This window comes from Diadema setosum, chromosome 17 (genome assembly GCF_964275005.1).
Source record: "Diadema setosum chromosome 17, eeDiaSeto1, whole genome shotgun sequence".
Lineage (NCBI taxonomy): Eukaryota > Metazoa > Echinodermata > Echinoidea > Diadematoida > Diadematidae > Diadema > Diadema setosum.
The window spans coordinates 10,211,652-10,327,550 of record NC_092701.1 but is presented as its reverse complement, the minus strand read 5'-3'; the positions used below and the strand labels follow the sequence as shown (position 1 = coordinate 10,327,550).

At 38.4% G+C, this 115,899-nt stretch overlaps 2 protein-coding genes across 2 annotated transcripts; one reads left to right on the top strand and one right to left on the bottom strand.

Moving 5' to 3' along the window:
* The first annotated feature begins 1,501 nt into the window (after positions 1-1,501).
* On the top strand, positions 1,502-27,405 carry LOC140240743 (sodium- and chloride-dependent neutral and basic amino acid transporter B(0+)-like). The gene is made up of 12 exons (XM_072320509.1): positions 1,502-1,662; positions 5,164-5,295; positions 9,506-9,851; positions 14,598-14,730; positions 18,693-18,827; positions 19,698-19,801; positions 21,643-21,767; positions 22,667-22,779; positions 23,218-23,346; positions 24,916-25,131; positions 25,562-25,726; positions 26,489-27,405. Exons 1-12 carry the CDS (start codon positions 1,548-1,550, stop codon positions 26,696-26,698), a joined length of 1,923 nt encoding a protein of 640 aa, XP_072176610.1. The 5' UTR covers positions 1,502-1,547; the 3' UTR covers positions 26,699-27,405.
* A 20,559-nt stretch (positions 27,406-47,964) lies between these two features.
* Positions 47,965-85,559, bottom strand: LOC140240799 (long-chain fatty acid transport protein 4-like). Its single transcript, XM_072320575.1, has 12 exons — positions 85,283-85,559; positions 78,810-78,918; positions 72,139-72,418; positions 70,042-70,197; positions 65,765-65,834; positions 63,424-63,625; positions 60,903-61,052; positions 54,445-54,631; positions 52,465-52,602; positions 50,908-51,072; positions 50,006-50,152; positions 47,965-48,333 (listed from the first exon to the last, which is right to left on the bottom strand). Exons 1-12 carry the CDS (start codon positions 85,504-85,506, stop codon positions 48,176-48,178), a joined length of 1,986 nt encoding a protein of 661 aa, XP_072176676.1. The 5' UTR covers positions 85,507-85,559; the 3' UTR covers positions 47,965-48,175.
* Positions 85,560-115,899: the final 30,340 nt, after the last annotated feature.

Here is a 115,899-nt window from a genome sequence, read left to right as displayed (position 1 = left end):
CAAACTTAACAGATCGACCACTATCATGTTTTACATATTTGCAATATTCTATGTATGTCATGTATTTCATTTAATATTTTTATATTTGATGTAATTTTTCATAGAGAAACATGAAAATAAATTGAAATTGAAATTGAAATTGAAGTTTGTGCACAAAGTTGCATTGAACATGGACCTACTGTACAAGGACATTCATCGTATCGTTAATCAATTCATGCACCTGTATATCTCATAAGCGCCATGAAGATATTTTAACATGCCTCACTGCTTTGATCCCATGATCGTCACCGCCAGCAAGCCGGGAAAAGAACAAGACGGAGATTTGGGAAATCTAAAACTATATGCGCAGAAGGAAATAACTCACAAACATCAAATAAAATGAATGTGAAGCTGTGGTGTATGTTAGGAAATTATGCCTCAAACAATTTCGCTTGGGAAAGGCAGGCAGTTTTTAAAAGAAAGCGAACATTTTGGCAGCATGATTGTCATTTGTAATCTTAATTTCACTTTCCGCTGCTTATCCCAGACCAAAAAGGGAAGGTAATGGTAGAGCTAGAACAGGTATATCTTGCCATTAGAGAAGGTCTTATCCGTGTGCGAAAATGTGGGAATCAGCAATTCCCCATCTTTTGACACAAAATTTGTCAGGTTTTTGCTGCGCTCCTCATCATCTGTATTTATTCAAAGACATTTCCGTCTGAAATGAAGACTGAAATGAGGGAAACGATTCTTTTGTTAGTGACGATACATGAGTACACAATCGTTATTGTCCAGACACCTGAATGTACTCTTTAAAATGCACAGGTGGCGGTGGCGATGATAGGATCAACGGAAGACCTGCGTTCATAGTCCATGTGTAGTACGTTCATGTTTTGAAAAACGAGTCAAATGCATAGCCAACCGAGAAAAAAAAAGAGAAGTCATTTTCCGAAATGTGCACATAAATAATTCCGAACTGGCTTTCACTACATCATGATATTCCAATGTATGCACTCTCCATCCCTCTGTAACAACGTTCCCTCACCTGTCACATGTAATGTATAAACCACATCAATTCACACTAATTGCTTGAACACTTTTCACAATTTATCTTCTTCTTCTTCTGAAATTGCTGTGCATTAGGCCCCCTGTCATTTTCGTTTTCTGATGGGTGACATGAATATCCTCCAAGCTCTTCTTTTTTCACTTACAATGTCTGCATTTGCATTAGGATGTATCACACCACATTATACTGAGAGAAAAAAAAAGGAGGGAGGATCATATGCTGCATGTACATTCTCGTCATAATTTTGACAGTATGCTTGTAACCGATTAATGGATGATTTTAGTGCTAAGAAAAAGAATGTCCTTTCTTCCTTGTACAATGTACTGGATGACTTCTGTCTCGGGTTTTCAACTCTTGAATGCCTACATATGCCAGGAATTGCCAAATAACGACGCTGTGTTCGTATATTACCTTCATTCTTAAAAGTCTAAGTTGGTTAGTAATTTTCATTCCATTTTATCGTTTATCGTTATAGCGACGGGAGAATGACACGGAGGAAGTGATGGAGCGGCAGACGTGGAGAGGGCGCTTCGACTTTGCCGTTTCTTGCCTTGGATATGCCGTGGGACTATCAAACATTTGGAGGTTCCCATTCCTATGTTACAAGAACGGCGGAGGTATTGTACCTGGGAGGCATTATACATGGAGAAAGTACTACTGCCTTCTAACATAACTAAAGAGGTTGTATCTCATTGGGCTGCAGACTATCTAGTATTTGGTGACCTTGTATTGACTCGAGACTCCTCAACGTCTCCGCTTTGCACTTTTAACAGCAAAAATAAGTAAAGCACGATCTAGTGCAAACAAGTGTATTTGAAAAATCAGATATGTCATGTTAAAAGGTTAAGAACCAGCCTGCACAAATGTGCTCATCATGGAGAAATATGGAATTATAAAGGACTACAGATGTGCATGTGAATGATTTTACATTCTTTCCTAAATAAATAACCATCAATTCTTCTAAATAATTCTTTCTTAATAAATTACAGTATTTCCCTCAAATCTTGCGTTAAAATGCAACTTGTAATTTCATGAATTGATGCATTTTTCGTCTCCAAAATTCGTCTTGAGGCTAAACCGGAGTCGAGCAATACTATCTAGTATATTTGACATCCATCGTAATGCTTTAGAACGTGGGGATTAAGAAGATAGATAACACCTCCGTGGTTATTTGTGTGTTGTTTGAAAGTTTGCATAGTGATGTAAATGGGAATAGAGGTTTGCCTGAACACCATCTACATGTATAGTCCTTGATATACTCCACTGCCTCAACTGGCTTTTACTCTATTGGCTCGCTACTAATGGATAAGCTGTATACAACAGTTTTTTTTTTCTTTCTGTGTGTATGTGTGTGTGTGTGTGTGTGTGTGTGCTACATTTAGTCTTTGAGATAAAAGATATTTGGCGAAAGAAGGCCGAGAAAGAGCAGATAGGGAATTAAGCGACGTGGGGACTACAGTATAGGGAAGGTAAGTAGTGTCAGCCGAAGGGCAGCAGTTGGCTGCAAGTTCTATTCTCTCACAGCTCTTTCCCACAGGAGTCCTCGGATTCACTCCATTATTCTTTCTTTACCTGATTTTTCTTTATTTGCCCCCACCTTCTCTCCCTCACTCTCTCTCTCCCCCTCTTGCCTAGTTTCGTAATACATCGTTTGAAATTTAACTTTGTTTTCACTGCTCTTTCTCATCTTCAGGATTTTTCAACTTGCCCCCTTTTCCCTCCTTTCTTTCTGGTTTATCTTTTTTCCCTCCTACTGTTCTCTGAACTATGTCACTTGTATGTATACCTGATTTTTAGTCTTTCTCACAACTGTCCCTGTCTCCTATTGTCCCATTTCCATTATAGTGTAACCTCAACCTCAGCTAAAAACTGCCCTTTGTTTGTCCTTATTTGCCTCCCTTCAACACTACCTTTCGTGTATCATTATTTTTCTTCTTTCATTCTCCCTGTGTGGCTTCTTTCCTCTACTCTCCTCTTTTTAAGATCCTTTTTCTTTTATCGCTGAATAACACGCGGGCCTCTCTCCCTCAATAATATTTTATTATTCTTCAGCTTCATTGACAATAACAAGCACCCCGATTAAATTGCTACCTCATAACGGGCTATGAAAAAAAGTTACGATAGTGATGATACCATTCGTACTATTTGTGTTATACCTTGTCGTCACAATAGTCAGGAACACGATATGATTTATCTAGATTAGCCTTCCCAGTCCTCAAAAGAATTGACCTCAATATAACCCAAACTAAACACGATGCTAAAGGGGTTCAAGAGAAGGAGCTCCAAACGGCTGTATTTTTTTTTCAGTTTTCTATGGATGCACAGACAAAATTTCGCAGGGGCATTTTGTGCGTTGTTGATTGTAATTCAATGCCACCATATTTCTGAATATTCTGAAGATTCAGTTTAACAAAATGTCGGCTTTATTTTACTTTTTATTCTGTCAAATCAAATGGAATATCACCTAACAATAAAGCATAGCAACGGAAACAAAAGTGAGATGTGCAGAACTGTGAATGTGAGCCATATGTTATGAAAATATTTGCAACCGTAACCTCATTGAAAAGCCGATTTTATCGTCTGCCCAATCACTTCATATCAAATTAAAGGGAACGCAAACCCAAAAAGCAATGTGGATTGAGTGAAAGCAGAAACATTAGTAGAACATATTAGTGAAAGTTCGAGGAAATCAGGCAATCGATGCAAAAGTTATGAATTTTTAAAGTTTTGGTGTTGGAACAGCTGGATGAGGAGACTAATAGAGGTTACGACGTATGAGTGGACAACAATACAAAGGAAATATAAAGGAAATTCAACAAAAATTCACTTTTCTAGCATTATGTAAGAGCACTTGACTAACCACTTTCAGAAAGGAGGGGGGATAATAGTGTGTTATAGCTATCCTTAACATATGTTAGTATCAAGTTGATGGAATTTGTAATTTTCATGAAAATGAATTTTTAGTGGAATTTTCTTTTTCTGTATATCATTGTCCGCTCATATGTCATAGCCTCTAGTAGTCTCCTCGTCCAGCGGTTCCAATACGAAAACTTTAAAGATTCATAACCTTTGTATCGATTGTCCGATTTTCTTAGAACTTTCACTGACTGACTGATGTGTTCTACTATTGCTCCTTTCATTCAATCCACGTTGCTCTTTGGGTTTGCGTTCCCTTTAAAAGGATATGGGGTACTCTTCAAGCATTAATCTTTGTTCAGTAATGTGTCACATCAATGTTGAGACATTTAAAGTAGAGTAATTTTGATTTGCATCAGCCTTCGCGCAATTGTTTTATTCGCACATTACCGTGTCTGTACCAGTAGGACTATGTACCGCTCATCTATTCTCAAGGGGCAGCGAAAAGCAAGTTACATGTAAAAAAAAAAAAAAAAAAAAAAAAAAAGACTTCCTCAGATAGTGGCTAGTCATTATACAGTGGCACAGGAATCCATCGTCTGCATCTGTGGGGCAGCTTCAGTTTAACACATACTTTAAATGTTGTTTTTGAGTGCCGGCAGCGCAAATATGATCAAAGCAAAGAAAACTATCGTGACCCCATCTCTTGAACCGCCTTGACCAAAAGTAGCAAAATGCTCCTTTTCAATAATTAAAAAAAAAAAAATATCGGGGATCCAAAAGGAGGGCTCGAGTGAGGCTTCCACGACAGGAATCCACCTCCTGCTTTAAAGGATCCAAATCCATATCCATGATACACAATGATTTGAGGGATCATGACTTATATTTTTGTATAGGTTGTAAGCAGAGCAATCTTTAGCACTGCACGCCTATATCATGAATATGTCCAGAAAGTATTAAATACTCAGTTTCTTTGTCAAGCTCAATGCAAAGAGACAAGGTTCACTCCAATGTTTGATATGATTCATCCGCTCAAACGGGCGGCACCTTTTAAGACTCGAGTTTAACCTGTTTCGCTATTTCGACATTTAGGGAGTATAAGGGTTGACGTAATTTTTATAAATATACAAGTGTTATATCGATCGGCGACATTGGTGTCGTGGAATTAGAAATGTGAATAATGTCATCCCCTCACGATCCGTCCACTGTATCATTTTATCAAAGTATTATTTTTTTTTAATGTTAACTTTATTTCCACAAAGGAGCCTTCCTTATTCCCTACTGCACCCTTTTGATGTTCGCCTGCATGCCCCTCATCGTCCTGGAGTTTGCCCTCGGTCAGTACAGCAGCAGCAACATGGTGACTGTCTGGAGAGCTTTGCCCATCATGAGAGGTAAACCTGAAAACCACATCAATCACATCATTAATGGTATGGTGATTTTTCACAGCGTGTATAGTATGGCAACCGTACCGCAGCATGTACGGTAAGCTTTAAAAGAAAACTGTACTGACATTTTCTAATTGTCTGATAATTCTAATCTACATTTTTTGATGCCTACTACTGGAAAGAGAGGATTGTAAAACCCAGGATAAGCCTGTAATGATTTTTTTTTTAAAAAATGAAAACGAGCAAGCCATGGAACGATCCACACAATTTGGCCTACGTCACAGGTGCTCTTGGTGCACAACTCCGACATTAGCAAGACGAACTACATAATGCCAATTTACTGATGAAATCTCACACGAAGTACTGCAAAAGCTGTTATTTAGTATAATTGCAATATGGAGCTATAATAAACATGTTAAACAATATCTATTAATCTTTAAAAGCAATCTCTTTAACAGCTTTTCATTTAGATAAAACTTGTGGGGAAATTCCAGATATGCAAAATGAAATTGGCATCGTTATCCGAACGTGCTGCCCATAGAAGACTGTGTGTAAGTAACGTTACGCATTCTTCTTCTTGCTTATGAGGCAGCAACAGCTAAGTAATGTCCCTCAATTGTTGTAGCCAAGTTACAGTCTGTGGAGTAGGGTGTGTCAGGTCCATGTTGTCAGGAGGTCGGAGATCAGGGCACTCACTCAAGATGTGTTGAGCAGTCTGTTCTGGTGCACCACACTGGCAAGCTGCTGACGGGCGTAGCCCCCAACGATGCATGGCTGCATTGAAACGCCCAACTCCCGTTCGAATCCGATTTAGAGACACCCACTCACTCCTTGGGAGGTTTGCTCCTGGGGGGACAGATGTATTGGGCGTGACAACGAGTTGGGCAGGTCGTTGGGTGTCTTCCCAGCTTGTTCTCCATGTCTGACAGATGTTGAAGTCTGATCCTCTCAGCGTTGCTGCATGGCGGGAGAAAGGGCGGCGAGACTTCAGTCGCCGATGCCGCTGACCCAGAGTTACAGAGCCCTCAACTACGTCGTGGAGGAGGTCGTCCGGGTTGCTGGAGGCCTTGGTTACCAGCCTATGTGTGTGATGTTCTCGGCGCATGGGGGCAGGAGGGATGCCTGAGAGAACAGGTAGGAATTCTGTTGGTGTAGGCCGGAGACATCCTGTTATTAATCTCATGGTGTCATTCAGAACTGAGTCAAGTTTCTTGGTGTGAGAGCTCCTACACCACGCAGGGGAGGCGTATTCCGCGGCACTGTATACAAGTGCTAGCGCACTAGTGCGGAGAGTGGTTGCACTGGCACCCCATTTTGAGCCTGCAAGTCGGTGAAGGAGGTTGTTCCTTGAAGACACTTTTGCACTTATGGCCTTGAGTTGTTCCTTGTAGGTCAGCTGCCTATCCAACTTCACTCCAAGGTAGGTTGGTGTAGCATTGTATGGAAGAGGTGTTCCATCAAGAATGACACTGAGTTGCCGATTAGCCTCCTTGGTGTTCAGGTGGAAAGCTGTTACCGTTGTCTTGGACATGCTAATCTTGAGTCTCCAGATCCTGAAGTACTTCGCGATTTGCGACATATCTGCAGTGAGGGTATTCTCTACATTTTTTGACCAGGCTCTGTCAGAGTGAAGAAGGGCAAGGTCATCTGCATAGCCATACTGTCGTGAGGTTGTGAAGGGGATGTCACTGATGTATATGTTGAAGAGCAAGGGGGATAGTACAGAGCCTTGAGGAACTCCATTCCGCAGTTGGCGTGGTCTGCTGGACTGTCCATCACTAGTCTTCAGAACAAACCTCCTGTTGGCTAGAATGTTGCAGAGGAACCTCACCATGTGGCGATCAGGGATTGTCTTTAATAATTTCAGAGTCAGACCCTGGTGCCACACAGTTTCGTAGGCTGCAGTGAGGTCGACAAAGATGGCGCCAGCTTTGTGATTCTTCTCAAAGCTGTCTTCGATGTCATTGGTCAGCTTGACAATTTGGTGGACTGTACTCCGACCATGGCGGAAGCCCGCTTGTTCATCTGGTAATTGTGGGTCAACCACAGGTTCTATCCTCGCCAGAAGGAGACGTTCCAGAAGCTTGTAAGGAACACAGGGAAGGGAGATTGGTCTGTAGCTCTTGGGGTCATCAACTGGTTTGTTTGGTTTGGGGAGAGCAATTACAGTGGCTTTTCTCCATATCTTAGGGATGACTTGGTTGGTGAAACAGCAAGAATAGAAATCTGTTAACCATTTCTGACATTTGACCCCGCAGTGAATAAGGAATTCCGGTGGGATGTTACGCATTGATGATCATGATCGAGCGATGGTTCGCCAGTTCAAACTATCTAACGTAGATGAGGGCTGAGTGAATCTAAATCCAAATGTAGATAGGGTTTCTAGACTCTCTTCAACGGCACGCACGATTTACGCTTAGTAAGATGAAAACGGTACCCAGTACACATAGACTCTGAAATACTAGAACTAGGACCAGGACTACTGAGCAGTCAAGGAGTAGGTTCTACGTGGCAGTCCAAGTTTTGATGAGTAGGCCCTACACTCACTCACCGTCGACATTGCAGCTGTAGGCCCTATGTGCACAGCGCTAATAAGGCACAGCGTAACGTTACATACCCCTGGCCCTGCTGCCAGAACTTGAAGAAAGTCCAGACGAAAGTCCAGACTCCAGATCTACATCTGGACCCTTGTCCTGCGGGCACTGTTGTTCCTGTGCTGGATTTTTCAGGTAAGGTATCTGCTTTATGGATTTCCGATGTTTTGTAGTCGAGATAAATCTCATAGTGGTGTTATTTACACCAAGGACTAATGTTAGATCTAACAGTTTGTTTCAGTAGGCCTACATAGGACCCATATATCTCGGAAGAGTGGCCTGACCACGTAGATTCCAACACGTAACACAGTGTCGCCGCTTCGCAATCCCAGCGCTGGTGTAGGTATAGTGCTAGCGTACGTCCGTATCCATGTAGATATCTCAAAATTCACCTTGCCAAATGGCACCAAACTCACAGGAAATACTTTATGATTCATATCCAACAGCTCACGTTAATTGGAAACAAATCACATGTCGGGAAGCGTAAGTGTAGATGTCGACTTTCCTGTCGGCGTCGCTAAAAATAATCTGCTCTACGACTAACACGAGTGATTGCGGCCAGGCCCTACCTACCTGCTGCGCACGCACAGACTGAAGTTAGCCATTTAATATCATGAGACAAATCTTTCAAGTAATCTGGGGCAATAAATAAATTTACAAATTATTTGTGGTAAGTTGATTGAAAAATGTAGTTCCTATATCACACAAGTCGCAAAAATCATTACACTTTTGAGTTTAGTTCTCGCGTAAATTACCCGTTCGCACAGTACTAGTCGGCTAACTTCAGTTCTAGATTGTGCATCTTGCGTTCACCAAGATCTCTCGCGAAGAGTGAGTTTTTTTTTGAGTGACGACTTGAAAGTCGACGTCAATATTGATACTTCTCGAATACTGATTTCGTTCAAATATAAGAGAATACTTTGAAATATGCTATGAAGTATATCCTGTAATTTTGGTGCGATTTGGTTTAGTAAAATTTGAGATATCTACATGGATAGAACAGTACACAAGCGCCGCCTGCTAGCTAAATTAGGCCTAAGCGTCGTCTGCTACTCGATACGAATTAACGCACGCGTATGCCAGCTCTTGTAATCAGTAATAGTGAGAGTACCTGTGACATCATAACATCCGGGCTCGTCAGCTCATTAGCATAATTCTCACCTAAAAAGTTCCATTTTTAACATTAAATTACGGACTTAATCCTTATGAAATTTTGATTCTGTTTGCACCGCTGGGTCTTTTAGAATTAAAAGAACAACATATAAAAAAATAAAAAAACCGGTAAAATGCCCTTTTAAAACTCTTTAAAACCAGGACTGTAGCAATACATGTCATCGATAGAAACCTTTCTCTTGCCCTTTTAAAGGGTGTTGCAAAGGGTGAGCACAGAAAGGTACTCGAAGTCAGGAAAAAGAAATGAATGCCTGCCTAATCTATTGTACTTTGGCTTTCATAGTCTTTGTCACTCCTCAAAGTGGCAGTCGTCTACAGTGCTTTGAAGCAATGAAGAGGCAATTCAATCATAATTCCTTCTCCTTGCAATGGAATGCTGTGTATAAATCATGTCCCGTTCTCTCTGATAAGACAGAAATCACAATATCAAAATACAAACATACACACAGGTCTGTCCTACTGCCAGTTCTTGTCGTACTCGGTAACCCTCGGCTACTACAACATCATCATCGCTTATTCTATCTACTACTGTTTCGCCTCCTTCACGCGCAACCTGCCGTGGGTGGGATGTGACCACTCGTGGAATACACCGTACTGCAGCGAACATTTGGGGGCTTGTCTGGGAGATGGAGGCATCATTATTGCCAATGGCAGCTGCGCAAACCTGACGATGCTCACAGAAGATGAGCTCGGAGAATACAACGTTATTGTGCATAATGAGACCTTTGTGGATCTCGGCAACTATACAGACCCCCTAAAGATGAAGAGACGACTACCGAGTGAGGAGTACTGGACGTAAGTGTTAATAGTATTTCAGTATTAGAGTCTACTTCCGTTCACAAAGAATAAAGTATAGTTGGATATAATCACCATGCGATAATTATGTACAACAGACTCTGGCAACATTCTCTTCAAGCAAAAAGCTTCAAGAAAGCTTCAAGAGAAAGAGGGCCCTCCCCCCCCCTCCAAAAAAAAAAGAAGAAAAGATAGGGGTGGAAGCAGAAAAGGTAAGAAAACATTAAGAATTCATGGCCTTAGACATGGATACGGTGCTGCAAGGTTATTAGTGACCCGAAATTCTTACACAGAGGGGAAAAATGGAAAGACCACAAAGACACACCGGCAACAAAATGCCTTGCTGAAGTGTTGGAGTTGTAAACCCAGTACACGAATCATGCAACTTTAGAAAAGAAATCCGGTTTGCTTCGAGTACATCTTGTAAAACCAGAATCTAAGAATCCTTTGGTGATCTTAACCCTAACCAGGCCGGGCTTTTTTGGGTGTTCTGTGGCCGGGGAGGGGTTGATTCAAACCCCCCCCCCCCGAGATTTCGGCCGTCGCTCGCGCAATCACCATGAAAATTGGCACATACATTACCTGTCGCGTAATCTACCAAACTATAAAAAAAAATGGAAATTTTCATCATAATGATTAATTATGTTGATATAATTATGCGTACTACTTTTTGCTATAAATCAGAAATTAAAGCTCCTAGAATCCTAATTTTTGGTGATAACATTCTTTGTAGCATTCCTAACAATGTACATGAAAAAATATCTGGTATCAAAATCAATTTCTTATGTATTTTATTGTTTTATAAATTTCTTATGTATTTCTTTGTTTTTCGTCCTTTTGTTTTATCATTTTTTTCTCAAAATTTTTGACAGAACCTATTTCAAGCATAATTATGCTAAAATTAATTAGTTTCAGCCTCTGAAAGTGAAAATCATATCTTTATGAATAAGAAGAGAAAACTCCATTTGCATAGACTTTATACACAAAATCACGTTTTTAAGCCATTTTCGGTCTGACAGGCATGTATAAAAGGTCGCGCAGCGTCGTAACGGTATGCGCGATTTTCGCAAAAATGGTGTCAAAAGATGCGCAAGACTTGAAAGTAAAAAGTCAGCTAACGGCGCGGTCAAAAAAATTCACGCGGCGGAGTAGTCGCGAAAAATGTCAAGGGGGGTTGATTCAACCCCCTTGCCTTTTTAGGGTTAAATGAGACTTCCGGATGATTTTCAGACGTTTACATTTTAACAAATATCTGTTAGTTATACTGAGTAGGCCTACAAACTTTCAGAATCTATCTTGATCGGGATGAGGAATAAGAATGTTTTAGAAATTGATAAACAAATTGCAATGAACAAGGATGATGACTCTGGCCATGTTCAGACGTATTTCTAGTCGGAGTAAAAATTCATGGCTCGGCAATTAAAATTCAAATTAATGCATATCTTACCACGACCCTTGTGTCCACACGACGGGCGTGGGAAGAAACTCCGAACAATTTATGTGCGAGGGTCGGTGTAACTTCCGGAAGTGTTAGCGCTGCGCACGTCGACCATGCGATTGTTTTTTACCAGTGGCATTTGTCTTCTCCATTCTTGTTGATGGAAATTTTGGCATGAGCGGCAGCTTCTTCGTCGCGATCGATTAGGTTAGAATTGCACTACACGCGCACGTGTACTCGCAAAATGTCAACATTGCGATTTGACCCAGGAAGTTTTACCTAGGTCGTAAGGTATGTAAGTTCATAGATACTCCGAGGGCTTGTCCGCAAGGGCAATTTACTCCGACCGGCTAGTCGTGGTAGCGAGATACTCCTGAGAAAACTCAGGAGTATCTTGTTCGGAGGAAGAGGTCGTGGTAAGTTCCTCCGATCGGAGGAAGTTACCACGACCTTGTTCAGACGGGCACTACTCCGACCTATCCTCCGAAGTTACTCCGACCAAGCTTCCTCCGACCCTTCCTCCGAAGTTATTTCGACCAAAACTGCCTCCGTCTGAACACAGCTTATAGCAGCCTCACCAAAAGAATGCAAGGTCGGGGCTCGAGGAAGCATAGCAAAAGAAGAAGGCATGCATATATATTATGCAAAAGTGAACTTGTTAAAGGTATTAGCCCACATTTGTAAACCTGCAGCAATTGGTCTCATAGTTAGCATGGAGTTTGGGTATGATTGCAGTAACACCTGTGCAAAATTTCGTTCCAATTAGTCCATTACTTTCATAAAAATAAATGAAAATGCACCGTAATCCGTATGCATGCGTATAACGCTCGCTAGCTCCAGTCCACGTACGTGTTACATGTACAATGTACGTAGCTATAGCCCGTGCTCGTAATTCGATTTTGGGTCGGGTTGACCCGGTTTGAAAATAGACCTTATGCATTGACGTCATCACTCGCTTGACAACCTCTCGCGACGCCATCTTAGAGGGCAAGCGAAGTCCTTGACATCGCAGAGGAGTGCAGCTAGTTATGTGCTTTTCCTATGCGCGCTAGCGGCGATCGCCTCACTCGCCGCCAGTCCCCAGGCTAGTGGCAGGTTTTTTTTTACCATCAAACAAGTTTGACATGACATGACACATTATGCAGCAATATTTGGGTAATTTTCTCACATTGTGCAATCGAAATACTCACAGTAACTACAGAATTCCTAGGTTATATCGCAGAAATTTGTATCCATAGCGCAACACCGCCGTTCGCTGAATGTATGTCGCCATTTTGAATTTCATTAGCCAATCACATGCGAGGTACGTGTTTTAGTAAAACACACGTAGAAATCTACCTCGCATGTGATTGGCTAACGGATTCGTAGATTGATGAGCTGTTACGACCGCTGGTAGTTGCATCTTTTTTCATGAAAATTGTGCCAAAATGTTGGATATATCATTAACCTGGTGAGTGCACTGCATACATCAAATGTCGATTTTGCTATACAAGCTTGAATTTCCCGATCTAGGGCTGTAGATTACATGCAATAGAAAAGACAGTAAAAGAAACCCCGATGTTGTGTGTAAATGCCCATTGCCTCGCGTGTAAAAGCACGCTCCAGCAAAGCATCGCTTGCCCTCTGAGGGAGGGCGCCCTTCAGTTAGTAAGACCGTGTGACGTCATATGCATAAGGTCTATTGATTTTAAAACGATGATTTTCTCTCTTTTATCGAATGGTATAGACAAAGAACGACAGGTGAGGTATGTTACTGTTATAACTTGTACTTGAAGTCATATTGGACCTGTTTTATGCAGTTTTGATTTTCGTGGGTTTGCAAATGTGGGCTAGTACCTTTAAGCAAGCGATATTGTAATGGAATTACACTGCTACATTTCTGAAATATGTGAGGGTCCTATGTCATCAACACTGTTCAGTGTAATTCGTTTAAGAGATTTAGACCCCGTTTACAGTGCGAGGCTCGGCCCCGGATCGGCCGCGGCCGTGCCCAGCCCCGCTTCAGTGTAAACGCACAAAAGGCCAAATGCGAGGCCAAAATTGGCCTCGCATTTGGCCTCGCTCTGGAGGTGGTCTCGGCCGCGGCTGAGCCGCGGCCGAGCCGCGGCCGAGCGCGGCCTTTTCTTGGTGTAAACGCAAACTGGGCCAAATGCGCGGCCAATTGCGCGGCCAATTTTAGTCTGGCTTCCAAACCCTCTGCATGTATATTTTGCTATTCAGAATATTTACCCCCTCAACGTCGAAAACTAGTATAATGTAAGGTGGTTTTGTCCTGCAAAGGATTCTTTCCTTCGGCAAAGGCCTTTGCCCGAACGGCGAATTCGTCGCCACGGAATTCATTTGGCAAAGGGTCTGAATACCAGACAATACCAAATTGCATTTGTTTACAAGCAGAGCGCCACTACGACAAAATATTGAAAGGTTTGAATCAAAAGCGCGGCCGAGCCCGGCAGTGTAAACGGACAAAATTGCGGGGCCCGGCCTCGCAATTGAGGCTGGGCTCGGCCGCGGCTCGGCCCAGCCCCGCACTGTAAACGGGGTCTTAGACCCCGTTTACAGTGCGGGGCCGGGCTCAATTGCGCGGCCGAGCCTCGCAATTTTGTCCGTTTACACTGCTGGGCTCGGCCGCGCTTTTAATTCAAACCTTTCAATATTATGTCGTAGTGCATGGCGCTCTGCTTGTAAACAAACGCAATTTGGTATAGCCTGGTTTTCAGACCCTTTGCCAACTGGATTCCGTGGCGACGAAGTCGCCGTTCGGGCAAAGGCCTTTGCCGAAGGAAAAATCCTTTGCAGGACAAAACCACCTTAAACTATACTAGTTTCCCACGTTGAGGGGGTTAATATCGTGAATAGCGAAATAGTACGGGCAGAGGGTCTGGAAGCCAGACTTAAATTGGCCACGCATTTGGCCCAGTTTGCGTTTACACCAAGAAGAGGCCGGGCTCGGCCGCGGCTCGGCCGCGGCCGAGACCACCTCCAGAGCGAGGCCAAATGCGAGGCCAAATGCGAGGCCAATTTTGGCCTCGCGTTTGGCCTTTTGTGCGTTTCCACTGAAGCGGGGTTGGGCTCGGCCGCGGCCGAGCCGCGGCCGAGCCTCGCACTGTAAACGGGGTCTTAGAGTATTAGTTTCTCTGCTCAAGGACCACAATAAAGTCCACACATTATACATGGAGCTATTCATGTACTGCGTGATATCAAATTATCCCCCCAAAAAGTTAATCGTCTTTACTTTAAAGTATATAGACGTTGCTCATTATTTTACTTTTTCACTCATTCGCTTCCTTCCTATGCTTGTCTCATGCCAGGAACCAGTTTCTAAAGGAGTCTTCCAGCATATCTGAAGTTGGAGGTGTGGTCTGGCAGGTTACCCTTAGCAACCTCTTCGTGTGGGTTATCATGTTCGTCATCATCGCCAAGGGTATCAAGACTTCTGGCAAAGTGAGCTAATGCTAACATTGAAACATTCTCGCAAAAAAAAAAAAAAAAAAATGACACGCTGTCATTTCGAGAAGCATCTTATTTTCTACATGACTTTGGCTAAAATATCATCAGGCTCTTTATGTGACGGGGAAAAAAGTAATAATATGCGTCGCAGCTTCCTATCCTCTTTAGGTAGGACCATTAATGTTTTATTTTTTTTATGGCAGCAAACTTTATGAGATTTGTGTTGTGGATGTTATGTTAGATGTATAATAATCTTGGCAGGGTGTATGGTAGGAGGTTCTATAATCAATAAGTTGGCTATGATGACTGCGATCCATCTTTATGCGAGTATCCGACAAAACTGTACTGTATATGGGTGAAATTTTGTCTGATGTCTTCAGTAAAATGCACATCATTTTCAATTTTAGCAAACAAACACCCTGCAACCTTATAAAAGTAATAAATATGATGAAAGATTACAGAGATAAAAACTACAAAGAAAGCCAACGTAGATAAATAACTGGAGATGGATCCATATTAGTTAGAAATGAAGCAATTGAGAAAATTAGGAAGCTATTAAAAAAAAAGGAGGAATGACATAGGTGGATTAACAAAAATAATGGGAATAAATCGATGAATTGCTATTTTGAGGAAAATGATTCCTTTTGCATGTGCAGACAGATAACAGGAACAGGACGCATGCAGGGTGTCTATGTGTTTATAAATTCCTGTGTGTGTGCGTGTGTGTGTGTGTGTGTGTTAAGGGTGGGGGTCATGAGTTCGTTGGAAGTACTTGTGAATGTTGAGGTAGGGGAGGTGTACATGGCGTTCATACCTCCCATGCAGACCTGAGTGGATGTTGGGGAGATGGGATATAGAATTCTGGAAGTATCTTTGCTCTTACTTATTGACTATAAGTAGTAAATTTTATATAATTATCATAAATGCATCGCAGCTTTTGTGGTTTCCTTCCTCTTTAGATAGGTCCATTAATGGTTTGTTTTTTTTTTTTATACTGCAGACTTTATGAGACTTGTGTTGTAGATGTTATTGTTAGATGTTGTAGAATTATAAACGCTTCAGATATGAATTGAAATGTGAATGTTGAAGTTTTTAAAATTCACACACACACGCACACACTCATACATTCAATTCTTAGTAGAACAATTATTTTACATAGTGCGCCAAGATTTCGGAATTGAATAGGTCAAGCTCGGCTTCTGTGCAAAAAAAAAAGAAAAAGAAAGAAGAAAGAAAAAAGCTTGAAAAATAAGGTCAGCCTTGGTGACATAGTCACTATTTCCATTTCATTTTTTTTTTTCTAATTGTGAGCTTCGCATGTCTAAATCTAGCAGAAGAGTGGGTTTTAAGCATAAGAAACCCATTGGCCCGAATTCACGAAGGTGATACAATGGAAACCATGGTTTAAACCGTGAACAATTTGTATAGAGCTCCAAGTGTCGCACGGCCTTTTTCGTTACGACATCAGTCATTTCGTAACGAAATGACAACATTTCGTCGACGAAATAGTCATTTCTTTAACGAAATGACTGATTCGTCGACGAAATGACTGATTTCGTAACGAAATAGGCCATGCGACACTTGGCGCTCCATGTAAATTGTCCATAGTTTAAACAATGGTTTCAATTGTAACACCTTCATGAATTCGGGCCCGAATGTCTAGATAGTGAGCACTAACATTATAATACAATAATAATAGGTTATTATTTACCCAGGGTAGCCTCTTCAGTGTTACCACTGCTCTACCAGAGGGCCCTGCCATTATTATTAACCTAGCATTGCCAGGTACGCATTTATACACCTGGGTCGAGAGGGACATGGTGGGTAAAAGCATTTTGTCCAAGGACGTATAGCACTGGGCGGGATTCGAACTCGGGTCCTCCGATCGGGAGTCGAGAGTCTCATCCACTATGCCACATCGCCCCCACTAACATTCTGTCCCAACATTCTGTCCCAATAGACACTAAGCGATCACTTGACAGGACAAGCCAATCATGTGACATGAACATGAATCGTCATCCACTCCATAAAGTATGCCATGCCAGTCACTAGTTTCGACCAGGTCTGGACATTATACAGCGACAGTGTCGCGACAACGTCCAGAAAACAAAATTCTTCTAAAATTCCCATAAAATCGCCGGAAAGAGCGAGGGGTACAGACACTCACCGAAAACCTTACCAGTGTACAAAGTAGGTTTCCACGAAGGGTAATGTAATAGTACGCATGCAGGTTGAGGATATAAAATGAATGTTACCACAGCCGCGTTCTCATAGAAAGTTGCAAGTCTAGTGTCTGTAGTTACATTGTATACCTTAACTGGCTCGGGTAGAATCTGGCAAACTTTACCGTGACAACGTGCGACGATATGCTTGGACCGTTTAAACAGGTAGGGTGGGGGGGGGGGGGAAGTTACCCTGATGTTACCTGGACGTTGTCGCGGTAGCTCTTGTTAAAAGGCTCTGTTAAAAGGAGACTCCAGGGATAACAATGTGGATAACACCACTGCCTCTTTCTGTCAGGTGAGCGCATTTTTTAAGTATTTATTTTTTATGATTTCGATTTTCGATTTCGATTTATTTTTCATATTTCTCGATGAAAAAAATACATCAAATATAACAAAATAAAATGAAGTACATGATATCAAGCTGGAGACATACATAGAATATTGCAAATATATAAAACATATAGTGGTCGATCTATGAAGTTTGGAATTTGTGAATGAATGCTAAAGAAATATGAAGGAACCTACTTAAAAGGGAGCTTGTTGAGCGTAGGTCCCAGTTCAAATCGAGTTAAAGATTAAGATGGGGAGCACGGGTACAAAATGACCGAAACATAGAGAAAAAAAGTACAATTATACAGTTTTATAGCAAATTCTTCTCTAATGCAGATTTGGGGTCGGATAAGCCACATGCTGTAGGCGGATGAACCATTGTCGTTCTGGCAATAATAACAATATGACTCAATATATGATAACAATGATACGGTTAAAAAGTATTAGAAATTTATACATTGCGTGTATTAAGGAGGGAACACATGCACCTGCAAATCCCCCCCCCCCAAAAAAAAAAGAAAGACATTCAACAACCAGTTACAGTGCAGAGGGAATTGAAATACCAGCTGTTACCTCGCCCCAACTGTCTTAAAGAAGGAAGAATATGCATATGATACTCCTGTACAGCACAAAACAGATTTTAATGAGCTGAATTAGTGTAATTATTCAATAAATACTGTCTTAATTTGCATTTAAAGGATGATAGTGATAAACAACCTGTGAGTTCAGAGGGGAGATCGTTCCAGTATTTCGGTCCCGCATACATAATTGTTTTCATCGCGAAAATTGTTCGAGTACGTGGAAGGTGATAAGCGTCCCGTAGGCGGGTGGGATAATTGTGAACTGAGTAGTCTCTTTTGAACATGTGAAGAAAAATATCAGGAAGATCATTCGTGGAGTATTTATACATGAAAATACCTAGATTGTAATCAAACAAGTCAGTCAATTTAAAAATTTTATTCTTGTGAAAAAAAAAATCATTTGTATGAGATAGATATCCGGCGTTATTGATAATTCTGATGGCGCGTTTTTGGAGAAGGAAAAGCGAATCAAGCAAAAATCTGGACGAATTACCCCATGCAAGAATTCCATAGTTGAGGTAAGGGGAAATCATTGTTGAGTATATGTATGGGGAAAAATATTTCAGCTTATTTAAAATTCCTATGTTTCTGGACAAAATTTTACTTAAATATGAGGCTTGTGCAATCCACTTATCAGTGGCGGATCCAGAGGGGGCGCAACCGGCCCACGTCCCCTTTATTTTTCGTTAAAAGCAAAAGAAATAAAAAGAAAAAAAAATTAATGAAACCCGGAAGTGGCACCAGAAATATAGTACACATCCGCTATACAACTAGTTACTTTGTGACATGATGGATGTGATGGTCTGTATTCTTTTTACAGGTGGTGTATTTCACCGCTCTCTTTCCTTACGTGATGCTGACAGCGCTCCTCATTCGAGCTGTAACTCTGGATGGTTATTACGAAGGTATTATTTTCTACCTTAAGCCCAACTGGACAAAGATCGCATCCCCACTGGTAAGCACGGAGACGATAAGGAGCAAATGAAAGAGAAGATAAAAAGTATGCATGTTTATAGCACATGTTTATATAATCATGTATCTTTGAATACATGTACATAACAAAAATAGTGTAGCTGTAAGACATGGATCCATTGACTGCCTATCCGTGTGGCAGAACCAGTATGCCAAATGTAAAAAAAAAAAAAAAAAAAAAAAAAAATCGAGTGGTGGCATAAAACATGGGATTAAAATGAAATGAAACTGGTGAGACCTCATCTCTTGAACCAAATGGACCGTTTCTGTAATGTATATTAATGATTGATCCGAATTTCTTTTTCAGTATGTAACCTTACACAGAAACGACGCGTTACAAATCTGCTTTCCCCCGCCCCGTTAAGTTCCTTGAGCAGAAAAAAAAAGAACGTTATAGTTGATAGATAGGGGAAGTTTCCGGCAAGTTTTGTTGTAAGCTCTTCTAAGCAATGCTTGCATAGAATTTAAATGTATTTCATGGTCTATTTTACAAGAGTTTTAGCTGCAGGTAGAGATACACTGAGAGAATTCATGGCAATATCATTTAAAAACGAAACATTTCAGAGGAAGTATGTCTGATTCGACTCTACGTAATTTATAACCTATATGTTTTGTCCGTGGTACATTTCGAATACTGTTAGAATTTTCTCCAAAAATGTGTACTACATAACCGATTTTTTTTTTTGTTTTTGTTTTTGTTTGTCATTCGATGTTTTTGATTATCGGAAGAACAAGTGTGACCTCATCATGCGTTTCTCCCATATGATATTGCCTTGCCACAATTGTTTCATCATTTTCCATGCGATGAAAGAACATCATTTCATCTCACTCCTTCTCTTCCAACTTTCTATAGCCGTGGAAAGATGCTGCGCAACAGGTTTTCTTTTCGGCCGGGGCTGGCGGTGGTAGCTTACTCACTCTGAGTTCCTTCAGCAATTTCCACAATACTTTTATCAAGTTAGTACAAATACCGCTTTAAACAGTCCTTCAGTAATATGTGATCTAACCTGTAAGTTTCACGAACTGATTGAATACATTTTTGTATTTGTATTTTTTTTTCAACTTTGACAGTTTATGTTTAACTTCAACGCAACTTCCCTGTATATTCAATTCAATCCATGATTATCCCGCTAGGCAATCTTCTGAGTTTCATTTACCCCTTCTGAGAACATTATTGGCTCAGAATACATTTATATACACAGGCCCTAGATTCTGGAATTAAAATTCTCCTTCTTTGTATTCTTTTAAGCGGAAGTTAAAATCTCTGATTTTTCGTTTTTATTAACCAAGTCCCAACAACCACAGGGTTCATCATCCAACCGTCAATCAATTAATCTCTGAATTTATTATAATGAAATAGCCATCATAATCTCTGCACGGCTGTATGCAGCCACCAGCTGTTTGAAGCACCTCTTCAATTCCCTCTTCAATTCCCTCTTTCGTTTCCCTCTTTCGTTTCCTTGATCAGCGTGTAGGCATTCTCTTCCTTCCTTCCTTCCTTCCTTCCATTTTTCCATCTATTTTGTCGAGTCGTGTCATGTTGCTGTGTGTCTCGTATATTTTGTTCCGTCTTGTCTTAAATTATACTTGTGCTAAGCATATGCAAATAAGTATTTCATTAGATTTTTCTTGAGGGGTTCACAATCTACAAGCTTGCTTTTTAGTGGACCTCTCAGTTCTTTTTTTTTTTCAACTGAAACATAACCTTGTATTTTTTTGCGTATACATGCATATATATATATATATATATATATATATATGTAACTTTATTATTGTATCATTTGATATCATTTGCAAGATGTATGTATACGATTGTGATATGATTCCTAATTTGTACTGTGTTATGTTCTGTTGGAAAAGAGGAGAAGAATGAAATAAAACGAAATGAAATGAAATGAAATAACGTTTGAAGGAGTGCATACAAATTAACACTTGAATAGTGTTATCCCAAAACGAGCTAAATCTATTTTGGTAAGTTGAGTTTTTATAATCAAAGCTGCTAAAAACAAAGAATGATTTTGATAACAAAATACAGGACATTCTTTATCATAACTTCTAGAATATTCTTCGTTACTTTACAAGTGAGGTATTACTGGAAAGGTTTAATCTTACTCTGATGATGGACTTACTTAGAAATGTTTGAAATGGTGCTTAGACAATCTTGCAATAGAACTCTTCCTTTGAAGGAGTGCATGCAAATTCACATTATTTTTGTGCCCATGTATGTTTGGTGTGTGTCTGTGTGTTTGGACGCGCGCGCAATACACTGTCTATATGCATGATATTTCATGATTACACATGGTGTTTAAAAAAAGTTTTAACTCCTAACAAAATTTCACCTCGTGCGAAGTCATTTGAGCATGTTCTGTCATTTAAAGTACCTTTGTCCGAGTCATGAATGCAAATTGTATATTTGGATATAATTAGTAGATAAAATAGATAACGATATACGGTATGAAATTTAACTTGCCTGTATGAATGGGAAATACTATTGTTTCTCTTACGTATGGGAATGAACCAGTGGCTGTCATACATTGTAATGGTGTGTGTTTATGAGATACATTTGAAATAAATATGTATGGGTCAGCCAGGACTGCAAACCCAATATGCGTGAATTTTGTTTCGTTCTTTAAGAAATTTCACTTTTCGAAATGACACCTGTCGCACCTACTTTTACCTACATGTTCTGTCCTTCTTATATGTTTCTTTCTTTCGGTGTATCCTGTCCCACCTTCTTCCTTTTGTTCTTTAATCTCCTCAATTTCCAACCTTGTCTCTTCATCCATCCATCCTTCCAGCGATTCAATGCTTGTTGCAGTTGGCAACAGTCTCACCAGCTTCTACGGTGGCTTTGCAGTCTTTGCAATTCTCGGGTACATGTCCAAACAAAGTGGGACCCCAATCAAAGACGTCGTCAGAGGAGGTAGGGGTAGTTGAAGCGCGGATAGTGATGTAGGACTGGTAATGAACGGAAGACTGCTTCATGAAGTAAATAAGAATGTTCAGTTTCCCTCAAAATGATAACCTCCACTGATTCACTTCATCTGCACTTCAAGATTCTAGTTGTTGGAAACATGTTTGTGTGTCTTCGTTGCTGTTGTTTTATTTCAATTGTGTTTAATTTTCATCAAACGAGAGTTAATGCATAGTACAAAGTATACATTGTCAATTCGAATTGTTAAACAATTTGATGAAGTATATGCCACAAAGTGTAATACAAAATATATATGTAGGAACAGATGTATAACGAGAAAGAAAAAGTGTACAATATGCAATAGTAACAGAAAGATAAATATAGCGATGGAAAAGAGTGGACTATTGGAAAGCGCAGCTTGTACGACGTGGATCGTGAAAAAAAGAATATGTTTGCATATATATATATATATATATATATATATATATATATATAGATATATATATATATAACTCTGGATCCAGCTGTAGGGAGACAGCGTGTGTGAAGTGTGTACTAAATAATATCAGCAGTAAAGCTTGCATTTAGATAATATTGTTGAAATTTATAGGAGACGTACATTGTCCTTTTTAAGGTCGCATGTCTCCTCGAATATGGTGATTATGACCATTTGTCTCCCTAAAGCTGGATCCCTATATTTTTCCAAAATAATCTTTGTGTCGTTAGAGCATGTAACAATTATACATTTGTTGAAAAAGTCAGCATCGTATATCTGACTCTTTTCTTAAAGTGCTTTATCTGTACTTGTACTTGGTCACCTGGTTCTATTATAAATGCGCAGTGTGTGAAAGTTAGCAACTTCGTGTAATTTAATCATCCCTTATTTTCCTATATTTTGTGTGTATCAGGATTCGGGCTGGTGTTTGTGGTTTGCCCCGCTGCGCTGGCGGAGTTCCCCGGTGCTCCTGCCTGGTCGGCGCTTTTCTTCGTCATGCTGTTTCTTCTTGCTTTGGATAGTCAGGTACGTTAATTTTTAAAAATAATCAGGATAGACCATCCTACATAAATGATTAGGCCTATATCGTTTCAGTTTATTCACAAGTTACAATTGGATAAAGTAAGCCCTTTTCATTACTAATGACTCTTGCCTCTTTCCGGTAGTGAAATTTTTCCGCACTAAGACGTTTCTAAACTCCAGAAATAACAAAATTAATGTTATATCACAAGACGTGGAGTTTTAAATCCATTTGCAGAGACCGCTCTCAACCTTCTTTTCATAGAAAAAAACAATGAAATAAATAATTCAAAGCTGTGAATGACCGGTAATTCCTCATCGTACTCAAAAACCAATTAGAATAGTTGTTCTTAAGTAGCACAGGCTATGTCTCTTCTTTTCAGATTTGATAGACAAAAATAACAATTTCATTATTTGTTCTGCTTCGTTCGCCGTTTACTGCAGTTTGTCTGCCTGGAAGCCATGATCACAGTGTTTCTGGACCGCTTTCCCAAACTGCGAAAATGGCGCGTGGTTGTTGTAGCGGTTTCCTGTATCGTCTGCTTTCTGACCAGCTTCAGCTACATGACAAATGTGAGCAAGCATCACCTTCTATATTTGAATATGAGCAGCGTATTACAACAAACCTACTTGGCCCAGGTGCAATAGAGTCACGCCATCAAAGATATGCACATTAATCGCTTCAATTGGTAAAATAAATTCTGCCACTTCGGTATAGTCCCGAATACCAATGTTCACAACTTGCAGATGGAGTGCTGAATCAATGTCTGCTGAACCTTGAAGTCGCACCGGTAAAATACAAATTAATGAGGATTGGATGCACAAAATGAACAAATCGCTTTGAAATTGAAAGACTAAAGTTAAGTCGATATGTAAGAAGAAAACGAAGAAACGAAGAAACAAACAAAAAACAAAATAAAACATACGTGAAATAATGTGTTTACTATTACACAATGTACATGTATTTCAGTCACGATGATCTTATAACTGCATAGTGTACTACTTTTATGAGAGTACATGTAGGCCTACTAGGAAAGTAAATTTGAGAGACTATAATGTTTTACACATTGAGAGATGTATGATATACGATGATAATATGATATGTGGGGTTCGTTCTAAATTGAACTTAGTACTAATTTTCTCGACACCCTTCCATTTTCACTTTGATTCATGGTGAGTTTGGGCAATTTCGTCGTTTCTCCTGTCTGTAAAGACCTGTTTGGAAATGTACTACATGTATAAGCACGTGGTCAAGAATATTTGACGAATGAAATATTAAATTTTCTCTTATGGCCCCGCGACCCTCCTCCAAATAAGCTTTCGTTTAGCATGCTTTTAATGTCAACGAGGCTTTTGGCGCACACGTGCTAAATTCTACCCTAAAATCGGTTACCTCTAGATTTAGGGAAACCCACTTAAACACTATAGAGTGGAGAGGGACATTGTTGGCAATGTACCTTCTCTCCCATTGACAACAAAATCATGAAAGGGCTTCAACCTGGAGTTTTTCTTTGCAATTTGGCATCCAAGTAGACTACATGACATCTTTGTTTTCAAAGTGTTTCTGTATGTGCACTACTGTTTACAACGCGCCGAAGCAGTCACAAATGTCGAATTTTACATATAAATTATTGTATACCAATGATATTCAGTTGGTAGTAGTGCGGAATTGCAGGAAATCATAACGATACCAATAGCCTTGCATACTTTCTTTTTTTTTAATTCAGTATTATAATTTAATCATGGCATTGCATGGTGGGGTCACTGTGGCATAGTGGATAAGACTCTCGACTCCCTATCGGAGGACCCTAGTTCAATTCCAGCCAGTGCAGTGCTTACGTACTTGGACAAGATGTCTTTGCCAACAATTACTGTCCCTCTCGACCTAAATATTTAAGTGGGTATACCTGGCAACACCAGCGGTAATACTGATCACAGGGCCATCTGGTATAGAGAGTGGCAATACTGAAGAGGCTACCCTGGGTACGGAAGACCATAATAAATTCTTATTTTTTCTTACAATGTGCTTTGTCGTTTCGCATTATATTTTCTTGTACGGAATTACAATATATTGCATGGTCTTGTATTGTATGAGGTCGTTTTCTCATATACTTATTTTCACCATGCTACTATCGACCGAAGGCCGGACCCTACTGGGTAGCACTGATCGACAGCTACGCCTCGGGCTGGATTTCCATCATCAGTGGACTGGCTCTCCCGCTTTCCTTCGGCTGGGTCTACGGCATACGACGCCTCAAGAACGACATACGGGCCATGCTCGGCGGCAAGCTCGTGGATCATTGGTCCTTCATGTACTGGCAGCTCTCGTGGCTTTTCTTCACCCCTGCCATTCTACTGGTAAAGTCAAGCTACAAAAAAGAAATGCTGCCAGCTTTTGATAACACGGACGTTTTGCTCATGTGTTTGTTTTACGCAAATCCTTTCCAGAAGTTCATTGCGAGTTCGTTGTGACCTATCACGCCACTGGCGATACCGACCAAATATTGCGTTTGAAATATGAAATAAAACGGAATTGAAAAAAAAAATGTTCCTCATCTTGCTGATCTCTTGTTGAGCATTGATTATTTTGAAGATTTTCTCCTTCCTTTTCTTAATTCCTTAATACGTCAGTGTACACATCTTCAAATTCCTGGCTTTTCACATTAAAGACTTCAAAAGCAAAGATGATTGAGATCGGGGTAATGTAGTCACAGTCTCCCTACACAGTGTAATGAGAATTGTTGCTACAGCCAATCCCGCCCTGTTATTAATCCATGCGATAATACAGATCATCCTTGTTTACAACATCACCAACTGGTCGAAGCCGGAATACAACGGACCATTTCCTGCTTGGTGTCACGTGATTGGCTGGCTCTTCATTGTGGGAACAATGATCTTCATCCCAGGTGTTTGGATCTATGACTTAGTGCGGACACGGGGAACATTTCGGCAGGTGGGTATATTCATAAGCAATGTATCATGATAGAGACTGCTGAGACTAGCAAGAATAGAGAACTCAACTCCATAATGAAGTTATCCGTGATTATATTTACTGTAAGTTTCGTTAGATCGGATTGAGAATGAGAAAGTTAACTTAATTATGAATTTGCTCTGAGTGCATAGCGTTGTAAACACTGTCCAAATTCCCTAGCGCAGATTATGGTTAGATGTTTTCAGGAAACTATCGTACTCAAACCAGATAAGGATATGATGTCATTGCCTCACTATTGCCCCGATGGCTCAGACGGAAGCACAATTCATGTATCACACAAAAAAGTTCAACAATGGCTTGATATTCCCTCGTTGAAGTAGTCACTATAGCTTCATTAGTAAAGCTCTGGATTTTTTTTTTTAAATTATAAGTGAATTAAGATATTGATTCTTCTTTTATGACTCCATAACGAATTTGTAGAGATTTTCGCGCATACTTCTTGGAGAATTTAACGTGAATGGAAGAACAGAAAACATTGCGGTTTTTTATGTATCAAATTGGAATTAACTAGGCAAAATGAACCATGAGGTAATCTAACTCGACAAAATGAATCGGTAACAATAATGAAGTTTTTTTTTTTTCTTGTTGAAAGCCCGCCACTGCTCTTAGAATAACTGAAATGAAGAACGTGCCTTTAACCAGACCAATCGAGAACGATGTTTTCGCGATGTCAAAATTCAAAGTATGTCGAATGCAATCTGTATAATTTCTATCATGCGTCAGCGCCTCCGCGTCCTCACCCGACCGGTGGACGACTGGGGACCCTCTAACCTCGAGGACCGTATCGAAGCCTACTGGGTGCACGTTCAAAATGGAACCACTATGGGGGGCAGCTTTCATCCCGAAAAGGCCCCGCTACCGTATTCCAAGGACCCGCTAGGGACCGAGCTCCACCCGCTGAATGCGGCTGAACGTGTGAATGGTGAAAGTTAAGTTCAGGTGTGAAAAGTTTTGGAGTCTTTCAAGTGAAATACTCTTTCGAATGTGCCTACATCATTAGATTTGCCTTCGTGAAAAAGCACGACATATTTCTTTAAAGTTGCAAGTAAGTATTTGCAAGGTTTTTTTTTTCTTTCTTTTTTTAGCACATGTAGAAATTCCATAAAGCAACCATTCTGGATGTATAACCCTAAGTTTCTTTTCATTCCTGCTGCTGGGATGTGAATTGTAAGCTAAGAGAAGAGAAAAAAACCGACATCATAAAAAGTTTACAGGTCGGAAGTTTTTATTTCCTTTGATTGAAATAGCAGATGCCTTGTCGCAATTTGTGTATGAGAGGCTGTACAATTACCTTTATCATTATGTAGCTTTATTATGTACGTATTCACATTGATTCCAACATGTTGTCGGTACTACTAACATTTTCTACTTGCTCTTAAGTTCCTTCACATTACAACGTTTCCGTACAGAAATTCGAATTTCGAATTTATAATTTACTAATCCAAACTTCAAGCTACTTTAATATTGTTATCTACTACGACCTGTAGTTTCTTCAGTTTCTTTTGAGGGCCTAATGATATATCAGTTTAAATGAAAAAAGGAAGAGAAAAATTAAGATATGAATAGTGTATGTTTTTATGGACTTAAAAGGTTTTTTTTTTCGACGTTGGATGTACTGCGACCAAAATAGTGACTGTGTTCAAAACGAAAAAATGTGATTAGACGTTCTATTGACAAAGGATATTAAACGCTGTATCATGAAACTACAATTCTCAAGACCCACTGTTTTGGAATTTTAAAATGTCTCCGTGTGTGTGTTTGTGTGTGTGTGTGTGTGTGTGTCTAAGTGTGTGTACGTGAGTGCGTACAACGTTATTGGCATTGAGGAAATGAGCATTAACGTAAATAGTGGCCCAATGATGCTCTTGTCTGACCGTTTGCTTTCTCATTACAGAAAATTATATGTAACACTCTTTAATGTTTAAGACTACAACACATCAATACACGATAAAAATATGGTTATTAAAGTGAACACGTCACATACAATAGACAAAGTGATGTGGCTTGTGGTATCCCACATGTATACCATGAAAGGTGCACTATTAGGTGTGCGAATTCGTAGATATACGAGAAACAATGCAGAGCTGCCAATTTCTGTAGGCGTGGAGGGTATAATGTCGAAGGTAAAAAAAAAATCAATGGGAAGAACAACTTATACGACTAATAACAGAAAATAATATTGTGTTTCGTTGTTGTTGTTGTTGTTGTTATTGTTGTTGTTGTTGTTTTTGTTTTGTACGGATTTAAGCCTTCCGAAAAGAGGAAGCCAGGAATTAGAAAACTCGCAAAGAAAGACGCGACTTTTTTTTTATTTCTTGACAGCACGCCATTTTAGGTTTAGATCACACAAAATTTTCATACATAGAGCGCTATTTGTTTAACAGCTTTTGAAAACCTGACACTTCCTTAGGATATAGATTATTACAGAAATATAATTATTCGTAGAAGTATCCTAACTTTTCTGCAGTATCTTTCGTGTACAGTAGCATGGCGCCCGGCATTTCTCACGCAACTTTAGTATGGTAAGTCGGTATTCATTTCCGTTAAAAACATATAAAAATTACAATTTGAAACAGCTGGAATGCCCATATTTAGCGTTGCCACCATGGTACCACTGGTCTTCCACGGGGTTCAGTTACATAATAATCAAACAAGCATTTACAATTAGAAAAAAAAATAGAATGATGTAGAGATAAAATTGGAAAGAGAATGAAAAAAAAAAATACAGAGCTTAAGGTTACAACATATTACATACATGACATCACTTAAACATTACATGACAGAACAGAACAAAATAAACCCGGCTATCCTGTCACAACAAGCAATGCATTCATGAATTTGTACATATCCTAGGAGAAACATTGAAATTTAAGGCTGATCGAGCAGCCGGCGGTAGGTTATTATATATAAATGCCGCTCGATGTGTAAATGATCTTTTGAGAAATTCAGTATATGGTTTGGGTAAACTAAGTTTGTTTCCGAAACGCAAAGAATAAGGGTGAGAAAGATCATCTAAAGATACAGACAAGTATTCTGGGTCATACCATTGAGTGTTCTCAACATATCAGCAGGTGATTATAACCATGCATTGAGACCTGCGTTTTCTCCGGAGTTGCTAAACATAGACGCTACAATTGCTCCATTGTTGGTGATATAAAAACATTTTCCCCCTAAATTAACTCTTCTTTTGTGAATGAGGCTCTAAATTGTATTTTACTCTATTCGTATTGAAAGCTGATGTCATTCCCTGAAGTCTTTTCTTGGATCCACTCGTCTATCATTTCGCTCTGAGCCACAATCCTTCCAAGTTCCGACGTGACCTGTTGACAACATGGGCATTTGATAAAAGAAATCAAACGTATTATATGGGGGTGTTTCATCAATTTAGTCAGCGCTGACAATTTCAGTAAAATCCTTGGTTTTGATTGGCCGAGATGCTCTGTTCACTGACTGTTACCATGGATATTGCCTGAGACTGACAACTTGTCAGCGCAGACTAACTTGATGAAACACCCTCATGATGTCGGGCAACGTTCAGACTAGTTAGTATACTGCTAGCAAAATGGACTTACGATGTTTGTTTGTTTTTTTCCCCTAAATGCATGATCAGGAATTACCTATTGAACGCACTCCGTTTTAAATGGAAGTTATCATCTTCTATTGATGTACTCTTGGTTGATAATGCTTCGATATCTCTTTAGCATGTTTAAGGTATACCTGTATATGATAACTGTTTGTCTTTTTTCATGAAACAAAAAAGAAAAAGAAAGAAATTACAGAGGTCAGGTCCTAGCATTTCTTGTTGACAATTAACATTCAAAATGCCTTTTGATAAAAATCCACTATAATACATCTTTTTTTTTTGTATACTGATATCCAGACCTCCTTTATTAGAGAAAGAGAGAGAGAGAAAGAGAAAGGGGGAGGGGGTGCCGATTCTTGAATAAGATTTAGAAATGGCTGACGAAATATTATGTCAAAAAATAAATACTATGTATAATTTACACTGCTCTAAAATGTGGCTTGAAATAGCTACAATAATGACACTTGTCATGATTTAATATAAGCAATATGAGTTTACTTTGTATACATATGGGATTATCGTGCCATCTGTATGATGTTACATTACCACTCGTAACTACATCTAACCTTTGTACATGTAGGAAAGCTTTCCATAGAGCTTCGTCACGTATTCTCCCTTCTCTTGTTTGATAGCATCGTAGGTTTTCTTCATTCCCGAGAAGGAACTGTAATCGACAACGCTACGGAGTTCGTCGTCGGATAGGTCAACACCCAGGTGCTCCGCCACTTGGCGAACACTGTGTACTGGATTCTGTTGAAAATGAGTAAGAATGAGTAAAATATTCAATTTCCCCATCTTAGCCACTGGCCACACCTGTTAAGTGCCTGTCCCCTCAATCTTATGCCATTATGAGATTATCAAATTTGAAGTCCGAGAATATAATTGATATGATTAATACATATTCTGTGGAAGCAGGAGAAAACTCTTTTTTACGATGTTAACAACAACCACAATACCTTTTTCATGTCTTCGTAGAAGAGGAAAAGAACATTCCTCTCGTGGCGAATGTTCCAATACCCTTGTACGTGCGAGAACCAAGGACCGAAAGGTACCTCTGTGTGAAAATTCATAAAACGAAACATTCTCAAGTGGATATGAATACTTGAATATAAGAACGACCTAAGTCCATTAGAGAAAATTTAGGAAATATAGAAATGAATGAATAACTTCCTACTGCTTTTAGTGTTTTCAGTTACTGGGATGTTTTTCAAATTTGAAAATAAAACAGTCACTTGAATGATACTCTGCATTTGCATGACTTCGTAAATGGTTTCCAAAGGCGATAGCCAAATTTGGACTTGGGTCGTTCTTATGTGCAGGTATTCATATTCAAAATGCCAACATTTAATTTCTTTCACTGAGTAAAGTAGGTGAGTATTGGCCCATGGAGGTATCAGTCCGACGTGTTTTTGTTTCACTCAAAATTATGAATTGCCAAAAGGTTTTGGTGACTTTTCGTTGGCTACTCTGCAGCTTTCCCGTCATACTTATCAGTATATGGATTTTTTTTTTCAGGTTCTTACAAATAAATACAACACTCGAACAAAGTGCTAAAAGAAAATAAAGGATTTATTTTTCTTGAAGTATTGGGACTTATGTGAAATTATAATGCACATCAGCTTTCAATGCAATAGTGCTGAAAAATACATATTTCCGATCATAACAGCCAGAGATTTAAGTTTTATCAGCCATCCATGCGCTTATAATGTGAGCTTCACAATAATCTGTCTGTGATTATCGAAATGAATGTGTGGAACACATTTCTAATTTCTCACACTGCTGGTACAAGATTTACATCTATTATCTATTCAATGTCTCCGGAATACAACGAGGCAATGCTTATGCTTTAGCTATATACCGTCGTTGATGAATCCCTGCACATCCGCTTCCAAGGTGAAATTCCCGTAGAGCAAATTCCCAAAGAAATGGAAAAAAGATGCGGCCAAGTCTTTCGGATTGCGAGCTACATATATGACCTAGACATACAAAATATCAACATACGAAAATGAATATATGCGTTGCATACACAGATACTATGACAGCCACAATATGAGGTGTATTGTGTATAACCCCGGATTCGTATGAATAATTATCCTATTGATATGTGTATGTATTGTTTATGTTTGTATTTGCCAGACATGGTACATCTTTATGCATAATATCTACTAACTCATATAAGGTATAACAAGTTCTTGGAATCCGTGTTTATTGGATATTAAGAATAATATTGAACAGGACGATCCTCCTCATTGTGAGATAAAAGGCTGCCTAATGAGTAAAAAAAAAGCATATGTTTTTTGAAGAAAAAAAAAGATAAGTACACGATAACTACACGACTACACATGGTTTGAATAAAAAAAAAAATGTATTATGTATTGAGGACTGAAAATCACATACTTCAATTGCGACATCGGTGAGAGCTTACCTTATGAAAGTAAGATCAGGTGGCAGTATTGATAATCAATCATCACCGTTACTCATCAAATATCTGAAACTTGAATTGGAGAATATACCTTCCCAGTCTGGAGGAGATGAGGTGGCAATAAGTCAATCTTTAGATGGGTGGGAATGACCCGGGGCGAGGCAGCAATGGCGACTTTACCGAGATGCGGCGTCATGTCCCCTGGACTTATAATGTTCCTCTTTGCAAGAGAGATGAAAGCGCTGCTGCAGGTTTATCATCTCGACCCCGTAATGCTTCTATCCATGTTTTCGGGGATACCTCGTGCGTGGATGAGACTAACTATTTTAATCATCCAATGGCTGCCTGAAGTAAGAAGCAATGTTTCAATGCCATGAATGGTTTCTCTATGGTTTGTGTATGGTGACATTTACAGTTTTCATACATTCTTTCCTTCTCCACGAAATAAGCGTACGACTATATATATTTTCGAAACAAAAACTGAATCAAATATGTGGGTATACTAAACAGCATCTAAGAATAGCCTGTACTAGGCTTTCCTTTTTTTAAATTGATCACAATCAATAGAAAAACATTGTTTGACTATAACTTTATATTGTTTCTTCTATTACTTTTTGCAGGTTATTAATGATACAAAGTATCTCCCTCTATTCACTGGATTGAATTGTGCATCTGGAACATTTCTATTTTTTCTATATTTTTTCTTTTTCTAAATGGGAGTATAGGACCTCTTCCAAGTATGGCGAAAATTTTACTAAATTGTAACATAACAAAAGCTTAACCTAGTGAGAATTATACATACTCCCCAAATCTCATACTAACTCTCTAATATAGCCCTAAACTTTGTCTGCGGAAATGATTGTCACTCCAAGTCTGACTGCAAAGCGATTATAGAATATGATTTTTTCCTTCTTGTATTTATACCTATTCACGACTGTAAATTTCGGAAATCATGTTTGACACGCTTTACGCAAAAATTGCGTTACTTAATGAAGCCTAGTAGATCATTGGATGAAGCGATTTCTTCTCTGCATGCCAATAACTCAAAATTACATTAATATAATTTCATATGTCATATTTATGGTCATGCTATTATGAAAAGAAGGCCGACTGGCAATACGTAAGGAAAAAGGGGGAAAATAAATCAAAAGGAAACATGGAACAGCAAAATACAGCAGGTACATGTATCATTGAGTTTATGATTGTATATACAACGTATATATAATAATACATACGCATCATGGGTGCTCTTCGTTATTCCGAAGGTTCGTTATTCCGAAGGTTCGTTATTCTGAAGGTTCATTAATCTGAAAATGAAATAGGGTTCGCTATTCCGAATGCTCGTTTATTCGAAAATGAAATAGGGTGGGATATTCCGAAGGTTCGTTACCTCGAAAATGAAATAGAGTTCGTTATTCCGAAGGTGCGTTGATCCAAAATGAAATAGGGTCCGTAACGAACCTTCGGAATAACGAACCTTATTTCACTTTCGGATTAATGAACCTTCGGAATAACAAACCTTATAATTTTCGGATTAACGAACCTTCGGAAATATGAATCTTCGGAATAACGAACCTTCGGAATAACGAAGAGCACCCATGATGCGTATGTATTATTATATATACGTTGTACACTCTTAAAACATCCGAGTCAGAACCGACCCGGAACTGTTTGTTTGTGTGTGTGTGTGTGTGTGTGTGTGTGTATATATATATATATATATGTATAAAGATAAGAAGAGCTTGCTTCCAAAAGGTGCTAAATCCATCATTTTCCAGTGGATTTAGTGCCTTTTGGAAGCAAGCTCTCCATGGCCTGGCCAGTGTTACGGCAGGGCCCTCTAAAAGAGTAAGACATAACTAGGAGGCCACCCTGGGCAAAAGGAAATAAATAACTTTGTCGCTAATGCGATCGTTAAACTTGATTACTACCGCTTTGCAAAAAAAAAAAGAAAATAATAATAATTATTATTATTATTATTATCTCCCCAAATAAAGCAAATAATATTAGTGACCTGATTTAGGGAATGATGCAATCCATACGTCATCTGGCCGAACTTCAAACGTCTTCAGGGCATCAATGCTGGCATCCAGTAAAACGTTTGGGTAGGACACGTTCTGGTACCGATGGAATCCAAAGATATGAGGCCGCTCCTTGTCATCCGCAGTTGGTGAATACCTGGAAAACATTCTGCTGGCAGAGTTCAGGCTTTATCAGTATTGAAGTGCAGTTGAAATTATAGCAATTCAAACACAAAAAGGAGTTAAATTATGTGCAGAAAGTGATGGACGCACAACTACAAATCAAAATGCCATCAACGAAATCTTCGACCCACTGCTGCTCTCCTTGACACGAAAAGGTGGGAAAGTGGGATTGCGTGATTATAAGATGGCACTGTGTATCAAAAGGTTACGTTCATTTCTTCTTCTTCTGATTAAGTCTGCCTCCTTCAATAGACTGAAGATTCTTGCAGACTGGTGCTATTTACATTATAATACAATTTATTTACAGATATTTACAAGCACATAGACAATTTGACGAAAAAACTAGCCACTGTGATCAACCGTTAGACGGTTTCGAAATGATCCCACAGATGGCGCTGAAACAATTTCTGACGACAGGGAATTCCAGTTCCTTACAGTTCTTGGGAAGAACGAATGGCGATGCGATTCAGTTCTCGAATATGGTACCTGATAGGAGTGTGGTTGCGAGGCTCTCGTTAACTGAGTAGCCTGTTTGATAATATAGTCCTGTGCTGAAAGAGGAGTGAGATTATTGTGTATTTTGTACATCAAAATTAGCCTGTCATTTTCTCTGCGCTGTTCCAGAGTGATCCAATTAAGTTCTTGTAGCATTTTGGTGACACTCGAGGTGTTATGGTAGCGATTTAAAGTGAATCGCGCAGCTCTTCTCTGGACCATTTCCACTTGGTGGATTAGGTTCTTGGTAGATGGGTCCCAAACTGTGGAAGCATACTCAACAATTGGTCGAACCAACGTTTTGTAAGCTGTGGCTTTAACATCAGAAGATTTTATGCGAAGATTGCGTTGTAGAAATGCAAGCACGTTATTGGCTTTATTGACAGTATTGTTGATGTGTTGGGTCCACTTCAAATCAGAAGTGATGGTTACACCCAAGTACTTCACGGATTCAACAGATTCAAGAGGGGCGTTATTTAGATGATACACGTGTTGCACCCTACTTCTTTTCCTGGATATTGTCAAAACCTTACACTTATCTGTGTTCAAATCCATCATCCATTTTTTCGCCCAGTCACCAATTTTGTTTAGGTCCTCTTGAAGATTTTGCGTATGATGTTGATTGTCGATGGTCATGTAAGAAATTGCATCATCGGCAAAAAGGCGAACCTTTGACGCGAGACCATCAGGCAAGTCATTGATGTAAAGTAGAAAGAGGCAAGGCCCAAGAACCGACCCCTGAGGCACTCCAGATCCTACCGCTACTGAAGAAGATTTAATACCATCCAAAACGACCCTCTGACTTCTTCCATTGAGAAAACTTTGAATCCATTTCAGATTTTTCCCCCTGATACCGTAGTAGTCCAGTTTACGTAAAAGCCGCTCATGTCCAACCTTGTCAAAAGCTTTTGAAAAATCCATGACTATAACATCCGTTTGACGCCCTGCATCCAAGTTCCTATGTAAATCGCTTGTGAAACCAAGTAATTGTTGTTCACATGACATGTTCTTACGGAAGCCATATTGCAGGGGGAGAATGATGTTATTTTCGTAGCCGTGCTTCATAATTTTGCTGGCTAAAACGTGCTCCATTAGTTTACAGCAAATACATGTCAGCGAAATGGGGCGGTAGTTTACAGGAGTAGATCGATTACCTTTCTTGTAGACTGGTACAACATTTGCTTCACGCCAATCATTTGGTATTTCACTTAATTCATACGACAACCGGAATATATTGCAAAGAATTGGAGCCAGAATTTTTGCCAGCTGCTTCAAGACTCGTGGAGTTATACCATCCGGTCCAGGGGCCTTGCATGTCTTCAAACCACAAAGCAACTTCTCTACACCCTTTGATGTAAACAAAATATCCTCCATTTCTTCAAAGTCTGAGGTTTCCGGTAGTAAGTCATTCGGTATGGGAGTTTCCTTGGTGAAAACACTTTTGAACTGTTGATTCAATGCTTCAGCTTTTGCAACTGGATCAGTAATCGTAATACCATCACTTTTCAGTTCTCTTATTCCTGTATTATCAGTCCTGTTGTGTTTGATAAAGCCCCAAAATCTCTTCATACTCTCAAATTCTGTGGTATCTTCATCGATAGAAAAAAGAGATTCCACATAATTCCAATAAGCCCTCCTTAGCTCCTGTTGCAGTGATTTCTTAACTGCTTTCAACTCTTCCTCCAATTGAAAAGGGACTACCCCGTGGTTTCTCAATTTCATGTTCCGACATTTTTTGTTCAACCTATCTCTCCTTTTGATCAACCTTTTAATCTTGTTTGAAATCCAAGGTATGTCATTCTTTTTGGATGTCATCTTATGTGGAACAAACTCTGTCATTCCCTTCTCTATTCCATTCTTGAACATAACCCATGCCTCATTCACTGAGCAAAAGTCAAGCTTATCTTCAATTTCCTTGCCTACACCTTGCATGAAATCAGCAAATTTCTCCCAATCCGCTTTGCTGTAGATGTTGATTTTCCTTCTTACTAGCTTCTGGCGAGTTGGACAACCAGCAATCGTGAGAATTGGGCAATCATGATCTGAAATGCCTGGTACAACTGAGACATCAGTGACTAACGTTGGATTATTTACTAGGAATAGATCAAGGACGTTTTCTTTCCTGGTTGTTTCCGTAACTACCTGCGTTAACCCATGGTCATCAAGCATAGAACCAAAAGCATGATGAAGCGCTGGGTGATGACATGCTTTCACCTGTCTGGTTTCCCAATCCCATCCAGGTAGGTTAAAATCACCTCCTATGACTACCATATGATCGCGATTCAATTTACACAGGGATCGTTGAAGCTCTGCAAGACTCTCTTCGTCATTTTCATGAGGCCTGTAGTACGCAGCTATATGTAGAGTCTTAGAGTCTTATCACGTGCTCAAGACTTAAACGACTTTCTTGGACTTCAGTTACTATGTATCGATATAGTTTGGACTAAACAAGCATGTCCATAATGATATGCATAGTTTTGTCAGTCCACTGCAGAGACCTAGTGATCTCTTGACCGTACTGTGAAATGTCGGCACACCCGCGCAAGTATAGTACTGTTTATTCTTCACAAATCCCACACACATTATACTTTAATGCAGACGTTACGTAGATATCAGCAGAACAATAAGAAAAATGGTGTACTTCTTTCTTTTGTATTGTCTCAAGCTCCTGGTATATTTGTTTTCAAGATACAAATTTTAAGATAAGCCAGCTATTTTCGAATCGATATCGTTTATCATCAAAGTCATACTGTATGTCTTTATAGTTTTAATATTGGTTGATAAGGAGCCCTGTCTTGCCTGTGGAAGGGTGAATGTCAAAGGGACGAAAATTAGTGACACACTCACGCTTAAAGAGGTCTGAATTTCCCATTTGGCTATAGTATTTCCAATTCAGTCCCTGACTTTTTCCTTTGCTTTAACAGAAAGAAGTGTGTCATGTGTTTTGTAGATAGCCCGATGCGAATGGCCCTGCTGTGGCCGTGTCGCGTCCTGAAACAAACACACAACAAACAGAATAAAACATCTTCGCGTTCCGGTATTCTCCCGGGAGTGCAGGTGGTCCTTTTTGTAATCGAACACTGACACTGGGTAAAAATAACACGTTAAACTTATTCAAGCATTTTGTTTTTATTTCGTGTCCTTTTTGACCATCAGACAGACTATAGTGACTTTATAGATATACCAGTTTAAGTCAAGGCTGTTCCAGGCAATGCGAAAACCTGCCCAATGACTGTGACAAAGTGTACAGTGGCGCGAAAGAGCTCTCTCATTGGACAGTGCTTGCATTCAGCGCTTGAACTTGGCATGAAACCGTAGCAGCGTAATGACGTAATGCAAGCGCTGTCCAATGTGAGAGAGCTTACTCTTGAGATTGCACGGTTTCAAGCTGACCAGCGCTGACATCGATGTGTATTTTACTGGTTCCTGACCGGATTAAGCAACAAACAAAGATATTTACATAGATACAACGATTAAGAGATGGACTACCAAATAATGCATTTTCATTGAGACGCATGGTGAATTTGGTATTCTTGTGACGTCTTGAACGTGTACTACACGAATTACTTTTTTCATCATTTTCAAGCTCAAATTACGCTATGATATTTTTCATTTACAATAATTTGAGTAACATGTGACGATAGCTTACATATTTTCCTTGAATTTGATACCAAATTTGTGAATATAAAGTGTATTTTGGTTGCCGAAAGGCCAAGGACAAAATCCCCTTCCGCAGCTCATTACGTATGCAAGCCTCGAGCGGGCTTGCATACGAGTTGAATAAATACGAGCGAATTATCGGGTGCCGCGGTCTGACTGTTTGGTGATTTCAAATGCAAAATATTTAATGTGCCAGGATGTATGCAGGTGTTGTTTTTACATTATACTATATTTTCCTTTTCTTGTTCATACCAGGAACCAATTTTTGAAGCAGTCTTGAATTCCAGCATATCTGAAGTTGGGGGTGTGGTCTGGCAGGTTGCCCTTAGCAACCTCTTAGTGTGGGTTACCGTGTTTGTCATCATCGCCAAGGGTATAAAGACTTCTGGCAAAGTGAGCTAATGATGTAGGTTAACACATTCTCGTAATTGAACGACTTTTATTGAACTTTCACAAGCCCTCGTATTTGACTTCAAGCACTTTTAAAAGGATGAATCGAGCAGAGTGGAATTGCCTAATGCAACATGATATATATCTTTGTACGTTCTTCCTGATGGAGCGCGAAGAGCTTGAATACTTAATGTTTATGTTAATCGGTTTGCAGGAAGCAACTTGTGAGAGCAACATCTAATAGGCAAACATTAAAGAAACAACATGCTGCATTAGAATCCTTGTAAACCCGTGAATGAAAATGCAAACAAAGTGAAGAGTTAAAGCTTGTGGTTATTTTTCAGATTATCTGAATTTATCACCTTCATGGTAACTCTTAACACAGTGCCCTGACATCCTCGATATGCATCCTCCACCTCGCTTACACCAAAGCTCAGACAGTGACCCAAGCTTGTTGGAGACGCGGTAATGCGGGCCGAGCTGTCGCCCTGTTTGCGATATTCTCAGCTCAAGGGCTCGGCCCCGCAATTTTGACAGATCGTCGAAATAGGCGCTATTTTTTGTTCATGGAGACAGGCCAAAAATTGATCACAAGTGCATCAAGCATGCAATCAAGTAGACAAATACATGTTCTGTACTGTTCTGAAAATTCGAGCTCCTTTATTATATTGCAAATCAGTTGCAATGAAAACAACTCAGCGCAGTAATTCATTCATTTGATTCATCTGACTTGTGATACAGATATGCATTGAAATTTGTGTGCTTAAGTATTCAGTATATAAAGTGTAATAAAAAAAAATACATTAAATCTTTCCCAAAATCTTATGCAGTGCTTAAAGGGGACCTCCGGGTGATTTTCAGACTTTTACATTTGAACAACTATAAATCAGCTAAACTGAGTACAGACTTTCAGAAATTATAGTGATTGGGATGAGGAATGAGAATGTTTTCAAAATTTATGACAAAGTGCAATGAACAAGGATGATGACATGGCAGCCTCACCATAAGAATGCATGACTCGGGGCTCACGGAAGCAGAACAAAAGAAGAAGGCATGCATAGATTCTTCACAGGTGAACTTCTTGAGCAAGTGGTCTTGTAATAGAATTGCACTGCTACATTTCTGAAATATATGAGGCTCTGATGTCATCAACACTGTTCACTGTAATTTGTTTAAGATTTTCAATTTATTGGCTGCTCTGCTCAAGGACCACAACAAATTCCACGAATCTATACATGGAGTTGTTGATTTATGTACTACATGATGTGAAATTATGAAAATCGTCCGGAATGTCCCTTTAACGTCGCGACGGTGAGATTGATAAATTCAAGCTCGGCCTCTGTGCAAATGCCCATAATATGCCTCGTTCTGACTTCGAATGTCTTGTGAGTCTTGTCCAATCCGCTCTGTGTATTCACTCCACTACGGATGACTGGCAATAGGATGACTTTTAATGGTTTATGTTATTTGATTACAGATGGTATATTTCACGGCCCTCTTTCCTTACGTGATGCTGACCGCGCTCCTAATTCGAGCCGTAACTCTGGATGGGTATTACGATGGCATCATGTTCTATATACCTTAAGCCCAATTGGACAAAGATCGCAACCCCATTGGTATTTTTTTTTGATAATATTTATTCGAATTTCGTTCAATTATATAAGACAGATACAGAAGCGTTCACAGAAACAAAAACAAAACATTATACAAAGACAAACTGCACAAACATTGTACAAAATAACGTCAATCATACACTATATAAAGACAAATTGCAGTAACACCAACATTGTGCAAACTAGTGTCAAACTTACATTGTAACTCTTTTAACCAAGGAAACGAAATCCGCTTTTTGTTTTTTTAAACACATATTCTCGCAAAAAGCCGGCAGAACGGGAACGTAATAGATAATTTGCTATAAAAAAAGAAAAAAAAAGTGGCATATTACATTGCAACTCGAAAGGAAAAAAAAAAGAAAAAACGAGGCCATTTGCGAGGAAACACACACACACATGCACACACACCCACACAACGCCAACATGCACCCCCGCCTCCACCCACCCCATGCCTTCAGCCCTCAGGTTTCAGGTTTTATTCACACTTGAATAACTCTGCCGTGTAAATTGCCATCTTATTTCTCATACAATGAAATACATCCTCTAATCATAATGTGGAAATGATGTGGAAATAGCAGAAGCAATAGAGAGGGGAAAAACGACAACGATGTGACAGTAACTCGCAGATAAGGCAAAATCAAGAACCCTCCCCCCCCCCCCACACACACACACACATACACAAAAGACAAATATACACATTAAAGATTGGACGAATGAAAAAAAAAAAACATGCATGTGTACAGCGCAGATTTGTCTCATGAAGTTTTATTTGCTTGTTTATTTTCACGCACATTCTATTATGATAGATTACATTATTTTACATATGTTGATATCCTTGGCATCATAGATATGGGTTTTCAAATTAACCCATTTCTTCTCCAAGACAGATATGTATACTGTTATGGTTATGAATGTTTGAATGTAGGTGACTTGGCCATTCGTACTTTAGCGGGAAGCTGATTCCAAAGATTCGCATCATTAATTCGACATGTATTTTAGCATCTTCCGGAGCTGAATGTTATTGCCATTTACTTTCGAACGCAAAAGCAAACATCCGGCATTTATTTTATCATTGTACGGAGTTGAATATTTTTGTTATTCATTTCAGAACATCAAAGCAAACATTCGACATTTATTTTAGCATCTTCCGGAGCTAAATGTTATTGCAATTTACTTTCGAACGTAAAAGCAAACATCCAGCATTTTTTTTTTATCATCGTAAGGAGTTGAATATTATTGTTACTCATTTCCGAACGTCAAAGCAAACATCAAATATTAATTTTACCATTGAACGCAGCTGAATGTTACTGTTATTCATTTCGAAATTTAAAAGCAAACATCAGACAGTTATTTTAGCATCGTATGTTATTGCTATTTTCTTTCTAAAGTATAAAGAAACATCTGACATTTATTTAGCCATCCTACGGAGTTGAATATTATTGGTTTTCATTTCCGAATGTCAAAGCATATATTCGACATTCATTTCAGCGTCTTCCGGAGCCGAATGTTATCCTTATTCATTTCCGAACGCAAAATCAAAGATCTGACATTTTAATTTAGTTTTAGCACCATACGGAGCTGAGTCTTATCGTTATTCATTTCCAAAAGTATGAACAAACATCCGACATTTATTTTAGTATCATACCGAGTCGAATATTACCGTTATTCATTTCCAAAATTAAAAGCAAACATCTGACATTTATTTTAGCATCTTACGGAGCCGATTGTTACCGCAAACATCCGACTTTTTTTTTTGGGGGGGGGGGGGGGGGGGGGGGTGGCGTGATCGGTCCACCAAAATCTTTATTTCTGAAATTTTGATTTCAATTCCGATTTTCATTCAATTCATTCATATAAAAAAAAAACACGATTCAATTCCGATTGACAAGCATGCAAACAATCAGTAGGCACTATAACAGATTCACGTTGAACAGCCATAAACGTCGGATAAGTCGAAGAAAATTCGACGTACGCGTACCTCGAAATTCGCGTACGTCGAACCATTTTCTTCAGTCCCGACAAATTCGAGGTACTTAGTATCCGAAATTGACTGTAGTTCTTTTGGAGTCACCTCTGCCCATAGTTTTCACAAGAAACTTTCAAGGCCAAGTATTTGTATAATACCTTACAAGAACCGTTTATGGTATGTTTTCCTTTTATCATTGATTGGATACGTATACTCTTTGTACAGTGTTGTTAGTTTGTTTGTTTGTTTGTTTTTCGATTGATCTACGTTTTACAAGCTTTGCTTCCTACTAAATAAATATAGATCACTCTTTTCCAACGCTTTACATGTATTGTACTCTTGGTTTCTATTCCAGATAAGGTGTGTACTTGTTATAATTATCTCATGTTTTTTTCTTTTTATATGTCTTGATCTGTATATCGTATAAAGTCAAATTACTCAATATTAGACATAAACTGACAAATGCATACACTTGTACTTTGTATTACATGTATGTCAAGTATACGTAGGTGTTGTTGATGTGTTGCTGGAAATACAAAATGAGACCAGGGAGGTGGAAAGAGAATCTTTCCACCTCCCTGATACAATACCTCAGATCTGGTTTGAGGAGGGAGGAGATTCACAGTAATAAGAGAGACAATCACAGTGTATGTTCAAACAACCAGACACACACACACACACACACACACACACATAACACTCACGCACGTACAAACTCCAACCACGACACTTCTTACAGAAGTTTCTCGCTTAAAACTTGCTGATCTGTTTCACTCATTTAATCAATCCCTGCAAATATGAGTTATAAAATCATTTTTATATTCACAAAAGTATGAACGCAGTGTAATAACGTGATCATCCTCAGTATTGCATGGACATTATAGGAAATGTCTCTCAACAGAACGATGTGACACAAACAAAAAATGAAAATAATTTGTAAAACAGAGCAAACACACTTGTAACTATATATTGGCACAAAGGGTCAAGTTGATTGAAGTTGGGACCTAGATGTCACTAATAAAATCATATTTGTGCTGCTGCACATTAACTCTCAACATTGAATTCTTTGGAAAACTACAATGTATGACAAAAAAGAAAGAAAGATAAAACCCTGTATCACAATCAAAGAGATCTCAACTATCACAATCAAATATCTCAGCATAAACGTTCTTCTGAAAGATTAAATTGTACCACACATGCAAATCATTCGCACTAGATAGGCATGCATAAATAATTACATAGAAGAGATCTAACACTCCAATGTATCAAATGAGATAAGATGATTGTAAAACGTGTTCATATTCTGTATATAAAACCTCAAAACCTACCTTCATGCAAACTTTATGTCTAAAGCACACAGGAATTGTGTCTAGCAAGTGATAATTAATGAAAGTTTACCACTAAGACTATTACAGTGTAATAATTCACTAGTCACAAGATTATAGCAATGTGAATCAATTATTACTGCAATCTGATTTTAAAATGTTTACAGCATAAGTAAAACAGTTTTTAATCCATCTCACTAAAAGTCGTAAGTTATCAAAATGATAAAGAATACAGGTACTCTAGTCCTGTTTTCATGTAAAAAGTGTTATAACGAGCATGCTATTCAACATGTATTAATTTGGCATGCCTACACAAAGATCAACATTTCATTTCTAATCACTGCTTATATCTAGGTGGTATAAAAGTTGCATTCTTTCGAACTTGAATACCTGGATGAATGCAAAGTTGCACTTAATACACCGTGCATGCAATGAATTCAATATACAGTACAAGGTGACTAAGAATGGAATGTACAGACTGGTGAGTAAAGAGCAATTTATTGTCATGCGTTTTCTGTTCCTATAGCAATTGTATCACCCAGGGAGGTGTTAGAGGAGTGGAATCTCTTCGAAATTTTAAGAAAATTTATGCGTAGGTTCAATAGCATGACCATTGAATGCTTTAGATGGCTTGTATGTTTTTTCATGCTCCAATCCACTCTTCCATACAGTTTGGATATGGAGACTAACCTAGAGGTTCTTGATTATAACAATAAACTGTACAGGGTCTTTCAGAGAAATAGGGAACAAACCTGAATGGAACTTGGTGGCAATGTAATGCAGAACAAATCTTTCCCGTTTTTCTTCAAATCTTCTTGTTACTAATACCTCAGGACAGGCGGGGAAAACAAGACACTTTAAATGTCACAAAAAAAAATAACATTTAACCATCTTATGAACATTTGAGCATAATTCTGTTCACCAAGTTTGGCACCAAAATGTTGAATCTCTAGGATTAAGAAATTGGTTAGTGCATGTTTCTTCGTGTGTCGTGTGCGCACAAAATACTTGCTGCCGAAAATATTGATAGGGACAGCGAGCTACTGATCCCTAGGTTTGCTATTAGTGAGGATTGAAGCATAATTAAACATAAATGCTCTCTTTTGTCAAAGCAATATATATCAGAACCTGCAATAAAGCGTATCGTAACTTAAGCATGGGCACAAAGGAGAGATTCTTAATACTTCTCCTTCTCTAACACCTCCCTGACCATACTTCACGAAAAATGCTGCAGGAGGGTACATGTATAAAACATGTGAACATCCTGGAAGACAATTCACATGGGTTCTAGTGGGAGTTATTTGACTCCCAGATCAAGTTTAGCCTCACTCTCATTTGTAGGAGACTGGAGGACACCAACCATTTTGTTTGCTCTTGTATTACCCTTGTACTTGACTTGACGCTGACTAGTGAAACCTCTTTCTAATTGACAATTACCTTGTCATATCCCGTTTCTTACTAAAAATCAGGGTACAAATACAAGGACATTTTAAGAGTTCTGACCTAAAAATTCACCCCATTGTAAAATGGTTTGTACGGCTGACCTCAATATAACGAGATTCCACTGTACTTCCTTTCCTCTTCACAAGATTCAAATAGACTTGTGTCCATAGTTATAACACTTGTTGACTTCAGGCCAAAGCCTTTGAATCTAAAGGCTTAGGTCGTCATGTAGGAGTCACTGGTTATCTATAGTTATAGATATATAGTGCAAGATTCGAGGTGTTCACGAGGACAGCCCCTTTTGTTAAGGCTTCCATTGCACCTGCAGTATGTGTCGCAAGACAAGTGGTGACAGGCGCCATCATTTGAAACATGTCTTTTCATACAAAGAATCACAGTCATGCTATGCTACCAACTTTACAAGGTAAAAACAAAAATAACACTCATGTAAAATAGAGTAAACAAATACTGACAAACAAAATCTCCAACACTTAAAGTTATTATTTTTTTTTACAATGAACCAGAGTTGCTAAGTTACAGAAATCGCCATAATTCTTTTTTCTGCTACAGTTATACAAAGTACATCAAATTAATATTTAAAACACACACACACACATTCACCTTGTTTTGATGCTTAGAATATGTAGCTAATGAGAAATGTGATTTTTATTCCTACTAAACAAAGGAGCTCAAAGTAAGAATTTCAAAGGCACATCAGTCCAATCATGGTTAATTGCTGAAAGTGTTTCTTGCACACAAACACACGCACACATACACACACATTCACATGTATACAAAACTATATTTGGTGTTTCTACACGTTATATGCAATGTTGCACCATTTGTGCTTGAGGAATCTTCCCCGTTTTCACCCAAGTAGCAACAAGATGCAGTAATTACCTTTATAGTTTGCCTATGCTACACACAGTGGGTTCATAGGAACAATCAACGATTGAAAAGGTCTTGGACAGGAGCATTATTGTATAATTGATAAATCTCACCGACTTTGTCTTTGTTTTGTTTTGTTTTGTTTTATACTTTTAAGCTACTCTCTTTGTAAAGAATAAATTCAAATGTCTGTCTGTGTACATGTTCTCTTTTTTCTAAACAATCAAACTCCATCACCTTGCAATAAAGAGATTGTCCTGCGATTTTCTCAACTATGCGACCAGTAACAAAAACAAACAAACAAACAAATAGATACACAAACAAACAAAAGGAAATGAATGTGCAAGGGATGATCTATTGTAGACCACTTGGGATTGTCAACATGTACAGCTGAGATAGTGCATGCTTGTCGCACTGAATAACCTGGTATGGTATATCAAAGCAGATTTGATGCTCACGTGAACAGATTGTCCGGCGACGGATGGGAAGGGAACGATTGATAAGAATACAGCAACTAAGGCACATAATTAACAATCCTGAAATCAGGATCAACTCGTTAAGGGTTGTACGAGGATGATCAGATTGAAATGCAGCAAAATACATGTTTGCAAACAGTATGATCTTATGCATAATTATTTCAATATGGATCTGCGATGAAATCTTCAAAATGAAGAAATCTATGTTCCTGGCTCAACACAAAGTTTGGAGCATGAAGCCTGTCGTTACACACGTACTAGCCCATATCAACAGGGGCCGGGGGAAAGAGGGGGGATCATTAGCTCTTGACCCCTGCAGGCCCCCCTCCCTCACCCCCCCCCCAAAAAAAAAAACAAACAAACAAACAAACAAACAAACAAAACAACACAACACATTACCCAGCCACAGAACAAAACTGTAAAATATCTCAGGGAGAAGTACTGCAAGAATGATTTGAAGCTGTCGATATGGATATTGTGCTACTAGAGATAAAAATTTGTGCCATTTTTGCTGTAACCGACAAACTTTAACTTTGATGAACCCATATGGAACTTATGGCATCACTAAAATTAGTGAATTTTTTCTGCATGGATACGTAATAGGGTATTCAATCTGATTTTTCATTTACAAGAACAATTCTAAAAATCATCACATTTCACCAGCACATGTCCATCACATACTCTGACAGTTAAACAGATAGTCTATGTACTGTTGAAAAGTGGAAACTTTCAGTATTTCCATACTGCAAATTATTTCACATTTACAGTGTTTTGGCTGCAGGGATAGACAGCTTGCTTCTTGAAAGACAATAAGAAACAGAAAGGGTGTGTTCTGCATCGGTCATACAAGTCTTATTAAACTCACTTGTATGCAAACAAAATTATGAGAAGACTTGATAACAATTGTCATATCTGATTATCATCGTGTGCTCAGAAGAAAGACATAACGCATACAATTTAAGGAAGATGTGCCTAGAAGAAAAACACCAGCACATGTGAGGCCCATGGGCTCCATCAGCATTCCCATTGTTCTTAAGGAACACCTTCCTTGAATCGTTCTTTCGGTGCACACAACAATGTAGGATCACAAACGGGTGATCAATCAAAGCATAATAGGGATACTGGAACTTTAATACTGACAACTTCATCAATACACACGTGAAGGATGCCATAACAAATGTCATCACTTTCTGATTCCTAATTTTTTTTTCTTTTTTTTTTGGGTCAAAATAGGACTGCCCTGCAGAACTATCTGACTTTGACTTACAAAGCTTTCTATGATTCAAATACCAAATAAAATCATCTCTTCTTTTATCCCCAAATCTTCCCTGATAATCTGCATGCAGCTAACAAGCTCTCTCTCTCTATCCCTCATCCTCACAGCTGTAATTTCACGTATTGACCGATTCGGGTTCGTTGAGGGCAGCAGACATTTTATGGCACTGGGCGCAACCATGAGCTCAAATTGCGGTGTCTCAGCCGACCCCCCCTGCTCTCCCCCACCCCACGGGCAACATGTTTATCGCGCACTTGTAACAAAGGTTCGCGCACTAAGCAAGCATTCGCGCACTCAGTACGAGATGCCCATTGGCTAAAGCAACCATGCATCAGTTTTTCATTAAGCGCGCGTGAGAGGGGTGGGGAGTGGGAAGGGGGGGTCGGCTGAGACACCGCAGTAATGGCGCTGCCCATGCCAAAAATACACATAGCGCGTCACAGAATCGGTCAATAACATTCCCCGACGTCTCGTGATTGTCGACAGAATACACAATAAACATGGGAATCACAGTTTTTGCACTCATAAAAAAATAGAATATTTCAATAAAGATAACAAGGTAGAAACACAATTTCTCTCTTATTGCATATATCTCACTGAATTACCTACGGTCGCCAAATAGATTGAAATTACACAACAAAAAGGAGATGGGCAGACGATGAACGAGCATCATAACTTGATTTTGCCAGACTGAATGTCAGCGTACACAGCAGGAGTGATCTCTTCGTATTTCCCTGCCCGCACATTGAGATAGAAGAGCTTGTCTTTGACCTGGTGTACGTTGAAGCCCTCATTCCTGATCTGCACCTTTTTGATTTTGAAGGTTCCTGAAAGGCAAACAGAACACACAAAATTATGAGAATGATAAAAATACACAAGAGTGAACGAAACAAATTATAATCATAACTTTACTTGCACTAATACAAAAACTGGGAAGATTATATTTTTCTTCTCTCTTTCCCACATGTAAGTATTTGAAATGAGTTTACAGTTCCTACTCTCGCCATATTCTTCCAATATGAATGCTTTTCTAGTTAAAAGACTCTTAACTCCATCAGATGTGTGAAGATAAACAAACATGCCTGAGAAAAAAAGAGTCACCGATGATCCTGCACCAGCTCGTTTTGCTGCATTTTCTCTTGAAATGAATTATGACTAGTATGACACATCTACTACTAAATATCCTATAGCACTAATAATGAGACTGACCGTCTCTATACTGATATATAAGCTAATAATACATACCGTAATTATAACATCAGTCAAAATGATATACAATAAACATACAAAAATTTTTTTGTGAATGATTCGGTAACCAATTATCTGGTGATTTCAGAAATTTGTGGGAAATGAGTTAATGTTGACTCTTTGTGTGCCCAGGCACATACAATGTAGCTTTAACCCTAACTAGGCCGGGGGAGGGGGGCCTCCGAGGCCCCCCCTCGACGTTTCGCGATGTATCGCTAATGCGAAAAGCTATCATCGCGACGTTTCACGACTTTTTTCTTTCGAGTCTCACGCATCTTTTGACACCAAATTTGCGATGCCCGGGTGCCCAGTTCCGAAGTTGCGCATAAATATGTACACGTACGTGCATGTCAGACCAAAAATTGCTCAAAAACGTGAATTCTTGTACAATTTCAATGCAAACTGTGCTTACAGGTAAATTTCATAAAAGCATGATTATTTGGGGGTTTTATTGATTAAAATCAATTAATAACATATTTTCTTGTTCAGAACAATGTCACGCACAAGTTTCATCGAAAAAAAATGAAAAACATAAAGTCGAAAAAACAAAGAAATACATAAGAATTTCAAAAAACAATAAAATACTTAAGAATTTTTTTCTGATGGTACAAATTTTTTCTCTTATATTTTTGCAGGACACTAAAAAGAATATTTACACAAAAAATGTGCCCATTTTGAGCTTTATTTAGTGATTTATACCAAATTGTCTGATTTCATGCATCATTATGCATAAATAAGCATAATTGAGCATAAATGATTATTTTTTTTAAATTTAACTTTATGGTGACTTTAGATTACATCATAGGCAATGTGTGTGCCAATTTTCGTCGCGATTGCGCGGTCGACGTCCGAGATTTACCTAAATAGCCTGGCCTAGTTAGGGTTAATTTGTCAAGTTTTTTTTCACAAGCATTCAGTAATTCATACCAACTTGATCTTTGTGTAAAGTTAGCCAGCCCACTCGGGTGTAGCAATTTGCCTCAGTCCAACAGAAACACAATGGTGACTCAGTACAGATTAGGAAGAATACGTAATCTCTTTTATTAGGACCACTTTGCTTTACTTTGTTTTTGTATGTATTTCTGCCATTTCAAAACCAATTTTTATCACATTAATAAATTGTTAATTTTTCTAAGAATTGTACGCTCTCTAGTGTTTCGAAAAAAGTGGTTTCTAATTATCTCACAAAATTTCAAATCTCAATCACCATCTCAACCAAAGCTAAATCATCCGTCTGAGTTATTCCCATACCTGTTGTGTCCATCTTTGAAAGCATGCGCAGGAAAAGCGGCACGGAGTAGCTGGGAAGGTTGGCCTTCAGTTTGGGATAGAGGGACGAAACATTGAGTGAGTTGTTGGGGTCGACGATCGCCGCCATGCCTGCACGCCCTTCCGCCCCTGGAGAGAAAGAAGATACAATGACGGAATTAAGAATGAAAATGATACACTACTACTACTACTACTACTACTACTACTTTTGAATGATAACAATATTAAGGAGAATAACATCATTACAATAATAATGCCTCATACAGTATGATTTAAAATTCACACGAACATTCACTGATGTGTTCTACTTATATTGCTGCAATGACCCGAACAAAACATATACTGTGCCAGCTGAAATTTTCATGTACAGATATTTTCGCGAATTGCTACTTGGAGGACATTTTCGCGTGTTCTGAATTTTGCGGTTGCAAGGGTCTAACTGAACTTAGTTATATGTGCGTTGTTATTTTCGCCTGTTGTTTTTTTTTGCGGTTCAAAGGCAATTCGCAAAATTCGCGAAAATAAAACACTGCGAAAATTTCAGCTCATACAGTATATCTAGGTGAACTTGTTTTAAACACTCTATTGGTGTGCTCCATAATTTAATATCTCTGTGTGGGAGCAACCTCACTCTCCAGATTCTTAGGAACATTACCAATATGTTGAACTACAAAGTCAGAAATTTGAATTATACGGTACAGATACACTTTAAACTGCTAGCGAACAGGACTGCAAAACTGATGTATTCTACCAATACAGCTGCTTTCATACAATCCACATTCATATTTAGATGTTGATTTCCTTTATAAAAGCATTGTGTCGGTGTGCCACTCAAAAGCAGACTTGAAAATTTGTGAGGTCATTCAGCAGGGGGTTGTTCTTACCTGGTACTTCCACACCATAGACTACAGTATCGTGCAGTCCAATCAGATTACTGATGATCGCCTCAACCTCTGTGGTGGAGACGTTCTCTCCCTTCCAGCGGAAGGTGTCGCCAGATCGGTCCATGAAGTAGTAATAGCCACAGTCATCCATTACCAGTACATCCCCTGTAAACATAAAAAATAACAACAAAACATGCATGTGGGACTACGCTGTCAGGAACCATAATGTACAGAGTGGATAGTGTGCTCTGTATTCTAAGCTGGACATGTGTGCTACATACACTCCAACTATGTACACAGAAAAAACAAAAACAAAACAGAACATGACACAAAAAGATATATTTGTTTACAGAGCGATAGGATTCTAATTGTAGAGTAACAACATAAAAGGAGCATACATGTACACTGTGTGGTGCCAGGGTGGGGGGGGGGGGGGTGGGACGGATGGAAAAACTTTATAACAAGGAAACAATTTTGTAACAAGGAAAATAGAAGATGATAATCAAGTCATTTCTATCCATTCACCTTTGGATTTCCTGTAGTATCTGATATCAGTTGTTGGGCAAGCACTTAAGCTGTGTGATTAAGCACCTTTGTATAAAATAAACAGGTATCTCACAGAATAAACACTACCCTGTGTAAACACAGGGCACAAACCTTGACCTACTACAAACTAACATCTCTCTTGATCACAGGCAATTAAGAATTAGAGGGTCTAAAGTCAAGGAGTGTTACCTGGTAGTCGATGAGCATGGAGAACCACACACATTGTAACCACGCCAGTTCTGATAGTTTTATTTGCATAAGAACTAAATACCCAAGCAATGCCATGCTGTAGCTGCCTACTAATATCACAATTTGAGTACCATAGTACTAAGGATGATAAGTATGAAACCTACCATTCAACTCCTGCTAATTCTGACCACAGTTTTAACTTTAGACATTCTTTAAAGATTAACAGTAAACAATTGGCAAACAAGAATAGAAACAATTGTCTCAATTTGGCTGCAGAAAAGAGCTTGCCATCTTCACTTTGTAAGACACAGTACTAAAACCCTCTACATGCACTGTGCGTTCTGTTGCTACACATTGCGGGACAGTCCACAAAGATTTCTACTTTCCATGATTCATACAGCCTGAAAGAAGGAGGGGGGGGGGGGTTATATTTAATGATGCTCTCAGTAGCTTCCAGATAGATAAAATCTTTATCCCTGTCTTCCCGTTCGCTTGAATGTCATTCACAAAATTGTAACTTTTTTTTTATCATAGACCTTCCAGGGTAGTTACCATTTTTTATGGTTTGTCTTTTTTTAATGACAATATTTTGTCAACGAAATTTTTATTTTTTGCTCCATACAAATTGTGATTTGTCCATGGTTTAAACCATGGTTTCAATTGCACCACCTTCAAGAATTCGGACCAAAGAGCGATGCAGAGTCTCTCTAATTTTGTGCTTCCTTCGAAAGCTCTGTTAAGTTATTTTTTTAATTTCATGCTAATTTTCTTCAAAACCAAAGAAAAAGCCCCTTTCCACCTCAAAAAAGAGTGCAAACATACCAGAAAGGAAAGCCATGTCTCCTTTCTTCAGGACGTCATATACGACTTTCTTGCTGTTTGCCTGCTTGTCTGCATAACCATGGAAATCCCTCGCTGGGTCCCCTTTTCGAATCTTGCCAACGAGCTGACCAGGTTCACCTGAGAGGCAGCAAAAAAAATTGGAAATACTATACCAAATCTATTTGAATTGACGTCCACATGGAAAACAAGGCACTATATTTACTGCAGCAAATTCATTTCGACATGTTTGTTGGCAGCATCAAGGAAGAAGCAAAACATTACATGCATTGTATTAGTATGTGATAGATAAAAAGATATCACATCATGCGATGTCATTACGCTCCATGTTCCATTAACCCGTTGAGGACAGGCTGATTTTGCTACAACACGAATTTCCCACAGACACCTGTCGAGTATACATGGGACTCGTCTTCAACAGGTGAACAACAATGAAAGTAAAAAAACAGCCCTAACAAAACTGTTGTGAAACAATGATATCAAGTTACGGAGGCAGGGCTGCATAATGTTATTCAAACAGATGAAAAAATGCTTAGGAATACAAAGTTTTGCCTATCACACTGTCACTACAACGATGCCTATGGAACAAACTGTCATACTACATGTACTAAACTAGTTAGCAAACCATTTCCACACACAAACAAAGGGGAGGGGAAGGAAAGAACAAGTAGTCTAATAAATCAAGTCGCTCCAAAGTTCCATGCTTCCAAGCACTTAAAATGATCACTTTTACTTGCAAGTACTAATAGCTTTGAATACACAATATCAGACAAATGGAAAGCACAGATCACTACACAGCTGAGATTTTCAAACTGACATTGTGAAGCAATGCCTTTCAACTGCTGCTCCTTTTTGCTTCATATTACTTCCAACCATACCACTAGAATCATAAACCATTACCCATCAAACTTATATCTCAGAACAAACCTCACATCACAGCTTACAATCACAATCATGAAATTACAACTGCATCAAATCCTAACATCTTTGGTAGCACATAAACAAACAGTCCATATACACAATCCTCTTTGCAGTACCTTGCATAACATCAGCATATAATCATATGCCATCACAAGACAAAAATCATCATCGCATTTCATTTCATTCATCAATCATAGATTAAGTGGTTTAAAATATATATGTAGTTTAAAAATTCACTATTTAGCATTCATTGGTATCAAAGCTATATTGTCTCCTATGTAACTTTGTCACATCTTTGTAGCAAGCGGGAAACTTGTGTTTCTTCTAATGTGCTGTTCTTTCATTTGTGTCAAAAATATCTATTACGATGAATAGGCCTACTGCACAATATGAACAATTATCCCCCTAATAATGTAATAAAGCGTTTGCTTTAAAAATAAGATTGGTGTCACTTGTGGACATTTAAAAAGCAATAAAATGTGGGGGAAAAAATTATTAAAGTAGTTATCATTGGATTATTACAATCATTATCACTATCATCATCATCATTATTATCACTACCACCATCATTACAGGGGCCACGGAATGGGAAGGGGGGGGGGGGGGGGGCTGCAGCCCCCCACCCCCCCCCCCCCCCCCGAAAAATCTGAAAAATCTGAGGAAAATCACACTACTCGAATTTCTCACAAAAAGTGTGCTTCAGATTGCTCTTGGCTCCTGAAAAAAAAAGAAAGGGGAAAAATCAGAGGAAAATCACACTACTCGAATTTCTCACAAAAAAGTGTGCTTCACATCGCTTTATCTTGATTTTAAGAACACAGAAGCTCCGTTGAGTGGGGTTGACCTTGATGCCCCCCCCCAAACTGAAAAACGTTCCGGGGCCCCTGCATTATCCTTATCATTTGATATCATTATCATTACCATCATCATTATTATCATTTGATATCATAATCATTATCATCTTCATCGTCATCATTCTTGTTATTATCATTATTAGCATCACTGTTATCATCATCACCGTCATCACCAACATATTATTACCTGGCTGAGCTCTCCTACAGAGGCCATCAGGGCCCCGTACGATGTCGCCCGTCTGCGGATCCACCTTGATGAGGAACACCGGGTATGCCCAGGGGGCAATCATGGAGTTGAAGCCTACAGCACCGGGCTGGCCAGACATGTTGGCTATGTTGCCATTGCCTTCCGTCGCTCCGTAGAACTCCCCAATCTGGTGTGGAGGGTGACACAGTGAAGATCAAACTTGGCAAAATCTAATCTATAGCATTAGGCAATAAAATGTTGGATACAAGGCTCTCCTTGAAGATGAAAAGAAGGGTTTGTCGAAGTTGAGCGAGAACTGCAATGATGTATGAAAGTGTGGCACGGTGCTTGAGGGAGAGCTAAATGGCAATTTGAGACGAACAGAGAGAGCTATGGTGGGAGCAATGTGTGGTGTGGAACTAGTGGATTTAAAGAAGACTGGGAATATGATGGAGATGCATGGGATGAAGGAATCAGTGAATCACCTGGCATGGGGGAAAGGTGTGCCATGGGCATGTGTGAAGGAAGGATGAGAACAATGTCCCAAGGATAATGGTAGAGCTAAAAGTGAATGAGCCAAGAAATTGAAGGCGACCTAAAAAAAAAAAAAAAAAAAAATGTGGAAGAGACAGATGGAGGAAGAGCTCATAAGGGTTGGCTTAACCCGTTGAGGATGGACTGATTTTGCCACAACACGCATTTCCCATAGACAAGTGCCCAAGTTTACTTGGGACTCGTCCTCAACGGGTTAAGAGAGGATGCCCCAAATCAGGAGAGATGGTGAAAAGGCATGAGAGCTGTTGCTCTGACAGCTGTGAGGCAAATCCCGCCATCCCTCGTTATCGGGGACAGACCCAGATGAAAACAAGTACCATATGATGATGATGATGATGACATGTCACCTTCTTTCATGAATTTAAACTTCTCTCCATCACATCATTTTGATACCCTTATGAGGACATAAAAATATCTCAAATCATTTTTTTTTTCTAGTGTCTTCCCTGCCATAGTAAATCAGTAATAATTGATTCCAATACTCAAAAAGAATTAACAAATCTGACAAGCCCACAGCATTATTCTACGTACATTGTACACTTTGTACATAATTCATATTTCTATGTGTAAAATTATTTGTTCGTCAATTCTAATACGTTAATGGAAGCAAACTTGTGCAGTAATGCTTTATGCACCCTGGCTCATTGGTGTAAATTGTCATGTTTTGTAATCAGCATTCAGTTAATTCCGCGGTTAACCTCCAAGACTTTTTGCCTAACAATTACTCCCAGTAAACCAGCCCGACAGAAAAGCCATGGTGATGCAGTAGAGATAAGAAGATTAGGTAATGTCCACTGATTGGCAATAAGTTTCCATACATCTGTGCCAGTTGGCCAAAAGAGTACTCCAGTGGATGTGGTAATGGTAATAGTCAAACAAGGTATAGTAAGGGATATTTAATTTGAATTACACCGATTTATTCCAAACAGCCCACAAAGGGAACAATGAATACTCATATTTGTAAGCAAGAAACCGTAGGACCGATTCAAATCAAAATTTCAAATTCTAATTTTAACGAGATATGAAACTCGTCAGACTGACGAGTTAGGTGATACGCTTGGGGTTATCAGATGTCGGTCATCTGTGATCGCCAAAGAAAAGAATGTGATATAGGCACCTTGAAGTTATAATTGAGTTTGCATGCAAAACCGTTTCCCTAACCTCTCGGCCACGGGACATCCACGGAAATGGTAAGGCAAAAAAGAAATGTATAGATATTACAGGGAGAAAAGTCAATGCCCACTCAACCAACGTGGCCGCGTGAACATGTATTGCATTGCTAGACGGAAATGCGGCCTTGTAACTACTGATGTCGCTATGCCATTTCTGGCAACTTGGGAAAAATACGTGCCGTAAACATAAAACCTATAATCGGCTGGTTTTGATACCTTGCCTTTAATCACAATTTTCAGTGTGATGACGTCATCAAAGTACAAAACAATGATGTGGTCTTGAAAGACAATTGTTCAAAGTACAACACCTTCGTCGTCGTCATTACATATTATGATCAGTTTGACAAAGTCAGCCTGCAAAATTTTGCAGCAGTCGAAGCAATATGGTCTCCAACACAAAAAAGAGGGATATGGTGTGTGTGTGTGTCTGTGTGTGTGTGTATAGGTGCGTTTATATACGAATGTGATTTCTACATGGACGATATATGTAATACAAAATTGAAGAAAAAAAAAGTAAAATAGCTAAGTATTTTGTTTCGTGATCTTGTGGGGTTCGAACCCGCACGTGTGCAACCTCACGTCTCTGAGACGTCGCCTTTAACCACTCGGCCATACGTTTCGACGAGAAAAAAAAAGAGGAACGTAAACTTTTGTATGTGAAAGATGAATCAGGAATCGTTTTGTCCACATTCCATTCTCATTTTCAGTTTTAAACTGCAAAATTGTCAAACTAATAAGGAGATTTCAAAGAATAACATGCATGATTACTGCAGCTTATTGTCTCAGTTACCACACACTTAAGTTACAGAGGAAATGGAGCAAAATCATCTGAGATAAAGGTGCTTAAACGTTGTCAAGTTAATGCACATAAAAAAAAATCACCTCCCATAGAGATAACACGTAAACTTGTCTGATTTTGAGTCTTTACCTTTAATAACAATTTGAAGTATGATGGTAAGTCTTCTTGAACCAAGAGTGTGGAACGCAAGCTTCTACGTGAAAGATGAATCATGACGATCACCCGTGACCGACACATCTTCAAAGGGATCAGTTATTAGAAGTGGAAGCCCTCGTGCCAAGCATATTGTCTCAGCAATTCCAAAGCAATGATACCCTTACATTTATGCATACCATAATTTCCCTCTGAAATCAATGGTAGGTATATTCATGTACAATTGCTTGCCTTGTCCATAAACTTTGCTTTACAAACTTTCAGTGAAACGTGTCATAACATAATTCTGTAACTCCATTAGCAGGGATTGACTTCATAAAGAAAGATATATCAAATTGAACGCTTAGCGCGTATAACTAAGGGGGATTTTAGCCTGATGCTCTGTTCTTCACTGCTCAGATACCAACAACACTCATTACCTACGGCTACGTATAGAGAAACAGCCATGACGAAAATAAGTTATTCCTTTTCTTTGGCAGATAGACACACAACCCCTTTAAACCACACTATAATTGACATGGAGGGACATGAAAAAGTTCATTACTACTACTGAACAGTGATGCCTTCTACTCATGTGGCACAAGATACCTCTATAGCAACATAAAACCTGTCTACAACTCCGTTATTGCGTCAAACAATAACATCCTGGAATTTCAAAGAGATGAGCGAGACGCCATACACCTGGCCTAGAGTTAATTCATTCAGTTGCCATTCCTGCTCCAGTTGAGTTATGCAAATTATTTTCCGACCTGTCTTGTGACAATATAACAGGAACAAACGTAGAGAAAAGGAAAGGGAAAAGGAAAGGTGGCAAGCGGGGCACTGTACCAAGGGCAATTTAAACAATACGTATGATAAATGAAGCAAATCCAACCTAGAGCCTCCGACAAAAAAAAAAAGAGGAACTTGAGCGACTGTGTGTCGTGGGGTAGTATAATTGATAAGATAATACGATAAATGACATCGATCGGAATAAAGCTGAACTGCCAAAAGAAACACAAAGAAAGAGAGAGAAGAAAATGATAGCGTCCTGCGGGTCTCGAACATCTCGTCCTAAGGTAGTGCATAATGACCATGCAGCGCGCTAAGTGACTATAAAGCCACACGGCTGTACCGAAGATTGGATGTGAAATTTATCTTTAATCTTTATATATATATATATATATATATATATCTTAAATATTTATACCATATACAACATGAAAAAGTTCATTACTACTACTAAACAGTGATGCTTTCCATTCATGTGGCACAAGATACCTCTATAACAACATATAACCTGTCTACAACTTCGTTATTGGGTCAAACAATAACAACCTGGAATTTCAAAGAGATGAGCGAGACGCCATACACCTGGACTAGAGTTAATCAATTCAGCTCTCATTCCTGCAAGTTATTTAAACATACATGTTCCTACCTATCCTGTTACAGTATAACAATAACCAATGAAGAGAAAAGGAAAGAGCAAACGAAAGGTGGCAAGCGGGACACTGTAACAAGGGGCAATTTACAACATTAAGTGTGACAAAATTAATGAAGCAAACCCAATCTCCAAACTCCAATACAAAACAAGGGAAATAGAGCAGCCGTGTTCACGGGTTACGTACACTTGATAAAGTAATACGATAAATGACATCGGAGTAAAGCTCAACTGCCGAAAAAAAAAAGAGAAAAAAAAGAAAGAACGGATAAAAGTCCTGCGGGAGTCGAACCTCTCGCCTTCCGGTATGGCGTTATGAACAACCAGCGCGCTAACCGATTATGCCACATGGCTGTCCTGAAGATCGAGTGCGAAACTTAAATCTAAATACTATCGTGACAGTGTTGACTTGTGATGGCGCTATTCAACTTCCCACAAGTGGCAGCGTGGATTCGATCAATATACAGTTGCAAAGAAAAATTGGGAATCGTTCCGTACAGATTGCATTCTCATTTTCAGTTTTAAATTGCAAAATTGTCAACCTGATGAGGAGATTTGAAAACATGAAATGCATGATTACTAAAGCTTGTTGTCTCAGCTACAACATATTTATGTTTCAGTGGAAATGGAGTAAAATCAGATGAGGTAAAGGTGCTTAAACGTTGTCAAGTCAATGCATGGTTTGAAAAAAAATCACCTCCCATAGACATAACACGTAAACTTGTCTGATTTTGAGTCTTTACCTTTAATCACAATTTCTAGTATGATGACGTCATCATATTTCAAAACCATCACATGGCCTTGAAAGGCAAATGTTCAAAGTGCAACATATCTGAATTTGGGGTAATATTGAGCTTAAACAACAGAGATACGAGCAAATGAATGACAGAAACAGTACCTCAAAAAAATCAATTCCACTTTTTTGATTTAAAATGACGATATGATGACGTCATCGCGTATTCCTGGCAATACTGATACTTGGAATGTTACTTACAATTCATATACTTTTGTAATATGCAATAGAAATATAGGGTCAACGGACGATTTAAAGAGCTATGGCGAAATAAACAAAGACATGTTTTTTCACTATATTTGCAGAAAGACGCGCACGCGGAATTTCAACTTTGACGCCAGTGCATTCCTTTGTTATAGGTCGTAATCGATCGGAAATCAATGGATATTATTACTCAAAGTATCAGGAATCCAAATCAGTCAAAAAAATTGCATTTTCATGTTGCTTACGGGCTCTGCGCGCGAAATTGCGCGGACGGACGCGCACGCGAGAAAATGTTTGAAACGCTTAAAATTGTCTGAAACTTCGAGATTTCCCATTGGGAAGTCGTTTTGAGCCTTTTAAAATTTTGACGCGCGCTTACGCGCGCATAATGATGACCTGTGTAACTAGCGTTAAAAAGTAAGATAGAGCGTGACCTGAACTTCATGTCCACCGAAAATGATACAGAAATGACATCTAGTTATGAAGTTATGATCGATCATGTGACAAGGTCCGAAAATCACAAAATGGCGCCTAGATGACGTCATAGATATGTTACTGTCATGAAAACCTTATTGTGGCTAGATTTTGTCATGAGACATGTTGACTGAAAATGTCATGTTATTTCGTAATGTCATTCTTGAGATATTGACGACACAAAATTGTCCAGAAAGAAAGAAGAATAAAAAAAAATAAAGAGAGATTTTGACAATCACAATAGGTGATACGCTGATAGCGTATCACCTAAATATCAAATCTCCAAACTGATGGCGTTAAGTCCCCTATGAAAGACTATAAAGTAATGAGGATGAAGCTCCTTGCTTAGTGGCATATAACTGCTGTAGCCAGGGTAGCTGAACTTGTGATTGACAGTCCATAGCCTTATACGCCAAGCCACAACCACTCCTCCTATTAAAATTGCATGTTTTAAACCAATAACGATATTTGCTCCAGTACCTCAGCCAAAAGTGAAGTATAGATTATGGTTTTCTTAATCTGCATAATGGATTCTCATTGGTCATGTTTATCTTCTTAATAGCAGTGTCTTGTTTGCTAGCTGAAACAGTTATTAGTGACCTTTGCTCATCAAACACTGCATATGTCTTAAAAATCATTGCCAATGAAGAATGAGAATAACATGACTCCTCATGCAACATGTTCAGTGCATTCAAGTGGGACTGTTGAAAGAGTTTCCATGTCTATCTTGCTGGACATCCTGAAAAGGTTTGACACAGGAATCATCATCACAATAGCTCCGGGGAGTTTCTGCTCATCGTTATTCTAAAGAGTCCTGCTTGAATTTTAGAGCTAGGCATTTACCCCTCTTGATGGTATACAAGTGAGTAGCATCTCTTATAGCATCACCTTTGTGATGTTGAACCTGTTTTTGAAGTCATTCCAAAGCTGTGGCCGGAGTCCATTGCCCATGGCCAGTCTGACCGTGTGCTGGGTCTCCTCTGGACGGTGTGGCTGGGCATACAGGTATCTGCAGATTTCACCTATGTACTGGATCATCTTTAAGGGGAAAAACAAACAACAAAGTTGCCCTCATTTCAATTTAGCACAAAGACATGGCGAAATACTGTCCAAACTGAACTTCGTAGTACAAAAATCATTAAAAGCATTAATAACATTATGCCTTTCCTTCAATTAAGCTGTCATTCCATGTGTCCCTCTAATTTCTCACATCATTCATGTTCTTATATACTGTACATATATTGTACAAATAGTGTTGCCCTGCACATGAATACCCAGGGAATAATTTTCCAACTCATATTTGATTAGCAGGTTTTAGCTTATGAACATTTCATTTTTATTTCTATCCTGTACACTTCTATGGAAGAAAACTGCTACACAAAAATCGTTTGCATTGCAGTGGTGTAAAAATGCATAGCAAATTGCGATGCGATACCAGGAAAATTATTCCCCGGTACCATTACTATTAATCTCCATTCAGCTACCAAACTTTTGTCTGACTTTTACTTTATTAGTCTACACATCTTTGGACAGAAGCCTTCATCAATACAGAGAAGAAACTGAAGACAACAAAACGAAAGCTTCCCACGGCACAAACTGACCACAAACGCCACTTGATTGTTAAAATGAATACTGCCATCACTTTCAGTTTGCTAATGCTAGCTGGTATTCTACTTCCAGCTCTATCTCTCTCTCTCTGAAAATAACAAATGATATTTGAAAGCCCCTTTCTGAAAGGCAATTCACTTCGCTTACCACATCATCAAATAATCAATGTGATGTTAAAAAAAAACAAACAGCAAACTTAGATCCTGGACTTCAAAACAAAACTCCTGCGGTAGCATTCTTACAAGGAATTATGGTAGAAATGACAAGGAAGAATAGAGACATATTATAAACTGTATGCTTCCATAGTGCTTTTGCACAGTACATGAACCCGAGTACAAAGTACATTTTTAACCCATTGAAGACAGGCTGATTTTGCTACAACACGCATTTCCCATAGACACCTGCCCGAGTTTACTCGGGACTAGTCCTCAACGGGTTAATTACGAGAGCAATTTCACTGTTTTATTATGCCCTTCTCCTCATATTTTGTTGCTGTTGATCAGCCTTAACTACCGACCAGGGTTTGAACTCGATCTCTCTCTCCCTCTCTCTCTCTAAAAACAAACAAATAGATATCATAAATCCATTTCACCACATACAACTACTGACACTGGGTTATGTTTTTCTTGGGGGTTTGCATGGTGAAGTAAATGAGGGAGATTGTGCAGTGGTACCGCAAACCTTTTTCCCTCATTGATACTGTGCTTCCCTACTGGAATTAATGGTATGAAAAATAAACTCTAGCTGAGTTTTGGTGACCTTTGACCTCAGCCTTTGATCTAGCTCTGTTAGTCCTTTCATCTACAAGGTAACTATCACTTTTTGCTACCCTTCTTTCAAATGGTAACAATAAAAATATGCAGACATTTTTCTAGCTGAAGCAGCTACAGAAAAATGAACAAAATACAGTAGTAACCTTTGACCAATTACCACATATTTAGGCAAGCAACTATGAATCTATTTCTCCCCTTCCTGCCGAATCAAACGCACTCTGCGCTTCTAGACGAAGTTAACAACTGATTATTTTATTCCAAAATTGTCTTCCACAGTTCAGTGACCTTTGTCCTCGAAGAAGGTTGCCAGAAATCTAATCTGCTCACTTACACCTTAATACGAGATACGTAAACCAAGGCCAGGGCCCTGTTTTATGAAGAGTCATAATTGACTACATACTGTAGTTGATTCCTATTATACATCTATGGCAGCCTGTGTGGTAAGGGAATTTACAGTCGATTATATCTTTTGATAAAACGGGACCCAGGTATGAGAAAATCTACAAATGTTTTCGCTTTGTATATCGTGATAACGAGATCCAGGCAAATGGACAGATGAACAGTTGGACAGAACACCACAACTCATGAATCCTGCAACACTCATTTGGGTGGGAGCATGATGGACAGGTATGGTTCGAGTTGCCTTTAAAACCGTTTGCGTGCTTTGACTGCTGATTGCGCAGAAAACCCTGTAGCACTGAACACACTGTCCAAAGTCCCTGGCACAGAAAGGGTTAATACTGCCCTACTTTGGCAAAAGGAAGCAAGTGACATACCATCCGAATTTGAGTTATTGATGTTTTCATAATTCACATAATGAGCTCTTCTTCCAGGCCAAATTTCATGCAGAAACACTCATCCTACTAAGAGATATGTTAGATAAGACATCATGATAGTCCATTGACATCAGTGTAAATGACAGACACATTTTGCTCTTTTACGAGAAATGTCACTTTTGTCACTTGCTTCCTTTTGCCAAAGTAGGGCAGAATAGTGCAGTCAAAATGGGAGGGAGAGCTATCACTCACTGTCGCTCTGTACTTGATGCAATCGTGCCAAAAGTTGGAGGCAGAGAATTTCTTGCGCAGGGCCATGGTGGCGCCATTGATGATGATCTGGCCGGCACCTAGGCACCCCGCCGCCGAGTGGTAGAGGGGAAGCGCACAGTAGATCACCTCGTCACTACGAATGTCGAAGGACACAGCAATACTCTTGGCCATGAATAGCAACCTGTACAGCAGATATTGACATTCACGTAGGAAAATCCATAACAATAATATGTTCATGCAGCAGAGCATGTCAAAGGTCAAAGGTCACGAGCCAGTAAGATAAATTTGAGCATGGACAGCACTCTGTACAGCAGACATTGCCAAAATAAGTATGAATACCATGAACAATGAACTGCAGAGTATTAAAATGAAATGCCTTCCTATGGTCAAGGGACATTACAATAGCGTTTATAGCCATGAACAGCTATCTGTAAAGAAGACCTCATGAGTGCACAACAACCATGGCATTATCTGCAGTTTAGCTTGTCAGACTAAACTGCAGTAACACTAAATTTCAATGATCAAGGGATACTCTATTTATTGACGGCAAACTGCAATACCATGGAAGCATCACTGTACAAGCTGAACAGTCATAATATAAACTGCACACACACACACAACTTTTGCACCACATTGTGTCATTCAAGACTTTGGAAAAAAAAAGAACGAGGTGCAGTATGGAGTACCATAATTAAGAAAATGATGCAATATTTGCAGCATTGGTAAGGAGAGGGGGATTTTAATGAACTAACAGGGAAAAATATTGACTTTGCATATATTAAATTGTACTAATTAACTTCAACACCGCAAACTTTCCACTTTTACAGTATTCATTCAAAAGTTATAAATATTGAAAGTTTTGGTGCAGCTGGAAAAGAAAACTACTACACTTCATGACATAATCTACAACACTGTTGACAAGAATACGTATACAGAAAATATAAAAAGAATCCCACAAAATGTGATTTTACATGAGAAGTACACATTCCTTTGACTTGATTTCCTTAACATTGCTGCACATACATATATGTGATGTCACAAAGTACGTGTACTGTAGTCTTCTCATCCAGCAATGGCTGCCGCTGCACCAAAATGTTAAACATTCATAAGCTTTGAATGATTTGAGCAATTTTCTGCAAACTTGCTGTATTCCCCCAATTCACACATACACGTAAAACTGGTATTTGGGTTTCGTTTTCATTTATGATATACAGTATAAAGTTACTATTAGAGTATAGAGGAGTTTCTGAAATAACATGCAATATTCCCTTTACACAAACACACACACATAAACACAAATGCATATTTTAATATGCAAAGGTATTATGTGTGTCTGCATAATATACTTGTACACTACAGTATATAATATGTGCATATGTCTCTATACACAGCATATACTATTCATCGCACCTGGATGTTTCTGATATGCAATATAAATTATTAAAAACAAAACATGTAAGAATGCTAATTTTCATTATAAGCAGCTGCAATGGCTTAAGTCTATTCAATCAAACTGAGTCTTCCTTCACTTTTCATGGAAGAAAAAGAGGATTTTCAAATCATTAACATGGCTACAATTTGTATGAATGTCAAGGGATACTTGATGCTCTCATTTTTATTTCATACAAACAAGATCCTTTAAACATTACTATCTTTACAGCTGCTGCAAAGTTTTGAACTTTAACTCACATAATACATAAGAACAGCAAATAACAAACAAACAACAACCTAAGACGTGCAAAACATGGGTCTGCGAAGACTGCTATTGAATACAATTCATAATTGACTTGAAGCTCATAACTTCAAACTATCACAGATGAGAACGACCCCATCAGAAAACACCCAACTCTCCACGTCAGCTGAGTAAATCTAAAATACTGATTTGCAGGACCCGCAAGAACATTTGATCTGATGTGGCTTTTCATGAGTGTTGTGATGCAGGGAGATACCGGTAGACTCTCGCCCGATGCCTGCTCACTTACAGTTGTCGATTATTATGCTGGTACTGAGCCCCTCATCTGTATTTCTCATTTACTACTACATCAGTGTTTGCCAAGCTTTTCTAATAGTTATAACATGATGCAAATCTAAAACTGCATGCTGTACAACATCAATCTGAGGCTGAAAAAAAGATAAATAGATAACGAACTTGCTTTGCAGCATGATGGTCTTTGTTAAATAATACATACATGTACTTGCAGGCATTATGCCAAACTGAAGTGTCTCACTAAAATTACATGTAACTGCATGACTTTTAACCCTCAGTCACCATATGGTCATGTGTAAAGCACACATGTGAAAGATAATGATGCAAACAAACCTGGAGTGCGTGATGATAGCAGCCTTGGGTAGCCCAGTGGTTCCTGATGTGTAGATGTAGAAGATGGTGTCTATACATGGAACAAAGGGGGAAAGAGAAATCAAAACTGCATACAAAGAAAACACGCAATAAATGCCTACTTCTGTTAATATAGGGTGTATAATAAAAACAAACCTAATATAGGGCGTATAACAAAAACAAACCTTAACAACTTCCCTTCCCTAAAAATAGAAGTTTGAGGTGGGGATTTGAGGAGGGGAGACCACTTCAAATCTGACAAGTTTTCCAGGCATTATCCAGTGCTGTGGCTCTTGCATAGGCTACATGCAGGATACAGGCCTTGGGTGGAGTTGGGATTATTGTTTGATCATGGTTGATGATCCATCCTGCTGTAAGAGGAATCTCACCTCAAATTTGGGTTCAGGGTGAAGATGCAGCAATTCATGTAACTTTTGTTTCACTTGCAGCTACTGTAAGTGAAGAAGCCAAGTAGTCATGAGGAAGTCACAGTATTGATAGAATGCCTTTTTTTTTTCCCAAGTGTTCTGGATTCTATACTGCTTCCAGATCGGACTCTCTTTCCTTTCAGGATCCCTCTGGAAATCAGATGTACCATGTCTACCACTGCAGAATGGGGCTATTGATCCTTGTGTGGACAATTTGACTGTAAAGCTTGAGTTTCCACTGTAATGTTAATTTCACCATCTCTGTTAGTTCATCTTATGTGCTTTACCCCCCCCCCCCCCAAAAAAAAAAAAAAAAAAAAAAAAAATTAAAAGAATAAAAAGAATTACATGTTTATACAATGTACACTGTATAGTGACCCCCCACGACAAAAGGATCTGAATGCCACTGACGGCTGAGCCGAGAAAATCAAAGCTGAAGTCAGAGCATCAAAATTCCTCAAAATCATCAAATTTCTGTTTTGGCATAATTTTGTAGTATATTAAATGTCTCTTAACTACCGTATCATATGTTGAAATTTCGAAGTCAAATGATCTACAAAGGAAAGGCAAGAAATAAGCATTTTTCTGGGCCTTGATTTTCCGACTTTCAACGGACCAGAAACGTGTCCAAAGATTTGGATTTAGCACCGCAGATAGACTCCGCCCCGAGCATCAAGGGAGTGATCTTATTTATAGTCAGTGCATGGCATCCTGGTTTCTGATTGGTCATGTGTAGACCGCTGGTGCTAAGCTTGAATGAACATCATGGCGGTTGCTTTATAGAAGCATACTGTCTTACCTCCCCTTGATCACGATTGCGTCAAGGCTGGAGAATAAGGGAATAATGTCATGCCATTTTCAGAAAATCAACCTCCTGCGACTCTTGGATCCTTTTGTACAAACGGGTCATTACATGTATATTCACACCAAGGCATTTCTATATCAGCTGCATTTATGGATTTTCAGAAGATTAGTGTCAGGCAAATACAATGTTCTTTAATTAGGTGATCCGAGTATCCTCTCGGATCACCTTCTGTATCTGTACTGATTCTTTCTTCTTTGTTTCTTTATTTCTCCTCAAAAGTTGTGCAGAGGTTAGCTCAGAAAGTCCTCTGCCTATCAATTTTAAAATCATGCCATGTATGTATCATGTCACAAAGATGACAGATCTAATGTATCATAGTGATCAGTCGACCGTGACGTCACGATGACGTCATTATGTGAAAACACATTTTCATTCATATCTCATTAATGGAATGGAAATTTTCAATGAAATTTACGTCACATATATTTCAAGTCAAGCGCATTCTACTCAAATTATCAAAATTCATATTTATAATTAAAATGTGCGCGTACGCGCGCGTTGAAATATTTGTATGCTCCAATCGAGCTCAAAATCTTTTTGCACACGTTTCAGACCATTTGGAGCATTTTTTGTAAAATTGAAAAAATCAGACGGACGCGTACGCGCGCGCACATATACGCACGCACAGCTCATATGCAATAGAAATTTCCCGTTTTTTCACATTTATCAGATGCCTGAAATGTCAAGGAATATTTCTACCAAGTTTCAAGTCAATCCGACTCAATATGACGTCATACGGGCCCTTCAAAGTTGAAATTCCGCGCGCGCGTCAATGGCGATATACAGTGCAACTATGCCAAAAAACCGCCAATTTTAAATCCGATTTTACTCGTCAGGATGGACGGTGACCCCCCATTTTCTTTACATATTTTGAAAGCTGATGAGTTGTACATGTCATTTCATCGTGTGGCAATGCTGGCAAAATGATTAAAAGATATCAAATTTCTTAATAAAATAAAAAAAGTAAATTTTCAAAATGACGTCATCAAATTTCACGTTTATTCGGGCATATCTCACTAATCCTTTGTCAATTTTCACCCAGATTTCAGTATGTTGTAGCTTATTAAATGCTCTTTCATTAGTGTAATAACAGTATTTTGATTGGATGACGGCATCACCTCGTAAAAATGGATTGAAAGTAATCTTGTCAATATGGGAGTGCAGTTTTTCTGGAAATGAAAATTGACATGACTATCTTTATCGAGCACTAGCTCACTTATGCTTCGGTGAATTTCTCCCAGATTTTAATATGTTGTAGCTGAGACTTTGTGCTGTCGCAAGTGTGCCCTTCGTTTTTTCATACGATGTCTGCATCACGTCAAAAAACTTGGTTGAAATTAAAGCTTATCTTCGATGTATTGAAATATTTCTTTCTTTCTGCAACTTTATGTGCAATAACTCAAGAAAAACATACCCTATCACTGCCATATTTTGCACATGCTTAGTTCATGTCACGAACATTATTTCATAAAATAACAACTACTTGATCAGACGCCATCTTGGGTATGTAAATTAGGGTCAAAGGTCATAGATGTTTCATCCTGTATCTTGGTGAATACATGTCCTATCTTTCCCATATTTTGCACACGTGAAGACCATGTTACAGGGATCATTTCGTAAAATAACCACTTTTTGCTCAGATGCCATCTTGTCTGTGCAAAGTGGGGTCAAAGGTCATATGTACTTCTTTTGCTATCTTCGCTATGACGTGTTATCTCTATGGGAGGGAATTTTTTAGATGTGAAAATTGACATGACTCTCTTTATCGAGCACTATCTTACTTATGCTTCTGTGAATTTCTCTCAGATTTTAATATGTTGTAGCTGAGACTTTGTACTATCAGAACTCGAATCATTGATTTAAAAAAAATCGGATCACCTTAATTTGTCAGTGATGACAAATTACAATCTCTAGTTGATGACCAGATGGTGCCCGCTACACAGATAACTAGTCAATATAATTAAAACTTGAATCAGAATATCTCCATCTTCAGTCATTTATTATGTGTGATAAGAATTTGGTAGTATTCACATGTATTTAAATAAAACAATTGTCAATCATTTTCTAATCATTATCATTTTCTTTTACATACATTGTAATGTACTCATTTTTTCAGTGAGCCCAGGAAGTAACAACAAATGTTCGTCCTGACTAGCAAGCATCTGGCATTGTCAAGATACACACTAAATTTGTTCATAAAACATGCCAATATCAAATACAAAAATGTTTTGGTCTCTCAGGAAAATGAGACATCTGGGGAAATGGCATGTGACTGCAGCTCAGAGCCATAGTTCCCTTCTGTTTTTTTTTTTTTTTGTTGTTTTTTTTATCTCCTACATGTGTACTTCCAGGAAGGAAACCTGCTCTATATATTTTTAATGTGAATATAATGGCACTGCATTTCCTGCATGCAAGAATTGTATTCAGATGCTCTGCTAATCACTGTAAACTGCATGTATACAGCTACGAAAATCCTTCAATATGCAACTTCTAACAAAGATGCTACTGTACCTTCTACATAGACAAACCTAATTCAACCAAATTCAACATATTCTCACTTTTCTAGCCTTACAAAAGAACACTTGACTTGCCTCAAACTTACTCAAACTTTGACGGATGTGTTCTACTATTGCTGCATTCACTCAATCCACACACGTAATTTAAAGTGAACTTGTCCTTCAAATTTATCAAGCACACACAAACACGCAGAAATGCAAGAAAGGTACTGTCTTTCATTAAAATGTTATTAAGTGCAGACCAAACCACTGTGTGCACTACTAACTCAAGGAGTTTTACATGTATCTACTACTTGAAGAATGTGCTGTAACAAGAATATAGCAGAACGATAATCTCATTTTGCAATAGATTTGGACTGGTGATCTGCAAGTGTATATAATTACAAAATCTATGAGATTTCAGCAATTCCTTGATCCCCCTTTTTAGTGCCGCGAGTCCCTGGCTCTCACCTCTCAGATCCCGACCGGGAATGACCGGTGGCTGAAGTGAGGAGGTGTTGGCCACCTGAGAGTCAATGTCCGTCGAACTGAAGCCTGGATTCTGGGGCACAGGACCGGTGCTGTAGCACTCTTTGGTTTGCAGCGAGGGCAGAGCATCTCTGATGGCTACAACATAAAAAGTGATGCAGCCACAAGAAGGGTGAAAACATGTAGTTAGAATGGTTTGTCAGTTGTTCCAGAAGGATTTTGGAGTACAATTAATTCCACAAGGAAAAAAAGACCCAGACAAACATAAACTATTTTTTTTAAAAGACAGAGGAAATACATTACTTACGTTGTATTTCATCATTAAAAAAGGCCTATCTTACTATTGCACTCCCGTTTATCACACACAGTTATATCAAAATTTTTGTTTGAAAGAAGTAAAAGTTTAGGTCCCAAAATTATCATAGATGTCTTACATCTTATTATCATGTCTTTGTTTTTGAAAATAACATTTTCATAACCCGTTACGGACGAGTCCCGAGTATACTCGGGCACTGGGTGTCTAGGGGAAATGCGTGTTATAGCAACATCAGCCTGCCCTCAACAGGTTAAATTGATATTAATTGATGGAGTTCAATCAAAGTCTTCATACTCCTACAGGAATATTTTGATTACTGGTAAACAAAACACAATCTTTTTATAATAGTCATAATTCATGTACATGCCATATTCCACATATCTTAAAGGGATCATATAGTTCTGGTTGAGACCTAATTTCAGGTTTCTAACATTTTTTTGGTGAGATAATGAGAAACCTCTTATGAAATATGAAAGAGCATTAAATTCTATGAGGAATTCGACATTTATTTGATGAAAATTGGTTTTGAAATGGTTGAGATATCCAACAAAGAGCAATTCTAATAAAGTGTGGGACCCACACTTTATTACGCTCGCTTGTCACGTTAACTTTGTTTTTGGATGTTTCAGTCATTCCAAACCCGATTTTCATCAAATAAACTTTGAATTCCTCTTAAAATGGTATGCTCTGTACTTTATCATAAGTGTTTTCTTGGTACCGGTATCTCGCAAAAAGTTAAAAGCCCACTTCTCATCTCCACCAATACCGTACCAGCCCTTTAAATGGACACGATCTTACGTACTTTATAAAGCAAAAACCCACAGGAAGAAGAGACATACCATGTCAAATGTAGGCATACAGCAAAATAGCAAAATCAGAAGATTATCAGCAATTATGGAAGCAACAATAGATGCACACACACACAAAAAAAAAATCGAGAAGAATGCACTTGTCCTACCCAGTGTGCATGTACTTGTGGTGTGTACTCTACACTGTTTGTATATCAAAATTGCACATGAAAAGTATATTCACATCGTGGGGATCAAACTTTAAATACTTTGGCTCGTGAAACTGAGATACATGTAATGTACCATTGGATTATAAAATCAATGAACACTTCACGAAAAATTGACCTCAACCTTGCATTCTGAGTCTTTAAGATATTGAAGGTACAAAACATGTAGGCTTGCTCATATGAGAGAATGACTATAAAAAGAGTAGAAATATGTAGTGCCAGGGTCCTTTCACCTCTTGGTGTTTAGAAGGACTACACTTGAATTACAATGTACAGCTGAACTTTTGTAGCGTCTCCTAATGTGATGATGATTTGACACAAAGCAGCAATGAACAGTATTTGCAAAGAGCCATTCGAGGCCTTGCACAAATGTATTTTTTTTTTTTTGTAAAGATCTACATGACTCATTCAAGGATAAATCTCTTTGCTGCCAGACTTTTGCACCGACTTGAGATTATATCATCCAAAATCATCCATGACAAAACACCAACTGAGGCACTGTCAAACAAATATCAAAGAAAGTCCAAGGATAACTTCTTCTTTTCTAAGAATTAAAGGCAGTCCATTTCAAAAACAAAAGGGGGAAAACAGAAAATGAAAAATTCTCTGATGACACCAAACCATATTACTCTTTGACCATTTGCAAACCTTTGGTGTAGAGTCCCAATGGCACATTCAACCCGAGGTAATGAGAAAGTTAACAATTCCTCCACTGCTCCTTCACACCATACTCTCTCTGTAACCTCACCTTCTGCGAGTTCTGAGGCGTAAATCACGGCTTTGCAATTTGCCACGTTGATGCAGTGGGCGAGGCCGTCCTTCCGCAGGTTGTAGTTGATGAACGCCGAGATGACGCCGATCTTCGACAAGCCCAGCCACAGCCCGAAGAACTCAGGGCGATTGTCCATGATGAGGGCGACAGTGTCTCCCTTCTGGAAGCCCTTCTCAAAGAAGAGGTTGCCCACGGCATTGCTGTACTGTTCAGTTTGGAGGAAGGACCATCTTTGATCATCCAGCTGCAGTGCCACCTACATGTGATAAATGTAATGAAGTACGCAGTTAAATGTATGCATGATTTGCTCAAGAAAAAAAAATGTGGATGAAAAGTTTCTGGAGAGAAAGTTCGCACAAAAAAAAAAAAAAAAAATTACTGTTAAAAAAGGTAACAGTTGGCATCTCTGTATTACTCATACAGCTGTACTGTTGTGGTCTACTGTTCTGACTCAAAACTTTTCAAAACCTGGAATCCAGTGTACATGTATAATTCGTTATCTGTTGCTATGTCAGCCAAGCCTCAGACCAAACTACACTTTGTACGTCTATGGCTGGCTGTTTATGCCCATTTGCCTGACAACTAGCACCATTTGTTCTGTATAACAGGGGATTTTTTTTTTATTATTTAATATGGGCAGTGATGACATACATCAAACTTGAATTTGAGAGCACCTTCGTGAACAACCCTCCTGAAAATGTATGTGCTCCAATTTGTCAATCAGTGATAGCACATACAAACTCCTACTCACATTTTTATGAATTTCTTCAAGAAGAGATCACTGAAGAGGTTGCTCCAGAAATCTATTTTGAAAGAAGCTTGCTCAAGTCTTTAAAAAACACATGTACTTGATGACTAATCCATCCACACAGAACTTTAAGCAAACAATGTATGATCATGAAATGGAATAGACAGGAACTGAATATGAATAGACAAACTGAATAGTTTGGAACAAGAAAGGAAAGGAATAATCATGAATTTGACTTGTGATACAGTGTACAAAGTTAGAGGCCAAACAATCATGAGAGCAACTCTTGCTGGAATGGCAGGTGTCATGGCAATGACAAAAATCCTGCCTCCTGATTGGCTGTTGCTATGAGAAGTTGTTATTTTAGCAAAAGTTGTTATTCTAAACATCTTCTTTTTTCTCTTTCTTTTTTGAAATGGGGCCATACACTCCATGTACTATACATCACTCCATTGAATATCATACATTGTAGGCTGGAGAACTGAACTGCAGTTGTTTTTGTTGTTTTTTTACCAACAACTGCAATGTACAGTTTTCAAAACAATGCACATGATGGGTTGTTGTTGTTTTTTTCTAAGTGCTTCAGAAACAATGTATTGAGTGACATCACTGTGTCATACAAACATCCCTCACTATCTGAATCAATTCAAAACACAAGATTAAAATCCAGAAGAATTTCATATCAGCACAATTGAAGTTGCACTGGAATTTATAAACACTGTGTCCACAATGTTATCATAGTTGGCATTACAGCGAAGGAAGCACAGTTCATTTGTCATGATATGTATACATGATTCCAATCAAATACACGCAAGTGACAATATACTCCACAGCATTAGATTTTAATATGCTACTGATACATTATGTAAAAGTTACTGATCAATAGAAATCAAATGATCATGTGAAAGCAATACTGTTCTTTGATAGACATGGTGAGTCTTCATTAATTAGAAGTAGATACTTACAGACATATCAAGACAAACAGAGAACAAATTTCTACCAAAATTCAAACTGTGGAGTTTAGATTGATGAAAAGGTGACATGCACCTATCTCATCACCACTGCCATTCACTTACTCCATGTTGAACTTCTGGAAAAAAATGGAGATCTTGCAAAAGATGAGTTACTATTTAACCAATCCAGAGATGTCGGGAACTAGGGTTGGGTATTGGTATAACAGAGAGTAGATTGGTGGAGTTGTAAGAAGATATGCTTTCAAGTTTCCAACAAAGTGCTTTGAGTACACCTCATTAGTTTGCGTCTTGGCTCTTGGCTCAATTGTGGCACAATAATTTTGAGTTGAGTGGGCATTTAAATGACTATGAAATTTCATGAGAATGATTATTGGGCCAAAGGTACAGACAGTTGAATTGCATTAGTGAAGTTCCATCCTGATATTGCTAGAAAGTGAAAGGTAATAATATATCCCTTGCGGAAATGAGTTTTAAATAATCAAATGCCAGTGAGAAATCTCCTGTCTTTGGTGGTCATAGATGCTGTCATTTCTTTATGTTGTCTAAAAAAAAACATGTATGCTCTGAATGAGCACTTTACATGAGACATGCACAGTTCGTCGGTTGCCCTGCAGAAGGGCCTTAGCTTAGGTAAATGTTCCTGGCAGAAAGGTCTTAGCATAAAAGTGAGTGTAGCGTAGAAACTATCATAAGATTATTGATTCAAATTCTGAAGAACAGTGTACAACAATATTGACTAAATGGAGATAAATTTCTAGCCCAGAAGATTAAAAACTCCATTTTACAGGACATTCGAACATCAAAAATGTGATTATCTAAAAAAAAAAGTACTTTTTTGTGTGAATAACGCATTAGGCAAGGCCCTTCTCCAGGGCAATTGACGAGTTGTATGCCAGAATCATGCAAAAAAAAAGTTATAAAATTGAACAAATTGAATTTGAATTGAGGTATTGGATTCAAATGAATATGTCATGAGTGCACAAGATGAATGTTGCAGTGGACTTTGAGGTAGAGTGAAACTTGCTATGATGTAGTTAAAACTTTCACAGAATGTGGGAATGTTTCTTTTCGACAATATATGAAAATTGGAAACATGGGGATGCCTATGTTCCTGGTTGTTTGGAGGTGAGAGGATGCATTACCTAAGGGAAATGCACCCTCTCACCTATTGACTTCAAATTTGAAATGATTGGATATTTGCAAATGTGTACATGAGCATTGTAAATGCTGCCCAAAGGAAATGCATCCTTTCATCTATTGACTTGAAACTTGATATTATTGGAAACAGTAAAACTGCGATTATAGGCGGATGTGGACACATTGTTCTATAGGGTATTTTTTAAGAGTAACCAGATTCTGGTAAAGAATAATACAGCAACAGCACAGATTCCTTTTGTGGGAGCTGCCCAGATATATTCCTAAGTTCAAAGTGAAATTCTAATGTGGGGATGATTAGAACATAGTGTGGATGAGAGGGATGAGTTTGAAGGGACCTGAATATCCATTTAACATTTTTGAGCAGCAGAGAAGGCTCCCGCACAAAGAACTCATTAAAAAAAAATACCTTTTTCGTATTCATACCTATAATGTTTTTGATTCGAAATGGTGTATTCCTGGACATTTTAAAAAGTTTTTATTATGCCAATGTATAGCCAACAGGGTGGCAGGGAAGCAAAAAGCCAACAGTAGGGAGGCCAATGACTTATTGCTTGGATTCTTTTATAAAAACCAGACAAGTTTGGTATCACTGGATAGCTCCTGCCTAGAGAAAGACAATGGATCAGCTACATCGATAAAAAAACTTGGTAAAGTTACAGTCTTTTAACTTAAAAATTACATTTAAAAATTCTGCTGCAAAATCGGACTCTCTAGAACAATACTAGCATTAAAATGAATGATCAGAAAATGATCCCCATACTTCAAGCTTTCATGTGATACCACTTCCATATGGGTTTTTTAAGGTCCTTCATATCCCATTTCAAATTTGACAAAAACTAGAAAATTGTTCAATAGGACATTTTTGTGTACTGACAGATATGATTTCAAAATAACCAGATTTCACTGTCCTCCCTACCAACAAGCATCTATTTTGGGCCCCCTAATTAAGTATTTTAATTTCTAAATTGACATTTTTTTCTGTGAAGTTAAACTTATTTTTTTAACCTGAAGAATATTTGGAACTCCTATCATTTATGCCCTCTAAATAAGCTGGAGATAGTTTGAAGGTACCCAAAAATCCATTTAAAAGTACTATCTGCAGCAATGCTGAAGAAAATACACGTGTACGCAACTCTTTCCCAAGCCTGGCCCTAGCCTTCGCGAGGGAGGTAAACTCTGCAAGTGGTGCAGAGCGGCTACAGCTACGACGTAACACAAATTTTTACCTTGAATTTTATTGAAGGCCACACCTACATGTAGTCATTCTTGGCGATATGATATCATCTATAAACACTAAATGTAGCACGGTGTGGCAGGGTTAAGGGGGTCCCATGGGGCCCATGTAAAAACCCAAGTGGGATAGTTGCTTCTTGACGTTAATGAGTGTGGGGGCGTCAACAGCTGATTATGGAAGCTTAATTGTTCCACTCGTTTACTAGGCCTATTCTCTTTACCTTTGGCTATACAAGTTTTGTTTTTTTCCTGATGTCCAGGCGACTCCTTGCTTTGGCTAGTTTCATGGAATGGCCTCTTGTTCTATGATAACCACGACTCACGAGTGCGAGTGGCAAGTTCAAAATAGTTCTCAATCTCAGGTTTTGAATTGTCAATGACAATGTTTTTGAATATTCTGCCATGTTCTGCATGTTCGGTGTTCTGTATGATTGGAGTAGACTACATGTATGTCTTCATCTTCTCTCTCCTTTTTTGAAAAGTGTTCAGCCTTAGTCTTTCTTCGGCAGGCCTATAACTTTAGAGTGAAGTAGAAATACTATCTAGGCTATTTATAATAATGAACGTGTTGATTTGGCTTAAAATCGTGGTTTAGGCCTTGCTTGGATGGGCCGCCCTCATTCACCTCGCACACGTAACACTAACACACTATCGCTATACAATACAGTGTACGCAATGGGGACTTCAATCGGTACCCTTCAATCCACCTCTAATTGACTTTGCGTTAGCCATGCTTCACGAAGAATAGTTGATAATACAATACAGTTAGGTCTAGAACCACCGTGCAGCGGTACGCACGTTGAAAGATTTGAACACTAACTATAGGCAACACAGATGTTTATGTATGGGACAACAATCCAGTAGTAGAGTACGCGGCACAAATTGTAAATAAAAGGAATGCGTGCGCTCTCACTTTCAGTGAGTGGGGGCCTAAACCACGAAATCGCCGTTGATTTTGTACTGTATGTGCGACAGAGTGACATTACAAATAATAAAAAAAACTTCAGCTTACTTACAAACACACCAGATTACTTTCATTTCTCACTTCTCATGAACTTTGTATTTGATGGATGCTGTCGAATGCAACACATATGTACATGCGATGATTATCAACACCGTACCACAGAAGAGTTCTGTGATCAACATAAACACCCGATGCATCGATGGCGTGCAAGTCGTTCGTTTGCGTTATAAATCGCCAAAAAATCGCACAAAAGATAATGGTTTATACATAGGCAGTGGCTTACAAGTCGCTTATAAATCGCCATTGACGTCATCAAATCACACCAAATGCTTGAGAGAACTATCATTTGGGATATAACTCGCCAAAAAATCGCACACGGGATACTGGCTTATAAACAGACAGTGGCTTATACATCGCTTATAAATTGCCGATAACGTTATCAAATCAGGCCAAATCGCAAACAGTCATTTCCTTATGAAAGCATTTGCAGTGTTCTGATAGAGTTTTCGACGAATGGGGGCGCCTTCGGCGTTCCGGGAACTTTGGGTCAAGTCCTATGATGATTTTGCTACAGAAATAATCATCTTTCCCTTGGCATCAAATTGGCAACCCTGAATTCTATTGTGAATCCTGTATTAAAGAAACACTACATGAAACAAGTTGCATCCATCAATCCCCCCCCAAAAAAAAAAAAAAAAAAAAAAAAAAAATCAGGTAAAAATTAATTCCAATTTGGGACATAGACATACTTAAAAATGTAAAATTTTGAAGTGTTTTGCCAATATACTGATAAGTATTAAATTCAGAGATTTACAGCTCTAGGCTTAGGTAAATCTGCTACCAAAATTAGCAACTGGGTAACATTATTTCAGATGGGACCATAATAAAAGGCAGGTTTTAAATTTATCTCATAAAATAACAATTAGTGATAACTATATTTCTAGAAGTATACAAGACACCATCAAACTGGCCACAGAAATGTGGTTTCTGAGACTGTGAGTTAATAAGTTAAAGTCTGCTTGTTTTTGCAAGTTTTCCATTTATATACATAGCATCAACTGGTACACTTGTACATGTAAATGTGAAGTTTGAGGGTCATCATATCCCCTTTACAAATACCATGAAATTTTGCAGGGGTGAAGAATAATGTGCGCCAATTCATGTAAGAAACATTATGGTAACACACCTACTTGGTTGTTTGTTTGTTTTAACAAAAGAAAAAAAAAACTGGAAAAAAAACTAACCCAATGTCTCTACTCAAGAATACGCATACCCCCTTTTTTTTCAGAGAATAACAGTTTGGATTTGTGTGTGTGTGTGTGTGTGTGTGTGTGTGTGTCCAAATAAATTCACCAGAAATCCATGGTATTTACTCCTCCCCCATCATAAAGGAGTTTCTAGTTTTATAATTCTGAGGAAAGGTCTAAATTACCATAATATATCAGAAGGTGTCTAATTTTGAGAGTTGCAAAAGGGACAAACTTAAGAGAAATTCAACCTTAATACCATCTGTACAGTTTGCTAAAATCAAATTAAATCAAATCAACCTTTCCCCTATCCCTTCGAATACCTTATTTGGATGGCGCTTAACTGTCTCCCGGAAGATGTCATGAATAAGTTGGTTCTTCCTCAGCCTGCTGCCAATGTACAGCTTCAGAGCTATCAACACCTTCAACCCCCTGAAAAAGAAAAGAAAACGTAGAGCAAAGTTCACTCTTCAGATGCCATGGCAGCATTAACTCGTTGAGGACAGGCTGATTTTGCTACAACACGCATTTCCCATAGATGTCTGCTGCCCTAATATACTCATTACTAGTCTTCAATGGGTTAACGGGCAAAGTGATAAAGAATATCAACACTGTGTCCACTTCAGATGGGCCGCACAGAAAGTGAAATAAAAACTAATCTTTCAATTGCCGTGAAGTTCCTTCATTTACTGAGCCCCTTCATGTAGTGTTTCTTTTTTCAGTGGTTCAAATCATCCCTGCATCAATCTCCTCTAAACGTTACTCACAGGTACGTGTAAGAGTTTGAAATTTACAACTGTTTTTATAAGTGAGAAGCCTAGCTGGTAGGAGGTAACATTAACCCTATAAAGCCCAAAATCTGGTAGGGGGGCACATATCTGGTAGGGGGGCACATTGTGCCTTCCTACCAGATATGTGCCCCCCTACCAGATTTTTCATTTGCCACTCCTTCGTCCTTAATCGGATTTCAACCAAATTTGGTGACTTTTCCTAAAATCTTATTGCGAACTTTTTGATATATAATGTAGCTATATTTGATGTTGCTGGTTGCCATGGCAACGATAAACTGACAACCATGTCAGTCATATTTTGCATCTTTTTTCTGTTCCCATTTCATTTAAAGGACAAGTTCACCTTCATTAACATAAGGATTGAAAGAATGTAGCAATATTAGTAGAACACATCATTGAAAGTTTGAGGAAAATTGGATAATCCGTTCAAAAGTTATGAATTTTTGAAGTTTTTGTGCAGTCACCGCTGGATGAGAAGACTACTGCAGTGTATGATGTCACATGCGTACAACAATATAAGGAAAATATAAAGAGAATTTCACAAAATTTCATCTTTTGAAAAAAGTACACATTCCCTTGACTCGTTACTGACATATATGTTATGGGTAATATTATTCCCATTGCCTTTAGAAAGAGGCAAGTCAAGTGCTCTTTTATTATGCGAAAAAAGTGAAAATATGTTGAATTTTCTTTACATTTTCTTTATACTGTTGTACTCATATGACATCACGAGCCTCAGTAGTCTCCTCATCCAGCGGTTCCAACACAAAAATTTTAAAAATTCATAACTTTTGCATCGATTGTCCAATTTTCCTCAGACTTTCACTGATGTGTTCTACTAATATTGCTGCATTCTCTCAATCCTTATGTTTATGAAGGTGAACTTGTCCTTTAACACTGGCAACAGCATTACAGTGTATGAAATGGGTGTTTCTTGGCTGAAATTTGTTGAAGGAGCAAAATTTGAAGTAATTATGGTCCTGGAAAGTTTTTCTTATTATTTCCTTTGTTTTTATGTGACAAAGGCATAAAACAATAGATATAATAGAGATAATTGAAAACAATAATATTTTCTAAAGATTGCCCTTCTATTTTGAGTTATTTTGATTCCTTCACCCAAGTTATGCCTCTAATATCATTAGTTTATCATATTATCAATTTGCAATCTCAAAATTCCAGTATTATGCAAATATGAAATGTCATAACTATACATGTACTCGTCCCAAACATTTCATCTCAGGTATCATAATGTATCATTATGTTGATATGAATAGCACCCCATGTGGTGACCTTCAGAAATTTCAACCATAACAAATAATAAAATTCCACTTGCTTATCATTTGTGGCAAATATGAAAATGATTGGTCTGAAAGAAGACATAATATATGATGGGAATAAAGAAATTATACAGAAAAATCATGTTTTTAGCATATTTCCTATGTATTTCTTTATATTTTGGTAAATAGCGCCCTCCATGGGTGACCTTGTGAAAATTCAAATGTACTATCATGTAGAGTATGAGTTACTTTACCCATGTGCCAAATATGACGATGATACATCAAATAATAAAAAAGTTATACGGGGGGCACAGTACTGTGCCCCCCCCCCCCCCCCTTGGGCCTGCGAGGGGTCAAAATAGCTTGGGCTTAATAGGGTTAAAAGGAAGTCACCTTAGGATTTTAACATCAGCAGAATCATGGTCACATGACCAGAACTGCTTTTCCAAAGTCCTCAATGTAAAGTACCTCGAGCAGTTAACTTTCGAAACAGTCACCATCCTATTCAATCTACAGTTGTACCCTAAATCCTCTTTAACTGATTGGGGGGGGGGGGGCTGCTAAGGGGTTGCACCTCATTCCCCTCCTTTCCCCTCCTCCCAAAAAGGGAAAAAAGTTCTGCCAATAGAATCTCCTCCACGAGGGGGGTGAGGGAGCATCATCCCTTGACCCTAGCAAGAGCATTGCCCTCCCCCCCCCCCCCCAAAAAAAAAAAAGATTGGCAACATGAAAAAAGAAAAAAACAACAACAACACAAACACAAACATTAAAAAATAATTTTGCTCCTTGGTCCTTGACCAACATCTACATGCAATATAACTATCACTGCCATTGTGAAGTGATGAACTTGAGATGTTATTTTGATCCTACCTGAAATCCTTACACTCAATACAGGAAGTGAAGAGTAAGTTTCATATCTCCTGGCACAGAGGAGGAAATATTGAATTCTGAAGGTGTTCCGCTCATGACTATCTCTGCTGGGTTTGCCATATTTTTTCTTTATGAATTCACTAATCTTTTATGGGAGTGTAGTATTTGCAATTATTATGCTGTTATGTGTACTGATGCTGTACAATTTTAAAATAAATCTGGCAAAAAAGGGTGTAATCCCCTACAGTACTTACTAGAAATTCAACAGGCATTTCAAGGGTTAAACAAACACAAATGCCCACCAGAAGCAGACTAGATGGCTGAATGTATAATATTGGTCATATATGTTACAGAACGCTTGGTGTTTTTGTCTTGCAACATTCATCTTCAGCTACATCTCTGCTGTAGTGCATTATTCATGTTCATTTTTTTTAAACAGTAATTCACTAATTTTTTATTGGGAGTTTAATTTTTTCAATGATTAAATACATTGTACAACCCTGTACATGTACTGATGCTGTTCTGCAGTTTCCAAATAAATCTGGCAACAAAGAGTATGGTCCCACAGGAGCCTACATTACACCATATCAATTAGTACATCTTAAAAATTCAAAAAGCATTTCAAGGTTCAAGCATGTGTACACACCCACTAGAAGTTGACTAGATGGCTGATACTGTATATTATCAACATCCTTTTCCAGGACAGAGAGGCACTCACTAATACAAACTCACTTGTTGAAGGACCCTTTCTGAGACAGAATTGATCTTTCACACTGTAAAACATTTAAAAACACAGCTTGAATATTAAAGTTGGTGTTTTTAGATTTCAACATTTAGTTTCAGAGAAATGGGCACTTTCTCTGAACACAGGTACCGTAAATCTAGCATTTTTCTAATGAGAGAGGAATAGATCCACTGTACTACATGTTTGTAAACTAAAATTACTCCAGTATCATCCTGTTGAATAAGGACCAATTTTCCCATAACACACATTTCCCATTTAAAGCAAGCTACCCATATTTCGACCACAGTGCCGTCCAAAATTTGACCACTGGATACATGTAGCAACCCACGCTTTTGTACCTGGTTGACTTTTTGCACGGGAGGTCGAAACTTGGTATACAATTACCCCAGCCCAAGAATACTCAGGACTGGTCTTCAATGAGTTGATTACATTCTTGTCTCCAATTGTCAATATCATTACCCCGTTGAGGACAAGTCCCAAGTATACTCGTTCGGGCAAGCGTCTATGGGAAATGCGTGTTGTAGCACAATCAAACCATACTCAACGGGTCAAGCATACTAGTAGGGAATAATGTCATGGCAAGTAAACATTGGAAGTCTGTTACTGTTTAATCGTTATGGCTTTCACTGACAAGTACTCAGGGAGTAAACTACCCTGTGGATTCACACTATTCACAGATGACTCAACACAGAAAATCCCACACACATTTCATTAGTGACCTCATCACATCACATCACATCTGATACGGAAGTAGAGGACTGGTACGGTCCTGTCGTATTCCGGTCTCAACATAATAGAATTAACTTCAATTTCGTTACTTTATGTGCATTGAGGAGCAGAGGTTTTGAACTGCAATTCAAAAAACTAAATTACCACATACCAGTCCCGGTCATTGGGTGGCTGGGCCGGGTACACTAGTACACTGTGGTGGGAGGGATCCTTTCCACTTGGTTTTGTTTGTACCTGCACCCTTGCACTTCTCCAACTGGCAACGTACCATGCCAACTGGTGAAGTGTAACTGTCATGATATGACACTTTCATTGCGAAACCAGGTCTTTTCTATTGTGGTTATGATACACATTGTAATTGACTTAGAGCGACTGGTCAAGAAACTAGCGAGTAAAATCATTCATGAGTCGCATACATGATTGTCTCACATGTAGTCACAGCAGTTTGCTAACCAACGGAGTTTTCGTAGCAGTTTTTCGCTTGATATGACTTTCAGATTTCCATAGATTCCTGAGGATTTCACCCGACACTATTAAGGTAATACAACTGCAGTATGAATTCTTATGGAATGTTTTTATCGCACTGATAAGATGATAAATGTTCGCTGGTTATTGTATCATAGTTCGCACATTGACTTACAGAACGTAGTGCAGTCAGTAGTGCAGTGCGCGTAGAGTATACATGTTGTTCAGTGAGAAGATGTTTTGACGTGGAGGTGAACGTGAGAATTCAAGTGCTGCCGTTCTCAAATTGAAAACAAGTTTGATTTAGTGTGAAAGGTTATCTGGACGATGAAGGTTGTAGCACAATAATATGTATGATTTAATTGGAGGTACACTGTACATTGCTGTTTAACGTACATATAGGTCACCAAAATTAAGGCACTTTCTAGTAGGAACTACATTATTGTTAGCTCGACTCCATGGAAACGGTTCCGCGCACAATGCCGATATTTTAACCAACATTCCTGGTGAAGAGGCACACGCCTAGACTTAGAGTTAGGAGTTTTACAGTATTGTCACGACAGTGCTATTCGTATCATGTAGAGTATTTCATAATGACTTACACATGTTGAAGTATTGTTCAAAACTAATCAAAAGGAGAGTTGGTTATATTTGAACTGCTATTAATTCAGCTCATTGTTCGAGTTTATTTTCACTGTTTAATCTCAGCATCTCAGACAGAGTGTAAAAAGGCTTACAATGCTTGAAGCAAAACATCAAACTGGCATAATCTGTATTCTTTTTTACATGCATATGCCAAATGGAAAAATTTCATATTATTTTTCCTCAATTTCAAAGCATACCACGCATTTTGGTTTTACTCTTTTGTTGTAGTGACAACTTGATTAAATACACTGTAGGTCCTAATATAAATACATTATGGAAAACAACAGTATAAAAAATGAGAGAAGAAACTCATTTCTCGTCATTCATCTATTGAGATGAAGAAGTTGAGCATGTTTATTAGTGTAGCATAGTGTTTTTTCATAAATGCCTTTCTTGTCTGTTTCGTCTAGGCCTAGAGCTTGCTCTACAGGGTAACCGCCACTGTTGTTGAATTTGTCCGTTTGTATACCACAAGAGATTAAAGAAGGCAACAAAATCAAGTCATACCTGGTACGCCTGATCTATTCTCTTTATTGCAACAACGTGAGAGATGTGTACCATGAAAGTCTAACGTTATTGAGTCCACCACAGTAACGTTACAGCTTATGAATATTCACTTTCACTAGTTCTAGATAGCTCTAAATTACAGTCACAGCCAACACCCAAGTACGGACACTATCATTCCTAAAGGCTAAATAATAAATTTTAGAATAAATTATGCCTGGTGCCAGTGGTACGACTAACAGTTAGCAGTTAGACGGAAAACCTACCCATATACTGTACCTGCTTTCGTCATCAACGTTACGAAAATCCTCACTGAGCTTCAGAGTAGTTAAATATACTCTAACGTTAGAACTGCCAACCTAACGTTAGTACATTTGTACGTTCTGTCGTTAGGCCTATTCAACGTTAGGCCCTACGCCTATTTTGATTTAGGCCTATGTCAAGGGCGTAACCATCTGGACCATTGATCTCCATACTATACCTAACAAACTAGTATTAATATCTTAGACATAGGTGGTAAAAGACAGTATTCACATGGTGTCATGCATGGTCAAGATCGGTAGCACACCCACATTTACAATGTACTCTAGGTACCCTACTGCGAGTGCGACCTGCCTGCCTGTGGCTGTGCCCCGACGACCAGACGACCGACTTGTTGAACTACAAATACAATGTATCTCGACTCGAACACCCAACTCTGCAGAGATATTCCTGATCCAGATCACCTGGACCAGAATTCTTTCTTCATCTTTTCTAAATATCATACTCACTTCAGATCTCGTGGCAGGGTCACGATGACAACTCGAACAAATTTCCAGCCGCCCGTCACCAGATATACAGCGAACAGTCCCCCAGCGATAGCCCACCAGTTCAGGGCGGCGTAGGCGCGGAGGATCGCAGCCAGCCCTATGAACGAAGCGACTTTCAGCACCATCTTTGCGCTCGGCAAAAGCCCTATGATCGACCGTAAAACGCGTGCCGCTTTGAACAGCATCCGCCCCCTACACTGATTACTACTATCTAACAAAACTATTTTATCTCTACGCTCAAAACGAGCGCAATGCATAACAAAAGGATAAACCGTTCGTTACGTCGCACCAAACAAACGAGCAGTTTCCTTACGTTTAGCCGTTGTACACACAGTTGGTAGGTACACGTATGTATCCCCATGTATCGTAGGCCGAAAGTGACCTTCGTTCGCGTGTCACGTACACATACTACAGTACGTACACTCGTCGGAAGAAACGCCCGGGGTGGTATTCTGTAAGGATCCTAGGACAGCTCTCGCTCCTAAATACGCGATTGGTATTCTGTAACACCGCGCGTAGGAGGAGAAATAGGATAGTGACGTCAGCGATCCTTATTTCTCTCCCAGTTTAGGATAGGGGCGTAACTTGATATGTTAATTAGATATAATTAGATGTTAATGAGATCTTAAGATAAGTGGTATTCTGTAAGCACAAGTAGGATCAAGTTTAGGAGCAAAAATAAGGATAGCCTCTAGGCAAGCTTTCTCTGGCGTTTTATGCCGAGCTATTGCGAATATAGGCCATACTGACGACCTATCCTGTCTCTTATTTTGTATGTTCATGAACAAGAAAATAAATGCATGAATCGTATAACAGAGTTATCTCTTCCTCTCACACTGAGGATTTTAAAACTGCAGTCTATAATGTTCGAAACAATTGTATTCTTTATCTAGCTGGTATCTGTTTATTTGTTTGTTGTTCGCCATTTTCAATTCAATTCACACTTCATTTTATTCGGCACAAAATAAATCAAAAGTATATTATGTACACAATAACAACAAGAGCTATTATTATAATTATTAATATTGTAACAATGATAATCATTATCAATAATATCATTATTATTATCATTTTCATTATTGTTATTATCATTATTATTATTGTTATCATCATTGTTATCATTGTTATTATTATTGTTATTATTATTATTATTATTATTATTATTGTTATTATTATCATTATTATTATCATTATTATTATTGTTATCATTATTATTATGCTCAGCGTCGGCCCGAACGTCATGCGGACGCAGTGCAAGAAGCCTACCTTCGCCGCCCACATTACGTGACCGAAGTCGTTGCTATGAAGATCTAGTAACCAAAGAAAAAGAAACGTACGTAGTGCGCTTCTAGATCGCGTGTAGAATATGAAAAGTACTAGTAACGCAACGATCCACACGCACACATTATTGTTAAGACGTACGTATAGTGTGTGACACAACCCGGTGACCTAACAGTCCATGTGCATGGGTTAGCATTTTTTTTTTTCAAAATGTAGTGAACTTACGTGTTTATAGAAGGATATCATGGAGCTATAGTAGCTCCATGTTTATATCTTTTTTAATCTATCAGTAATCTCCTTTATCTATTCTGTTATCATTGCCCTGCATGTAAGTCTATATACTACCATAAAGATAGGGGAGAGCTAGCGGGGTGAATTAAGTGGGACAAAAAAACAACTGTGATTTGATGAATTTTCTCGAATAACTTTCTGATATTTAGAATGGGGCACACAACCATGTATCGGACCCAAAGACTTTTGATGCTAGCCACGTAACGGGTTGCTACGCTATATTCCTGTGTACTGGTGTCGTATTTGTGTTATCTTTGTTTGTTTTTTTCCTGGGAGAAATGGAACATTGGTTTGGTTTAAGTGGGACAAACAGTAACTATAAGCAATTATTACAAGCATCATACAATAATGTGAGCGCATGTGTGTGTGTGTGTGTGTGTGCATCTATTATTATTATTTTTTAATATCTATTTAAGAAAATCTTATTCAATTCAATTCAATTCAATTCATTTCAATTCAATTCAATTCAAATTTTATTTCATTTTCCGAAAGAAACATAAATATTTCACTTTCTTTGGTAACAGAGAATAAGGTTACATAATTTATAATCAAAACAAAGTAAAATTGAAAAAAAAAACCAAACATAATTGTGGAACCTTGGGGTAACAAATAATGTTGTAATGAAAATTGACTGAAATGATATAGACGATATAACATTACACAAAATATCGAAAAATGGAGGGACCCACTAAAAAGGCAATGCTTGTAGAATGTGGGCCCCTCAGGTACAGAATGTCAATAGAAAATAAAATGATGCAAAAAGGGAAAAAACAATTGGGAATAAAGTCAGATTAAAAAAAGGTCTGGAAGCCCAATAAGAAGACAGAGTAACAGACAGACACACATACACAGGCGAATGAACATTAAACGAGACTGAGACGACAAAACTTATGAAAGGGGACTTAAATACAAGACAGAACGAGACAAGATTGACATAATAGGAAGACAATACAACGGACAGAAAGGAAAAACAAATCCAGCGATCCTCGACAGAACTATATCGAAAAAATAATGGGATGCGTGGAAGGGATACAGAAATATGGAGAAATAGAGAGAAATAGATGCGGAGGTAAAGTAGAATTGAATCTACTCAGTAAGTGTCTCAGGACAACAAGGACGAGAAAATATGTGACAGTATATTATTGGTAATCAAAATTCTCCGAAAAGAAATTACTATAGTAAAATGAGCCAACAGACTGATTCACTTCTGTAGGAACATAACATTGCAATAAAAAAACTTTAATCTCCTTTTAAATGAAAATATAGAGGGTGAATTTTTTATGTCATTATTCAGAAAATTCTAATAAGTTGGGCCAGTATAAATAAGTGTGTTCTTAGCAAGAATCGTTCGTAAAAGAGGTAAGTGAAATTCATTGAAACGTCGAGTGGGATAGTCATGGAATGATTGATTTCTTTGAAACATAGAATCGAAAATGGAGGGGAGTAAGTTGTTGCTGTACGTATACATAAATTGCCCCAAATTGAATAAATACAAATCTTTAAGTTTTAGCAGCTTATTAGCGGCAAATAACATATTTGAGTGGGAGGGTATGAAAGGATAACTGATGACACGGAGAGCTTTCTTTTGTAGAAGGAACACTCTATCCAGTAGGTACTGGTGAGAGTTGCCCCAAACTAAAACACCATAATTAAGATATGGCAATATCAATGACGAATATAACATAAGTAATGATTTTTGTGGGATATGCAATTTCATTCTATTTGTAACACCTATATTACGTGAGATTATGCTGGATATACATGTATAATCAATATGCAACTTCCAGGAAAGTTTGTCGTCAACAATAATTCCAAGGAATTTAAAATGTGAAACTCGTTCTAAATGAAAATCATTCAAAACTATAGCTGTACTCAAAGTGTCAACAGTATTACTAAAAATCATATATTTCGTTTTTGGGGTATTCAATGATAATTTATTGGCTCTTACCCAATTATTCACTTTTTGTAATTCAGTATTGACTTTTTGAGCAAGAAAATTAACATCATTGTACATCGGATGCCTGACAAAAATCATTGATATAAACAATAAATAATAGTGGCCCTAATAAACTTCCTTGTGGAACGCCAAAATTCACTTCTCTTATTACTGAAAGATTGTCTTTAATTGTAACAAATTGTCTTCTATTTCCTAAATAACTCTTAAACCAATCTAAGGCCTTCCCACGTATTCCGTAATGTGATAACTTGTGGAGTAGAATATCATGATCAACTGTGTCGAAGGCCTTGGAGAAGTCCAAGAAAATAGTAATTAAATGAGAGTGATTATCAATTGCGTGAGCCACTTGATCAACAAAATATAAAAGAGCATGAGTTGTATTATGCTTCTCTCGAAAACCAAATTGAGAATTAGTCAAAATATTACGCAACTTCAAAAAATTAACAGTTCTCATATAAATGAGTTTCTCTAAAACTTTGTACAACGATGATAATAATAAAATTGGACAATAATTACTGACTTCAGATTTGTTACCCTTCTTAAATAATGGAATTACTTTGGCCAGTTTCATCTTATCAGGAAACACACCATTAGAAATTGATAAATTAAAAATATGAACAAGTGGATCAGCAACTGAAGATATAACACCCTTAAGAATACAATTATCTATATCATCATAACCAGAACTCCTCTTGTTCTTAAAGGAAGATACAATGTCCATAACCTCATGCCTATTAGTTGGAGTAAAATACACAGAATTGGGATTACACTGACCTAAATATTCAGTAAAATGATGCTCTGACACAGGGATATTTTGAGCGTAATTTTCACCTATCTTTGAAAAATAAGAATTGAAAACATTTGCAATGTGAACAGAGTCAATGATGACTTCATCATTCAACTTGATATTATCAACAGCTGAATGTTTGCAACTGATTGACAAATTGCCCTACCTCGACGTAAATAAGCACTGAATTGATCAGTGTTTTAGTAGTAGCCATGATAAAAATGAATCATGGGCGTACATACTCGAGCAGGATTCGCACCCACGACCTCCTGATCACCGGACAGGCGTCATCTCCACTAGACCACCGAGCTTTCGCCCGACAGCAAGTGTTGGTTCTAATCCTTATAGCATGCAGCGGGTACTGCTTTTGTTATTCAAATTTATGAAGTTCTTCCGTCGAGATGTTTTTCATTGCAACTGATTGACAAATTGCCCTACCTCGACGTAAATAAGCACTGAATTGATCAGTGTTTTAGTAGTAGCCATGATAAAAATGAATCATGGGCGTACATACTCGAGCAGGATTCGAACCCACGACCTCCTGATCACCGGACAGGCGTCATCTCCACTAGACCACCGAGCTTTCGCCCGACAGCAAGTGTTGGTTCTAATCCTTATAGCATGCAGCGGGTACTGCTTTTGTTATTCAAATTTATGAAGTTCTTCCGTCGAGATGTTTTTCATTGCAACTGATTGACAAATTGCCCTACCTCGACGTAAATAAGCACTGAATTGATCAGTGTTTTAGTAGTAGCCATGATAAAAATGAATCATGGGCGTACATACTCGAGCAGGATTCGAACCCACGATCTCCTGATCACCGGACAGGCGTCATCTCCACTAGACCACCGAGCTTTCGCCCGACAGCAAGTGTTGGTTCTAATCCTTATAGCATGCAGCGGGTACTGCTTTTGTTATTCAAATTTATGAAGTTCTTCCGTCGAGATGTTTTTCATTGCAACTGATTGACAAATTGCCCTACCTCGACGTAAATAAGCACTGAATTGATCAGTGTTTTAGTAGTAGCCATGATAAAAATGAATCATGGGCGTACATACTCGAGCAGGATTCGAACCCACGACCTCCTGATCACCGGACAGGCGTCATCTCCACTAGACCACCGAGCTTTCGCCCGACAGCAAGTGTTGGTTCTAATCCTTATAGCATGCAGCGGGTACTGCTTTTGTTATTCAAATTTATGAAGTTCTTCCGTCGAGGAGGTCGTGGGTTCGAATCCTACTCGAGTATGTACGCCCATGATTCATTTTTATCATGGCTACTACTAAAACACTGATCAATTCAGTGCTTATTTACGTCGAGGTAGGGCAATTTGTCAATCAGTTGCAATGAAAAACATCTCGACGGAAGAACTTCATAAATTTGAATAACAAAAGCAGTACCCGCTGCATGCTATAAGGATTAGAACCAACACTTGCTGTCGGGCGAAAGCTCGGTGGTCTAGTGGAGATGACGCCTGTCCGGTGATCAGGAGGTCGTGGGTTCGAATCCTGCTCGAGTATGTACGCCCATGATTCATTTTTATCATGGCTACTACTAAAACACTGATCAATTCAGTGCTTATTTACGTCGAGGTAGGGCAATTTGTCAATCAGTTGCAATGAAAAACATCTCGACGGAAGAACTTCATAAATTTGAATAACAAAAGCAGTACCCGCTGCATGCTATAAGGATTAGAACCAACACTTGCTGTCGGGCGAAAGCTCGGTGGTCTAGTGGAGATGACGCCTGTCCGGTGATCAGGAGGTCGTGGGTTCGAATCCTGCTCGAGTATGTACGCCCATGATTCATTTTTATCATGGCTACTACTAAAACACTGATCAATTCAGTGCTTATTTACGTCGAGGTAGGGCAATTTGTCAATCAGTTGCAATGAAAAACATCTCGACGGAAGAACTTCATAAATTTGAATAGCTGAATGTTTATTCGAAACATTCATAGCTTGCTTTAAAACATTCCAAGTGTTTTTCATATCAAACTTATATCTTTGCAATTGCTCAAAATAATAATATATCTTATAATAACTTTGAATTAAGGGCGAAGTTTGGCATGCAGTGATGATATCCCAGTTTACCCCAACATCCTCCAAAAGTTCAAAATTTGAGCTAATTTCTGCAAAAACTTTAAATGCAAATTAATGGAACTCGTAAGGTCTACATTTATTATGGTGGGCTAAGTGCGAGTGCAGGGAGGTGAGTCCCTGGTGCGTGCTAAAGCTTTGATAATTGAAATTGTATTCTTAACTGTAAAATTAGACTGACAATACATTTTAACTCCTTGCACAGTGAAGCGCGTGTTTGAGCAATGTAGATCTTGGGCGCGCATTGCGTAAAATTAGCCAGATGATTGGCTTATAGATACTGCGTCGGGCGTGTCCTGTCTTTCCTCATTAATATTCATTATTCATAAATGACTGTCCTAGGATAGGCTTAGGACAGGCTTACAGAATACCGATTTTGCCTGTCCTAAGGGTATCCTATTTTCTGTCCTACGCGCGCTCCTAGGATCGAAATAAGGATCGCGCTTACAGAATACCACCCCCGGGGTCTCTCCAGTGTGACCAGCGAAAAAAACATGGGACTGTGCTTGAAGCTGCCTAAAATTATGCTAAATTGCCATGAAATTATGTCACATCATGTCAGCCAATTGTGGTGCCTCATCAGCTGACAAGAAAAAACAAGACACACAAATAACTGGTCTTCACACTCGTTCTTTTTTGCTACGAATTTATGGCGCCCGCGATCAGCTGACAAAGAGAAGAACCAATTACATTTTGTATAATAAAAAGAAACTTTAATTAATGGTGCCCAATCGCATTTTAATATGGTTCCCAATCGCATTTTAATATGGTTCCCAATCGCATTGTGGTGCCCATACATTACCAACAAAATCACGTCTTCTTAACTTTTTATTGTCAATTTCATCCAAAATTCAGCTGACAAATTAACAACCCAACCAAAAAGATGTTCCACCCACCAGTACACATGCCTGGAGATTTCCTTTCTGAAGCAATTATGCTAGAATTATGCTATTTAACCCATCCACGTCTCATCCCACAAAAAACGTGGGAAGCATTATTTATGACCAAAAGAGGGCGTCCTCAGACCTCAGGCTTGGCCAGGAGCTGTAGAATAATTCTAGCCAATCACAGAGATCCTTACTGGGACTCAGAAAAATAATTTATGCAAAGAAACGTATTTTAGAATGTCTCTTATTGGCCAAAACACCTGCCAGGGGTTCGAGCCTGCTGAGAAACTAATCAATATTCATGTTTACAGCGCGCATGTATCTTTGTTGCCCCAGCAACTGCAGTGATTCCTTACGCGCGGTATCGGTGATATCGATCTCCTCATAGAGTGCTTGACGATATCTGATTACACGAGCTCTTGATCCTTGTGTGTACGGTGTGTACGTACGTACGTGTGTGTTGTGTTGAATTCGATTTATGTTAGTGAGTGTGGGTAACTTCTCTAGGTTTCCCGTCCATTTCTCTCTCTTTTCTCGCTTTTGCTTTCGTATCATTCTATATCTTTTATTCTCAGAGTACAATCGTACTTCTGAGAGTGTTTTGTTCATTTTTCTCAGTGACTATATCGTTTGCAACAATTTAGAGGTGAGTTTTTGTCCTAGTGTTTGTTGAGTTTTTGGATTGAACACGATGTAGCTTATCTACGTGTGTGAGAGAACATCGTAGTTTGTGTGGTACCCACTCGTTTGTTTCCGTGTAAGCATTTTTACCGTAAAGTGTCTTCATCGTTCGTCTTCCAAGCATCGTGTTTTCACCCTAGTTTTCCTCATCGTAGTTTTTTACCTCGATTTCTTTTGCGGTGCAAGATGTTCTGTGTATTTTTTTCTACGGTAAAATGCCATCGTTGATGATCTTCGTGTATTTATTACTAGTTTTTCACCTCCGTTTCATTTTTATGTCTAACGTAGCGTAGTTACAACTATGTTTAGAGCTAGTTAGCTAGGTCTGCGATGTCTGTATCGTTTGCTGATGTGTTTTGTGAGCTGAGAGTGACTATGATGGGAGTGATATTCACAGTTTTGCTGTGGTGGAGGTGATGGCAAGATGCAATTTATTTCGTGTAACCATGCATGACGTTGATGGCGAGTAAAACTACGACACGAGTAGCCTAGCCTAGGCCAATGACGAGAGCGACACTGAAGAAACGGGGCTGATGCTCGCTCGTGCACGGGAGTGGTCTAGTAGAGACCTGCATTATTTATAATTTTTTCCTTTTTCTTATTCACTCGGGTATCTAGTGCTACCAACCCAAAATTCGTGTCTCTGAAGAAACTCAACCAAAAGCTTGACAAGTTTGCATCAGGTCTATTCTGTAGTAAATATTAGAACTAGATTCTAGGCCTAAATGGCGATGCTAATTTAGTTTTCATTTAGACGAAATCCATTTTCTTTGCTCATTTTTCAACTGATAAATTATTTAGAACTGTACTAAAATTCTGATGTACTGCATTCACCATTGTAATAAAGAACCTGCTGATCAGGTGTTGTATTCTATCCTTTTCATTTCCTCCCTATCCTTTTGGTTTCCTTCCTGTCACGTACTTTCTTCATTGACCCTGGATGGAAAAAAAAAATCCCATCTTGCCATGTAAAGACAGAACACATACCATCATGAAAAATCATGACATTGAAATAATAATGAAAAATATATAAGTGACCAAAATACTTGTTTGTGAAAATAAATAACAAATGAAAGGTGATTTCTTATGGAGCAGTTCTTTCAAATGTCAAACAGCTTCGATAATGAAGCAAGTGAAATCTGAAAACTATCCTGGCAACAAGTTGATATTGACAGGGAATTCTAACAAAAACTGTCACACCATTTGATGTTTGAATTTGTCTTTTTTATTGGATGAGGTTATAAAACTATAAATGCCACCGATAAAATAACAATCCTCTCAATTTGAACAAGAGCAGTAGGGTGGTACACTGGTACGACTCCATAAACAACTGATTATATATGCATCGTATCCATGGGCAACTGCGGGATAACTGCAAGAAGGCGCAGGAAATTAGACTTGAGTCAAGAACGATTATTTATTATTATTTTTTTTATTCAAACTATTATGTTTTTTTTCTTGGACTGAAAAAACCCAAAATATTTCATATTACGTTTCTAAAATATATATGAATATCTGAAGTCTTTTTATCGTGATTTTATGAAGAATTAGAATTATTTTAAAAAATATAAATACTAAACGGGCTGAACAAGGAAGTCTAATTTCACCCCAAGAATTTGCAGCACACCGCATCTCGGGTGCATTCCTAGCGTTCTTGCCGCACTCTCACCTAGCTAGCTACCATGTGCAAGCCATGGCCAGTCACATGTTCACCGCGCACAGTACACACGTTGTAGCCAGTTTACCGATCTCATTCCTGATCTCGTGCGTGTAGAAAATTCTCCCAAAACTAAGCCAGACATGATTTTGGAACATACATTACAGTGTCAAGACCTTTTCAGTGGACTTTGAATTCGCTATTTGTCTGTTTTAGCTCTTGAATGTACGACTTCGAACGTCCGATTTGTTTTTCACCACACCACGTGGAGCTAGCTGCGTGTTTTTTCAGCCCATGCTTCTCCACACACGTACACGTCACACACACAAGCCATCGCGATCGAAGTTTGAGCGATAGCGATAACATGTGCGGAGCAGACATGCGGATTTCAGCACAGGGTAAATGAGTAGTTGAACGTATCACGATTGTAAAACAAATCTTTTTCTATGTCTCTGCAAATTTGAATTAGGTTATCTCAGCATAGATAGATTATGATACATTACAAAATAGATTAGCCATAGCAAGAACTTGCTTACAAGAGCGTTATTAGATAACGTTGCAAAATAAAAACCCCGTCATTGAATGGAATGTTCCAGAGCTATCTCGGGGGGGCTCGAGGACACTATGGACACGTCTATTCGCAAGTGGGTAAGATGTGATTACAGATGGCTTGAAATGAAGAGGATTTATGAATGAAATACACAGAAACAATTTTTTTTTCATAATTCCTGCACAGTTTATTATTTCTTTTCATAAAATTCACATAAACTAGTGCTGCATTGAGTCAAGTAAGTGCATATTAGCACGAGTGTACACGCATCATCCCTCCTGCCTAGTGGGAATGACACAGGCAGTTTTTCAATGACGTATGAATGCCCTTCGCGTGTAGATCGCGCCGTAGGGAAGATCGCGCCCAAGTTCATGGCCAACTTACTAGGCAGGCACTATTTTACAGATTACACAGAGGCCCGTACGTGGATCAGTGTTGCCAGATGGTGATTTCGGTAACCAAAAAGGGTAAAATTTGGTGATTTCTGAAGTTGTTTGGTGACAAATTTTTAGCCTGGTAACCAAATCAAAATTTGGTGATTTTTGGTAATTTTTTGGTGATTTTTTAGACCAATGGAAAATAATCACACCAAAGAAAACGAAAATGCATTTTGCCCAAAGTTTTCCCCTTATTTCCCGTAGAAACAGAACATGTGCCCCTTTTTTATCACTCAGCACCACTGACCACACACAGATATTCATCCATGCACATCGTGCACATTTTGCATTTAGTGTTTGACTACGGCGCGCGCGCCGTAAATTGCACCGAGACTAGCGCAGAGCTGTGTAGAGCAGAGTGTTTGATGAAGGTTTATTGACATCATTTTGTCTTTTAAATTGAAGCCTGACCCAGCGTTTCTGAATTTGGTGATTTTTTATGGCTTTTGGTGATTTTTCACATGCCTTTTGGTGATTTTGCTTTGTTGGGATCTGGCAACGCTGACGTGGATGGGTTAAAAAACAGCCAAATTATGCTTGTAGGCCTATACTGCTTGCGAAACCTCTTAATTCTTATGCCAGAAAGTGGTAATGCCTGGTATCAATATGCCAAGTCTGGCAACAGAGGGTCTCTCCGTGAACGAGGGCATGTTTCATGATCGATATACTAGGTGTTACAGAAAACATTTCCCACTTTTGATCCTTGTAGTTCAAAAACTATACTATCAGATAACAACATTGATATGAGCAATAGCTGAATAGTGTATGCAATTTTGTTGGAGGCAATTTTACAATGACAACATAATTCAGTTATTATAGAATTAGGCCTAAACATTAATTTTTCAGTTAGGTTTCTGATTTTGCTCTATTTTCAACCTTCTGTACAAAACTTTAACGTTGCACAAAAGTCAATTAGTGTGTATATGGGAGTGTGTAGTTGACACCCAGACAATGGTCCTGAACAATTAATGGCCAGGACTGGAATGTGCCATTATATTTATCCATGAGCTAAAGTCCACTGTCACAGCTAGTCTTTCATTCTGAAATGTGGTGTATGCAAGCACATGGAAACATGCGCTTACTTTTTTTCATGTGCATGCATTTCACCCTTTGCCATGAATTCAGACTAGCAGTGCCCACTAGGGCAATCCATCATGAATAATTAATAAAGCATCCCGATATGCCTTGGTGCAGAGCTCTGAACAGGTGGTATCCAGGTCCATTGTTCAGGGTCATTGTCAGTATACACTCATATACACATCATCAGGCCTATAGTTCCTGTGTAAAGTTCAGGTTTTGTACAGAGGGTTAAAATTTGACCAAAATCTGGAACCAACTTTGAAATTAATCATGGATTTCATGAAATATATATATAGCTTTTCATATTCAAATCACCTCCAACTAAATTGTAGAACACCTACACTAGAACAGCTGTTACTCATATCAATTACAGATTTATCTGATATATAGTTTTCGAACTATTAAGCATCAAAAGTGGCAAATGTTTTTTGTAACACCTAGTAGGTACAGAACCGCGTACTGTATTTTGTCAGATAATTTTTTCTGCCTGATTGGCTGAGAGCAAATTTGTCAGAATAAAATATCCCTTCGAATGAAAATTACCCTAATGCCCCCAGCTCTCCAAAATGTTATGAAAGACTTTTCGCTCATTAAACACACTTATGAGAGACTTCATGAAATGGATTTCATTTCTCTCTGAAAGTCTCTCATGTACATGTGAGCCACTTTGGCCATAAATACCAAGGACCCCTGTTTCATCTCATTGTGTATCATAATTACCATTATAAATATTACAGGTTTAGTTATATACTATACTATTCTGGGACCTATAGTTTACATTTCTGGTGTCACCAAAGAGCAATTAATGATTAATGATGACGAATTAAACAACATACCAGCTTACATTTAAATCAGATTCCAAAAATTTCGTATAAGATAAACAAACGGCTGATGTTTTTGACGATCGGGACAAATTCAATTGGTCTGGATTTTCCTAAACTACCAGTAGATATTGTATACAGAATGAATTCTTTATTTTTGTCAAGACAGTGTCCGTGCACAGTTATAAATCACTCAAGAATGTCCCGTTTGCACTCTTGTAAACTTGTGAACCCTTTCATTGTAGTTTCACACAAGAATTTTCCTCCAGATGTACATTCCTCCTTCATGTCTCACCTTCTCAAACTATCTCTACGTAAATGCATAGACGTTTGAAGGGGCTTATCAGCATGACTCTGTAAAAGAACCAATCTATTTTTTTTTTTACCTTAACTGTTAGAACACCTCGTTCGTATGCTATTATTGGAGTAATTATATTTCTGTTATTACCATATAAGCGCCTTGTCTTCTTTTATAATCATTATTTCATATTACGCATACGAATTTACCTCACCAACGTTAAGTGTATTAGGAGGATTCCATTTACTTTTGTAGACATAAATTTAGCGAGACTATATGATGTAACATTTGTTCTATTGTATAACGTAAAAATGTATCAGTATCATTATTGTTATTATCAACCCACATGCACTGCACACCCCTACACATGCACACACTCACATTTACATTCACGCACAGACATTGCAACGTACTACACAAAAATACATGGACCCAGAACAACCATTCTCAACTTTCCACTCAAATAATCCTCATAATGACTCATAACAACGATCATCCTGACCAGGGTATCATAAGTAATCACAGTAAATACTACACTATTTCGGATTTCAATAATATGTTCAAATCTTCACTTGATTCCATTGCAAGTCATGTTAATAATTCCCGTAGTAATTCCACAAATAGGAATGATGACACTAATTATAACCCCATTAAAGATTTTAGCTTATTCCTATGGAATGCTAGAAGCTTAAACAAAATTTTTGATTCATTTGAACTACTTCTTCTTTCTTTACAAAATTTTCCCTTTTCCGCAATCGGTATATCTGAAACTTGGCTATAACAATAGGGCACACGTCTCCAAATTTGTTTAGCCTTGATAGATATAAAATATTTCGCTCTGATCGTAAGAGAGGTAGAGGGGGAGGGGTAGCCCTATATATATATATAACGAATTGCGAGTAAAAATAAGAACTGATATTGATATTGAAGGTTGTGAAAGCCTGTTTGTGGAAATCATTAATGATAAAATGAAAAATAAGATAATTGGTGTTATATACAGACCACCAAATCATAAAACCGAAACGTTTTTAGACAATTTTGATGTATACCTCAACACGATTACACAAGAAAATAAGGAAATTTATATTATGGGCGACTATAATATTGACATGACGAAAATAGATACTTTAGCGGTAAAATTGAAAACTATTCTTTTTTCATATGCTTTCCATTCCCATATTGATAACCCAACAAGAATATCCCAAACATCTAAAACCTTGTTGGATAATATTTTTTCTAATAACTTTTCTGTAGATAAATTCATTAATGGTATTTTATATTATGATATATCTGATCATTTACCGATATTCATTATTCTTCGTTATTCTGAAAACGTCAAAAGTATTTCAAAACCCAGGCCAATAATGTACAGAAAAGAATCAGACGAGAATATTGAATTATTTAATCTTGACTTAGTGAAGGAAGAATGGCAAGAAGTGTATCTTCAAAATAACGCCGATAAAGCTTATGATATTTTCCTAGATAAACTTTTATATTATTATCGAAAAAACATTCCTTTAGTTAAGAAAAAAGCACATAGAAAGAATAAACATCCCTGGATTACAAAGGGAATCATCAATTCCATAAAAACCCGTAATAAATTGTATAAATTGGCGATTACTACCCACAATACAAAACATTTTACAGATTACAAAAAGTATAGAAATATACTCAGTAATTTGATTCGTATTTCTCGTGAAATGCATTATTCCGATAAGTTTGATAATCAAAAGGATAACGTAAATGGCTTATGGGAAACTGAAATAACAGGTAAAAATAATAAGGAAACATCGTCCGTTTTTTATAATGACAACAAAGAACTCACAAACCCTGATGAAATATCTGATGCTTTTAACTCATACTTCGTAAATATTGGCCCCCAATTAGCTTCAAAAATAAAAAACAAACATGTTCATTCAAACTTTACTGAATTTCTCCCACCAAACTGCGACAAATCCCTTTTCCTTACCCCAACAGATGAGGAAGAAATACTGGAGATTGTTAACAAATTAAAGCCAAGTAGATCTAGTGGCCACGATGAAATAAGTGTTTATATACTGAAGAAAATCATCAAACAAATAACCACACCTTTATCTTACATTTTCAATCTTTCACTGTCTTCTGGAATATGCCCAAACTCATTAAAAATTGCGAAAGTACTTCCAATTTTCAAAAGAAAAGACGACCCTTCTCTTTTAACAAATTATAGACCAATATCGTTATTACCTAGTATTTCTAAAATTCTGGAAAAAATTATTCATAAACGCCTGTACATTTTTCTTCATGTAAATGACCTACTTATACCTAATCAGTTTGGATTTAGAAAGGGCCATTCCACCGATTTAGCTATAATTCAATTGTTAGATAAGATTACTGAATCTTTTGCAAATAAAAAACATTTTATAGGAATTTTCATGGATTTATCAAAGGCTTTTGATACCATCGATCATGATATATTAATTTACAAATTAAAAAGATATGGTATTCGTGGTTTAGCACTTTCTTGGATTATTGATTATTTATCCAACAGAAAGCAATATGTACTATTTAAGTCATCTAAATCTCCGAATTCCAATATTGTATGTGGTGTTCCCCAGGGATCAATTCTCGGCCCCCTACTGTTCCTTGTATATATCAATGATATTATAAATACATCAAAAACTCTTAAATTTATACTTTTTGCGGATGATACTAATATTTTTTACTCCCATGAGAACCTCGAAACACTGTTTGATACTCTGAACACGGAAATAGACAAAGTCTCCCAATGGTTTATATGTAATAAATTATCCCTTAATGTCTCTAAAACAAATTTTATACGTTTCAAACCTACTGCTTCACAGAACATTAACAGCAGTTATAATATTAATATTGATGGATTATCCTTAACTGAAGTAAGATCTACTAAATTTTTAGGAATCACAATTGACTCGAGTTTAACTTGGAACGATCACATTCATAATATCCACACGTCTGTCTCGAGAACTGTAGGAATTTTATATCGACTGAAAAACTTCATTTCTCAAAATTCCCTGACTATTCTATACAATGCATTGATCTTTCCACATATTACATACTGCAATATCGTTTGGGGAAACTGTGGCTCAACTAAAATTAATCCAATTTTTACCCTCCAAAAACGTGCTGTACGTTTGATTACCAATTCCCGTTATTTATCCCCATCCAATCCCCTATTTCGTCAACTAAAAACATTGAAAATTGAGGATCTTCACACCTTTCAAACTGCTGTTTTTATGTATAAATATACATTTAATTGTCTTCCAAAAATTTTTGATGGCTTCTTCACTCCAAATTCCACCGTTCATTCATATCCAACACGTCAGTCGTCCGATTACCATCTCGAAAACCCCAGAATCATTTTAGCTCAAAAATCATTAAAACATAATGGACCAGATATTTGGAATTCTTTACCCCCTCATTTAAAACAATGTACGTCGTTGAACATTTTCAAACGAGAACTAAAAAACACCCTCATAATCCAGTATACTTCTGACACATAAATATTCATACCACCTGGTCAACAAACACCCTAAACAATGAGTTCACGGCCATAACTGAAGTAACATTCACCTCATCACACTGATACACAAAATAACACTCAACGTGCAAACCAAGATTCATCCCAACACAATGCACACCGCACTGCACCGCACGTCCTTCGCACAATTACTTCCCACTCAGTGAGTGGCAAGATTTTTTTTTTGTGTATCTCTTTATTGTGCCCTTTGCATAATTACCCCCCACTCAGTGAGTAGCAAGATTTTCTTTATGTATCTCTTTACCTGGGGCCATCTTCCTCGTCAAGCTTAGCTTATGATGATGGTCCCCTGCATTTCATTTTTACCATTTCCTATTGCTTCCTTTCATATATGATAGGCCCTATTCGTTCTTGAAAAAAAAAAAGAAAATGTATGTAAGATCCAAACGTTACGAATATTAGCTGTGTAAATGACCATATAAGTATTTTGTTGACTTCTGATTTGTATTGATTTTGAAATGCAGAAATAAAAACTGAACTGAACTGAACAATAAAAATAACGATAATGATAATAATGATAATAATAATAATAATGATAATAATAATAATAATGATAATAATAATAATAATAATGATAAAAGGCATTCCCGCACTTCTATCAGGTTTCATTGGCTGATAAGAAAAAAAAAAAAAAAAAAAAAAAAACCTCTGGCACAACTTCAACAAGCAAAACAAAAAAAGCTCAACCACATTTTTGTTTCTGGTGACTGTCACGTCCGGACCCCAAGTGGTTAAGTTTAGACCCCATATACATTCCGGTTGCGCCGGCGTGGACACTGATTCCACGAGCCCAGTAAATCACAAAATTAGATGCTCTGCTGTATTTTTTAATTTTAGTTGATTCCGTCGATTTTGATAGGATGGATAGGCCTACACGAATGCCGTTCCGCACTGAGATAGTAACCCCCTCCCCCCCCCCCCCCCCCCACACACACACACCTCAGGTGGTCATCGGTACCGCATGCTCACTCCCGAGAGTTTCGGAAAACTGAGGGATGTTATTTTGGAGCTCAGTTCGGGGATAAGATCCCGAAAACTATATAGTTGAAATATTCTTGTATTTTCCCAAGGTATATCTTTTTAGATAGGGTTTTTGTTTTCAAATTTAACACTCCTGAAATAGGGTCCCAAATAAGATTAGTTTCAACCCCCCCCCCCCCCTTCCCTTCAGAAAAATCGCGGGTGAATCGCCTTTTACACTGGAAAAAAATAAACAAAACAAAACAAAACAAATACAAATACAAAAGCAACGGACTGGACAAACCCAAATTGGTACCATTTGAACTTTCTTAAACCGGCGCAAAAATCGAAAATGCCCAGTCCGATCAAAATTAAATATACCGCTATAATGATCAGTGATGAAAAGGATGAAATCACTGTTTCATCCTCTGCAGACCAGGTAAATGATGAGACAAACAGCAAACATTGCTATACTGGCTATACCTATCAACTATCATTCATTGTCTTGGTGAATCGCCAGAGATAGGCCAGATAAAGTGGGCCCCGTTAACAGTTTAGAATGTTATGTGCTCGATTGTCGCCAATCACTGCAGGACCAACCTGAACACCGCCGTAGATGGCGTCTACTCAAATGCACCTAGATGTCTTCGCCGAGAACATCATTGCATACAGTAAAGTTAGTACTAGTGGAGGTGAGCGCGCTGGTGGCTCGATCGCATCGTTGTTGTCATGGAAACTCGCGCGCGGAACGCTGACTGACCATCATGTATTATCAAGGAGGTTCAAAAGAATGGAGTACGTCACAACTGTCGTATTTCACTTGAAGTCACGTTCGATGCCGCCACTCGAAAGTATAGAAGCATGTGGCAAACTGGATAGGAAAACAATATTGACTCATGTCTCATTGCATAATCATCAGCAACTTTCCAAGGAAGATATGTCTTTGAGATGATATACGAGGTTACAAAAACATTTTCCACTTTTGATCCTTAATAGTTCAAAAGCTGTATATCAGATAACACTGACATTGATATAAGCAATGGTTGAATAGTGTACAAGTATTGTTGAGGTAATTTGAAAATGAAAGCATAAATCAGTTTCATTAAATTAAAGATATTTTATTTCTAAGTCAAGTTTCAGATTTTGCTCTATTTTCAACCCTCTGTACAAAATTTTCGCTTTACACAGTGGTCAATTGGTGTGTATGGGAGTGACTATCATGTCATATTCATGAGAAATTCCACTATCACAGCTAGTCCTTTATTCATCCTGTTAATGTAGTGTATGCAAGCACATGAAAACATCTGATTTCTTTTTTCATGGATGTGCATGCATTTTACCCTTTACCATGAATTCAGACTAGCAGTGCCCAGAGCAATCCATCATGAATTATCAATAAAGCATTCATGTGCCTTAAAGCAAGAGACCAGAAGCCTAGTCGGCAGAGCTCTGAAAAGGTGGTATTCTTGATATTCATGTCTATTGTTCAGGGTCATTGTAAGCACACATTCACTTACAAATACACACCATTGATTCCTCTGTAAAGTTCAATTTTGTACAGAGGGTTAGAATTTGACCAAAATCTGGAACTTACCTTTAAAATTAATCATGGATTTTATGAAACTGATTCATGCTCTCATATATGAAATCACCTCCAACTAAATTGCACACTATTCAGCTATTACTCATATCAATGCCAGTGTTTTCTGATGTTAGCCTATATAGTTTTTGAACATTTGAGGATCAAAAATTGGACATATTTTTCTGCAACACCATAGTATAATGGTAAAGACACGAGAATGCGCGAATAGAAATTGCCCAAAAAATGATGTAATGAAAATGAAAATTACTCGACTGGCCATGCCCGGACACTAATCTGATATATCTATTGATAAAAAATTATACTTGGAGATTATTCCATATCAGTTTTATTTGTCGGAATTAAGTAGAAAAGTGATAAAACCGGCTTTCCAGGAGGGTACAGTTTTAAACACTTTCACATGACACAGCTCTGATTTACACTTTTGCACATATTTCTGGAAGGGATTGACCTTCGTTTAATGTGCTTTAACATAAAGCAGGGAGGTGTTACAGAGATGGAGTGGCAACTCTTCGTAATTCATGCAAACACATGTTTGGGTATGGACAAGGCGTTACAATTGGATGTCTGCATTCCACTACGCTTTGAAGTCATGCTCGCACCGCTCTAGTTGCAAGATGAAGTTCGGAGACGAAGAACGCATTTCACCTTTCGTTGAATAAGCTTTATTTCACCGCAAAATTTTAAATGAAATACTCGAATTGATTTAGAATAGTTTAGGAAAGAATTCAGTATTATAAACATGTATTTCTAGTTTCTTCGTAATTCGCAAATCGAAATGAAATGAAAGTTAGGCCCTCTTAAAAACCTAATAGTTTTCTATAATGCGCACATTTAAGCATGTTAATATTCTATCTTTTAATAAGGGATATTTTGATCTTTCAAATAAAGTACTCCGCTAAAGCGTGTTCCAGCGTGTTTTTAAACTATTTGCTGTTAAAATTGTGAGTTTTACACTGCATTTTGATTCGCTGCTCCAATTCAAGGTACACAAATTCATTGTTGCCATCACATTGAAAGAGAGAGCGAATTGCAGTAGGAGCAAATATTTCTAGATGTGAGAGCGCTAGTCCCGATTATTGATGCTGTCTTTTGTCAAAGCACATGGTTAACACCTATAGTTGAACGCATAACTTCTCGGCGGTGCCGCGCATGACTTCAAAGGAGAGCAGTAGTTGTCTCTCCTTCTCTAGCACCTCCCTGCATAAAGTGAGATTTCGTTCCATCTAGTAGATAAACAAGTAAAATATAGCCAACATTAAGTTAACGTTCAAAATGATCTTCAGATTGCTCAGCAAGACGGCGTCATCAAAACCCGTCATCAACGGTACAGATGCACCTGCGGAATTCTTTTGTACATCAATAGAAAAGTGACAATTTTTTGAATAATTACAGCCAGTTGGAACCCCATCCTTGGTATTATGATTAACCCTGCACAGTGTTAGACCATGTGTGTTAATTTATGGGAATTCCTCAAATTCGACAGGCTGCATGCGGCATTCACAGCAGATTCAATAGTGGAAAGAAGAGTGTGTTGGATGTATGTCAAATAAAGAAGTTATCGCCAGCAATATATACCAGCAAAAGAGAAAATCTATAAAATATGTGTGTATGTATGTGTGTGTGTGTGTGTGTTGGGGGGGGGGATACTTTCGGTAAAATATTTGGAAATTTGTAGTATAGAAAAGTGTGAAGTCTGTGGAGGGAAACCAAGCTGAGAAAGAATGTGGATGGGGGAGTTTCGAGGGAGCTTTTGATTTCTTATGATTGCAATTCATATATGAGATAAATCATATATATATATATATATATATATATATATATATATATATATGTCACCGACGGGACACAATAGGCGTCCACTCGGTATTTAAGTAAATACAAAAGAAATATATTAAAGTGGGAGAGCAAATTTCTAAATCCGTTGTTCAAATAAGAAGACTGGGGGAGAAAGAACGACGCATTATTAGCAATTCTTTTAAATTGAATATCAAATTTATCATTATTTTTTTTAAAGATATTCTGAATAACAATTACAAAATAATATATTTTGCAATACAAGAATACAAAGAATGAAATTAGAATTTAAACTTAAAACAACGCAACACTGTGTTCAAGGTAGAGAGCTAAACCATCTCCATCGCGATCCAGACGTTAAAACAGGAGACAGACAACAAAGTCCTTTTGACAAACTCCGTGATGGCGAGAGTATGCCTCAGCCACCGATATTAACTGGTGTTAAATGTGGTTTATATCACAATGGAAGAAGTCGTTTGTTGTTTGAGGCATTGTTCATAAAAAGCCACCGTTCATCCAATGCCACGTAGGTCCCTATAGACGTATTTTGACAAGCTTTCTGATGCTTTAAATCATGAGCAAAAGTGCAGGAGATTGACATTTTATAGGGACCTACTTAGTATCAGTGCATCCAGAAATTTAATTTTCTTCTCTCGATCTTCGGATACCCTAAAGTATGGCATCAGTTTATCAACATACCAACGTATAGTATTTCGCCCCACCCCAAATCACCGATCGACCACGCAATGATACTAGCCTATGTACTGTTCTCTAGAGAACATTCTGCTATGGAGAGAAGTGAAGACAAAATTTGTTATAGGTGACCCTTTTACGTATAGACTTGATTTTCGCTATTTTACAGAATCACTTTGCGTATAAATATTGGTTATCAATGCCATAATAAATCATTTCAAATCGCAAAATTTAGTTTGATTTACGGATTTAAGCTTTAGAAGATTAAGTCTCCTATGCTTTAAAATGACGTACGCTGTACATGTATAATGTATCTTCGGAAATCCGAACGTAGTTCCTCAAGAAAGGAAGGTTCGATTTTGCGGAGACAAGACTGCGGAGATGGGAAATAGGAAAAGGTGAAGTGAATCTTATACAGGTATATGATAAATCATAATACCTAAAATTGGCCGCGCATTTGGCCCAGTTTGCGTTTACACTGAGAAAAGGCCGGGCTCGGCCGAGCCGCGGCCGAGACCACCTCCAGAGCGAGGCCAAATGGGAGGCCAATTTTGGCCTCGCATTTGGCCTTTTGCGCGTTTACACTGAAATGAAGGTGGGCTCGGCCGCGGCCGAGCCTCGCACTGTAAACGGGGTCTCGGTGTAAACGCAAACTGGGCCAAATGCGCGGCCAATTTTAGTCTGGCTTCCAAACCCTCTGCCTGTACTATTTCGCTGTTCAGGATATTAACCCCCTCAATGTCGAACACTAGTATAGTTTAAGGTGGTTTTGTCCTGCAAAGGATTCTTCCTTCGGCAAAGGCCTAAATTTGCCCGAACGGCGACTTCGTCGCCACGGAATCCATTTGGCAAAGGGTCTGAAAACCAGACAATACCAAATTACGTTTGTTTACAAGCAGAGCGCCACTACGACAAAATATTGAAAGGTTTGAATCAAAAGCGCAGCCGAGCCTAGCCTTTAAACAAGGCGACTCGCTCTGCGTGCCCCCGTATAGCGCGTTTACCCCACAAACCTGTTGGCCGGCGAGTGGGCTCGCTCCACTCGCCGGCCAACAGGTTTGTGGGGTAAACGCGCTATACGGGGGCACGCAGAGCGAGTCGCCTTGTTTAAAGGCTAAGCCGAGTACAGCAGTGTAAACGGACAAAATTGCGGGGCCCGGCCTCGCAATTGAGGCTGGGCTCGGCCGCGGCTCGGCCCAGCCCCGCACTGTAAACGGGGTCCAAATAACAAAGGAAAACAAAGTGATCGTATCTTGCAAAAAGCTAAAAGCCAAATCCTCAGCTACAACAATACTGTACCATCCCTTTAATACGGGCTAAAGAAATACAGTGTCCTTAAAGAAGGAGGTCGAATGAATTACATTTGTATTGATATTATGACTGTTGTATACGTCACGTGACATTTTCTCTACCCCCTCCCTTGCCGAAATTCTGTAATTAATTCAAACATCACTTTAAAAAAGACAATAATTGCTCTCCTGAGTACAAGTTGTAATGCTAACAGAACCAAAAAAAAAAAAAAAAAAAGAATGTTGAATGAAAGGAGAAAGGAATTCAACATTTGTTTGATGAAAATTGGTTATGAAATGGCTGAGATACCCAAAGCAGAGCAATTCTAATAAGTATTGTTCTGCTTTGGGTATCTCAGCCATTTCATAACCAATTTTCATGAAACAAAAATGTTGAGTTCCTCTTGGAATTACACGCCCTTTCATATTTCATAAGAGGTTTCTCATTATCTCCCCCAAAAATGTTAAAAACGTGAAGTTAGGTCTCAACCAAAACTATACGAGAACTTTAAACCCAAACGACATGTTGGCTGGAATCTTTACTCACAATGCTTATGTGTAGTATGATAATATACATGTATGTTGAGAAGGTGCAATTGATTATGTAAGCGATGTCAATATATAGTCTGGTATGTAAATTCCAAGAGTGTTGCACTATTGCAAATGGCGTGGAAATGTACAGTTGCAAACCTTGGCTTTCAGCTTCCCCTTCAAGCATTTCCGACATTAGTAAATCTCATGCTTCTTTGCGCTAGGACTTAATGTCTGATTATACTCTAATATTATTTATAGAATCTCTCTATTTTTCTAAAATTATATATATTTCGTACGCTTTTATTCTTTGTTAAAAATGAATAAGTACATTAAATGAAATAATGTTGACGTGCCCCAATCAATTATTTTTCCATCGTATATTACCGGACCGACTTTGTAGGCCCCATGCGTGTACAGCGACAGGGGCTGTGTATAATTAGTCCACGTGTAGGTCCCACCTTGCTTTTATGAGCAAAAATCCCAGAAATGTGCCGTTTTACAGGCTAAGAGAAAAATAATATTATGTCTGTTCCGTGCAATCAAGGTTGTATAAACTATGACTGACATAATGTGCACGCGCGCGCGCACGCACACACACACACACACACATACACATACATTATAGACACAGAGGCCCGAATTCACGAACCATGGTTTAAACTATGGACAAAAACCATGGAGCGCCAAGTGTCGCATGGAATATTTCGTTGCGAAATTAGTTATTTCGTTGACAAAGTGACCGTTTCGTTAACGAAATTATCATTTTGTGGACGAAATGTTCATTTAGTTACAAAATGTTGTCATTTCGTTACAAAATAATCATTTTATCGATGAAATAACAATATTCGTAACGAAATATTCCATGCGACACTTGGCACTCCATGGTTTTTGTCCATGTTAAAACATGGGTTTTGTACCACCTTCGTGAATTCGGGCCAGAGAGTTTGACTGGAAAATGGGCTTAGCGCCTGTTTCAAGCGTTTTAAAGTAACTCCAGTGCTCATTGGATAGAACAACCTTTTCGATGATACACAACTTGTATATCATATAACTAGAATAATTTAAATATTCTTGAAGTTATGATTAAAAAATCCCACATTTTCTTATAATTTTCTCTTTTTTGTAGCAGCTCTAGTCGCAAATATCTCGCCAAAAGGGAGGTAACTCGTTTTGTGATGAAACTTTACATATAATAATATTATATCCTTTTACAGCAATAAGGTGATGGGGTATAGAGAGAAAAAAAAAGTCTTGTACATCACAGGCCTTCTCTCTCCATACGCCATCACAAGATTAACTTTCCATTTCGTTTTAAACTCTTTCCATCACACGTCTCAATTTTTATGCACGTTTTAATGACCCAAGATCACAGAAAATAATATGCCATTTTAGTCTTCAATAGGTATACATCCCCTATAAAAACAAACAAACAAACAAACAAACAAACAAACCAAGGGGGTTGTTTGATAATACAGGGGAATCCCGTTATAACGAGATCGGATACAACGAGAATCCGGATGGATATATAACGAGAAAAATCACCCGGAACCGACGATCTCGTTATAACGGGATTCCCCTGTACAGTTTATCTGCATGCCTATACAGGGGTGGATCCAGGAATTCCGTAAAGAGGGGACGCCTTTACACAATAAGGGGGCGCACGCCCCCCTCCCATTTTTTTTTCTTTTTTTCTTTCTTTTGCAATTTAACACCCCACCCCTCCCCCCCCCCCCCCCAAAAAAAAAAAAGGGGGGGGGGGGGGGGGCGTCTGGTGCACCCTCGCCTGGATTCGCCCATGCCTGGATATTATTGTACATGCCCTATCGACTGACTTAAAGAGTAAAACATAGTAATTATGAACCTTTTCTATTATACCCTTTGTGTGCGGCACGTTTTATTTCCTGTCCATAACTTATATGCATGTGTAAAAATTTGTGCACCATAACGTTTGACTCATTGGAACAGAAAGGGATAGTTGCTATACAGGTTATTTCTGTTTATGTGAGTCAGTGTCTGATTCTTTTGGAGTCTATCATCTTGCCTTGTACATGTACCACAAACTTTCACTTCTTCGCGAATGCGCTTTCTTTGCTTTACCCACGTCTGCGGCCATTCCCTTTCGATGACTAGACACAATGTAGGCCTAACAATTACCTGAAATGAAGCAATATGTGAATGTTTGAACAATTGCATAATATGTTTCCTGTTCACATCCTTCCATGTGTTGAAATGAAGTGAATTCTTCGGGTTTCTCAATACATGTACATGTACAAAATGGTGTACTGTACCCCGTACCATGCATTAAAGCAGGGCTGCCAACTCTCACTCATTGAGAGTGAGACTCACTCATTTTGGTCCTTTCTCACTCTAAAACTTTATTTCATTTGCATGCATTTCTATTGATCTCACTCATTTTGACTCCTAAATTATAGCATTGGCCTATGGGAGTCTCACTCTCAACTGGTTTCAAATGTTGGCAGCCCTGATTTAACCCTAAAGGGGCCAGGCTTTTTTGGCTATGCTCAGGCCGGGGGGGGGGGGGGGGGATGGATTCCGCCCCCCCCCCCCCCCCGAGATCTCGGCCATCGGTGGCGCGATCGCGATGAAATTTTGCATGCGTGAAACCTGCGTCATAATCTACAAGATTGTGTCATAAGATTTTTTGAAACAATCAATTTCTAATTTAAATTAATTAATTATGCAAATTAAGCTCAAGATCATATTTTAGCCTAATTAAAAGCATTGAGAGTCTAATTTTTGGTCTGTAAATCTGTTGCAGCATATTCAACGATTGTACATCACAAAAACTTCCAAAATTCATTTCAATTCTTATGTATTTTATTGTTTTCAGAATTTCTTATGTATTTCATTGTTTTTCAACTTTTGTTTTTTCTTTGTTTTTTCATTGGAAATTGTCACTGACCACTTTTCTACCATAATTAGCACAAAACTAATCAATGAAAGTGATCAATTGTAAAAATAATCAGGTTTTTATGACTTTCACGACAGAGCACTGTTTTCCATAGGAAATGTACACAAAATCACAGTGCCCGTTTTGGGGCGACATTCCGTTACAAAAATGGGCGTGGCTTTGCAAAAGTACGCGCGGACGTCGCAAATTTGGTCTCAAAAGTTGCGCGAGACTTGAACAAACAAAGTCAAGAAGCCTCGCGACGAGGCCTTCTCGCGTAACAGAATTGTAGCGCGAAACGTCGAGGGGGGGGGGGGGCGGATTCCGCCCCCCCCCCCCCCCCCGGCCCTTTTAGGGTTAAGTTTAGGGTGTGACAAAGAGCCACAGCAGCCTGTTTAAGAAATACGTAATGTAGCTCCTACTTTGTTAGAGTGCATGGTTGATGAGGGTGAATCCTTCAGCAAAATACAGTACACTGCAGGTGGAGGCTGAACATGCCTGATACCCTGATACATGTACATGTACATGTAGATTTGAGTGATTACATTGTTAATGGAGTAGATTCAGAAAACGGGTGAAATTTTTGAGAGGTGAAACTGGTGTCTTTCTTTTAGGACTTCTGAGCAAAGTTAGAGCTGAAAACCCTTCTTGCATATTTCAGGGCAGAAGTGAGACAGATTGGTCTGCTTAATGAAACACAATGAATCCTTAATTTGATTATTTCATACAGGGCCTACAAGGGACCTACATGTACACCTTGATTTTGTTTTTTTTTTTTTTTTTTTGGGGGGGGGGGAACTCATGCATCTATTGGGAATTGTTCACAAATACATACTGTACAGGATTTGATCATTGTTTACTACATGTACCTGGGCCCCGTTTCATAAAGCTGTTTGTAGAGTTACAAACGACTTACAAGCGACTGGTGATCAGTTCTGAAGTGCTATACTTATCAGAATTTCAATAATTCAGCACAAGAACTGATCACTAGTCGCTCGTAAGTCGTTCGTAACTTTACAAACAGCTTTATGAAAGTAGGGACAAGAAATAAAAACATTAAAAAAAGATTGAGGAATTTTAGGCTTGTTTATCTGAAACTGAATTACAGTATTGCGTACATGTATAGAATAATACACACCTGTCTTTTTTTTTTCTTTTTGATTGGATAAGTCATTTACAAATTGTACATTGTACCAATGTGAGAAGGATTACTATGAATGGAGTCAATGCTGATCCATGCGGAAAAGAATGAACTCAACTCAGCGTTAATTTTGTTTAGAGAAATTCTATTGAAACTTGGAATTGTAAGTGAAACGAAATTTCACAAAAACTAGTTTCATAAGTCATGTCTCCCTGAAAAAAAAAAAGTAACACAGTACACCCTTGTACATATCAATCATTATCACATAAAGTTAGCATCTAAGACTACAAATAAATCTTCAATAATTTTTTTATTTGTATGTGAAATATAAATGGAAATACTGCATCCGTTTCTTGAAACTGTGGAGTTAGATGTTTGCAGTAGGGACTTTCCAAGGGAAGGTGACTGTACAATATATTAGCTGTATTAAAGTTACACCCATCACTGCAATACAATTGTACAGTGTACATTGTACATACTTCATTTCTGACATCAATTCAATTCAATCAATTCAAATTTTATTTCCAATATCATATAGATTCTTTAAAATATGATAATCATAATAAAAAACACGTAATACATGTATAAAACACATATACAATGTACACGTATATGAACAAACATTTGCAAGTGAAAAAGTTTGCGAGTCTGCTTGTGTCACAGTATTAAACCAATCAGAGACCTTTTTGCTGCTGTTTTCTAAGATATATGAAGTATTCATGCCTAATGAGAACATGATGCAGAGTTTTGTCAAAAGGACCAAAAACAAACTGTACTTCTCAATCAAGGAATGAAACTCAGGTGAACAAAAAGGAATTGCGATGGTCCAATTTGTTGAATCTCATGGAAATACACAGACAACATTAACTCCTTGCTTCCAATGTTTAGTGCATATAAAGTTCCTCATAGGATACAGTACTTTGCATATATCTGTTGGCAGTAAATACTATTTTACTAATTTGACATAAAATTTTTGTTAGTCATTCAAAAACTTTTGAAAAAAACTAAGTACAGTGGTGTGAGTGCACTCCAGTTATAATGAACATGGTTATAACGAAGTAAAATATCAGACCGCAACAATATCCGCTCTATGGTTTTTCATTATTTATACGGTATGTACGGTTATAACAAAATTTTGATATAACGAAAGACAAGGCACGTGCCAAATTGTGTCTCGCCCATTCGCGTAGAAGAAATTAATGTTAATCTAATTCCCGGAAATTCATTGACCCGCCTATGACCTTTGACCTGGTGGTGACCTTCAACTCCCCAAGGGACATTTACCATGATCCAAGTTTGGTCCCAAATGGACAAAGGGATAAAAAGTTAAGAGCCATAATCGAAATGTGCGGTAAAAACTTAACATTGGGCCCTAACAGTTTGTTGACCCCTGTCTGTGACCTTTGAACTTGTGGTGACCTTCAACTCCCCAAGGGACATCTACCATCCAAGTTTGGTCACAAACAGACATATGGATCAAAAGTTATGACCCATAATAGAAATGCTCTAAAAGTTCATTGACCCCTGCTTGTGACCTTTGACCTTGTAGTGATCATCCACTCCCCAAGGGACATCTACCATCCAAGTTTAGCCACAAACGGACCTATGGATCAAAAGTTATGACCCATAATAGAAATGCGCCATAAAAACTTAACATTGGGCTCTAAAAGTTTGTTGACCCCTGCTTGTGACCTTTGACCTTGTGATCATCCACTCCCCAAGGGACATCTACCATCCAAGTTTAGTCACAAACGGACCTATGGATCAAAAGTTATGACCCATAATAGAAACGCGCCATAAAAACTTAACATTGGGCTCTAAAAGTTTGTTGACCAATGCTTGTGACCACTGACCTTGTGGTGACCATCCACTCCCCAAGGGACATCTACCATCCAAGTTTGGTCACACATGGAGTTATGGATCAAAAGTTACGAACCATAATAGAAACGCGCCATAAAAATTTAACATTGGGCCCTAAAGTTCATTGACCACTGCCTGTGAGCTTTGACCTTGAGGTGACCTTCATACATGGTAAAATGTGAAACTTTGTATGACTCCTCTTCCCTCGAAGTTTGATTGCAATTGAAGCCCAGAGTAAAGAGTTATTGAAGTTTTTGTAGCGTTATGGACAGACGACGGACGGACCGACGGACGGACGGACGGACGGACAGACAGACGCCGCAGGCGATCCCTTAGTTCCCCCCTCACCTCCGGTGGGCTCGACAAAAACTGCCGGTCCCAGGGAAGCCATTATAACAGGAGTCCACTGTGCAGCAATTTTCCAGTCTGCCTTTGAACTAAGAGTTTTGTAACATGCCCTGTGGCAATACTGTACATGTACTAGTATACAAATAATGACTGCTATGAGGGGCACAGTTAAAATAATGGGCCCAAGGTGATGTGAAAACCGTAACTATGCCCGAAGCGAAGCTGAGGGCATGGTTATGGTTTTCACATCACCAAGTGATCATCTTTAACCAATCAGATGAGAGGATTCTATATACAATGAGGTATATAATATACAAATAATGACTGCTATGAGTGATGTGACTGCTCGGTGATGTGAAAACCATAACCATGCCCTCAGCTTTACTTCGGGCATAGTTACGGTTTTCACATCGCCTTGGGCCCATAATTTTAACTGTGCCCCGAATATCAAGCAGTCATTATTTGTTTTATATACCGAAAATATAGATTCTAGTCTCTTTTACAGCACTTGTAATCAATGCTGATCGACAGCGCGGCAGTCGTATCATTGGTGCGTACATTATACATATGAGTGATCATCTATGTGTACAGTGTATGGGGTTGCGACTATCTCCAAACATACCTATTTACAGGGCACAGTGACCACTAGTCTCTTATTACAGCACGCTGATCGAATGCGCGGCGGTCGTATCATTGGTGCGTACATATGAGCGATCTATGTGTACGGGGTCGCGACTGTCTCCAAACCTATTTACAGGGCACAGTTGATTTACTGTGCCCCGGTGCCGGGCACAGTAAATAAAAAATGGGGCACAGCTATTTTCATGACTCCGCTTTTAACCAATCAGATGAGAGGATTCTATACATGAGTTATATAATATTGGATATGCAGAAAATTATGTCCGTTGTCACATTCACATTCTATGGTGACCATGCATAAATTAAACATGATCAGTGACAGCATGTTACATTACAGCCCCTACTCTTATTTTTACAGAACCCATTCATGGTAGGATTATTATTTAAGACTCTTCATTACATTTATATATTCATTAACAATG

Excerpts from the sequence above, each read along its gene's own strand:
- LOC140240799 (XM_072320575.1), bottom strand. The coding sequence starts at position 85,506 with ATGCTGTTCAAAGCGGCACGCGTTTTACGGTCGATCATAGGGCTTTTG. Across the intron at positions 72,419-78,809 it reads TTAAGCGCCATCCAAATAAG|GTGGCACTGCAGCTGGATGA; the intron begins GTATTCGAAGGG and ends TATCACATGTAG. Across the intron at positions 52,603-54,444 it reads CTGTAGGAGAGCTCAGCCAG|GTGAACCTGGTCAGCTCGTT; the intron begins GTAATAATATGT and ends GCTGCCTCTCAG.
- LOC140240743 (XM_072320509.1), top strand. The coding sequence starts at position 1,548 with ATGGAGCGGCAGACGTGGAGAGGGCGCTTCGACTTTGCCGTTTCTTGC. Across the intron at positions 19,802-21,642 it reads TTCCACAATACTTTTATCAA|CGATTCAATGCTTGTTGCAG; the intron begins GTTAGTACAAAT and ends CCATCCTTCCAG. Across the intron at positions 22,780-23,217 it reads TTCTTGCTTTGGATAGTCAG|TTTGTCTGCCTGGAAGCCAT; the intron begins GTACGTTAATTT and ends CGTTTACTGCAG.